Below are 120,407 nucleotides of genomic sequence, written 5' to 3' on the forward strand. Positions count from 1 at the left end.
TCCACACCCATGGGCCATCCAAAATAAGAGGTGATTTATTCTTCGAAAGAAATTACACCTTTGCACACTGGTACTGACTAGTATTCCAATGTTTCTCTCCTCCCTCAGTTTCGCTCCCTCGCATAGCTAATGTGACTCCAGTGCTGAAGAAGAGGGACAGGGAAGGGGAAAACAAGGAGAATGTCGGGGGCATGCACAGCATCCTTATCAACTGATTATGTCATTGGTCATTAGGATGCCAGCAGCAGGAAGGTTGTAATGGTGCACAATGAAAACCTGTGACTTTGTGTAACTAAAAAGGTAGGCTTGATCCATCTGCTGGCTTGTATAACAATTTTGGGCAATTTATAGACATTTTGCCATGGCACCCCTAATGAAACCTAAAGGCACCCTTGGTTAAAAAATGCTGCTCTATAGTATTCCACTTCATTCCTTTCCTGGTCGCTATTTTAATAGTTATGCATGGAGGTGAAGGGAGGGGTAGAGGAGCTGGGTCAGCACAGAGAGTAAGTAGACACAGAAACATGTAGGCTGCCATTGCTGACCACTTTCTGAAAATGCTAGTTACCTGGTTTTCACATTGACCCTCTGGCTTCAATTCTTTGAGTCACTAACCCAGTAAGCAGGGGGGAAGAGTATCATGAAAGCCTCTGTATTACTTTTAAGAGGGGTTTACTGCAATCCAGAGCTAAATTAGAGAGATTTACCCTCACTTCCTATCCAGCTGACAACAGTTTAACCACAAAGGAAATAAGTGAAAATGTGATGACTGCATCAGATTTTTTTTTTTTTTTTTTAGGTTTTTTTCCTTTATTTTAACTTGGTGGTCTGGTCAGTAAGTCTATTTATTTTCAAATTTCTTTAACAGACCAAGCTGTCTAGCAAAAATGGCAGTTAAAGGGTAAATATTTATTGGGGTGCCCCTTTATCCTGATTCGGGTGCAAGTCCCTTTAACTCAACTCCCCACAATCATCTGGGCTCCCAGCACCCCCTGAGCTCCTGGACAAGCCCAGGGGGGTATAAATACCAGCTCCTCCCAGCTTCCGGTGCTCAGGGAGATTCTGTCTGATGGGACAGCAATGACCACAAAAGCACGCAGCATCCGTCTAAGCCCCGGTTACTGGAGAGGACTCTGTTACAGTCCATTCAGAGAAGATGTCCATGCAGTGGGTCCTATCTACAGCCCCGCAGAGCCTCCTGACCGAAGTCAGCATCAGCAGTGCCAGTGTGAAGTCTGTGCCAGCATGAAATTCCCTTAGCTTACAGTCTGTTGAGTGAACGATTACTATCTTAGACACGTGAGATTCTTTAGCTCTCTATTCTATCATTAAACTGAACTCAGAACACTCTGCTGCCATCCAGCGGCCATTAGTAGAACTGTAGTAGAATTGTTTTCATATGTTCTAACCCTGTTTTCCTTACTGTTCATATTACCGTTTTGTATTGGAAACCCCTATTCACATGATCTCCTGTGTAATCGAAGTTGATTTTCATTGTTGAGTAAAGTAGAAAGTGCCCATCATCACTGGTCTGATCATTTGGCTGATACTGTTACAAACTATTTAACACTGACAGGGGTGCTTAAAATTATTAACTTTTATTTGTTTATATAAAAGCTTTAAACCAAAAAGGAAAAAAAACTGCTGCTACACTGAATCTAAACCAACACTACCCTCTCTGCAGACTGGCAATGCTGCTGTCCAAGAGTGTCTCTGCTGCTTCTCCATTCAGAGTGGAAGTCACTCTAAGACAGTAAGTCTGTTGCTGGCTGTATTACCAGGTAAAATAAAGGGGAAAAAGCCACCAAAAAGAAAACTAATGCAGTCACTGCATTTAAGAATTGATAGATTACTATATATTACATTTTTGGAGGGTTTAATATTGCTTTAGGCCTGGCTTAGCACATACAGTAAGTTCTCACGCAGAATGTGAATCATGCACACATGGTAGACCATTTGGGAAATGGTTATGGTCTGTTCACACTTGTTCATTTTGATGCCAAAAAAACTCTTGCTTTTTGCTCCGAACTGAATTGGATAAAAGTCCCATTATTTTCTATGTGGCTGGTTTACATCTATGTGGCGGAGTTTAGAACAGCCCAAGGTTATTAGCCGCAGTATTGATTTTTGAGCATGTGTACAGGCATTTTGTTAAAGACTTCTCCTATCTGTATTTCATATTTCTCATGCATGTCAGCTATTTTAAAGTATTTCTAATGCCAAAACGTAGTTATTTATTTTATTTTTTTTAAAGAGTTTCAAAGTGAAAGAACATATGTCATCTTATTTTTTGTCGTCTGTGTTCTCACTGGGTTTGTTCAACCATTCTTGTGGCTCCTGGTCATCACTGTTATTGAAAATAGAAATTGATAGAATATCTGGACACCAGAATAGGAGATGTGGGGAATTGGGGAAACCTTCCAGCGAGGACACTCTTACGTAAAAAAATAAATTAAAAAAAAAAAAATATATATATATATATATAAATAAAGAATTCCTTGAGCATACTGGTTTATCTTAAGAGGCAGCACAGCAGTCTACCTTGAGGCAGGATTTCTCTGAATAAAATTATGAAATGAGCCATCTGATGAGACACGAGTTATCACTCAGACTTAAGCTACTGAGTTCTTTAAAATTTTTAAAAATTATTAGGCTAGAGCTCCTCCTCCTTTATCAAAAAAGGGGCACTTTAAATATTTTATTGTATTCATGTGCAATATTTTGTATGTGACTTAAAAATATTAAATTATTAAAATGTTTTAGTCCTCACTATGATAAATAAAGAATATATTTATAAAAGTACAATGTATTCCCTTTAAAATGGGTAGAACTTTTTACTAGGCTGATACTTTAGACAGTGTGCTTGGGGCGTCTTCTCAAAGTATAAATTAACACCTACTCACACAGCTATTTTAACTGATGCAGTCTTACTATACTTACCATGGCCTTGGCAGTATATCTGAAATAAATACATGTGCGATTTATGTTTTAAATTACATAGCTGCAAAAGTGATGCAAGCTTCATTGTAAAATAGACTCTAATGAATACAATAGTATTTCTATTTCAGCGCATTTAGGTTCTAAAACTCAAGCAGGATTACTGTTTGCATTGGTACTTTGGAGCAATTGATATCACGCGTCCCAAGCCCCTGTGAATCTGTCCCTGGATTGGACTGCATTGAATGACCTCTCCATCCACAGTCATGATACCAGTGTTCTCATATGGTTCTATTCTAAATGCCATAACAGGAAGGTGAGTGAAATGCGGAATATCCTGGTCCAAATGTGTTCCCTTTTCCATAGCCATAAACAGTTTAAGAAGACTTGTCCTTGAGATTCTGGAGGTGGCATAGTACAGGTGGATACGCCCTTCACCCAGACCTTTGACCATAGGGGCAGCAAAGTGTTCAGCCCCCAGGTGAGACTGGTAGAGTGCCAGAACAAGGACAAACTGGTCTTTGATAGTATGCCAGTGACTTGGAATTGGCTGATCCAGCGGTACCAGCAGATCATCTTCCAGCACTGTGCTGCCTGCTGGAGGACTACCTCCACTGTCCATTTCTGCTGCTGAGGATCTGGCTGGCAGGAATGAGAGACATCCTGAGTAAGTACGCAATGCAGTCAGCCGCACAAAAGTTCCTACGGAGAAACGGGCATAGCCCATAAACCTGTATTTTTCACTTTCTATGTCAATGTCTGAAATTAGGCCCCAGGCTACGCTTAGGAAGGAGAAGATCCTCTTTTCAGGCAAGGTGGTCAGGGAGACAATGTCCAGAGGTAGAGGCTGACCCTTACACAGGATAAAGGCACAGTTTGTGAGGAGTTTTTTACCTGTGACTTGTTCATGTCTGTAAAACAAAAACAAAAAAACTATTTAATTAATTATAATATATATATATATATATATATATATATATATATTTATATATATACACACACACACACACACACACAGCTTTTTTTTCTCAGAAAATAGGTGAAGGAGCTAGGGCTGCGCATCTTCACTTACCTGACGATTCAATTCGCAATTCGATTACGATTATTAGGGCAGTGATTCGATACGATTCGATTCCGCGATGCATCACGATTACTGCCCAATGCCCATGCCCAGCCAATAGTGCACTGCAAACATATAGGAGGTCTCCTCAGGGATGTGAAAAATACATGGCGGTGTATGGAGGTCTTCTCAGGGATATCCAGGATGTGATATATACATGGCGGTGTATGGGGGTCTCCTCAGGGATGTGATATGTACATGGCGGTGTATGGGGTCTCCTCAGGGATGTGATACATGGTGGTGTAACACCATGTATATATCACATCCTGGATATCCCTGAGGAGACCCCTATACACCGCCATGTATATATCACATCCTGGATATCCCTGAGGAGACCTCCATACACCACCATGTATATATCACATCCTGGATATCCCTGAGGAGACCCCCATACACCGCCATGTATATATCACATCCCTGAGGAGACTCCCATACACCGCCATGTATATATCACATCCCTGAGGAGACCCCCATAAACCGCCATGTATATATCACATCCCTGAGGAGACCCCCATACACCGCCATGTATGTATCCCATCCCTGATATCCCTGAGGAGACCCCCATACACTGGTGTATGGAAGCCTCCTCAGGGATATCAGGGATGTGATATATATTATATACATGGCATTGGATGGGGGTCTCCTCAGGGATATCCGGGTTGGAGAATCTCCGGTGCTGTGAACATAACGGATAGTCCGGCTCCCCCTCTCCCTCAGTGTGCTCCCCCTGTCCGCCCCCTCACCTGGCTCTGCCGCTCCCCCTGGCAGTGTCATGTCAACAACATTTGTAATAGTATTTGAAGACTTCGATTAGTACCTGATCAGTGATGAGTGATGATGACAGTCACTGCAGATTGCAGACGCCTGAGCCAAGGAGGACTGGGAGTTGGGGTCCGGGACGCTCACTCGGGGGTCTCCCTCTGCCCACAGAGGCCTGTGTGAGGAGGATGGACATGGACACTTGCTGGAGGATGGTCAGGAGGACAGACACTCGCTGGAGGAGGAGGACCAGCGCGCATGTGGGAGCGGGGGATGTTCGCTCCGACACTCAAGTCTCCCGCAGCAGACTGAGTGTCCGAGAGTAGAGATGACAGTCCTCACATGCCCAATCCCGCCAGGAAGCCAAAACTGCACTCCGGTAATCACAGACAGTGAGACATTTCCCAATCTGTGCAGCTGCTGATCGGGAAGTGTCTCACTGCATGTGATTAGCGGAGTGCAGTGTCGGCTTACTGGAGGGATAAGGCATGTGTAAACATGAACATTGCACACCGTAGTCCATCTCATTCTCTCCAACAGTCAGGGACACTCGCTCCTCGTGTCTCCTCTTGCAGCGACGCCGGGCGGCTGGGATGACGTCAGCGGGAGGCGGGAAAAGAGGGCTACGAATTTTAAAGAGCCAGCCATCGCTGTGCGGAGAGGGAGGGGCGGCGCTTCATGACGTCATTGGGACACTGATTAAAGTCGGTCGCAGCATTGATGCAGAATTGCGGGTGGCCGAATCGTGATGCATCGATGCTACGATTAAATACAACACCCCTAGAAGGAACTCAGAAACTCAATCATGACCCCAAAACCAACCTCCCCCCAGACACACACCCTCCAAACCTCATCAATTGTGGATGTGGTCAAATTTAATTAACTGTGCAAGGGTCTTGAAGGGACAATAAATACCAGGAGTGCATTATGTACAGAGTGCAGGGTTCAGGGGTGCGCTGCATACAGAGTGCAGAAATTAGGGATGTACTACACAGAGTTCAGCCTTCTTCCGCAGCTGCTTACCTCTGTATCCCCCATCCACATCTCACTTTCACCCCTCTTCAGCTCTGACCTCTGCATGCAACCCCCCTTCCACTGCCCCCATCTTCTCACTCCCTCCTTAAAAGCTCCACCATCTTCCACATATCTTACTTGTGTTGCTTTATTAAACTGAAGCATCCAGCCAGTTCTAGTACCTCCCTGCACACTGTAGGTGGCTCTGCCTCTCTTAATTGCAGAGGGGGAGTCACAATCTGCTCTGCACCCGCATCTCTCTTGTCTGCTCAGGAGATCAGGTCTGTGAGAGCCATTGGGAGACAAGCTATCACTTGTAAACACAGATGCCAGACTTCTGTGTTTACCATTATAATGGTGAGCAAGGAGCAGAGGGCCTGAGCCAGAGGTGGTGGAACTGAGTTCCACTAAGTTCCAGTTGAAAAAAAGCTCTGTATATATAAAAGCAAATATGCCTACATATCTACAAGCTATGTATATTTGCTTAGTCTTTTGAGCCAGGTACCAATGACAGATCTTTATGTCTCCACTACAGCTGCTGCACAGCTTGATCAAGAACACACGCCAGCCTGCTGATTGGACAAGGCAGAATCAGCAGCACAGTAATGGGATCACCCTTCTACTCGCTATGCTTTCTCCTCCTGTCAGTATTTTCAGAGCATATCTGGAGCCTGTTTGAGTCTTTGGGCCACTTGGGACTGCAAAGTCACATAACAAGTCGTACCCCATAGTTACATAGTTAGTGAGGTTGAAAAAAGACATCAGTCCATCCAGTTCAACCTATGATAGGTGTGTGTGTGTGTTTGCTTTTAACCGTACATTGTATACCCCTGTATGTTGTGGTCTCTAAGGTGCCCATCTAATAGTTTTTTGAAACTATCAATGCTCCCTGCTGATACGACTGCTTGTGGAAGAGAATTCCACATCCTTACCGCTCTTACAGTGAAGAACCCCTTACGCACTTTAAGGTTAAACCGCCTTTCCTCTAGTTTTAGTGAGTGGCCACGTGTCTTATTGTATTCCCTTTCTCTGAATAGTTTGTTCCTTATGCTAGGGTCGCCAGTACAGTATTTGTACATTGATATCATATCCCCCCTCAATCGTCTCTTCTCCAGAGAGATAAGTTCAGTGCTTGTAGCCTTTCCTCATAGCTGATGTCCTCCATTCCCCTAATCATTTTTGTTGCCCTTCTCTGGACTGATTTCCAATGAGTACTGTTCATATCTGTGCGACTATCTGCACTACTTTGGTCTGACTTTGATGCATTTTGAGGTCTATAGACCTCAAGATTTCACAGGCAAAAAAAAATAAAAATCGCACGACTTTTAGGTTGCACAAGTGTGAAAGGGGCCTTATATAGATTGTAATACTACATGTAGCCCCCTCCCAGAGTCTGTCTGACCAAAGGCCTGTACCAATGGGCTTTGTTCATTTCAAGCAAGTTTTGCACTCCTTTCCAAGTCTGATGAAATGTATTTCTTGCTTGAGAAAATGCATCTGTCAATATTCTGAGAAACATCACAAACTGATGTCAAACTAATAACTTGACACAACCTAAAGCCTGTTGACACCGGCCCTTAAAATAATAGTTTCTCTGACATCCCTACTGATGTAAAATACCCACAATGATGGTGGTAACCAGACAATGTGTGATCTAATCTGCCTTGGGATTAAAGCAGAAATCCAGACAAAAATAACATTCATCTTCAGGGTCCATTCACACCAGGCTTGTGTGCAGTGCAATCTCGCTAGAAAACTGCAGTGCCGACACGTCAGTCTCAACACATTAAAGCGGAAATTTACCCATAACAACTGATAAAAGATAATGTTCTTTAGCAACGAACATATATTCCACATTATTAACTATGCCACCAAAATTAGTGTGTGCTGTAAATTGCCTCCAGCATTGCTCCTGTTTCTTCCTGCTGGAGGCTGCCATTTTGCTGAAGCCCAGAGCCCCTGAGCAGAAGTAAATCATAAAACAGGACTAAACCTATCGATTTAACAGTATCAAAAAAGTACAATTCCTGGAACGCCGGGATTCCTAACTGTCACATTTGCTTGTTTTCTCAACTAAACTGTCAAACCATCAAATGGCTGGTGTCATAACTGATCAAATGTGCAGCACCATGGCAACATGTAGATCAAACAGGAGCAGCTTCCTTGGCTATAAAGGATAAGAGGGTTTAATTGCACTTTAAGGCTGTCAGCAGATCGGCCTCTACAAATTCATTAGTGCCTAAAAATGGAGAGCAACTGAGCACGTGCAGAACAGTGTATTACTGGATTTAAAACAATATAGGCACTTATTTTTTTAATCGCTATACTTCCTCTGGATTAACTGTGGGTATTACTTTGTGTAAATGGGATTGTATGATTTTTTTTTTTGTTGGTTGAACTAGATGGACTTTTTTTTAACCAAACTAACTATGTAACTATAACTGCGAAAGGGGCCAGCCTGAAGTCATCTAGCAGGACTTTTTCTTACTGAAGTTCCACTTTAGGTTCTTTTGGCTGCTGCGCAGGGCGAGGCACAGGATTGCCTCACACTGCACTGTACACACACCTCCCAACAATACCTCAACACAGTGATGTGAGCTGGGCACATAGGAGACAAGGCATTTTGCCTTGTCTTGCAGTGAGACTGCTCTAGAAAAATTACAAAATAGACAAATTAGGAGCTATGTAATGATACTCAGTTCATAAAATGGTGGAACAAAAGTAAAATCCCTCACAGCTCGGAGGTAAAACCGTGAGCACCAATTATGATGCCCAAGCATAACAATTTAACCACAAAGATCCTCAATGAAAGCGCTGGAGGATTCTATGAGTCAGAGAGACCCGGAGTTAAAAAAGAAGAGCATGGCAAGGGTTAAAGGGTCTGGGGAACTGTAGGTTTTTGGTCTATCTTAAAAAATAAATATACAGTGGGTACGGAAAGTATTCAGACCCCCTAAAATTTTTCACTCTTTTTTATATTGCAGCCATTTGCTAAAATCATTTAAGTTCATTCTTCTTCCTCATGAATGTACACATAGCACCCCATACTGACAGAAAAACACAGAATTGTTGACATTGTTGCAGATTTATTAAAAAAGAAAAACTGAAATATCACATGGTCCTAAGTATTCAGACCCTTTGCTCAGTATTTAGTAGAAGCCCCCTTTTGATCAAATACAGCCAGGAGTCTTTTTGGGAAAGATGCAACAAGTCTTTCACACCTGGATTTGGGGATCCTCTGCCATTCCTCCTTGCAGATCCTCTCCAGTTCTGTCTGGTTGGATGGTAAACGTTGGTGGACAGCCATTTTTAGGTCTCTCCAGAGATGCTCAATTGGGTTTAAGTCAGGGCTCTGGCTGGGCCATTCAAGAACAGTCACGGAGTTGTTGTGAAGCCACTCCTTCGTTATTTTAGCTGTGTGCTTAGGGTCATTGTCTTGTTGGAAGGTAAACCTTCGGCCCAGTCTGAGGTCCAGAGCACTCTGGAGAAGGTTTTTGTCCAGGATATCCCTGTACTTGGCCGCATTCATCTTTCCCTCGATTGCAACCGTCGTCCTGTGCCTGCAGCTGAAAAACACCCCCACAGCATGATGCTGCCACCACCATGCTTCACTGTTGGGACTGCACTGGACAGGTGATGAGCAGTGCCTGGTTTTCTCCACACATAACGCTTAGAATTAAGGCCAAAAAGTTCTATTTTGGTCTCATCAGACCAGAGAATCTTATTTCTCACCATCTTGGAGTCCTTCAGGTGTTTTTTAGCAAACTCCATGCAGGCTTTCATGTGTCTTACACTGAGGAGAGGCTTCCGTCGGGCCACTCTGCCATAAAGCCCCGACTGGTGGAGGGCTGCAGTGATGGTTGACTTTCTACAACTTTCTCCCATCTCCTGACTGCATCTCTGGAGCTCAGCCACAGTGATCTTTGGGTTCTTCTTTACCTCTCTCACCAAGGCTCTTCTCCCCTGATAGCTCAGTTTGGCCGGACGGCCAGCTCTAGGAAGGGTTCTGGTCGTCCCAAACGTCTTCCATTTGAGGATTATGGAGGCCACTGAGCTCTTAGAAACCTTAAGTGCAGCAGAAATCTTTTTGTAACCTTGGCCAGATCTGTGCCTTGCCACAATTCTGTCTCTGAGCTCTTCAGGCAGTTCCTTTGACCTCATGATTCTCATTTGCTCTGACATGCATTGTGATCTGGAAGGTCTTATGTAGACAGCTGTGTGGCTTTCCTAATCAAGTCCAATCAGTATAATCAAACACAGCTGGAATCAAATGAAGGTGTAGAACCATCTCAAGGATGATCAGAAGAAATGGAAAGCACCTGAGTTAAATATATGAGTGTCACAGCAAAGGGTCTGAATACTTAGGACCATGTGATATTTCAGTTTTTCTTTTTTAATAAATCTGCAACAATGTCAACAATTCTGTGTTTTTCTGTCAGTATGGGGTGCTATGTGTACATTCATGAGGAAGAAGAATGAACTTAAATGATTTTAGCAAATGGCTGCAATATAACAAAGAGTGAAAAATTTAAGGGGGTCTGAATACTTTCCGTACCCACTGTATATATATAATAACAATGAGACTCAAGCTACAAAAAAGTTTATTGGGTACAAGTTTGGGAAGGGGTGGAGTTGCAGCGGGTGGTGAGACTGAGTGGTGGGTAGGGTCTCCAGTCGGAAGAAGGACCAGCAAGATACAACTTCCCTCCCGTCCGCCCTGGTATTTTTACTTTTCTGCTAAGCAACTTATTGTTGGCTTGGGGGTTCTTGGGGATGATTGTTGTCAAGCAGCTGGCGGGGTGCAAGGTCCTTGTAGGTTACTGCGGGCACTAAAAAGGTACTTGGTGGGGACCCGTCTGAGGTACGGCTCCTAGTTGTTCTAATGGAGGTATCTGCGGCTGGTTGTCTCTGAGTCAGAGGTGTTGTGGCTGGAGGCCTGTTTTAAATAGGTCACAGGTATTTTTTTCTTGTGAGTGATGCCCACTAGGACCTTGAGGTTCCAGTTACGTACACTGTATTTACCTAGTATTTAAGCTATGTTCTTGTTTATGTGTTATTTATTACTTTGATTAATAAAAGGCTGCTTTGGCCATTAACTCCAGCTTGTTGTCTGTGTGATTATTAAAGGGGTTTGAAAGTATGGTACAGGTCAAAGCGGTAGGTAGTCTTTAGTACCCTAGTCATCTACAGCCACAAACCAGAAGGAAAAACTGAGTTAAAAAGCCTGATTTAAACCCAACCACCAAAGGATTACATAGTATATATATATATATATATATATATATATATATATATATATAACATTACTCACTGGACTGTAATGAATATTCACTTTACAAAAAAAATGTATAACAAAAAAGTGGATATGTGCAAACTGTGTAATGCAATAAAAATGGTACCAAGTCTCACATCATACACACCTAAAAGCATACATCCACCTCTCTCACTGAATATACATGTTTAAGTTAGCCCCTGTAAACACCAATATAAGTAATAAGTCAAAAAATCAAACAATAAAAACAATCAAAGATGATGATGGTAATGGTGATCCCATGCATGGTGGATAGATGGAACTATGGGAAGGAGTTCAGTGTTTGGTGAAACAAAAAAGAGGGAAGACAAGCTGATACCCATTCAATGATGATGTCCTTATAAAAGATGATGGTAAGACTCATAAATGCCAGTACTCCAAATTGCCAAGAGAAGGGACAAAGAAGAAGCATAGATCTCAAGGTTGACTCATATGAAATCTCCCACAGTGATTTCAGTGAATAAACTTGTGTTGTCCACAAGAGGATAAGTGTTCACCAAAACAAAGTCAATGGCTGTCTAGAGCATTTGGTATATAATCTCAGGATAGATTCCTTGAAAATAACCCCCCTCGCACATCCAAGTAAAAAATTCCATTCACTGTTTTGGAAAAGTGTCCTCCAAGTAATCAAACAGGACCCACAGGTCTTAAAGTCAATGTCTGTGCTTGTAAAGCAATGCAAGTAAATGTATACCCATCCATTCAGTAGCTTCATAGAAAAATAGGACCATAGTTCTCATGCAGAGGAATGCACTTTCCAAATGCACATAATGCTGCACCAACAGATACACCAATGGGGCTGGGAGAGGAGGTGCACGATCGATACGCCTGACCAGTTTCGCCAAGCACAGGCCGGCTGCTTCAAAGGCAAAATAGTGAGTGTCCCCATGTGCTATAAACAGGGCTGGTGCAAGGATTTTTGACACCCTAGGCGAAACCTCGTTTTGCTGCCCCACTAACTCCGCCCCAGACTCCACCCCCTTTGCCCTGCCGATGTATACAGCAAAAAATGTAGACATAAGGCCCCACTCACGTCCATCAGCTTAAGGTGACCACGTTTCTAAACTGCCATTTAGGAACCCACCCCTGCCCCCCCACCTTCCCAAAAAAAGATGATTTCAAAACCCTCGCTGACCATGGCATCTGTCACTCTTTTCTCTCCTGCGTGGCTATTTATAGCATAGAGCACTAGTAGGGAGTGATGTCACCTTAGGGCAGCGGTCCCCAACCCCTTCTTTGACATAGAGGACTGGCTTCATGGAGGAAACATTTGCCAAGGACTGGGGGGGGGTGTAGTCTTGGGGTTGACAGGGATTTTGGAGGTGATTGATTTTTCAGGTGAATGGCTGGTATTAGCACTTAAACCATCCCGATACCATGCTTGATATGGTGTCAGGATGATTGAAACACATTACTTATATTATTACATTGTAATATATATTAAAATGGTTAAACTTACCATAATGCACAATCAGTGGGAGCCCTGAGCTTGTCACTTGCCACCAGATGCAGTGTGCCACCACGGCCTGCAAGCAGATACAGCATGCCACCGTTGCCTGCCTGCAGATGCATCATGCCACCGTTGCCTGCCAGCGGATGCAGCTTGTTACTTGCCACCGTCGCCTGCCAACAGATGCAGCGTGTCACTTGCCACCAGTGCTGGGACAAGGGGTGGGCAAGAGGAGCGGTTGCTCTGGGCGCAACGGTTTATTGCAGGGATTGGGGGGCGCCTTAACCCTAACCCTAAGGGAAAGGGGGCGCAGTTTGGCATCCTTGCCCTGGGCACTGGATGACCTTGTCCTGCTTGCCATCGTCGCCTGCCACCAGATACAGCTTGTCACTTGCCACCGTTGCCTGCCACCAGATGCAGCTCGTCACTTGCCACAGTCACCTGCCACCAGATGCAACGTGCCACTTTCGCCTGCGACGAGATGCAGCTTGCCAGTTGCTCCTATCGTCTGCTACCAGATGCAGCGTGTGACCATTGCCTGCCAACAGATGCAGTTTGTCACCATTACCTGTCACCAGATGCAGCCTGTCACCATTGCCTGTCACCAGATACAGCGTGTCACCATTGCCTGTCACCAGATACAGCGTGTCACCATTACCTGTCACCAGATGCCACATGTCACCATTGCTTGTCACCAGATGCAACATGTCACCATTGCCTGTTACCAGATGCATCGTGTCACCATTGCCTGTCACCAGATGCAATGTGTCACCATTGCCTGTCACCAGATGTATCGTTTCACCATTGCCTGTCACCAGATGCAATGTGTCCCCATTGCCTGTCCCCAGATGCAATGTGTCCCCATTGCCTGTCCCCAGATGCATCGTGTCACCATTACCTGTCACCAGAAGCAGCGTGTCACCATTACCTGTCACCAGAAGCATCGTGTCACCATTACCTGTCACCAGATGCAGCGTGTCACCATTGCCTGTCCCCAGATGCAGTTTGTCACCATTACCTGTCCCCAGATGCAGCGTGTCACCATTGCCTGTCCCCAGATGCAGTTTGTCACCATCCTGTCCCCAGATGCAGTTTGTCACCATTGCCTGTCCCCAGATGCAGTTTGTCACCATTGCCTGTCACCAGATGCAGTTTGTCACCATTACCTGTCACCATTGCCTGTCACCAGATGCAGTTTGTCACTTGCCACCCGCAGCCTGCAGTGTTCCACTTCACCTATAGCCTGGCTCTCTCTCTCTCTCCCCTTCAGCTTGGCTTGCTGGGGGCTGCAGACAGTTTTCCCAGTCTTAGGCACTACATTTCCCATGGTCCTCTCTGCTCCTTTTCCATTTTTCTTTCCTGGCCAATAGGTAGGAGAGGGGAGAAACATCAGCAGCTGTTGGCCTCGCCCTAGTATAGAAGCAGGAAGAGGAGAAGGAGGGGGAAAGTGGAGTTCACAGCTGCTCTTTCTCCACACAGCGCGCTGATCTCCTGCTGTTCTACTCCCCACTGCTGACCAAAGGAGGGAGGGAGAGCAGGCAGGAAGACAGCGGCGGCTCGAGCGGGGGCGGGGCAGCACAGTTTCTCCTTCCCGTGCCAGTGTAGGGGGATCCGCAGGGCCGCTGAGCAAATTAGGGAGCCACCTGTGCCCATGGCGACATCACTAAGCGCCGCCCCTGGCTGATGTGCGCTCTAGGTCGGCGCCTACCCTGCCTATAGGTAGCGTCGGCCCTGGCTATAAATAATGTTTGAAAAGCTGCCATGCAGTGCTGTATTTTGGCCTAGGCCGACAAGGCCCAGGCCTAGGGCGGCACTTTGCAGGGGGGCAGCAAAAAAGACACCCCCCTCCACCTGAGACTCCATTTGCCACTGGTTGCTATAGCCACCTCTCTCATCCCCCTCTCTCTCTCCCTCACTGACCCCCTCTCTCTCTCTCTCACCCCCCTCCTCTCTCTCTCCCCCCCCCCCCCTGTGAAATCTCAGGGGTTCATGCTGGGACTTGGCTTGCATTTTGGAGGGAGTCACATCTGGTAAAAAGGAAGGAGTGGGGCAAATTTACTTTGGAGGGGGGGGGGGGGCACCCAATTTTTGTCTTGCCTAGGGCAGCACAAAACCAAAATACACCACTGCTGCCATGCCATATTGCATTGGCGCATAAACAACATTGTGCGAACAAACCAGTGTTGTGAAAGCTGATGGCTGGTAATTGTAGTTCCACACAGTGGCGTAGCGTGGGTTGTCAGCCCCCTGGGGCAAGGCTAGTAATTTGCGCCCTCTAACCTGCGGGATTTTAGCACTCGAGTCTCTTCCACTAGATTAGTTAAAGAAACCCTTACCCTCTAAGCACTTTAGAGCAGGCCAGTGTCCCCACAGATCACCTTTTAGAGCAGGGTCCCCATAGATCCCCCTTTAGAGAATGGTCCCCATATAATCAATGGGGACATTTCTCTAAAGTGGGGAATCTATGGGGACCCTGCTCTAAAAAGGGATCTATAGGGACCCTGGCCTGCTCTAAAGGGGATCTATGGGGACCCTGGCCTGCTCTAAAGGAGATCTATGGGGATCCTGCTCTAAAGGGGGGATCTATGACATAGATCCCCTTTAGAGCAGGGTCCCTATAGATCCCCCTTTAGAGCAGGCCTGGGCAGGTCCCCCATAGATCCTCCTTTACAGCAGGCCAGGGTGAGGTGAGGTCCCCCATATAGATCCCCCCTTACAGCAGGCCAGGGTGAGGTCCCCCATATATATCCCCCCTTACAGCAGGCCAGGGTGAGGTGAGGTCCCCCATATAGATCCCCCTTTACAGCAGGCCAGGGTGAGGTCCCCCATATATATCCCCCCTTACAGCAGGCCAGGGTGAGGTCCCCCATATAGATCTCCCCTTACAGCACTCCAGGGTGAGGTCCCCCATATAGATCCCCCCTTACAGCAGGCCAGGGTGAGGTGAGGTGAGGTCCTGTCCCCCCATATAGATCACCCCCTTTACAGTAGGCCAGGGTGAGGGGGATCTATATGGGGGACCCCGGACCTCACCTCACCCTGGCCTGCTGTAAGGGGGAGATCTATATGGGGGACGGGACCTCTCCTCACCCTGGCCTGCTGTAAGGGGGGATCTATATGGGGGACCTCACCTCACCCTGGCCTGCTGTAAGGGGGAGATCTATATGGGGGACGGGACCTCTCCTCACCCTGGCCTGCTGTAAGGGGGGATCTATATGGGGGACCTCACCTCACCCTGGCCTGCTGTAAGGGGGGATCTACATGGGGGACCTGGTCCCCCATATAGATCCCCCCTTACAGCAGGCCAAGGTGAGGTCCCCCATATAGATCCCAGGTCCCCCATATAGATCCTCCTTTACAGCAGGCCAGGGTGAGGTGAGGTCCCCCATATAGATCCCCCCTTACAGCAGGCCAGGGTGAGGTCCCCCATATAGATCCCCCCTTACAGCAGGCCAGGGTGAGGTCCCCCATATAGATCTCCCCTTACAGCAGGCCAGGGTGAGGTGAGGTGAGGTGAGGTGAGGTCCCGTCCCCCATATAGATATAGATGGCCTGCTGTAAGGGGGAGATCTATATGGGGGACGGGACCTCTCCTCACCCTGGCCTGCTGTAAGGGGGGATCTATATGGGGGACCTCACCTCACCCTGGCCTGCTGTAAGGGGGGATCTATATGGGGGACCTCACCTCACCCTGGCCTGCTGTAAGGGGGGATCTACATGGGGGACCTGGTCCCCCATATAGATCCCCCCTTACAGCAGGCCAGGGTGAGGTCCCCCATATAGATCCCAGGTCCCCTATATAGATCCCCCCTTACAGCAGGCCAGGGTGAGGTGAGGTCCGGACCCTGGCCTACTGTAAGGGGGGACTCTATATGGGGGACCCCAGACCTAACCTCACCCTGGCCTGCTGTAAGGGGGGGTCTATACTCAGTCCTGACTCCTGTCCTGTGTCACTCGTGACTCCTACCTTTTTTTTGCAGGTGCACCCGATCACAGCAGGCTATGTCTTCTCTTCTCCTCCAGGTCCTCCGGCTCCTAGGTTTTCCTCCTGCGTCTGTCGCCACTGGCTCTCTCCTCTCTGGCCTGTGTCACCTGCCGCTGCTGCCAGCTTCTTCTTGCTGCTGCCTGGGCTGGTCTGGTGTGGCTCCCGCGCTCAGCGCTGCGCTGGGCGGCCGCTGCAGTGCACTGTCCCTCCCCCAGATTGTCCCTCGCTCTCCGCACGCCTGGCACAACCCCCCTCCCCTCCCTCCACAGTGGGCGGCGACCCGGCGGCTCGGATCGGATTCGCACAGCGCCGCCGCCACAGCCAGCACTGCAGTGTGAGAGAATAAGTGAGCCAGGCAGGGCAGAGCTGCGGGTGCGAGCGCGCCCGCCCCAGATGTTGCTGGGTCGTCTTCCCAGGTAAAACCACTCGTTCTCCCAGATGGAAAAAAGCAGATGCTGCGTAAAGGATATGGTGAAGAATGTGTACCGCTGTGATGGACTGCTGGCACAATGTGGGAAAGCCAGACATGTGTTTTGCAGGTAAGGATGCAAAAAAGCACAAAAATCAGGGGATGTATATGGCAGCCAAAGATGGCATGAGTCACGTCCATGTGGGATTATAGCGACATGTGATTGACACTGTGGTTTTGGTCTTTCACCTATGTGGAACTACAATTACCATCCACCAGCTTTCACAACACTGGTTTGTGGCTGCACAGACTTATGGAATCCCTCAGTGCTTTCATTGAGGATCTTTGTGGTTAAACTGCGCTGGAAAAGCCACCCAATGCAGCTCCACAACAACTGTGTGAATAGACCCTGAATCTAGAGATCTCAACCTGCAGGACTTTTTTCTGCCATGAGATGTCCTCAGTTTGGTATTTTCATGGCAAGCAAGAGGTCTTTATGTATATTGGTAGCTGCGAGGGAAACAGTCTATATTTTCTGTCCCTTCGCCCATCTCTGATCAAATAGAAACATTTGCCTAAGCTGAACATTCTGGTTTATGGATCTGGTAGAGGACGGAAAAAACGAATGGTGCTTTAATATTGCCTGCTCCTCCGCCTCCTCTCTTCCTCTCTGCTATCTACAGTATCTCACAAAAGTGAGAACACCCCTCACATTTTTGTAAATATTTTATATCTTTTCATATGACAACACTGAAGAAATGACACTTTGCTACAATGAAAAGTAGTTAGTGTACAGCTTAAATAATTGTAAATTTGCTGTCCCCTCAAAATAACTCAACACACAGCCATTAATGTCTATACCACTGGCAACAAAAGTAAGTACACTCCTAAGTGACAGTGTCCGATTTGTGCCCAAAGTGTCAATATTTTGTGTGGCCACCATTATTTTCCAGCACTGCCTTAACTCTCCTGGGCATGGAGTTCACCAGAGCTTCACAGGTTGCCACTGGAGTCCTCTTCCACTCCTCCATAATGACATCACGGAGCTGGTGGATGTTAGAGACCTTGCGCTCCTCCACCTTCCATTTGAGAATGCCCCACAGATGCACAGAGGCCCAATTAGCCATTTTCCCTTCCTGAAGTCATGTGACTCAGTGTTACAAGGTCTCAGGTGTGAATGGGAAGCAGGTGTGTTAAATTGAGTGTTATTGCTCTCACTCTCTCATGCTGGTCACTGGAAGTTCAACATGGCATCTTATGGCAAAGAACTCTCTGAGGATCTGAAAAAAGAACTGTCGCTCTACATAAAGATGGCCTAGGCTATAAGAAGGTTGCCAAGACCCTGAAATTGAGCTGCAGCACGGTGGCCAAGACCATACAGCGGTTTAACGAGACAGGTTCCACTCAGAACAGGCCTCTCCATGGTTGACCAAACAAGTTGAGTGCACGTGCTCAGCGCCATATCCAGAGGTGGTCTTTGGGAAATAGACATATGAGTGCTGCCTGCATTGCTGCAAAGGTTGAAGGGGTGGGGCGTCAGCCTATCAGTGCTCAGACCATACGCCGCACACTGCATCAAATTGGTCTGCATGGCTGTCATCCCAGAAGGAAGCCTCTTCTAAAGATGCACAAGAAAGCCCGCAAAAAGTTTTCTGAAGACAAGCAGACTAATGCCCCATACACACGTGCAGATTATCTGAAGACTTTTGTCTTCAGATTTACCTTTTCTATGTAGTGCAAGGGCCTGCCGGATTGCATACAAATTGAAAGTGTTTAGGTTTGACCTCATATTATATGGTTTTGGTAAGTCTGCAGACAAAAGTCTTCAGATAATCTGCACGTGTGTATGGGGCATTAGGACATGGATTACTGGAACCATGTCTTGTGGTCTGATGAGACCAAGATAAACTTATTTGGTTCAGATGGTGTCAAGCATGTGTGGTGGCAACCAGGTGAGGAGTACAAAGACAAGTGTGTCTTTCCCAGGGGCAGACTGGCAACTTTTGGCCCAGGGGGCAAGTACAAACCAGAGGCTCATGGTGCAGCGACTCGGCTCCCCTCCCACTCTCCATCTTCCCGTTCTATTCCCGATCGCCATTCCAAGCTACAGCCCTGTTCCTGATACTCTCTTCTTACCGGCTGAATCCGGGTTCCCGACCTAGCCAGCAGGGGACAGCTTGGTTGGGGCTGGCCTTTTTACGTGGCATCAGAGTGGCCCAGGGGGCAATTGCACCCTGGCCCAGTCCTCCCCTGGTCTTTCCTACAGTCAAGCATGGTGGTGGGAGTGTCATGGTCTCGGACTGCATGAATACTGCCAGTTTTGGGGAGCTACAGTTCATTAAGGGAACCATGAATGTCAACATGTACTGTGACATCCAGAAGCAGAGCATGATCCCTTCCCTTTGGAGACTGGGCCACAGGGCAGTATTCCAACATGATAACGACCCCAAACACACCTCCAAGATGACCACTGCCTTGCTAAAGAAGCTGAGGGTAAAGGCGATGGACCGGCCAAGCATGTCTCCAGACCTAAACCCTATTGAGCATCTGTGGGGCATCCTCAAACAGAAGGTGGAGGAGTGCAAGGTCTCTAACATCCACCAGCTCTGTGATGTCATCATGGAGGAGTGGAAGAGGACTCCAGTGGCAACCTGTGAAGCTCCGGTGAACTTCATGCCCAGGAGAGTTAAGGCAGTGCTGGAAAATAATGGTGGCCACACAAAATATTGACACTTTGGGCCAAATTTGAAGTACTCACTTTTGTTGCCAGCGGTTTAGACATTATTGGGTGTGTTGAGTTATTTTGAGGGGACAGCAAATTTACACTGTTATACAAGCTGTACACTCACTACTTTACATTGTAGCAAAGTGTCATTTCTTCAGTGTTGTCTCATGAAAAGATATAATAAAATATTTACAAAAATGTGAGGGGTGTACTCACTTTTGTGGGATTCTGTATGGACACCATGATACATGAAGACCGAAGTACAAACTCCATTTTAAAAACTCTTCCTAACATAGGCTTCTCAGTAGCCCAGCATGTTATAAGCAGAGAGGTCTTTAACCACTTGCCGACTGCCTAACGCCGATCTACGTCGGCAGTCAGCCCCTCACAGGCAAAGTGACGTAGGGCTACGTCACTAGCTTGTGAGGGTCTAGGGAGCGAGCGCGCGCCCCCGGAGGCGCGCTCCCGCTCCCGCGTGGTCACGGACCCCCCCGCGCGTGTGACCGGCGGACCCGATGTCCGCCGGTCACTCGGCGATCGGCGGGGGAGAGGGAGAATGTCAGGCAGCCTGTGTAAACAAGCTGCCTGTCATTCTCCTTGCTGTTAGGATACTGATCACTCGGATCTAGTATGTAGATCCGTTGATCAGTGTCCATACAGCTCAAGCCCCAGCCAATCACAGTAGAAAGCACGCCCCTAGGGATACACACAGCCCCTCCCTCCCAAATAAAGTTAACCCCTTCACTACCAGTGTATTTTTACAGTAACAGTGCATATATATAGCACTGATTACTGTAGAAATGTCACTGGTAACCCCAAAAGTGTCAAAAATGTCAGTCAAGGGTCCGATCTGTCCGCCCCAATGTCGCAGTACCGCAAAAAAAAAATCGCAGATCGCCGCCATTACACGTTAAAAAAAAAAAACAACAAAAATGACAGAAATCTTTCCCTTTGTTAGTAAACGCGATAACTTTTGCGCAAACCAATCAAAATACGCTTTTTGCGATTTTTTTTACCAAACATAGGTAGCATAAAACAAATTGGCCGAAAAAGTAAAAAAATTTTGATTTTTAAATTTTTTTTTTGGGGAATTTCATATAAAAAAATGTGAAAAATATTGCTATTTTTGCAAAATTGACGCTCTTTTTTTGTTTATAGCGCGTGATCAAAAAATCGCACAGGTGATCAAATACCACCAAAAGAAAGCTCTGTTTGTGGGAAAAAAAGGACGCCAAATTCGTTTAGGTACAGCGTCGCACGACCGCGCAATTGTCCGTTAAAGTCACGCAGTGCCGAATCGCAAAATACCCCCTGGTCGGAATGGGGGTAAAATCTTCCGGGGCTTAAGTGGTTAAACAAAGGCAGTTTTTTCTGTGTTTCCAGAGGGTGCTTTAATTTCCAAACCATGCATGCGTATTTTCAGCACAATACCCAAATAGGAGGTAAGGTCAGAAGTTCACCAACTGCCTTACTCCACAAAACATAGGTACCCATCTGCTGTCACTGATTATCATGTCCCTGGAGGAAGGAGCATGGGCTCTGCATCAATACAGACAAGAGGGAGGTGATGCTTTATATATCATCCCATGAATCATGTGCTGATAAGATGGCTCTAGGTGACTGACAGAGCTCTACAGAACCTTCTAGGAAGTGATAAAACCAATAACAATTGGAAACATGCTTGTATGCATCCCATTGTTAAAGATTCCCAATATAAAAAAACTAAGAATTTACAAAAAAAGGAGATTCTAAAATGTATGTATTTGGCACACTCTATGCTCTAGATGCTTTTTTCTCTTACAGTTTAGCAGCAGTAAAACGTGGTAAAAAGCCGTGCTTTGCATGGGCACTAATGCGCGTTCATGTGTCTGGCATTAATACATTCTATTGGCCAGAGTTCTGCCCATTAGAATGGATTAATGCAGGAACGTGACTAGCGTTATTGTGCGTTAACATGTGCGTTGAATGCACAAGTTTACAGGAAGAGATAAAAAAAATAAAAGCTTAACCACTTTACCACCGGAGGATTTTGCTGTCTTACGTCCAGGCACTTTTTGCGATTCGGCACTGTGCGACTTTAACTGACAATTGCGCGGTCGTGCGACGCTGTACCCAAACAAAATTTACGTCCTTTTTTTCCCACAAACAGAGCTTTCTTTTAGTGGTATTTGATCACCTGTGCGATTTTTACTTTTTGCGCTATACACAAGAAAAGAGCGTAAATTTTGAAAAAATAACAATATTTTTCACATTTTTTTATAGGAAATTCCCCCCCAAAAAAATGTAAAAATCATTTTTTTTTTTAAATTTTGGCCAATTTGTTTTCTGCTACCTATGTTTGGTAAAAAAAAAAAATCACAATAAGCGTATTTTGATTTGGTTTGGTTTGCGCAAAAGTTATTGCGTTTACTAACTATGGGAAAGATTTCTGTCATTTTTGGTGTTTTTTTTTTAACAAGTAATGGCGGCGATCTGCGATTTTTTTTGCGGGACTGCGACATTGCGGCAGACAGATCGGACCCTTGACTGACATTTTTGACACTTTTGGGGGTACCAGTGACATTTCTATAGTAATCAGTGCTATAAATATGCACTGTTACTGTAAAAATGACACTGGCAGGGAAGGGGTTCATTTTATTGGAGAGGGAGGGGTTAATGTATGCCTGGTGCTTACTAACGTGTGTGGGGGGGGAGGTGACTGAGTGACACAGGGACAGATCGCATGTTCAGCTATGCTGAACCCTGCAATCTGTCACTGTTTGTCACTTAGGAGATCCGCCCGCTCTGTTTACACAAGCGGGCGGATCTCCAGACTCGATTCCCCGACGATCGGGGAAGAGCGGCGGCGATCGCTGTGACTGAACACAGCAGGAGCGAGCCTCCGGCGGCGTGCGAGCGCCGCCAAGAAGGGGAGGAGTCCAGCGACGTAGGTCTACGTCGCTGGACGGAATCGAGCCACTTTGCCGCGGTACAGTCAACGTGACTGGTCGGCAAGTGGTTAAACGCTGCAGCGTGCATGAGGCCTTACAATTTAACCCCTTTATGACAGCAATTTGCCAATATACTGCTGCAGGGCAGATGGGCCTTGACCAGCATTCATAAAGTATTCAGATTAGGGTAACCTCATTTCCAAACTGCCATTCAGGGACACCAGCCCCCCAACCCCAGCATGCGCCGGTCAATGATGTCAAAGGTGGGTGGTGCCACCATGTGAGGTCACCGGGTGCCCCCACCCCTTACCTATTTAAGAATTGTCACTTGGCTTACAATGCAGTCGGTGGGTGGCCGTGCTCGAGAGCGGAGCCAGGTTTATATGTAACTTTAGTGCCTTAGATAGAGAAAGCATTTGTTTAATATATGTTAACCTAACATTGCAATTGCAGGCAGCCACATAGATTCAAAGAATGTAATTGTTCTTTAATGTTAGACTAACATACATTAAACAAATGTACTTCATATCCAAGCCACTAAAGTTGCATTAAAAAAAAACAAAAAAACAAGCATACTTTAGACTACAAAAGGAATACAAATGGCTTGAGGGATCTGGAGTAAAAATTGGGAAAAAATAATCCTCAAGACTAATCTAAAATAAGCTTCCCCTAATTGATATGTACAAATCCATGCACAATGCAGTGAATGCACAAAACTAAATGCAGTCATAGGGAACTACTAGTACGTAATGTACCTGATGTCTGTAATACACTGAGGACGATGACTGCAGTGACCAGTATTCCGTCCGGGAGACGGGACACTTGGGGCTCCCACGGCTGTAAGACACGCCGAATACCAGCGGCTGGGGGTGACGTCAGCGCTGAGAGGCGGGAAAACATGGCTGGCTAATGCCCTCGGCTTCTCCTTTGTGAAAACGCCCAACTAGGAAGGGGGCTTTATCCACCCCTTGCTGTGTTTCTCCAGGAGAGGCAGGGCGCCATGGGGCACGCCGGGATGACGTTACCTGCAATCAATGCAGCTGATCTCTGCATCAGTTTCCTACTGGGACACTCTATTGTCCCGGAATGAAGGTGCCTGGGGCAAACTTGCAAACTACGGGACCGTCCCCGGCAATCCGGGACACGTGGTCACCTAATTCAGACCCCTTTCTCTTTTCCCAATTTTGTTATGTTGCAGCCTGATGCTACAGTTGTGTTTAAATTCATTTTTTTTCTCATAAATCTAAACTCATTACCCCAATTGCTTGAACATCACATTATTCTGGAATGGATGCACCAATAAAAAGATTCTGTGTGTAAATATGGGACAGATACCAGTCACACAGGGGGATGATTGACACGATAGGCATGTGTATGTAAGATATGTGCCATAGGAAGCAGTGTAAATAGAAGGGCCTGGGGTACTAAGTAACAAAATATAGTTGTCTCAAAATGGAGAGTGTGATTCCCCACCTCTGTATAGTAAGTGACCGGAGACATTTTAAAAGAACTGAGATTAAGAGTACTGGAAGGCTCCATTCAAACCTAAACGTATCTTTTTCCGGCATTTCTTTGGGCATTTTCCAGGCGTTTTTTGCAGGTGTTTGGAGGCAGGCATTGACATCTGACCAAAAATGCTGCAGAAAAAATAAGCAGCTCATGTACTTTCAAGCGACAGGCATTTTGCTTCAGGCGACAAAACAGTAAAATGTGACCAGGGGCCATTGAAATGAATGGGATTTTGCTTGTTGGGCGTTTTGAGACTTCAGAGATGAGCGTTTTACGAGCTGAAAAATGCTCAGGTGTGAACAGGGCCTTAATGAAGCCTGACTCTGGAGGAATAGAAGATATATGTGACAGCAGTGTGCTGTTCAGGTAAAAGTTTCAGGGCTGTCATCTGATGAATTGAGGATGCATAGCTAGAGAGGTACTAGTAGCTAAGCAGATTTGAACCTCCCAACTAGGAATAGTACTGTCTATGAAAAAGGAATACCCTGCAGTAAGTGACCCTAGCAGTATAAGCAAAGGAAGCGGAGCGGAGTTCCTGATGTAAAGCAAGTGTCATTCATTAGTAATTGGGAGAGGTTATTGCCCTGACTGGTGTGCCCAATCAGGATCTACCACCCTGTAATATATGTAGCACCCTCCTAGATAGGTGCTAGAATGTGTAAGTTTCCATGTACTCACCAGTTCCCTTTGCAGGCTTGCAAGGAACTTCCGAGTCTTAAAGAAACCCTCCATTTTCCTCAGTGTATATATGTAAAGTTGGTATTTGTGTTTAGCTAGCAGACTTGTATAAAGTACTCAAAATTTCTACTTGAGTAAAAGTACAAGTGCTAGATCAAAAAATTACTTGAGTAGAAGTGGAAGTGCTCGCAGAAAAAGTTACTTAAGTAGAAGTACTAAAGTATTCAACATTTTTTTTACTTAAGTATTGCAAGTAGTTTTTTCAAAAAATTTGCTACTTAAGTACTAAAAGTAAAAAGTACCAGTAGTTTTGAAAAAAAATTTCTACTCAAGTACTGAAAGTAGAAGTACAAGTACTGTGTTATGTAGTTATTAAAGAAAGAAGTCAAAAGTATGAACATCATATTGTTTTTATTATTTCAAATGATTTATTCAAATGATTAACCTGTGTTTGTTAAGAGTTTCTTGATGCACTTTAAGCGCTGTAGCACCATTTATTTGTTTGTTTCATATTTTCTTTTTATTGGAAAGATTTGGTATAGCAGCTTTTATTATACACAGCCTTTATTTTCGTATGCGCTGATTTACAAATGACATTATACACATTTTTTTGAGCTTTATGCAACCTGCCATCTACTGTTCTGGCAGTGGTAATTTTTTTTAAAGTAACGAGTAACTATGCAGCACAAAAAAAAAATACTTGAGTAGAAGTATCGAAATCATCGAAAAAATGTAGTGAAGTAAAAGTAGAAGTAGGAGAAAAAAATTCTACTCTAGGAAAGTACAGATACCGCATTTCGGTATTTAAGTACAGTACTTAAGTAGTTCTACTTCGTTACTATACATCTCTGTTAGCTAGTTAGTCAGAATGCTGCCTTTACCTGTCGAGCAGATTTTTGTTTGGCTGGGGGGGGGGGGGGTACATTGGTCTAAATAATGCACTTGGCATATTCCTATGTGTATATATTTGTAAATATTTGTACAGCAGAGATATATATTTTTCCACATAACTTATTGTATTCACTGGCCACATATGGGGTATGCCTGTACATATGTTATTTCCCTTTTCCCCCTTTTCACAGTTTGTGGGATACTCTGTGTAAATATTTGTACAGGTATTTTTGTAGGGGCTGCTGCCCAGAGCCAGTGAGGACATGGCTCAGTTTGGCGGGGGGTGAGTGTAGTATCCTCCTAGGTAGGTGCTAGTGAGAAAGTATAGTTTTTAGCTCTGCCTGCTTACCAGAAGGGCTGCAGGTAAATCTATACTGTTCTCTGCCTACCAAAGAGTAGGATCTGTTAATGAGGTCTGCTCATTGTGCTCAGGATGCAACTCGTTCTGTCTGGAGAGTTTACACTGGTCCAATAGGGAGGCCTATTGGACAGTGGAAGGAAACCTGACAAATGGGTGCACAGACTTTTGATACAGCCCTGGTGATTTGGCAGAGGAAAAGTGCCTCGGGTCATGCTGGGATACTGTATAAAAGCCAGGAGCACATGTGCTCGAGGTCTTTTGCCTGGATAGTGGAGTCCCGTAGGGAGGGGGGCGGCTGCATCCTTCTCTGTAGAGGTGCCACGAGGCCTCAGGAGGGTCGGCTTGAGGGTCTGGAGAGTAGGAGTGAGGAACTGAACCCGGAGGTTCAGAGGAGCTGACTAAGAGGGGAGACAATGGAGGATCTGGCTCTGCAGAACAGTGAGTACAGAATCTTGTGTCAAGGGGCCTGACCTGAGGGGAGAAACCCCTGCTCCTAGGATAGTCAGTGGATGGGTGTCGGTTGAAAGGGGATGCTAGTGTGAGGGTCTTGAAAATAAGTTGTCATCTATTAAGTCGTTTGCTAGGAAGTGAAGAGCAAGAGACTTAACCCTTTCACATTTGTGGCGGTGTGGATCAAGCAGCCTAGCTGTTTCCAATAAGCCTATGGGGTCTAGAGATAGATGTCCTCAGCTGATGTAAATAGTTCAAATTGGAGTATCCCACAAGGAGGGAGCAAGGAGGGATCAATGAACTATATCTCAATATTACTGTGTGCTGGTAACTGGGGGAGCCCGTTAAGTCCTCATCCAGCAGGCTCTATGGGGATAGTGCTACATATAATTTTGCATACTTGCTAAGTTTAAATGCAATCTATTGCATCTTTCTGATGTTAATAGGCTGTATCTCTAGTGAAAAAATGAGCATGGTTTTTCCTCAAGCAGTTTCATTCCTCCTACGCAACTCATTCTGTTTGATTTGGGGTCCATTTACAGCATCCTCTTCTGGTAACATGTTACAATATCTCACAAAAGTGAGTACACCCCTCACATTTTTGTAAATATTTTATTATATATTTTCTTGTGACAACACTGAAGAAATTACACTTTGCTACAATGTAAAGTAGTGAGAGTACAGCTTATATAACAGTGTAATTTGCTGTACCCTCAAAACAACTCAACACACAGCCATTAATGTCTAAACTGCTGGCAACAAAAGTGAGTACACCCCTAAGTGAAAATGTCCAAATTGGGCCCAATCAGCCATTTTTCCTTCCTGATGTCATGTGACTCGTTCGTGTTATAAGGTCTCAGGTGTGAATGGGGAGCAAGTTAAATTTGATTTTTATCGCTCTCACACTCTCATACTAGTCAACATGGCACCACATGGCAAAAAACTCTCTGGAGGATCTGAAAAAAAGAAATGTTACTCTACATAAATATGACCTAGGCCAGTGGTGTCCAAACTTTTTTCAAAGGGGGCCAGATTTGATGAAGTGAACATGCGTGGGGGCCGACCATTTTGCCTGACATTTGAACCATTAAAATTAAATACACACATATAATAAGCATCAGTACTTTATGAATAAAATCACACTTGCTAAAACAGGCAGTAGGATTGTAGAAGTGACACCTCCTCGGTCAGCTCCATACATACATATACACATACATACATACATACACACACACACTTATACTCACACACAAACACATATAATAAGCATCAGTACTTTATGAATAAAATCACACTTGCTGAAACAGGCAGTAGGATTGTAGAAGTGACACCTTCTCTGTCAGCTCCATACATACATATACACATACACATACACACATACATACATACATATACACACACACTTATACTCACACACACACACATATCACACTTACAGAAACAGGCAGTAGGATTGTAGAAGTGACATCTCCTAGGTCAACTCCACAGGATCCTTGGTCGGCTCCTACAGGTGGCTGTGTGCGGTGAAGGAGAGAAGGCATTCTGCATTCCCGCGCAGTCGTGGGCGGCGCCGGGCAGATAGAGCCGAGCGGGGGGGCGGAGCGGGACTCAGGAGCTGCCGAGGGAGGCCAGAGGCCCCGCCCCCGAGCCATCGCATCGGCATCAGGGCGGGGATGTGAGGAGGCATTGAAAAAAGGCATTGTGTCTCAGGTCCGTACAAAACTAAAGGACGGGCCGCAACTGGCCCGCTGGCCGGACTTTGGACATGACTGGCCTAGGCTATAAGAAGATTGCCAAGACCCTGAAACTGAGCTGCAGCACGGTGGCCAAGACCATTCAGCGGTTTAACAGGACAGGTTCCACTCAGAACAGGCCTCGCCATGGTCAATTAAAGAGGTTGAGTGCATGTGTTCAGCGTCATATTCAGAGGTTGTTTTTGGGAAATAGACATATGAGTGCTGCCAGCATTGGTGCAAAGGTTGAAGGGGTGGGGGGTCAGCCTGTCAGACCATAAGCCGCACACTGCATCAAATTGGCCTGCATGACTGTCGTCTAAAGATGATGCACAAAAAAACCCACAAACAGTTTGCTGAAGACAAGCAGACCAAGGACATGGATTACTGTAACCATGTCCTGTGGTCTGATGAGACCAAGATAAACCTTTTTGGTTCAGATGGTGTCAAGCATGTGTGGCGGCAACCAAGTGAGGAGTGCTGCCGGCACTGGGGAGCTACAGTTCATTGAGGGAACCATGAATGCCAACATGTACTGTGACATACTGAAGCAGAGCATGATCCCCTCCTTGGCTGAAGGGCAGTATTCCAACATAACGACCCCAAACACACCTCCAAGATGACCACTGCCTTGCTAAATAAGTTGAGGGTAAAGGTGATGGACTGGCAAAGCATGTCAAAGCATGTCTCCAGACCTAAACCTTATTGAGCATCTGTGGGGCATCCTCAAACAGAAGGTGGAGGACCACAAGGCAACCTGTGAAGCTCTGGTGAACTCCATGCCTAAGAGGGTTAAGGCAGTGCTGGAAAATTATTGTGGCCACACAAAATATTGACACTTTGGACCCAATTTAAACATTTTTACTTAGGGGTGTACTCACTTTTGTTGCCAGCAGATTAGACAAATAATAGCTGTGTTTTGAGTTAATTTGAGGGGACAGCAAATTTACACTGTTATACAAGCTGTACACTCACTACTTTAAATTGTAGCAAAGTGTCAGTTCTTCAGTGATGTCACATGAAAAGATATAATAAAATATTTACAAAAATGTGAGGGGTGTACACACTTTTGTGAGATACTATAAATGTGTTTGTGTGTTGCACTGCCATTTATTCTCTTTAGCACCCCAACACACCTGCATTTTGACTTAAAGCAAGCATCTTTTGCCAGTGAACTGCAACGCATATCCACAGGTAACGTGTTGGAGTGCCATTCGGTTAAAAGGCATCATATCTCACCAATGCGTGTAACGTGCATTGCTTATGGTGTAGTAAAGCACTTGGTAACAGGGACATTACTGTTACAACATGGTGTGAAAGGGCCCAAATTAACTGCATTTTGACTTCAATGTTTCTTGTTGTTCATTAGCACCTGTTAAATAGTTTCATGCACTGCCTGTCAATCTTTAATTGTTTGCAAACGCACCTGGTAGAATTGATGCCATGGATCGTTTTTTAGAGGGCATTTAACAGGCAGCTGGGAAGTGATATGCTGCCTCCTCACCCGTAATCCCACACTACCACCTCGTAACCATATGCAATGCACATGGTTCCAGCATGATGCTATTCACCTGAAGGAGGTATAATTTTTACTGCGACTGCAACCCCCGCCGGGCTACCTTTGCAGCTTAAGGGGGGGATCGGCTGCATATTTTTTCCACCCCCTGACCGCAAGTGTAAATTAAGCCTAAAAGGCAAATGGTGGACACACCAAATATTGATTTGATTTAGGGCACTTTCACACGGTCCTCTGCTTGCAGTGCAGAGAGGGAGGTGTCACAGCCCCCGCTGCTCTCTATGGGGAATCGGATGAGAGCGGACCGCCTGTCCGCTCTCATCCGATCCCATCCGATCCCATCCCCAGGACGGATGGAAAATAGGGTTTCCATCCGTCCGGATTTCACGGACAGGATCGGATGCGGATGGCAGCGGGTGTCAGCGGACATGTCACCGCTGACATCCGCTGCTCCATAGGGCTGAATGGGGAATCAGATCTGCCTAAAAAACTGACAGGCGGATCTGATCGGACCGCCCGTGTGAAAGAGCCCTTAACCACTTAAGCCCCGGAAGATTTTACCCCCATTCCGACCAGGGGGTATTTTGCGATTCGGCACTGCGTGACTTTAACGGACAATTGCGCGGTCGTGCGATGCTGTACCTAAACGAATTTGGCGTCCTTTTTTTCCCACAAACAGAGCTTTCTTTCGGTGGTATTTGATCACCTGTGCGATTTTTTGATCACGCGCTATAAACCAAAAAAGAGAGTCAATTTTGAAAAAATAACAATATTTTTCACATTTTTTTATATGAAATTCCCCCCAAAAAAAATGTAAAAATCTAAATTTTTTAACATTTTCGGCCAATTTGTTTTATGCTACCTATGTTTGGTAAAAAAAAAATCACAAAAAGCGTATTTTGATTGGTTTGCGCAAAAGTTATCGCGTTTACTAACAAAGGGAAAGATTTTTGTCATTTTTGTTGTTTTTTTTTATTAACGCGTAATGGCGGCGATCTGCGATTTTTTTTGCGGTACTGCGACATTGCGGCGGACAGATCGGACCCTTGACTGACATTTTTGACACTTTTGGGGTTACCAGTGACATTTCTACAGTAATCAGTGCTATATATATGCACTGTTACTGTAAAAATACACTGGTAGTGAAGGGGTTAACTTTATTTGGGAGGGAGGGGCTGTGTGTGTCCCTAGGGGCGTGCTTTCTACTGTGATTGGCTGTGGCTTCAGCTGTAAGGACACTGATCAACGGATCTACATAGTAGATCCATGTGATCAGTGTCTTTGCAGCGAGGAGAATGACAGGCAGCTTGTTTACACAAGCTGCCTGACATTCTCCCTCTCCCCCGCCGATCGCCGAGTGGCCGGCGGACATCGGGTCCGCTGGTCACACGCGCGGGGGGGGGGGGTCCGTGACCACGCGGGGGCGCGCGCCTCGCTCCCTAGACCCTCACAAGCAAGCAACGTAGCCCTACGTTAGTTTGCCTGTGAGGGGCTGACCGCCGACGTAGATAGTCGTGCGGCGGTCGGCAAGTGGTTAAGCTTTTTCTGTTTATGTACTTTGAAGGTTGTTAGTGGATATAATATAAAAGCTATTCATTTCATAGCTTTAGAAGGCATCCTCACTTTACATTTTTTTTTTCACAAGTGCCTTATACAATATAAAATAATGTACACAGTATGTATTATGTGCACTGTTTATCCTTGTTTCCTACAAACTCCTTCAAACTACTTATCTTGTTACTGTACATTGAACCAAAGGATCTAAATGTTTAAAAAAGAATTCCAGGAAAAAATTATACACTTGATGTTGAAGGCAGCAAGTGGTTTTACGTGTTGTAATATCAGATGTTTCTGGATGATTGAAACCTGAATACACCTGGCCTGGAATGCCATTAGTGCAAGGTTACCCAGTAGGATATTCCTGACAAGGAGTCATAAATGGGAATTTATATCCTCCCAGGATGTTCTCGCATAGGCCTCCTGTTGTGAGGTATGGGGGTAGAGGAGCCTCAGATAAGACCTCCTGGGGAGGTTAATCCCAACATCAAAGGCCAGCTGTTATGACCCGGGTCAAAAACAGTGATTTGTGGCCCCTAGTGGGAGAATATAACATGCTTCCTGGAAAGATTAGATACTTCCTGTTGATTAGGAAGGGTGGCATCTTATGAGCTGTCATTGGACAAGCAGACAGTGGGTGTTTATGTGGGTGGTGTCTGAGTGGACTTTGAAAGCAATGGCCAGCTAGAATGTAAGGAAAAAGGGGTTTGAATAAGCCCCTTTTTACAGATGGGATGGTGACAGGCCAATTTAAAATTTTAACAAGGCAGTTAGAGGACAGGCTATAGTTTTGAACTGTTGCTAGGTCAGATTAAGAATTCAGGTGTTTGTTTGGTCAGATAACCCCCAATCATATTAAGAGATATGTGTAGCTAGGGAGTTTAAGTTTAATTCTGGTTTTAACCTGTTTTTATCCCGCCTTTAGAGCCTGCCTATGGTTATAAAAGGGGGCTCATTCTCACAAGTCTTCAATCACCTCAGAAGAGATCGCCGTGTCAAGTTCAAGTTTTGTCTGACTGACCTTTTACTGCGCGGATATTTGGCTGTCACCGGTTCTCTACAGTTTCTTCTTCTACAGCCGTGACTGTCGATTGAGCCTCGGGTCAAGCCACCGTCTCTCGACGAGGAAGGGCTTCGTGTCAAGACTCTGGTCCGCCTGGTGAGGGAAGAACATCGGGTCAAGTTTTCGGTCTGCTGAAAGAAGAAGGTCTTCGGGTCAAGTCCTCGGTTCCGGCCGGTGTCGAGCTTCGTGTCAACTTACCAAGGTCTTGTCGTCCAGCATCATGAGCCTTTTGAGACGTCTCATCGAGCGGGCCGGAGAAGCGGGAGCCGAAGAGTGGATCCGACGTTGCCTGGAGATGCCGTCCGCCGCGAGTCAAGGCGCGTCACCGGAAGAAGTCGTTCGTCCCGCGGTTGTGACGGAGCCGGTCGCCGGGTCAAGTCGGGTGTCGGATGTCGTCATCGGTGAGGGACGGAGGTCTCCGGCGCAGAATCCTGACGTCCGGAGCGCGGAACTGCGCAGAAGAGGATCGAGAAGACCTGCAGCAGAGGATGCCGCCCCGGCGAAGAGGAGACGGGCTCCGCGACGACGCTTCTCGCCGACCACCGACGCCGGACGGGTGCAGTCGGCACGTCCATCTTCGCGAACATCGGAGAGGAGTGGGCCTACTCCTCGTTCCGCCGGGGGTCCCTCGGTTCCTGCACCGGAAGAGGATCGTCGCCTGAGGGTTCCGGATCGTCCGCCCGTCCGAGGGCCAGGTGAGATTAATACGGCCTACACCTCTCGGGCCACGCTACACGGGTCTCAGGGTGCTGCATCTGCCATGGCACAAGGGTCCCAGGGTATCGCTGCACTACAGGGGTCTCAGGGCCCCTCTACCTCACTAGCTTCCACTGTTCAGGCCCCGATGGGGGGCACGGCTTTCCAATCACCCTCACTTACTCGGAGTTCAACTAATGTTCCCCATTCAGCAATAGGAGGGTCTGCTTGCCCCCCCCCTTCCCGATGCGATCAGCAGGGTAGGGGGGGCTCCAGGAGGGCCTATTACCAGGCCCAATACGACGGAGGCACTGTCAGAATTAATGAGGGGGTTTTTAAGCTCTTTCCAAGCTATTCTACAGTCCTCCAATCCTTTGCCTGCTTCATCTACCGATGTCAATCCTTCACTTTCAATATCCTCTGATGCTATGCCTATTTCTTCACCTATGCCTGTGTCCTCTGCGGCTGCAGTAGCAGCTGCGCCTGTTGCTTCTAGTCCTCACAACCTTCCTGTATCCTCCACATCTATGTTGACTGCGGTACATGAACCTTTCCCTTTGGACGTTTGGGCACCATCTGGTGGGCTTTTAGCTGTGAATGTGCAATCTCCGGTGGGTCAACCGACCCCCAGCATTGCTTCTCCTCCGGTCCCTGCTTCTATTGCCCTAGCTAAGTCACAGAATCTCCCAGAGACATGTCTCAGGAAGGCTCTGCCATGCGAGTTGTCACCATTGGGTTATCATCTTTCTGACGGTATAAAGGAGAAGATATGGAATGGTAAGTTTATCGATCTACTCTCTCTTCTGCCATCAGTCAGGGAGTTTGTATCAAAGGGGGACAAGAAAGATGAGGACGACAGGAGGCGGCCTGTTACTAAGACTTTTAATAATTGGTTACAGGCATTTTTTATTTATGCTGCCGTATTATGTGAGAAGCACCCGGGTAAGAGTGTTGGTTTATTTCAACACTTAGATATAATTTTGGAAGCTTATAAAAACTTTGGCGGAACGGCTTGGTTTTCTTATGACGTAGCCTTCCGCCAGAAGTTGTCCGTACAACAGCATTTAAAATGGGGTGTGAAGGATGTCAGCCTTTGGCTGGATCTGTTTTTGCCCAAATCCAATTTCGGTAGACAGGCCGTCCCGGGGGCTCAACAGCAGCCCGCCCCTCATTCTTTTCGCAAAGGAGTTTGTTTTTCATACAATGACTCCCAGTGTAAGTGGCCGGGAACCTGCAAATATAAACACGAATGTTCCTTTTGCGCAGGTTCCCACCCCATCGCCAAGTGCTTCAAAAAGATGCACAGTTCACAACAATCCAGTAATTTTTCAAAAGGCCATAACCCCGGTGAAACTTCGCGCAATGTTACCGTGGCTGCAGCTGTACCCAGACCGGGAGAAAGCCACTCTGGTAACTGATGGTTTTTCTGACGGGTTCTATTTGCCTTCTTTTTCGGGTTATGGTTGCACAATTGTTAAGAACCTCAAGTCGGTCGATCACCTTGGGGACATAGTGTTAGAAAAAATAGGTAAGGAAATTTCTGCGGGTAGGTTTGCAGGTCCTTTTCTTTCCCCCCCATTTCCCAATTTCCGGATATCTCCGTTGGGCATTGTTCAGAAGAAGGAACCTAATACTTATCGCCTTATCCATCATTTGTCGTTTCCCTTTGGGGCGTCGCTGAATGATGAGATTGGCGAGGATGAAGCTTCGGTTCAATACTCTTCTTTTGAGGATGCTCTGGTGGTTTTGAGGAGGTTGGGAAGGGGGGCTCTTTTAGCAAAGACCGATATTAAATCCGCGTTTCGCCTTTTACCGGTTCATCCTGATTCTTTTAACTCTCTCGGTTTTTTCTTTTTGAATCATTATTTTTTCGACAAATGTCTCCCTATGGGTTGTTCCTTGTCGTGTTTTTATTTTGAATGCTTTTCTACTTTTTTAGAGTGGGTAGTTTCATTCAGGGCTGGTCTTGATGATATCGTTCATTATCTGGACGATTTTTTGTTTATGGGTCAGGCGAATTCCATTGATTGTTTGCATTTGCTTCAGACATTTTTTGAGGTATGCGAGCAGTTTGGGGTTCCTTTGGCTCATGAAAAAACGGAATGGCCTTCTAATAGGGTTCGATTTTTAGGTATTACTATTGATACCGAACTCATGGAATTTAGTCTACCACTTGAAAAAGTTGAAAAGTTACAGGACTGCCTGCTGCAAATGATTCGAAGGAAAAAGACGACGCTAAAGGAAATGCAATCGTTGCTAGGTTTGTTAGCATTCGCTTCCAGGATCATACCGTTAGGTAAGTTGTTTTCCCGTAAGTTGTACAGTATTATATCGGGTCTGAAATCCCCATCATCCCATGTTAGGTTGTCTTCTGAGGTTAAGGAAGATATGCTGGTCTGGTTACAGTTTTTGTTTTATTTTAATGGTAAGACAATATGGCAAGAAGATTTTGTTATTGACAAGGACTTTTGTCTTTTTACGGACTCTGCGGGCTCCGTGGGTTTTGCCGCTATTTGGCGAACCCACTGGTGCGCGGATTCTTGGCCGGACAGATGGCTGCAGTTGGGTTATACTCGGAACAGCGTTTTGCTGGAGTTATTTCCTATTGTGGTTGCTCTGGAGGTTTGGGGAACCCAGTTTAGGAATAAACGTTTAATGGTAAGGACAGATAATAGGGGAGTGATGTTTGCTATCAACTGTCTTTCCTCCAGATCCCCGCCTGTCATTAGGTTGTTACGATACCTTGTTTCCAGATGTCTGCGGTTGAACATATGGATCAAGGCTTCTTATGTGCCTGGTAAAGACAACTGTATGGCAGATTCTTTATCTCGTCTGCAGATGGAGCGGTTTTTTCAGCTGTTTCCAGAAGCGGACCGGACCAGCTGCCTTTATCCAGTGTTGCCAACCTCCCGGAGGGAAATTTACTGGCAGAACGTCCAAAATTTACGGACAGCACCAATTTTTTACTGGCATTCCAAAAATGTACATAAACAGGCTGTTTTCAGTGCTAAACCGTGCAAATATCAATACTTAAACTATAAACATGTAGATAGTGCTATTAGCAATGTGTTTAGGTTAAACAAAAGTCAAAAACCATATTTCTCCATTAACATGGAGAGGTGAAGGGGGCACAGGAGCAGGACACTGATGTCCTCTGCCCCCGGGCCCTGACTCTACTACTCCAGTCTGCAGTGCGCTGCTAGCTGTCGGACTCGGGGGGGGGGGGGGTGAGAAAGAAAACCAACGGAGCTTCCCCTTTTTAGGTGGAGCTCTGCTTTAAATAACTGTTGGTTGCAAGTTGAGGTTGTACATCCACTGGAAAATACAGAACTGTCCATTGCATTACAATTAGTGGTGCTACAATTGGCTGTGCTATTCCCCCTATAGGTGGTGCCCATACCTTGGATCAGAAAGGTCCATATTTAGAGTCCAATTATCTGGCTGCCCATAATCGATCGAGTCCCAATAAAGGTTGACACTGCCAGTTAAACGGTTACATACTTTAATCACTAATATGCTCACAACTTTCTTCCCATGGTGGACTGCACCATAAGGCAGGTATAGTCCTGTATATATAACCTCCAAAAGGGAAGTGAAACACATACAGGGGGAAGACAGGTCACAAAGAAAAATACTTTAACCTCTGCATGCAGCAGCCAGAACTTAAAGAAACATACTAAGCAGTAGCAAAAGTAACATAATGTAGGCACCTGCCACCATTCTGGAAAATACGCTTGCATTGCAGAGATGTATTAAATACATTTATTTGCTTTGTTCAGGGCAGGCATATACTTTAAATGAGGTTCAGAATGTAAATCCCAGCCTTGGTGACCATATTTTGTTTCAGGTAACTAATGGAAAAAGCAGTAAAGGGAGTGGGTGCAATATTTCTTTTGTTTATCCAGGCAGATCATGTACTTTATCAGGATGAAATAAATCTCTGCTGACCTGAGCTTATCTACTCCTACCTGACCATCCAAAGCTAAACATTTAGACTTTAGGTATGTGTTTAGTAAGACCAATTTTTAATTTCCCCCCTATAGCACTATTGTGGTCTTTGCAGCGTGTCAGCCATGTTGGCTACCACATGCTTGAAAGAAACATGATCATGCACCAAACAATTTGGTGAAAGCAGCAAATAAATGAGATAAGTTGGAAGCCAAAAAGCACATACTCTTCCTCCTCAAGACTGCATAGCAAACTCTTTTAGAGTGCTGTTAATGTACCTTTTTCTTCCCCCTCAAGCTGCATTGCAGCCATTTGTGTTGGACATAACAAGTTTTTTTTGTGCTGCAACCTCTCCCATATAAAAAGTTCCTAGCCCATTTTTTCTTCTCTATTTCAAGAGCACATAGCAGCCATTTGTTTTGGGTCTTTCAATGTGCCCTATAAAGAGAAAGCAGATTTTTATGGGACTCCATACAGATCAGAACTGATGTGGAAAAAAAAAACAAATCACCCCATGTCCAAAGTCCTTATGCCAGCTTTGCCTAACTCAGCCTTTATGCCATTTTTGTGGCATGTGCTACACCAGTGCCAGGTATTAAACTGTTATTATATTACCCAGAAGTCCATATGCTAGCTGCTATTACTTTGCACAGAAAGCCACCCCTGCCCTCCCCAACATGTGTAATGCAATGAGGTAAAGGAGGAATATGCAGAGAAAGAAGAGGGATGGGGTGCTGGTTGTAAAAGGAAAGAGGCTTAGGGTGCTGGCAGAAAGAAGCAGGAGGGTTGGATTGCTGAGGAGGAGAAGGACATTTTTGTGTGGCTTTATGGGCAGGTCTCACCCCTATCTGATACAAGAGGAAAATCTTGTGGGATCCACTGCAACTCAAAGAAGGAGCCTAAAATGCTCCATTCTGAGGAAAGAAACTTTTTGCCATCGAGGAGGAAGAGTAATTTTTGTCAAGGGATTCTCAGGCTCGGAGCCGCACTCACCAGTCCTCTCCTCTGCTCTTCTGTGCTCTGCCTCGCCCTCTGCTGCCTGTCACAGTCTGCTCTGTACAGTGTCCAGTCTCCACCATCCGTCCAGCTGCCAGCAGCATCTTCTTGTTCCACTCCACGGTGACGGAGACGGAGTCCACACACAGACTGAGTACAGTCCAGTCCACACGCTGCACGCACTGTCTGTCAGCGGCCGGCGGGAAAACTTGAATGAGGGCGGGGGCGGAGGCAGGGGCGGGCGCAGGCGGACCTGCTGCATGATCTCTGCTCTGCGAGAGAACTTGGGAGTCGGGAATCTTCGGAACTGCGCGCCGCACATGCGCAGTTCCGACCTTGCCGCCGCCGCCGTAAATTTACTGGCACCTTTCTCCTGCTACGGGCATTTACGGGCAGGAGAAAAGTGCCCTGTTTTAACGGGCTGTCCGTAAATCTACGGACGGTTGGCAACACTGCCTTTATCCAGATCGGCTTTGGGACATAGTTTAGACTTGGTATCGCATAATATTGCACTTTCGCTCGCCCCGTCTACACTGGCCGGATATCTATCGGCCTGGCAGGTTTGGAAATCACACCTAACTTCGCTTGGCGTCTCTCATGATTCCTTTTCCGAGTCTTTGGTTCTTTCCTTTTTAAATTTTTTGTTCTCAAAAAATTACTCTTGGTCGCATATTAACAAATTGCTGGCGGGTGTTTCCTTTTTTATGAAATTGGATAATCATCCACCTTGTTCGTCGTTTTTTTCCGTGCGCCAGGCGCTAAAAGGCTATAGGAGGTCGAATTGGCACCCTGATCGCAGGGAGGCGGTTACCCCTCGCCTTTTGGAGCGGTTGTGTCGTGCAACTGTGCATGTTTGTTTTTCCGAGTACGAGTCGGATATGTTTCAGGCGGCGTTTTCGCTTATGTTTTTTGCGGCGTTGAGAATTTCCGAATTAATACACAATGTTAATAGCGATTCCGGTTTGCTATTTTCGGATGTTAAGATTTATGCGTCCTCTATCAGTATTTTGCTGCGATCCTCCAAAACTGACCAGCTAGGTGTCGGCACATGGATTCATCTTAATCAATACGTGAATTCAGATATATGTCCAGTTTTGCTTTTGAAGCGTTTTTTTATCTGTGAGGTTATCCTGCAGTGGCTCCTTGTTTGTTCATCAAACTGGTAGGAGTTTAACCAAGTATCAGTTTGACGCGGTGTTGAAAAAATGTTTGAAATACCTGAGATTAGATCACTGTTGTATCTCTTCTCATTCTTTCAGGATTGGCGCTGCCACGGAGGCCGCCAGATTAGGAGTGAACGTTCAAATGTTAAAAAATATTGGTAGATGGAAATCGGATGCATTCCGTACGTATGTTCGTCCTAATGTGTCTTGTTGATATTTTCAGGATATCAATGTTTATCGATTTGGATCATCGGCCACTCGTTCGTACATTGGGCACGCGCAAGGGCCAGGAGACGCTGTTATACCGAAAACATTGGCTTGGATCCACGGAAGTATCATATTCAATGGTTTAGTAAACGGGGCATGCTCTGGCATGAGTTTTTACCGGAAATCTCTAGGCTACTAGGAGTCCTTCCTCCCCCGGATGTGATGTTGGTTCATCTGGGGGGGAACGACATAGGGAAGTTTAGGACTCTGGATCTTGTTTTCAAAATTCGTGACGATTTTAACTATTTGAGGTCTGTCTATCCAGGTATACGGTTTGTATTTTCCGAAATTATACCCAGACTCTTGTGGTTTAGACATGCTCAGCTTAAGCCCCTTGAAAGAGTCAGGAGGAGAATTAACCGAGCCTTATCTAAATTATTAAGCGGGATCGGTGTCTTCTCTTTCAGACACTTAGAGCTGGAAGGTGGAACCCCTGATTTTTACAGGTCTGACGATGTACATCTGTCGGATCTGGGGATAGATGTTTTTAATGCTAACCTGGGTACATGTGTAGAAAAGGCCGCGTGGTGGGGTGGTGACAGGAGGGCGTGAGCCTCCTGTCTTATGGATAATTTCTAAAAAGTTAAGTTGGATTTGTTTGACCCGGATTTTGGTAATCAGGTCAATTCTGATTTATGAATTTGTTAATGATAATTTTAACAAGCATTAAACGGCCGCGGCCTTTAAATTCCAAAGCTGTGTAAGATCTCATTATTTAATTAGTATTAAGTTAAGCTAATAACAAGTCCTGTCTACCATCCCATGTAAGGAAAAAGGGGTTTGAATAAGCCCCTTTTTACAGATGGGATGGTGACAGGCCAATTTAAAATTTTAACAAGGCAGTTAGAGGACAGGCTATAGTTTTGAACTGTTGCTAGGTCAGATTAAGAATTCAGGTGTTTGTTTGGTCAGATAACCCCCAATCATATTAAGAGATATGTGTAGCTAGGGAGTTTAAGTTTAATTCTGGTTTTAACCTGTTTTTATCCTGCCTTTAGAGCCTGCCTATGGTTATAAAAGGGGGCTCATTCTCACAAGTCTTCAATCACCTCAGAAGAGATCGCCGTGTCAAGTTCAAGTTTTGTCTCCCTCCCCCCCCCCACCCCTGTTTTTCTTAATTTTGTCGCGGTCAGTTTATGCCTGTTTTGGTCACCTGTGTGTAATGCAAAGGTGGACGATGCTTGTGTATGTTTTATTATTGAATTTTGATGTGGATAATTTCTAAAAAGTTAAGTTGGATTTGTTTGACCCGGATTTTGGTAATCAGGTCAATTCTGATTTATGAATTTGTTAATGATAATTTTAACAAGCATTAAACGGCCGCGGCCTTTAAATTCCAAAGCTGTGTAAGATCTCATTATTTAATTAGTATTAAGTTAAGCTAATAACAAGTCCTGTCTACCATCCCATTCAGTTTCTTAGCTGTTGGCTCTCTTGGCTCTTGTGCTGCCCTTTTGTGCTGCTTGAGATCAACTGAAAATTATCGAACCCCGAGGATGGATATGTTAATTATTATCTGTTATTGTTTTGTCTTATATCTTCTGTAGTATCCTTTTAGTGTTTTAGGTTAGCATTTCTACTTTCTTTATAATAAATTAGATCCTTTCTTATTTAAGGTGTGTATTTATTTTTACAGCTAGCATTGTCATTGTACCCTCCATTAATCTTATCAGAGCTTTGATAAACTATTTTTGGAATAGACAAGAGAATTTGAACTTAGGGTATGCCACCTCCTGGAGCTCTCTCTCTCAGACACCCAGGCTACATGTGGGACCTACACAGCAGTCGTGAAATTGCTTCTGCACTGCCTGCTTCACCTTTCCGTTGCCCAATCAACCTATTTAAAAAATCCAAAGCTTTTTGTAAATGGGCAAGAGAGAGGTGAAACAGGCAGAGCAGCTGCTCCAGAGTATAGCGATCATTTTACCCCTTAAGCCTACATTTATTTATGTGGACTGTATGTATGAGCTTACACATGTAGCCATTTGTAGCCAGTTGCTAGTATACAACAACATGGAGAAGGAGGCATTGCTGTTTATTTGCCTCTCTCCCTCTACTGTGATTATAATGTTATGCTGCACCAATCTTTTCTGGCTAGCGGGAAGAGCTAAAGCCCATAGAGGGCTTTGTAGTTGGAGTTGAAGTTTTGAGACAGTAGCAAAATAATGGGGCCAATGGACTCCATACACTACAGATCCCAAAAGCCACTGTGCAGTAGAAGTACAGAGATGATTTTTATTAAACTGCCCAGGAAAGTTCTTCCTCTTGGCACAGGGGAAGTTAGAAAGAGAACACCTCTGTCTTGATAGTCACCTGGCAGTGGGAGACCATACCAGGGGTCATCCAAGACTGGGAGAGAGGACATTCGGGGCAGAGCAGCACCACCCTCATCACAGCACTTGCACTGCTGCAGGGAAACTGGAGCATCCACTCACCCTCTGCGTCCCACTGCTGATCACTGCAGGATTTTGGGGAGAGACAGAGGGCCCCCCCCCCTTCTGCAGCGAGAAGTCACCAGAGTATCCCAGAGACTGGTGAGATGGCTATTCATCAATTTCTGATACTGCTAGCAGGGACTGCGCCACTGAGAGCAGGACACCAAGGATACCCAATCCTTATTCTAAACCTAGACTGCACCTATACCAACCCTATACTGCATTATACCAAACCTTTGCTGCATCTGAACCACATCTACCTTGCACCTGTGCCGAGACCATACTATACCTATACTGCATTCATGTTAACTGTGACTGCCGTCCAATGCACAGATGCTCTTAAAGGGCCCCAACAGATGAATATCTCAAAGGACTGCCTCTCCCGTAATAAATATTCTGCAAGCCCCCTTTGTTACTCTGCCCCCTCCACTACCATCCTCATTTGGTTATAGACTTAAAGCACTAGATTCAATTTTACTACTGCTCACTGGTGCACTTGAGGTGTCCTTGATACTCTTTATGCTGCTTTGGATGCCAAATGTCATGGTATGCCTAGTCCCTACTGTTATTCACTTTGTATGCTAAATAGTATTATTCCAATTGTTAATCCATTTTATGCTTGCCTAGTTACCAACCATATTAGGTGACAATGAACTAAAGTGGTAGTAAACCCAGTTTTTCATCTTTTACCTACAGGTACGCCTGTAATAAGGCTTACCTGTAGGTACTGTGAATATCTCCTAAACTTGCACAGTTTAGGAGATATTCAGAGTGCATGCAGCCAGTGATGTTACCAGCGCATGCGCTCTGAAGGTCCGACATACCGTGCTGGACCTTCAAAGTCCGTGCCATAAACGGTGGCTCCTGAACACATGCATGGGAGTGACATCATCGCACCCCTGGCCACCCTTGTAGCTGGAGGCCGTGACCCGGAAGGGAGACCGGGTGAAGAAAGAAGCCCTCTCAGCAATGACAGCGCGACGCTGGAGGGCTTCGTTTTAAGGTAAGTCTCTCACATTAGGACATTGTTTTGCTGAGGATTTTTTTTTCTTTAACTGCAGTTTACTACCGCTTTAAGTTTGCCTTTGCGACCTGATTTAGTGCTTGTTTTCTTTGATAGAGCACTGTTACTGGGTACTAAGTATTGTTTTCAGTTATTTCCTGCGATATTGAACATTTGAACACTCAACCTGGTGTGTTAGAGGGGCTGAGATTCTTGAAAGGTTGAGGCAAAGATCAGAGGTCATTCTAGTCAGCAGCACCTATAGTGGTAGAGCTACCCATACCTCAACTCTCAATTGTTTCCATACTGCCTTCCCTGTATTATACCTAATTTTTTTATATGCTTTACAGCTTGTCCCAAACAAACTATGTCCCTCACTAACGTGAGGCCTATGGATGTGCTGTATAAACGTGTGTTCCGGGTTCAAGCCGAGACTTCCTGTTTCATACCCAGAATACATTAGGGTCTATCTGATCGGTGCTCAGCCATCCATAGAAAATTATGTATTCTTGCAATGAATACAAAGCTTCCTCTGACTGAGTCAGAGAGGTGGGCTGATGATGTCACTACCTCTGACTCGGCCAATCAGAGGAAGCTTTGTATTCATTGCTAGAATACATTGATTTCTCTGAATGAATGAGCGCCGATCAGATAGACTCTAATGTGTTCCGGGTATGAGACAGGATGCGGTATGCTGTATGTAGCCTCAGCTACATACAATTTATACAGCACATCCAGCGGCTTCACATGTTAGTGAGGAACATAGTTTGCTTGGGCCAAGCTGTAAAGTGTATCAAAAGCTGGAGTTCAGCTTTAGGGCTGGACACATTGGGTATCTACAGTATCTCACAAAAGTGAGTACACCCCTACATTTTTGTAAATATTTTATTATATCATTTCATATGACAACACTGAAGAAATGACACTTTGCTACAATGTAAAGTAGCGAGTGTACACCATGTATAACAGTGTAGTTTGTTGTCCCTTCAAAATAACTCAACACACAGCTATTATTGTCTAAACTGTTGGCAACAAAAGTGAGTACACCCCTAAGTGAAAATGTTCACATTGGGTCCAATTAGCCATTTTCCCCTCGGTGTCATGTGACTCCTTAGTGTTACAAGGTCTCAGGTGTGAATGGGGAGCAGGTGTGTTAAATTTGGTGTTATCGCTCTCACTCTCTCATACTGGTCACTGGAAGTTCAACATGGCACCTCATGGCAAAGATCTGAAAAAAAGAATTGTTGCTCTACATAAAGATGGCCTAGGCTATAAGAAGATTGCCAAGACCCTAAAACTGAGCTGCAGCAAGGTGGCCAAGACCATACAGCAGTTTAACAGGACAGGTTCCACTCAGAACAGGCCTCTCCATGGTCGACCAAAGAAGTTGATTGCGCGTGCTCAGCGTCACATCCAGAGGTTTTCTTTGGGAAATAGATGTATGCGTGCTGCTAGCATTGCTGCAAAGGTTGAAGGGGTGGGGTGTCAACCTGTCAGTGCTCAGACCATAAGTCGCACACTTCATTAAATTGGTCTGCATGGCTGTCCTCCCAGAAGGAAGCCTCTTCTAAAGATGATGCACAAGAAAGCCGCAAACAGTTTGCTGAAGACAAGCAGACTAAGGACCTGGATTATTGGAACCATGTCCTGTGATCTGATGAGACCAAGATAAACTCTTTTGGTTCAGATGGTGTCAATTATGTGTGGTGGCAATCAGGTGAGGCGTACAAAGACAAGCATGTCTTGCCTACAATCAAGTATGGTGGTGGGGGTGTCATGGTCTGGGGCTGCATGAGGGCTGCCAGCACTGGGGAGCTACAATTCATTGAGGGAACCATGAATGCCAACATGTACTGTGACATACTGAATAAGAGCATGATCCCCTTCCTTCGGAGATTGGGCCACAGAGCAGTATTCAAACATGATAACGACCCCAAACACACCTCCAAGATGACCACTGCCTTGCTAAAGAAGCTGAGGGTAAAGGTGCTGGACTAGCCAAGCATGTCTCCAGACCTAAACCCTATTGAGCATCTATGGGGCATCCTCAAACAGAAGGTGGAGGAGCAAAATGTCTCTAACATCCACCAGCTCTGTGATGTCATCATGGAGGAGTGGAAGAGGACTTCAGTAGCAACCTGTGCAGCTCTGGTGAACTCCATGCCCAAGAAGGTTAAGGCAGTGCTAGAAAATAAAGGTGGCCACACAAAATATTGACATTTTGGGCCCATTTGGGGTGTATTCACTTTTGTTGCCAACAGTTTAGACATCAATGGCTGTGTGTTGGGTTATTTTGAGGGGACAGCAAATTTACACTGTTTTTTTTTTTTTTTTTAATTTATAAAGTTTATTGATTACAACCAGGTACAGGTAATTCAAAAAGTCATTAATTAGGGTTTAGCATCATCACATACGCAAATCAACCCCCCCCCCTTAAGTACCCTAGAGAGAGAAAAAGAAACCCCTCACTGGTATGCAACCCTTTCTTTTTTTTTTCTTTCTTTCCTTTTAGTAGGCAAAAAGGTCTACCATTAGGATCAAAGTAAGAAAAGAAAGAGAGAAAGAGAAGAAAGAAAATAGTAATAAAAGAGAAGAAAAAAAATAAAACACCTGAAGAAGGGGACCTATATCCCCAGGCCATATTTGACCCTGCCATCAGACCTTAGGTATGACTATCTGTTCTTTTAATTTATAATCAATCCACCATCAGACGAGCCCCCTCTCTGGAAGTTGAGGGTAAAGGTGATGGACTAGCCAAGCAAGTCTCCAGATCTAAACCCTATTGAGCATCTATGGGACATCCTCAAACAGAAGGTGGAGGAGCAAAATGTCTCTAACATCCACCAGCTCCGTGATGTCATCATGGAGGAGTTTAACCGCTTGCCGACCGCCGCAAGTAGATATACTGCGGCGGTCAGCCCCGGCCAGGCAAAGTGACGTATATATACGTCACTAGCCTGTGACCGGTTTGTGAGCCAATAGCGGGCGAGCGCGCGCCCGCCGCGGCTCGTTCTCGGAGGAGTCCGCGCGTGTGACCGGCGGACCCGATGTCCGCCGGTCACACTACGATCATCGGTAGAGCGGGAGAAAGGCGGGCAGCTTATGTAAACAAGCCGCCTGTCATTCTCCCCTTTGTAAAAATGGAGATCAGATGTTGATCTCCGTTTTTACAATAGGAGACATGTCCCATCACAGTTAGTTAACATCCACCAGCTCTGTGATGTCATCATGGAGGAGTGGAAGAGGACTTCAGTAGCAACCTGTGCAGCTCTGGTGAACTCCATGCCCAAGAAGGTTAAGGCAGTGCTAGAAAATAAAGGTGGCCACACAAAATATTGATATTTTGGGCCCATTTGGGGTGTACTCACTTTTGTTGCCAGCAGTTTAGACATCAATGGCTGTGTGTTGGGTTATTTTGAGGGGACAGCAAATTTACACTGTTATACAAGCTGTACACTCACTACTTTACATTGTAGCAAAGTGTAATTTCTTCAGTGTTGTCACATGAAAAGATATAATAAAATATTTACAAAAATGTGAGGGGTGTACTCACTTTTGTGAGATACTGTATTTACTTGACACAAAGCCATCTTTTCTATATTTTACAAAAAAGTTGTTGAATTACAGTATATACAGTATGGACACAATTGAGAGTTGAGGTATGTGTGAAGAACATGGCCCAAACAAACTATGTAAAGTGTATCAAAAGCTGGAGTTCAGCTTTAAAACTGCAACATAGATACCAAACATGTTAAGCCTTAGGCCCCGTTCACACTGGGGCGATCCGACTTCCCGGGGCGACCTCCGAGGTCGCGGTGCGAGCAGCGCGCCGCGACCTTGGAGCGGCCGGCACGGACTTCATAACATTGAAGTCTATGACGGTCGCTCCGGGTCGCCCCAAAGAGGCTACGGACCCTTTTTCTAAGTCGGAGCGACTTGTGTCGCTCCTATTAGAACGGGTCCGCAGCTTCCCTACGGAAGGCGACCTACGGCGACCTGTGAGGCGACCAGGTTGCCTCACAGGTCGCCCCAGTGTGAACGGGGACTTAAAATTGTAAAAAAAAAAAACTATGGTGCCAAAAATTCCCCATAGGCAGTGCAATAAAAGCCTTTACAGGTTATCAGTTTAGAGTTAACTGTGAATTATAGCCCTAAGAATTAATTGTTCTCACTTGCGATAATACCTTATATGTTTGGTGTAATTTATGTTTATACACATGTGCTTGCCGATGATGCACATTTGATTTGCAGTGTGTTTGGGGGGTGCTGTCTTTTTTTTTATTATTTTATTTTCTTTCTTTTTTAACTTTATCACAATCCCCCTATGTCAGTCATGTCCAAAGTCCGACCCGTGGGCCACTTGCGGCCCGTCCTTTACTTTCATACGGCCCCCAGAGACACCGCTGATCAATGTCTCTCTCTCTGAGACATCGCACATCCCCACCCCGATGCCGCTGCAATGATTCGGGGGCGGGGCCTCTGGCCTCCCTCGGCAGCTCCCGAGTCCCGCCAAGTCCCGCTTCGCCCCCGCTCTGCTCTATGTGCCTGGCGCCGCCCACGACTGCGCGGGAGTGCAGAAGGAATTTGAAATCTGCATTCCTTCTCTCCTTCACCGCACAGCCACACAGCCACCTGTAGAAGCCGTGTGGAGCTGACCCAGGCGGTGTCATCCCTTCTACTGCCTGTCTAGTAAGTGTGATTTTATCCATAAAGCACTGATGCTTTTTATTTCATATATATATATATATATATATATATATATATATATATATATATATATATATATATACATACATACATACATACATATACACACCGTATTTATCGTCGTATAACACGCACTTTTTCCTCCTAAAAATGGAGGAAAAAGTAACAGTGCGTGTTATACGCCGATGTAAAAAAAAAAAAGTCCAGGAAGCAGCCCCGAGAGGTAGAAGGGGGTGGGTGGCGTCGAGGAGAAGGAAGGACGCGCTGTCATCAGAAGTCCCGCCTCCTATGCCGACGTCTATGATAGGCGCCGGGACTTCCGATGACAGAGCGTCCTTCCTTCTCCTCTGCCCCGCCCCCTCTCTACCTCTCGGCGCTGCTTCCTGGACTTTTTTAAAAGTGATTCGGATAGTGTCAATGGCGCTGGCGAGGCTGCAATTAAGGGCACTGCGCTGGCGAGGCGGCAATTATGGGCACTGCGCTGGCGAGGCTGCATGTATGGACACTGCGTTGGCGAGGCTGCAATTATGGGCACTGCACTGGTGAGGCTGCATGTATGGGCACTGCACTGTCGAGGCTGTATGTATGGGCACTGCGCTGGGGAGGCTGCAATTATGGGCACTGCGCTGGCGAGGCTGCATGTATGGACACTGCGTTGGCGAGGCTGCAATTATGGGCACTGCACTGGTGAGGCTGCAATTATGGGCACTGCACTGTCGAGGCTGTATGTATGGGCACTGCGCTGGGGAGGCTGCAATTATGGGCACTGCGCTGGGGAGGCTGCAATTATGGGCACTGCACTGTCGAGGCTGTATGTATGGGCACTGCGCTGGGGAGGCTGCAATTATGGGCACTGCGCTGGGGAGGCTGCATATATAGGCACTGCGCTGGTGAGGCTGCATTCGTGGGCACTGCGCTAATGATTGTATCTAATTTTTAATGTCAGGCAAAATGGTCGGCCCTCACGCATGTTCACTTCATCAAGTCTGGCCCTCTTTGAAAAAGGTTTTGACACCACTGCCCTATGTGATAGCATTGGGCAGGTGATAGGTACTCTTTATGGAGACATTGGGGTTCTATTAGCAGCGCCACAGCAATCATGGATGCAGTGCAAAGGCTCCTGCAGACATTCTCCCAGCCTTTAGGTCCATATGGACATACTGTTTTGGGGCAGGAGGATATAAACACCAAACTGCAGGTACAGTGATATCACCACACTTGTGCTTCATTGAGATCTACATGTCCCTTTTAGTCTTTTTCAATTCACAGATCCTTCTGACCTGATCTGTGAATGGATACCGCAGTTGTGTGGGCATAGCCATGCCAAGTTTAAAAGAAAACACTTATGTGCAGGGAGAAGCACCGCACCATTCAGTTAAGTGGGAGATTGGGGGAATGTGTCCATTTTTATGTTACACTTTCAGGCCCCTTTCCCACTTGTGTGACTTGTCCTGCGACTTGGGACTGCAAAGTCACATGACAAGTCGTACTCCATGATTTCCAGAGTACTGTTTATATCTGTGCGACTTCAAAGAAGTCCCTGCACTATTTTGGTCCAACTTTGATTCGTTTTGAGATCCATAGACCTCAAGATCAAGAAGTCCAGTCAAAATCATGGCAAAATCACGCAACTTTTAGGACGCACAAGTGTGAAAGGGGCCTAAATATGGGTATATCATGACACATGTTCTAAAGGTTGACTGTTCCTTTTAAAGAAATGTACATACAGCTATAAAAATGTATTTCTTCTGCACCCAGCTAGACAGTGCAGGAGGTGATACGAGGGACTGGGCATGGCTTTTACCATTTTTTGTCAAAGCGCCTACAATCAGAGTAATCTACTGTTATTCAAAAGGGCTGTTGACAAAACAGGGCATATCACTGATGCTGACATCTAAGACAGCAGCAGCAAGGGTGACAACACTGCAGAATAAAGAACGTTGTCACGCAATCAAAGGGTCTTTCCAGTGGTTCTACTGGCAGGGTCAAAACATAATCACAAAATGTTGCAAGGGGTACATAGTCAAATCCAGAGCCTAATATTACTGGCATGGGTGGTCTATATGAAATATGTGAATTTATAGTTTGACCATAGTCCTACTTACCCAGAATAACAATTGACAGATGCAGCTAGAGCATTTCCTGAACCGCCTGGAAGGACAGCAAGGGGCTTTTTAATAGCATCCGCCCAATCCTGTCGTGCCATTAACCCATTAATGACCTGGTAATAAAGAGTGAAAATTATAGTTTAGGCATGAAAGTCAAACTGGCAAATTAAGTTAATAGTAAAGAAAATGTTAAAAGGGATACCTCATATATGAGTCCATCTCCTGACATTACTGCAATCACATCCCAGCTAGACAGGTCCTGGTCACGTACCACCTCATAAGCCTGGTTGGGCCTCTCTGTCAAGTTAGGAGACATAAATGATTTCTTGTTAAGCAATAAAGAAATCCTGCTTGATTGGGGACATGGCATTTTGTGAAAATGAACATTTAAACACCTGCTTAACATTGCTCTAGAGTTCTGTTTATGTTGCCCAAGGTACATGTAAACCATATGATGCTCTGTCCTAACAAATGTTCCCTGGACAGGAAATGAGGGCGAATTTCTTTAATGGGGACACTAATAAAATCCTGACAGAGCTTTCAGTCTATTCCCATATTATCCAACCCTCTATCCACTAAAAATAGTACAGCTGGAGTTCTTCTTAAAGGTAAACCTGTCAGGAGAGAAATTCAGGGGTTCCCATTGCTCGCCTCTTTTGCAAATTGATAGTTGCCTGGCTGTTCTGCGAACACATTGAATTCTATATTCAGATATCCGTATTTTCATACTTGTTTCAGGTCAAATGACATGACGTATAAAAGCAATGCAACTAGCAATTTTAGGAGTGGTCAGCAGTAAAATACTCCACATTTTACCTCTTTCCTAGATGCCTACGTCAAATTTAGCAGTGCCAGCATAGGTCATTTAACCACTTAAGGACCAAGCTTACTTCTGACACTTGTTGTTTACAAGCTAAAATCAGTATTTTTTGCTAGAAAATTACTTAGAACCCCCCAAAAATTATATATATATATATATATATATATATATATATATATACACACATTTTTTTTTTTTTTTTAGCAAAGACTCTTGAGAATAAAATGGCGTCGTTGAAAAATTTTATGTCACACTGTATTTGTGCAGCAGTCTTTCAAACTCAATTTTTATAAATATTACACTTTACTGAATTTAAAAAAAACTAAACAGTAAAGTTAGCCCAATTTTTTTGTACATTGTGAAAGATGATGAGTAAATAGATACCCAACATGTTATTGTTTAAAACTGCGCACACTCGTGAAATGGCGACAATCTACGGTACTTAAAAATCTCCATAGGCGACACTTTAAAAAATTTTAACGGTTACCAGTTCAGTTACAGAGGAGGTCTTTGCTAGAATTATTGCTCTTGCTCTGAAGATCACAGTGATATCTCACATGTGTGATTTGAAAACCGTTAACATTTGAAGGCACGACTTAAGTATGCGTTTTCTTTGGTGTCCGAGCATGCAGGGGTACTTTACATTTTTTTTTTTTCCTATTTATTATTTTAACTGTCCCTTTTTAAAAAAAAAAAAATACGAAAACTTTTATAGCTGTCACAAGGAATGTAAACATCCCTTGTGACAGTAATAGGCAGTGATAGGTACTCTTAATGGAGGGATTTGTGGTCTAAAAGACTCCAAATCCCTCCATTGCACTTAAAGTATTCAAAACCCCAAAAATCAGCATCTCTTAATACTGTCATTTTTTTAAATCTGCGCCATTGGCAGCCGAGTAAACTGGAAAGGACGTTGCTTCCGGGTTACTACATCGGAGACCCACGCAAAGCCGAATCGGGCTTCGTTCGGGACTTTGACCAGCTGGCGGACATGTCATGGGTCTCCCGGTGGGACAGGGAAATGTTTGCTCCCGCTCCTTGTGAGAACAGTCGAGCGGCTGCTGAGCCGCATCGGTTGTTATCTCCAGAAAGCCGACCGCCAGCTCTAAAAACGGTACCGGGTTTTAGCCTCTAGCTGCAGTCATCACCCCAGTAAAACCACTTCTTCAAACCGATGTACAGGTACGTCAGTTTGCGGGTAGTGGTTAACTTGACAATAACTATAGGACTAATTTGCACACCAAAATAATTGTTGTAACAGGAACCGCGACCCACACTGTGCTTGTGGACTTTCATCAGTATACCGCTTCCTCCTAGTCTTAAACATAGATATCAAATCCTAGCCGCCCCCATACAAAGCTAGCCGACAACTTAGCTTGTACAAGTTAAGGAACCTTCTCCTTTATTTAACATTCTCACACAGTTTATATACAGCATGGACATCCCCCTCCTGATCAAATTACCCCATCAGGTCAGGGGTTGCTTGATTACATTATCATATGCAGATGAAATTGTATACAGAAATATAATTAACCTGAACTAATTATCTAGCCATCTGGACAGAAACAATATGTGAGTTCATTAACAATGGGACAGACAGGCTTAACGGAATCCACATCACACTTCAATACACAGACAATAGGAAGAGACCGCCAGTGACAGACTGTCCATCTCTGACACTGAAGAACATGGAACATAGGCCAATGTGATTAGCTCTTTCAATGAACATGTTCAGAATCAAAACAGGCCAGGAATAGTCCTCACATATTTCTCGAGATACATGAAAATTACTGTCCCACTTGAAGCAATCCAAACCATATTCTCAGTGTCCATTAAATAGCTGTCTTTCACTCCCAGTGATGGGGAGTCCTGTCACAATTGTTTTAATTTTTTTGTAATAGTTTAACTAACAATTACACTTTAAAATATATGGCATTGCAAACCCCACTGCAGCCAAAGATGACAGTGCTCATTTGTAGGCTAAAGGCTTGTTTTGCCAATGAAGCCTCAGCCTGCATGTAGTCAGTGGGGGAGATTTGCTAAAACTGGTGCACATAGAATCTGGTGCAGCTGTGCATAGTAACCAGTTTCTAGGTTTTATTGTCAAAGCTTAAGGCTCACTTTGGGTTCACAAAGGTCCGGCTGCAATTTGCAGTCCAGTGTCCTATGCGTTTGTGTTCTCTGGTTCAAGTGCAAATTTTTCCTTGAATTCGCACCTGAACTGGACCCAAAAACACACAGGACACTTTTCAAATTCACACAGCAGCCACCCCGGACATGTAAGAAATGGCTCCATTGAAAGCCTGTCATACTCACGTTATGCGAATTGGATGGGGTGTAACACGCATCCAATTCGCATATATGTGAACCCAGCCTTACTGAACAAAGTGAAGTTAGAAGTTATTTGACTACGATGCACAGCTGCATCAGATTCTGTGTGTATCCCTCTTAAGTACAAATCGCCAGCACGCAACAAAAAGTTTATAGACAGACTGCTGTTTAACTACCTCTGTCTCCTAAAAATTTGCAAGGGAGACTCATATCTGCCTGTAGGCAGGGCCTAAAGTGTTTTATATGTGGTTAATTCAAGGGTTAATTCCGTGACATTGGGGTCTCTGTGGATAGAGGTGTGTTGTCCTGAGGTTGAGTCACTTTCCTTTAGAGAGAATATACAGTGCCTTGAAAACAGGATTATACAATACCTCTTGAAATTTTCCAAATTTTTTCATCTTACAAACCAAAAATGTAAATGTATTTTTTGGGGATTTTAGGTGATAGACCAACACAAAGTGGCACATAATTGTGAAGTGGAAGGAAAATGATAAATGGTTTTCAAAATGTTTTACAAATAAATATCTAAAAAGTGTGGCATGCATTTGTATTCAGTCCCCTTTGCTCTGCTACCCCAAACTAAAATCTAGTGGAACCAGTTGCCTTCAGAAGTCTACCTGTGCGTAGTTTATTCCCAGTATACCTGTAAATACAGCTATTCTGTAAGGCCCTCAGAGATTTGTTAGAGAACCTTAGTGAACAAACAACATAATGAAGGCCAAGGGACACACCAGACAGGTCAGGGATAAAGTTGTGGAAAAGTTTAAATCAGCATTTTAAAAAATATCCCAAGCTTTGAACATCTCACAGAACACTGTTCAATCCATCATCCGAAAATGGAAAGAGTATGGCACAACTGCAAACCTACCAAGACATGGCCGTCCACCTAAACTGACAAGCCGATCAATCAATTAATCAGAGAAGCAGCCAAGAGGCCCATGGTATCTCTGGAGGAGCTGCAGAGATCCACAGCTCAGGTGGGAGAATCTGTCCACAGGACAACTATTAGTCATGCGCTCCACAAATCTGGCCTTTATAGAAGAGTGAGTGGCAAGAAGAAACCATTGTTGAAAGAAAGCCATAAGAAGTCCCATTTGCAGTTTGCAAGAAGCCATGTGGGGGAAACAGCAAACATGTGGAAGAAGGTGCTCTGGTCAGATGAGACCAAAATGTAACTTTTTGGCCGGATCACAAATTATATGTACATTTCCCACCAAGGAAAAATAAAATCTCCTTATCCTTGGTGGGAATCGCACACAATTTTTGTGATCACGTACGTTTCTTTCTAGATTCTTTTTCTTTTTATCACAGTTGTTATATTATTTTAGCGCTGGGCTTTTATGAGGGATTTTCTTCATTATTTTATTGGTTACTGGGAATTTATGTTGGGGTAATTTGAGTTAACTTTCTGATTTTAAAGCTGAACTTCAGGCAAAAAAAACTTTTATTGAAATATATATATTTTTTTATTAGTCACAAAGGACATACATTTACTGTTGTGTACCAAATGCCTTTACAAACCCTGTTATTACCATACAATAGTAGCAGTGACATCCTCACTTCGCTTTACACATGACTATGCAGGGAGCAGAGCTGTGGGAGGGACCCAGTAGGTTGCAACCACTACAGGCTGCCCACAGAAAACTACAGGAGGGGGTGGAGACTAGACCTGTCACCTGTACAAGGAGAGAGAATAGCAGTGACCTGGTCTTTATTGCAGCAATTTCCTGCGCAGAGGTAAACTTTCACATTGCATTAATATACAGATTTGATAAAAAAATACACAAAGCACACCAAGATTCAAGCAAGAGAGTCTTGTATTTAGGCAATGTGGTGTGCTTATCCTGGAGTTTAGCTTTAATAGAGTTGCTAGATAATATACATAACTCACTGATTCCACTTGTTGTTTGGCACTGCTCTTTGACTTTTTAATTTAGTGTTGCCTTAACTTTTAATTTTCTGTGTACCGTATATACTCGAGTATAAGCCGAGTTTTTCAGCACATTTTTTGTGCTGAAAATGTCCCCCTCGGCTTATACTCGAGTAAAAAAAAAAAAAAAACAAGTTCCCGGCCGCTCCGACGTGTTTAAGATTTAAAAATGGCGCCGCCCGGCGTATACTTGTCACCGCGCATGCGCCGCCACCGCTCGGGACAGGCCGGGAATAGCTGAACGTATACCAGCTTTCCCGAGCGGCGGTGGCGTGTGCGCAATGACGTGTCGGCGCCGGGCGGCGCCATTTTTAAAATGAAGGCGTCTCTGGAACAGGTAAGTGAACCACAGCCACTAGTATGCCCGCAACCCTGCATCCTCTTGTACCATGCTTGCCACCCTGAATTCTCCTGTACATGCCAGCCACACTGCATTCTCCTGTACCATGCTTGCCACCCTGAATTCTCCTGTACCATGCCAGCCACACTGCATTCTCCTGTACCATGCCAGCCACCCTGCATTCTACTGTACCATGCCTGCCACCCTGCATTCTCCTGTACCATGCCCACCACCCTGCATTCTCACCCTAGGCTTATACTCGAGTCAATCATTTTTCCCATCTTTTTGTGGTAAAAGTAGGGGCCTCGGCTTATACTCGGGTCGGCTTATACTCGAGTATATACAGTAAATATATTTGCTGTTGGTCACTGCTCATGATCTCAAGAGCTTCTTTCCCAGGTTTAGGTTGAAGTTATAATATCATAACTACAAAGATTTAGCCTCTTTGTCAACTTTCATTCTCCCTGCCCCTTCGTACCTGTCACCAGCAAAGTGAAATGGGCATTAGCTTCTGTCAACATAGGCATGACTTGGGTCTCAAATAGAGTTAGAGCCTTTCCTGTTCCACCAAAAGGGTTTACCAAAACAAGAACATGGACTCCTGATGGCACGAGGCATGGCTGTCCTGTAAATGATAAAGAAGATATAATGAATTAAGTACAAAAATATACAAAAAAGGAATCTCCGATATAGACATTATTCCATGAGTGAATTTCCATTCTTAGCACCGATTCAACTCAAACACTTTCTATTAAGTAGAATGAATACTTAAAAGAAAGCTAAATTGGATATACTTTATCAGCCATTTTTTAATCTTCTTTTTTAATTTCTATACTCATTTACGTTCAATGTTGATAAAATACTGTATATCATTGTAATATACAACATCTATGTATTCAAAGTGCAGGAGTTCAAAAGTAATGAACAATCTTATGTAATACACGAAAAAAAAGTTGTTGCAACAAGAATAATGGCTGTAGTGCTTTGGTGTACAAGTGTACACAAACACCATAAATATGCAGTCCATCAGTGAATGGTGGTGGAGTATACATAAATGTGTATCCTCCGAGGTGGTCACGGAGATGTTTACCACCACATCGACATCATATAAAACGGATAATATTAGTTGAAATAATAGTCAAGATGGAAAGGGTTGAGTAAGGGGGGTGTCAACAATGTGCCAAATCCTTCAGCAATCTGGGTAAAGGCCTGTACACACGATTGTAAAAAAAAAAACATACCAATAGCAAATCGTATGTTAATCATTAGAAAACCGCTTTCGTCTGAAATTTTCAGGGACAAACATGAAAATTTTTCTCGTACGATACCAGATCATACGATTTTCATTTAATCAGAAAAGTTTTTGTCCGAAAATACAATACTAATATAATACAATACAGGACATCATTTCCAAATTTTTCTTCTGTCGTATGAAAATTTGCATTCTTTACTCTTCATTTTTTATCTGGAGACTAGCATGCAAAAAAAAAAGCGGACGATCATTCATCCGATAATCTCATCATATGTACTAGGCTTAAGTATAGAATGATATCAGCATTGAGAGATAGAAGCTATTGAAAAAAGTGGATTAGAAAAGGTGTCAACATGATTCCCATGGGGACCAGGTTTTGGCTTAGGTATGTAAGGAGCTGTTTAGCTGTATTGTAAGATATTGCACATTATGGATACCATAAATGCATTTTTATAGATCAGATTTGGATGGTGCGGCTAAGTGTCTCCATTTCAGTGCTATTAAACATCTTGCATCAGTCAAGAAGTGGTTCATTAGTTTAATGGAGTATCTAGGCAGTTACAGGTAGCCTAGAGGGAGTGAACTGGTTCGAAAGGAATGGATTAGCAAATTAATTTGTCTGTTGTCTAAGAGGAATTTGAATGTTTGCTAAAAAAAAGTTTTGTTTTGGAGCATTCCCAGTATATGTGGTACAGGGTATCTATATGGGTATTCTATCTCCAGCAAGTAGAGGGAATGATTACTGTGTGAAGGAACTCAACAATGCAGTACCAATGATAGAGAATTTTGTACAGTTTTTGATTTTAAGAGTTTTACTCCATCTATCCCCTCAATCTAGTTCAAGTTCACAATCTAGAGAACTTTCCAATTTAGGTATACAGCATATTTGGATTTGGGGGTATGGGTTGGTAATCATGGTCTATATGTAATGGTAGATGTATCTTATTAAATGGTTGCTTGAAGGGGGTTTAAGGCAGAGTTCCTCGAAGGGGGACAACCTGGAAGGCTTCAAATTCTTTACATGGACTGGGCATAATGCTTGATTTTGAGATAACTGAAAAAAGATTTAGGTTAGAGGTGGTTTACAGCTCCTGAAATGACAGAATTGGTGCACTCATTTATGCCATTGCCAAATGCCTTTATCAGCCATTTTAAAGAACCAAGTACTACACTACTATCCCATAGGAGATGAGCTCTACATTTAGAACAAAATCTGTCAAGGGAGGAATATAGAAGCATACATGTTTAACCTTTCCTTATGAAAATGCTAGCTGTCTGGCTGTCATTCTTATCCTCTGGCATCATGCTTTTAAAGATAAATGTTCTGGCTTTTATGCCAATCTAGGCTCCACTGCTTCGGTAGTCACTGACATGAAACACTCATACAGTCAGAAAAGTCTTGAAGCCCAACTTCAGCCAGAGACAGGTAGGTGTGTAAGCTTGGCCATAAGTAGATGCAACTATAGAAACCTACCACGACAGCTTTCAGATTAAACAGGAAAAATTGAGAGCAGACGATTCACATGCAGGCACATAAGAGGGGTAGAAATAGAATTTACTGTAAAATAGCAGGCAGGTTGGTAACTTTAAGAAACAAAATAGTTATGGATTTATCTAACAGCAGCTTTAAGCCAACTATGGATGGCTCGAATCATGTAAAGGTAGGCTGAATGTACCCAAGTTGATTGATCTATCAACTTGGGAACAATCAGCCTGCTGGATTTTTTATGCGATTATTACTGTTCTTATTATAGCATTAGCCCCGGTTCACACTACTGCGTGTGCGGGGTTCGCATGTCATGTCGGAGCGCACTGCTCCGACATGACATGCGATCAGCTGTGCGGTGCGAGTTTAGCCATACAGTTTGTATGGCTAAATTCGCACCGCACCCGCAGCAAACACGCACAGGAGGCATTTTTGCTGCCGCATCAGGATCGGATCGCACAGCGGTTCACACTTGTGCGATCCGATCCTGTGCAAACTGCACGATCGCACTGCGATATGCGATCAAACTGGGGGTGTCGTTAAGATTACATTGACACCCCCAGCGGATCGCATATGGCAGTGTGAACTGCCGGGGGTGCGTGTGCGATGCGGGAACAGGCTGCGAATTCGCAGCCTTCCCGCATCGCATCAGTGTGAACCGAGCCTGAATCACAGTGTTCTCCTGGTGGGGATGGTTTCCCCATACTGGGAGAACACAATAGCTCCACAGGAGGGATTGAGGTGTCAACACCCATGGTTACAGGAAAATTTGATCCGTCTTTGGCCGGCCTTAGGCTAGGTTCACACTCCAGCAGTCTTTCCAGCAATCTATGGCAGAATAAGCAGCAGCTTTTAGGCATTCAGGAGGCAACATGGCCAATTTGAATGGAACTAACTTGCCGCAATTGCAAACCCATGGACTTGAATTGATGAATTTGACAGGAGGTGCTACCTGTCAACTCAACACTAAATTTGCTGCAGCTGCAACAGGAGTATAGCCCCCCTCTGTCGCTGTGTGTTGTGAGGAGTAAAAACCTTGGCTCAACCACCGGTCTTTACTGCCTCTGGCTACACACATGACAGGCCTCACTGAACTAGACCAACTAGACCAGGGATCTCCAAACTACTGCCCTCCAGCTGTTGCAGGACTACACTACCCCCATGGGGCATTGTAAAACTCTGACATTCACAGACATGACTAGGCATGATAGGAATTGTAGTATCTGAACAACTGGAGGGCCATAGTTTGGAGACCCCTGAACTAGACCAAACCTCTGTTAATCTGGAATAAGAAACAACGTCAATAGTAAGTGATCACCTTTAGTATACACAACACAATCCATAGTCCAATAGTGGAAAATATACAACATGAAATAGCTCTACTTTCTCATAATCATTTCATAATTCATAATAATTTGATAATTCACCTCTATAATCCATCTGGCTAAACTTGAAGGAGTCAGAGAGATTACCATAGAGAGGAATTTTCTCAGCTGAACTGAACCATAGGCTGAGTTGTTAATACTTAATTTTGTAATTTAATTTCATTGCCCTGCATCAGTGACAGATCCTTCCTTCACGCAGCCCTCAGCGGTGTTATCAATATCTGTGCGAAACAGAGGTGCAGGGGCATACCTAGCACACCCAGGGATTCACAACCTCCCCCCCCCCCCCCCCGAAAATGACGCCACACTAAATTGTAGGTGTGGTAAAATTGCACTGACAGTGGGAGGGTCTTAAAGGGGCATAGTTAACCACTTAAGCCCTGGAAGATTTTACCCCCTTCCTGACCAGGGGGTATTTTGCGGTATTTAAAGGCACTGCGTGACTTTAATGGACAATTTCGCGGTCGTGCGGCGCTGTACCTAAACGAATTTGACGTCCTTTTTTTCCCACAAACAGAGCTTTCTTTTGGTGGTATTTGATCACCTGTGCGATTTTTTTATCATGCGCTATAAACAAAAAAAAGCGTCAATTTTGCAAAAATAACAATATTTTCACATTTTTTTATATGAAATTCCCCAAAAAAAATGTAAAAATCAAAATTTTTTAACATTTTCGGCCAATTTGTTTTATGCTACATATGTTTGGTAAAAAAAAAAAAAAAATCGCAAAAAGTGTATTTTGATTGGTTTGCGCAAAAGTTATCGTGTTTACTAACAAAAGGGAAAGATTTTTGTCATTTTTGTTGTTTTTTTTTAACGCGTAATGGCGGCAATCTGCGATTTTTTTGCGGTACTGCGACATTGCGGCGGACAGATCGGACCCTTGACTGACATTTTTGACACTTTTGGGGTTACCAGTGACATTTCTACAGTATTAAGTGCTATAAATATGCACTGTTACTGTAAAATTACACTGGCAGTGAAGGGGTTAACTTTATTTGAGAGGGAGGGGCTGTGTGTGTCCCTAGGGGCGTGATTCTAACTGTGATTGGCTGTGGCTTGAGGTGTTGGAACAATGATCAACGGTCCTACATAGTAGAACCGTATGATCATTGTTTCTACACAGGGGAGACTGACAGGCGCCTGCCTTTCTCCCTCTCCCCCGACGGCGCGTGCTCGCTCCCCAGAGCCTCACAGGCTAGCGACGTAGACCTACGCCGCTCTGCCTGTGAGGGGCTGACTGCCGCAGTAAATATACTGTGCGCAGTCGGCAAGTGGTTAAGTAAAACTTGAACCTACTCTCTATATACCGAGTGCACATTTGCCACAGTCCTTTTATCCATGAAATATGCTTTAACCACCTCAATAGCAGACACTTTCACCCCCTTCCTACCCAGGCCAATTTTCAGCTTCCACTCACACTTTGAATGCCAATTACTCAGTCATGCAACAGGGTAACCAAATTAAATATTTTTTATAATTTTTTGAGCAGATAGAGCTTTCTTTTAGTGGTATTTAATCACCAATGGGTTAATTTTATTTGTTTGCTCTATTAACATGATAAAAATGAAAAATTGTAAGAAAACACATTTTTCTATATTTCAGTTGTAAAATTTTGCAAATAGTTTAGTCTGTGTGAAAGAGTCTACAAACTATGGTATATACAGTATAGATATAAAAAATTGATCAATCCTGATGTACTGACATCCTCATCTCCTTTTTTGAGGCCCTAAAATGCCAGGACAGTACAAATACCCCCCAAACTACCCTTTTTTGGAAAGTAGACAGTCCAAGGTATTTAGTAAAAAGGCATGGTGAGTTTTTTGAAGTTGCAATTTTTTTGTCACAATTTTTGGAAAAATTAAGAAATTACATTCTTTTTTACCTACTGTCACCAGAGCAGTACAGTACATCATATAATTGAAGTGGCAGTGATAAGGGACACTGACTGGTGACAGTATAGATAAAAACAAATCAAACATTTTTTTTCTATTTTTTTTCTTTTTTACTATTTGTTTTTCATTTTTTCCAATTTTTTTTACATACTGTGACCAGAGCAGTACAGTGTCATCATAGTGACACTGTACTGCTCTTGAGATGTGATCAGGATTTTTTTCCACTATGATTGCTTTTTACAGTAACGATCTGATCCCTATTATAAGCAATCATTTTATGAGTGGCATCCATTCATGTGCCATTGTGTACTATTGTGATAGCTGTGATTGGCTACAGCGATCACAGGGTACAGGTCTGCTGTTATTGGCCCCTGTACTGTGTGATCATTGTGACCAATCACAGAGACCACAATAGTACACATTGAATGGCTATTAAAAAAAGCCATTGTGTACTACTGAGATGTGATCACTGTGATTGGTCACAGCAATCACATGGTACCAGGGACAGCCTGGTAAAACAATCTGTCTTCCACTCGCTGTGCGCCCCCGAGGTCATAAGACGTCCACCCAGAACAGGGAAGCTCCCGCCTGAAACATAGGATTACCGGATTTACTGCAGCTATCTATTGGGTTGTAGTAGGAGCAGTAGATTGTGTCTATTTTGGGCTATCATTGTGCGTGCCATAAACAGCATTTCTTCTGGAGCCTAGTATACCTTGGCCTATAGATGTGTGCAGCCTGTTGCATTAGGGTGTACACCCCAAAGCTCAAACACACATGCCTTTTTCTGCAGCCTCAGTTGCCCTGAACAGTGAATAAATGGGAAGTGATCTGTGCTGAGCAGTTTCCTGTTCACTCACAAACTGAAGCATAGTAAACACAGTTTGTGAGGGTGTTTACGGTGTTCATTCAGAAAAAGAAGGAGCTGGTAAACCACATATTGATCAGTCCCTTCTCCCACTCTCCACCCTGAAACATCCTCTGCAGCAGCAGCCAGATGGAGAGGAGAGGATGGAAGCCAGCAGCACTGCAGTGGTGCGGGAAGGCTGGGCAGTAGGGGGAATCGGCACTGCCCAGAGTGAATAGGGTGTGCTCAGCCACATCCCCTGCTCACGCCTATGCCTCGGCCAATGGTATACCTTAAATCAGGCATCACTAAATGGCGGACCGTGGTCCGGATCCGGACCCAGTTAATATCTCACCCGGACCCCTGCGGTCCCACCCTTTAGAGTCATTATGCCCACAGCCATCACCACTGCCATTCTCACAGAGCCAACAGCTGGAGGCAGGACAGCTATAGACAGAGGACGGGGGCTATCCAAGTTAACAAGCAGGCAAATATGCAGGGAGGTCATCGCACAAAAATGCGATTCGGACCTCGGCTGGAAGAATATTTTACTGACTGGACCTTTGTAAATTTTAATTCAATACCCCTGCCTTAAATGATAGTATTTTCTGCAATTAAAGAGTTAAATGGCTTTAAATGTGAATGAAGATGAATAGCGTGTCTTTCTGCAAATAAACTTTTAAATATGTATAAAGCAATGAATGAGAAGTTGAAAATGATTGTTAGGAGACACAGGTCCGGAATGCACAGGTGTGTGATCTGCATTGGGTGATACTGAAAGTTATAAACAATTGCTCAAGTATGAACCAGGCCCATGACTAATCTCGGAGGTACAGTACTCCGAGAAGGGTTTGGGAGATAATAAAGAACTAGTAATGAAGCAGATAGATCAGAGAGCAAAAGTCTGTCCCTGATGCGGTCACTGACCCTTTATTGTGACCCTCAGGAGGTCACTGACCAATCGGTTTGTACAGTTTCTGCTGAATGTGCCTGGGGAAAACCAGACTGACGAAGCAACTGGGTTACACAGCTGACATGCATATAGGAAAAGAGACATGAAGTGGCTACCAAGTAGAGTTAAAGTGGGCAAAAGGAAAAAAAAAAAAACTATTCAGAACAAATTTAGTACATATGTAAATATAAAAATTAGAAAAACCTATGCGATTTCCAAATTTTTATTTTGAAATTTTTGAAAAATTGAAAAATCATCGGCATAGGTTTGCTTTATTGGCGGCTCCTTCAGCTGCACATATTTACCTTTCCTACACTCCTCTGCCATTCTGAGCAAAGGATAACACTTGGTACTACGAAGAATGGGGAGCATGAGACTCATTCTACTTCTTCCCATGTGACAGCACTGACAATTGCTGATTGGCTGCTCAAGCACCAACATTGTTTGCAGTGGTTGGGGAGAGAGTCTCAGACCGCATGTAAGGTCTAAGCAGCCACCATCTCAAGAAAAGATAATCAAATAATTTCACAACCCCATTTGGAAAAAGCAAAACATTTTTTGCTATAGATTTTATTTTATATATTCTATTAGTTGTTTGACCTCTATCAGCAAAATTATTGGTAATATATTTGGTATTTATTTACATACTGTCAGTAGTAATCATGTTATCTGTCGTTTTAGGTTATGGGGCTTATCAGGAGCACACAGCCTGGAGGATGACAGCCCCTGAAAGCTTAGATGGGGAAACCCCACCTACAACTATCTCTGCGTTTACACAGATAATATGGTACTTCTAGTAGGAAGTCAACTTTCATGGCCTGCTACGTTGAGGACAAAGTCACAGGAACTGCTACTAGAAGACTGAAATTTATTTTTCTTTTAGCACAACTTAGGATGGAAGTTATTATGAAGATGGTTTAGCTATCAGCTTATCAAAATGATCTTATTAGGTGAATAACTTCTTTAAATAGCTGACTTCCTGGGTACACTGAGAGCCCATTCACACAGGGGTGACACGACTTGCCGGGGCGACCTGTGAAGTGCACCGCAACCTCGGCACGACATGCACGGACTTCATATCATGGAAGTCAATGAAAGTCGCCTCCAGGTCGCCCCAAAGTAGTACAGGACCCTTTTTCTAAGTCGGAGCGACTTGTGTCGCTCCTATTAGAACGGGTCCTGTGCTAATCAATGGCAGGCAACCCACCGCGACTTGTCAGGCGACCAAGTCGCCTGACAAGTCGCGCTAGTGTGAATGGGGACTTAGGAACACTGCAGACAATTCTCCTCTGAAACGGACAAACGGATCTACACTCACAATTGTGTGTATTCACAGGAGGGACAGTGTTGCTTTTATTTTGTTTTTTAACTTTATTTTTATTAAAATATTTTTTTACACTGAACTTTATTGCCATCACAGGGGGCCTTGGGGCAGGTGACAGGTCCTCTTCATGGAGACATCAGGGGTCTATTAGACCCTCAGCGTCTAACCTGTCCTCCAAAGCAGCTAAACAAGCACAGATTCGGGGACGGCCCTTTTCACTGCAGTAAAAGTAACCAGGTGGCTGTAGAGCTGCCCGGATCACTTTTACAAAACAGTCAATTGCTGATGCAGCAATGAGCTTGTAATAACCTCTTGATGACAAGGAGTTTTTTGCGCATTCAGTGGTTAACAAGTGGTTAAACAGTCTGTGATGCTAGAGGCTGATATGTGGGACTTGCGATTATACACTCACTGTGATTCACGTACACCGATGACATAATTGTGACCCCCCCACCTATCCATATCTCGATTGTCAGTACTTGACGACAAGCTGTTCCTTCAGGGGGAACGGATTGAGCACACCGGCAGAGCAACATAGGGATTCATATATGCAGCAGCTCTGTTTTAACTACTTGGCGTCTGTGCTATAGCCGAATGACGGCTACAGCATGGACCTGAATTACCGGGAGGGCGTACAATAAAGTCCTCTCGGCAACAAGCAGGCTGCGCGCTCCCTACGGAGCGCACCCGGCTCTCTCTGTGATCAACGAGTCTATGAGACTCGCCTGATCACAGATCGGAGATCGGGGGCGATCCCGCCCCCTTACCACATGATCAGCTGTCAGCCAATGACAGCTGATCATGTAAAGTAAACAGCAGCCGGCGATCAGCTGTTTTTTTATCCTCACACTGTCAGTGTAAGGAGAAAAAAACAATGATCGCCGGCTGCTGTCAGAAGGACATCGGTCCCGAAGAGGAGAGGGATAATTTGTGCCCCCAGTGCCACCTACCAGTGCCCACAAGTGCCCACCAGTGCCATCTGCCAGTGCCCACTAGTGCCACCTACCAGTGCCCACCAGCGCCACCTACCAGTATCACCTATCAGTGCTCACCAGTGCCACCTATCATTGCCCCATCATAAGTGTCCCCTACCAGTGCCTATCATTGCCCATCAATGCCACCTATTAGTGCCCATGAGTGCCACCTATTAGTGCCCTTCAGCGCTACCTACCAGTGCCCTTCAGTGCCGCCCATCATTGCCTATCAGTGCCACCCATCAGTGCAGCCTATCAGTGCAGCCTACCGGTGCTTATCAGGGCCGATCAGTGCTGCCTCATCAGCGCACATCAATGAAGGAGAAAAATTACCTGTTTACAAAATTTTAGAACAAACTATAAAAACTGTTTGGTTTTTTTTCGAAATTTTCAGTCTTTTTTTGTTCAGCAAAAAATAAAAACCCCAGTAGTAATTAAATACCACCAAAAGAAAGCTCTATTTGTTTGAAAAAAATGATAAAAATGTAATTTGGGTACAGTGTTGCATGACCGCGCAATTGTCATTAAAAGTGCGACAGCGCTGAAAGCTGAAAATTAGCCTGGGCAGGAGGGGGGTTTAAGTGCCCAGTAGGCAAGTGGTTAAGGCCCACCTTTTTGCTGTAGCATACATCTGCAGCATATACAGTATGTGTGACGAGGCAGGAAGAGGTTATAAAGGACCTTCCATGCAAATACCATAAAGGTCCTTTTATCTTACAGACTTCGCCCCCTAAATGTATGCATTTATCCATTCAGTCATTTCCGACTGCCACCGATTCTATGTCCAAACATTCTGGAAACCCAGTCTGATACACCTAAGCCTTTTCCATAAAACTTTGACTGAGAGCTGGTTCACATTTCTGCGGCTGCGGCGTTCGCATGTAATGTCGGAGCGCACCGCTCCTTCATTACATGCGATCTGCTGTGCGGTGCGAGTGTAGCCATACACTTTGTATGGCTAAATTCGCACCGCACCCGCAGCAAAGACGCACAGGACCCTTTTTTGCAGCCGCATCAGGATCGGATCGCACATCGGTTCACACTTGTGCGATCCGATCCTGTGCGAACTGCACGATCGCACTGCGATATGCGATCAAACTGGGGGTGTCGTTAAGATTACATTGACACCCCCAGTGTATCGCATATGGCAATGTGAACTGCCGGGGGTGCGTTTGCGATGCGGGAACAGGCTGCGAATTCGCAGCCTTCCTGCATCGCATAAGTTTGAACCGGGGCTGAAACTGTAAATTTTCAAATAAATCAAGTGCATTCAGCCCCGGTTCACACTTATGCGATGCGGGAAGGCTGCGAATTCATTTCGTTTTTCTTTTCATTCTTCCAGTGGCTCGCTGAGTGGTTGATCCAGCTGCCAGTCCAGGCATCTGGGTGGATCCCGACTATAAAGGGTCCGCTGGTTACAGGAGTGCAGAACGAACTGCACTCTTTTGACCTAATGGAGAAGACTATTCCAATTAGAGATGACTAAAGTATAAACAAAAAATGTTCCTTGCCTAAAATCGGTCCTAAAAGCGGCCATAAATGGAAGGAAGGTAAACGGATGGCATCCGTGTACATCTGTTCCATTTCAATGGATCTGGACGGAGTCTTGTCTGTATAAAAAGTCAGGCTGGAATGTCCATTTTTCATTTGTCAATGGATGGATGAAAAACAGATTGATGGTTTATCCATGTGAAAGGGGCCTAACTCTTAACTCTACTGCAGAAGCAGTTTTTTTTTTTTTTTTTTTTTTTTAAAAACATGCTTAGTATATTTTCAGATAAATAAAGTGCATCTAAGGACCACCAACCCACAGAAAAATATATAAAAATATATTGTTGCATACAGTGCATAGTTGCCTAGTTAGTCAGGTTAAAAAAAAAAAAAAAAAAGATATAAGTCCATCTACTTCAACCAATAAAAAGAGAACCCAACCATACAATCCCATATATACACAATCCTATACCCACAGTTGATCCAGAGGAAGGTGAAAAAACCCCAGCAAAGCATGATCCAATTTGCTACAGCAGGGGAAATAAATTCCTTCCTGATCCCCGAGAGGCAATCGGATATTCCCCGGATCAACTTTACCTCTAAATATTAGTACCCACTTATATTATGTACACCCAGGAAAGAATCCAGGCCTTTTTTAAAGAAATCTAGTGAACTAGCCAGAACCACCTCTGGAGGGAGTCTATTCCACAGTTTCACAGCTCTTACTGTGAAGAAACCTTTCCATATTTGAAGATGAAATCTCTTTTCTTCTAGACGTAAAGAGTGCCCCCTTGTCCTCTGTCATGACCTTAAAGTAAATAACAACACCAAGTTCACTATATGGACCACTTATGTATTTATACATGTTGATCATATCCCCCCTTAATCTCCTCTTCTCAAGAGAGAATAAACTCAGTTCCTCTAATCTATCCTCATAACTGAGCTCCCCGTGTCTCTTATAAGTTTGGTTGCCCTTCTCTGCACTTTCTCCAGTCCCCAGATATCCTTTTTAAGAACTGATGCCCAAAACTGAACTGCATATTCCAGATGAGGTCTTGCTAATGATTTGTACATGGGCAAAATTATATCTCTCTCTCTGGAGTCCATGCCTTGTTTCTGGAAACCATAGCTTGGCATTGCATGCTATTATTAAGCTTATGATCTACCAAAACCCCAGATCCTTCTTCACCATAAAACATTAGAAAAATATGGTTCTCACAATTTTTATATTGCATATTTGCACTAACTTATATAAAACCTATATCTTTGGTAATATTTACACTACAGTTTTAAATGCACACAATTTAATTGCTACATTTTCCATTACATATAAAAGGTGTAATAAATAGCAAATCTTTAAAATTGCAAGTATTTTGTGTAACTGAAAAAAAACAACACTACTCAAAATTGTAAAATCGCTTTAGATAATGGCCCTAAAAATGTATCTTCTATCTCTGGTGTATACCTAATATATATGTTCAAGTAGGCGTTACAAACAGTACATCCTAACTGCGTGTACTAATATGTATGTGCTTGTGTGTGTACTTTTTAAAATGATCTAATTATAGGTTATATATTTTTTTAATACATTTTTATTTATTGACAAAAACTGCATGATGGTGGAAGTGATTTGGAGATTCAATAGCCTTTTGGATCACCTCTATATAAAGAGGAAAGTGAGCTGGTAAGGATATAATCAATTTTCTGGCTGTTTTGAGCCTAGAGATGGCCAGGAAACCAGCATTTTCAAACAGAAGTTCGCAATGGCAGCCTTGTTTTTTTCTCATGGCAGGTTTTAGTATACAAAGGAAAATATATCTACTATATTTAACAGCGGAATTTAGTAGCAAGTGCACTGCAGGTTAAATTTATACCTGGACCAGTCAAACCAGATGGATCATTAACCATGCATACTTGCATAAACCTGAAAAGCCTGATTTTCAAACTGCATGTCCAGAGGGAAAAAATGAGGAAAATACTTTACTACAACTCCTGTGACTCTTGGGACTGTGACAATGCAATTATGGTTGGGGAGGACTGGAAACCTTTGTCAAGGTGACCAAACCCAACCAAATAGCTCTTTTTGGTAGAGGCAAAAATAATACTTACTGTAAAGTGAAGGCACTATGAAACGTTTCTTAGAACCTTTTTGATCACAAGCATTTATGCTTTTAAATGATTATGTATTGTATAGGAATATATAAAAAAAACAAATACAAAGATTTCTGTATAGTGTATGCAAAAGTAGATTTATAAGTAGATTTCAGTATAATATATAAATTACAACTCCATGAACATATATTACAGTATAATGTACAATACTGGGCATAGGTCTTGGACAGGTGTTAAAAATTGCTTTCAGAAACAGAAGTGTTCTTAGTTTATTTTTATCAGTTAACAAAATGGAAAATAAATGATCAGAAGAGAAATCCAAATCAAATCAATATTTTGCGTGACCACCATTTGCCTTCAAAACAGCATCAATTCTTCTTCAATGTGTTAAGGTCAGACTTGTATAAAGTACTCGAAATTTCTACTTGAGTAAAAGTACAAGTGCTCGATCAAAAAATTACTTGAGTAGAAGTGGAAGTGCTCGCAGAAAAAGTTACTTAAGTAGAAGTACTAAAGTATTCAACATTTTTTTTACTTAAGTATTGCAAGTAGTTTTTTCAAAAAATTTGCTACTTAAGTACTAAAAGTAAAAAGTACCAGTAGTTTTGAAAAAAAAATTCTACTCAAGTACTGAAAGTAGAAGTACAAGTACTGTGTTATGTAGTTATTAAAGAAAGAAGTCAAAAGTATGAACATCATATTGTTTTTATTATTTCAAATGATTTATTCAAATGATTAACCTGTGTTTGTTAGTAGTTTCTTGATGCACTTTAAGCGCTGTAGCACCATTTATTTGTTTGTTTCATATTTTCTTTTTATTGGAAAGATTTGGTATAGCAGCTTTTATTATACACAGCCTTTATTTTCGTATGCGCTGATTTACAAATGACATTATACACATTTTTTTGAGCTTTATGCAACCTGCCGTCTACTGTTCTGGCAGTGGTAATTTTTTTTAAAAGTAACGAGTAACTATGCAGCACAAAAAAAAAATACTTGAGTAGAAGTATCGAAATCATTGAAAAAATGTAGTGAAGTAAAAGTAGAAGTAGGAGAAAAAAATTCTACTCTAGGAAAGTACAGATACCGCATTTCGGTACTTAAGTACAGTACTTAAGTAGTTCTACTTCGTTACTATACATCTCTGGTTAAGGTACACAGTTTTTTGAAGGAAATTATGTTTGGATATTGTTCCAAACATCTTGAAGAAATAACCATAGATCTTTTGTGGATGTACAATTATAAAAATGACCACGGCCAGAACAGTAGATGGCAGGTTTCATGAAGCTCAAAACATGTGTATTATCAGCGCATACGAAAATAAATGCTACTGTATGTATAAATAAAAGCTGCATTTGAAATAATAAAAACAATATGATGTTCAAACTTTTGACTTCTTTCTTTAATAACTACATAACACAGTACTTGTACTTTTACTTTCAGTACTTGTGTAGCAATTTATTTTTCAAAACTACTGGTACTTTTACTTTCAGTACTTGAGTAGCAAAATTTTAAAAAAAAACTACTTGCAATACTTAAGTACAAAAAATGTTGAATACTTTAGTACTTCTACTCAAGTCACTTTTTGATCAAGCACTTCCACTTCTACTCAAGTCACTTTTTGATCGAGCACTTGTACTTTTACTCAAGTATAGGTTTTGAGTACTTTATACAACTCTGCTTCCAGTACTCCTTGATCTTCTTTACATTGAAGATAGTTCTTAATTACTTTGGCTGCATGTTTGGGGTAATTGTCCTGCTGCAGAATAAATTTGGGGCCAATCCCATGCCTCCATGATGGTATGGCATGATGGATAAGTATCTGATTGTATTTCTCAGCATTGAAGACACCATTGATCCTGACCAAATCTCCAACTCTATTTGCAGAAATGCCCAAACTTGCAAGGAACCTCCACCATGCTTCACTGTTGCCCGCAGACACTTATTATTGTACCGCTCTCCAGCCCTTCAGCAAACTGCCTCCTGCTACAGCAAAAGTGTTAAAATTTTGACTCATCAGTCCAGAGCACCTGCTGCCATTTTTCTGCACCTCTGTTCCTATATTTTCATGCATAGTCGAGTTGCTTAGCCTTTTTTCCATGTCGTATACACTTTAATAAATTTTAGTGAACACAAACACAATATGGTACGTAATTTTGGTAAAATAGAAAAGCTGATATTATGCATAGTAAATAGATATCAAACATGTCACGTTTTAAAAATGGGTACACCCATGGAATGGCCCTAAACTACGGTACGTTCAATTATCCAGAACAATGCTTTAAAAGCCTTTACAGGTTGCCAGTTTGGAGTTACACAGCAGGTCGGGCACTAGAATTATTGCTGTCTCTGACTTTCGCGGCGATACCTCACGTGTGCTGCTTACATATGCATTTGGGACTTACATGTGTCTTCACATTTGCATGGGGGACAGAGGCGCTTTAAAACCTTTTTTATATTATTTATTTTATTTTTTTACACTTGCTTTTATATATTTTTTAAAATCAACTTTAAAGCTTTCACAAGGGATGAACAGCACCCTCTCTTGTGATAGCATGGGCTGTGACAAGTCCTCTTTATGGAGAGGCCTGGGGTTTATTAGACCTCCATTTCTCCCCTCAGACCTCCAAAGAATCAAATTAAACACAGATCGGTTTGATCAGATGCTTTCTCAAACCGGTAATAGCTTGTAAACAATAAACTGAAACATCATAGAGATAAAGGAATTTCGTCAGTTCCTTTCCCTCTGTATATAGCATTGGACCCAGCCTGTCACATCATTACAGGTCTCCCTGATGGTAAAGGAGAGCTCTGTAAAGGGACGGTGGCAGGAGGGGCGGGGACCCCATTCTGCTGCCTGTAAGAGTGATCAAGTGGTTGTATAGCCACCCAGATTCCTTTTACGAGAAACAGAATCGCAGACTGAAAAAATACATACCAGGATCACGACTGTAGCTGCAGTCATGGTCCTGGTATAACCACTTCAACCTGAGGCCATATATACAGTGGTCAATGGATTACAGTATCCCTTAAACACCACCTGTAGGAAAATAAATCGTTTTTAAAGTGAAACTGGTTCAGACAATATAAATTCTGTTTATGGAAAAGACAATCCTGGTCTCTTTGCATGACATTAACCAACCAGTTTTATGATTAAGGAAAACAAACTACCGATTCGATGTTCATCCAGCTAAGAGACAACACTTTCTGTATGTTCAACTTAACCACTTTAATACTGGGCACTTTCACCCCTTTCCTGCCCAGGCCAATTTCTCTATCGTTCGTTGACGGACGGAGTCTCTGTTCTTTATAACAGTAGGGTTTTACTGCCCCCTACAGGAGTAGGACAGAAAAAAAGTTCTGGCTACGCCTATGGGCAGTCCCAGGGGGTATACCCTCTCTCCCTGCTATAGGATGTCAGTTTTAATCTGCCTAGTCAGGAGTAAGGACCTAGTTCCTTGCTGGGATCTCTGGTCCTGGCAATGTTTTTTCTAGCTAGTTTTTTTCTAGTTAGCCTTTTTTCCAGGTTTTTCCTGTGAGATCTACAAGCAACTAAGCCGGATCTGGGCGACTGGCTGGATATATCGATTCAGTGGTCACCCCAGCCGGCCAGCGAGCGCGCGCAGACCCCAGCTCCGCGCTTGGTCGGCCGTGACATAGTCCCACCGGACGGGGACTGGCCCTGAGAGTTAAACGTCTTGCCTGGTCACATACGAACGGGTCTCGGCCCGAGTCGCAGTGTTCCTATTGGCTGACAGCCCCCCCCCCCCCCCGAGGGTGCCCGGCTGTTCCTGGTATTATAAGTAAATGTTCCCTCCTCTTCCCCTGGCAGGCTTTGGGTTGGACGGGGGCCCCTCCCTAGGACAGTTGGACCCTCACAACCCTGGGTTCCCCTCTGTCCTTTCACTGACCCCCCACCTACCTGCTGGTGGTGCTTCGTCAGGGTCCATCCTTCCTTCCGAAGGTGGTTTCCAGTTCCCACTTAAATGAGGACATTGTGCTGCCCTCCTTGTGTCCTAAGCCTAAACATCCTAAGTAATTTGCACTGCATACTTTGGATGTGGTTTGTGCAATCAGGGAGTACTTGGTGACTACTTAGTCTTTTAGTGAGTCAGATTTGCTGTTTGTACTCACGGATGGACCTAAGAAAGGGCTGCCTGCGCCTGCTGCGACTATTTCCAGATGGATCAGACAGACAGTTGTGCAGGCTTATTCAATCAAGGGTCAGGTTCCACCTTTCCCTGTTAAGGCGTACTCCGGCACTTAGTGCTTCCTGGGCTTTTCGCCATCAGGCATCTGTGCTTCAGGTTTGCAAGGCGGATACCTGGTCGTATGTTCATGCTTTCACAAAGTTTTACAAGGTGGATGTGCTAGCATCTGTTTTTAGTCTCCCTTGAGGGTGTTGAGGTTTTTTCAGGTGGGTCTCATCTTGTTGTTTTGATGAGTCCTATGTTGCCTGGTTGGCTATGGTTTAGCCTTGGGGACTTATTTTCTGCTGTTCCCACTCCTCATTTTTATGTCACTGCTTTGGGACGTCCCTACCGTTATAAAGAACAGAGACTGTGTCCGTCAATGAACGATAGAGAAAATTGGATTTTGTCTTACTGTAAAATCCTGTTCTCTGAAGTTCAATGATGGACGCACTACCCGCCCCTCTATTTCGCGTTTGGTTGGTATGGTTTTCTCTGACACTGCTTTGATGATACAAAACTGACATCCTACAACAGGGAGAGAGGGTATAACCCCTGGGACTGCCCATAGGCATAGCCAGAACTTAGAATACTGCCTAGTGTCTTATTCCTGTAGGGGGCAGTATAACCCTACTGTTATAAAGAACAGAGACTGCGTCTCTTCAGAGAAAAGGATTTTACAGTAAGACAAAAATCCAATTTTTCAGCTGTCACACTTTAAATTATAATTGTGCGGTCATGCAACACTGTCGCAGTATAAAAAAAAAAAAAAAATCCTGATCAAAGTAGTACAGGGTCGCTTTGGTGACACTGTACTCTAGGGTGACGGTATGTAGAAAAAAAAATAAAATAAATAAAAAAAATGTAAAAAAAAAAAAATATAAAAATTATATATGTTTTTCTTTTTAACTCACTGTCACTAGTCATTGTCCCTTATTGTCGCAACAGCAGTTACAGTGTCTGAGATTACTGCCACAGCAGATACAGTGTCCGTGATCACCGCCATACCAGTTACATTGTCTGTGATCGCCACCACACCAGTTAGTGTCCATGATCATCACGACACCAGTCATATTGTCCCTGATCACCGCCACACCAGTCATAATGTCATTGATTACCGCCCCACCACTTATATTGTCCCTGATCCCCGCCACACCAGTTAACTATGTGCCTCCCAAGCCTATTCTGACACTTCTTATGTACATGTAAAAATCAGTGATTTTGTTAATTACTTAAAACTTTCAAACAATATATGTTTTCTAAAAATTTCTAATGGCATAGATCTAATCTCAGATGTAGGAGTCCGGGACAACTTGGGTTCTAGCGATCACAGGATGATCACATTTAACGTAAATCACAAGATAGCAAGGCAAGAGGGGAATATAAGAGCCCTAAATTTCAGAAGGGCAAACTTTCCCAAACTGTGCTCAATGCAGTGCTGTATTTTGGCTTAGGCCAACAAGGCCCAGGCCTAGGGCGGCACTTTGCAGGGGGGCAGCAAAAAAGCCACCCCCCTCCACCTGAGACTCTATTGGCCACTATAGCCGCCTCTCTCATTCCCCCCTCTCTCTCGCTCTCATCCCCCCAATCTCACCCCCCGCTCTCTTGCTCTCACCCCCCCTCTCACCTCTCTCTCTCACCCCTCTCTCTCTCTAACCCCTCCTCACTCTCTCTCATCACCCCTCTTTCTCTCTCTCTCATCCCCCTCTCTCTCTCATCCCCCCTCTCTCTCTCTCCCACCCACCCACCTCTCTCTCTCACCCACCCCCCTCTCGTGAGATCTCAGGGGTTCATGCTGGGACTTGTAGTCCTTCAATTTTGGAGGGAGCCACATTCGTTAAAAAAGGAGTGGGGCAAATTTACATAGGATGGGGAGGGGGGGGGCGCCCAATTTTAGTCTTGCCTAGGGCAGCACGAAACCAAAATACACCACTGGCTCAATGATAGAGAAAATAAACTGGGACCAAACCCTAGGGAGACTGACCACGGAGGAAAAATGGTAATGCTTTAGGAACATATTAAACAAAAGCATCTCACAGTGCATTCCTATGGGAAATAAATTTAGAAGAGCCAAACCAGGGTGGCTAAACCATAATGTAAAAAAACGTATTAGGGAAAAAAAAAATATCCGTTAAGAGATATAAATCGGAGGGGACCTTATCGACTTTCCACCAATACAAGGAGTCAAATAAGAAATGTAAATACGAAATCAAGAAGGCTAAAATCGACTTTGAGAAACATATAGCAGGGGAAAGTAAAAAGGAACCCTAAGAAATTCTATAAATATATCAATAGAAAAAAAACGAAGTCATAGCATGTTGCACACATAATTAACGATGATGGGAGGATGGTTACAGAGGACACAGAGAAGGCAACTGTGCTAAATGCTTTCTTCTCTTGAGTCTTTACACAGGAAAAGGAGGGGGTATACGGACCATGACTGTATGGTTAGCAGGACTTCACATGACATGCCACTATGGCTAACAGAGGGTGAAATTATGAAAAGGCTTGATAACATTAACACAAATAAATCACCAGGCCCGGATGGCGTACATCCGTGAGTACTCAAAGAACTCGGTAAGGTTATATCTAGACCGCTGTTCCTAATCTTTGCAGATAGTATTTTGACAGGAAATGTACCAGGTGACTGGAGGAAAGCTAACGCGATATTCAAAAAAGGGCAGAGGCATATCCCGGGAAATTATAGGCCGATCAGACTAAAGTCAATAGTATTACTGGAAGGGATGATAAGGGACTATATGCAAGAATTTGCTAAAGCCAACAATATTATCAGCAGTAATCAGCACGGGTTTACAAAAGGACGTTCGTGTCAGACCAATCTGTTAACATTTGACGAGGAGGTGAGCTGTGAGCTAGATAGGGGAAGACCTGTAGATGTGGTGTATCTGGATTTTGCCAAGGCATTCGATACAGTCTCCCACAAACGATTAATTTACAAAATAAGGTCTGCAGGCTTAGACCACAAGGTTTGCTCTTCGATAGAAAACTGGTTAAAAGGGTGGTAATAAATAACACCTACTCAGACTAGTCTAGAGTGATATGTGGGATGCCCCAAGGCTCGTCCTGGGACCAATTTTGTTCAATTTATTCATAAATAGCATTGAGGACGGGATCACTAGTGCGATCTCAGTTTTTGCAGATGACACAAAATTAACCACTTGCCGACTGCCGCACGACTATATACTGCGGCAGTCAGCCTCTCCTGGGCAAAGCGACGTATGGGTACGTCACCCGCATACATGCCTGTAGGGGGCGAGCGTGCGCCGCCAGCGGCGCGCTCCCACCCCCGCTCGTTCACTGACATCCCCGCGCGTGTGACCGTTGGCTCCGATCTCCCGCAGGAGAGGGAGAAAGACAGATGGCTGATGTAAACACAGCTGTCTGTCATTCTCCCTTAGATCATGACAGACGCTATGCGATCCTGCTTTGTAGGATCGTATGTCTCTGATGATTTAACAAGCCACACCCCCTGACAGTTAGAATCATGCCCCTAGGAACACACTTAACTCCTTGATCACCAATAAAGTTAACCCCTTCCCTGACAGTGTCATTTTTACAGTAACAGTTCATATTTATAGCACTGATTACTATAATAATGTCACTGGTACCCCCAAAAGTGTAAAAAATGTCAGTCAAGGGTCCGATCTGTCCGCCGCAATGTTGAAATGTCAAAAAAAAAAAAAAAAACGCAGATTGCCGCCATTACTAGTTAAAAAAAACCAAAACAATAAAAATGACATAAATCTTTCCTGCAGTTAGTAAACGCAATAACTTTTGCGCAAACCAATCAAAATACGCTTATTGCGATTTTTTTTACCAAAAATATGTAGCAGAAAACAAATTGGCCTAAAATGTTTAAATAAATAAGATTTTTAAATTTTTTTTTTTTGAGAATTTCAGATGTTAACTATGTAAAAGACTTCCGTATACGTTTTTTTTTTTGTGCACGAGCCAACGGTGACGGGGGGTGGCTAAAATGTTTTTATTTTTTTTTTCCTATTTATTTTATTTTTTTTTTTTTTACTTTATTACAGGTTTTTAAAAAAAAAAAAAAAAATCTGATCACTTTTATTGCTGTCACAAGCAATGTAAACATCCCTTGTGACACCAATATGCAGAGACAGGTACTCTTTATGGAGGGATCGAGGGTCTAAAAGACCCTAGACCCCTCCACTACACTTCCATGTATGCAAAACGCCGAAAACAGCGTTTTTGCATACAGCCGTTGTTTAAATTTGCCGCCTTTTGCAGCACAGTAACCCAGAAGTGACGTCATGGACACCGCCTCCGGGTTACGTCATCGGGAGCCACCGGGTCCCACCGGGAGCCCCGGGCAAAGTCACGGAAGGCGGCGGGAGGGGGGGACGTCCCCTCCCGAGCCGCATCGGTCGTTACCGACGGAAAGCCGACCATCGGCTCTAAACCACGGTACCGGGATGGTGTCTCTAGCTAGAGGCATCATCCCGGTATACTACCGCAAAGTTTGCTGACGTAGCCCTACGTCATTTTGCGGTGAGTGGTTAAGACCGGAAGGATTTTCCCCCTACCTGACCAGGCCCTATTTGGCGATTCGGCACTGCGTTACTTTAAACAGACAATTGCGCAATCGTGCGACACTGTACCTAAATAAAATTGATGTCCTTTTTCCCACAAATAGAGCTTTCTTTTGGTGATATTTGATCACCTGTGCGATTTTTATTTTTTGCGCTATAAACAAAAAAAGAACGACAATTTTGAAAAAAAAAAAATAACTATATTTTTCACATTCTGCTATATCACATTCTCAAAAAAAAGTTTAAAAATCAAAATTTTTAAACATTTTAGGCCAATTTGTTTTCTGCTACATATTTTTGGTAAAAAAAAATTGCAATAAGTGTATTTTGATTGGTTTGCGCAAAAGATATCATGACCAATGTAGAATAGATGTCACCCCCAAACTCTTAGGCTGCTTAAAGCCAAAGGCTCCACCCCCATGCCATAAACCTTTCCCTTTACCTAAATAATTGAGACCACACCGTGCTTGGAGTTAATTGGCCACAGCAGCCATTTTATTAACCCTTTTACCTTAAAATTAACATAAGGAGAAAAAACATTCCTTACAAACATAAAACAATCAGTCATTAGGCCTGTTGGTCTTTGAGGCTCCTCCAAATAATTCCAAATCCTGCACTGCGGGACCTGTGCCCTGATAGGCCTCCAGCCGCGTCACCGGCTCGGAGACAAACCACTCCCCGCAGTGCCACCATTTTGAATTCCATTTAAACTGACATTAAATGGAATGCACCATAGGGACCCATACCAACGATGAGTCCCAACCATACCCTTATCCTAAACTGTTCACCTCCCCCGCCAGCAAAGACCAACAAAACGCCCAGCTGCCATGACAATATAAAATTCCCCCAGAAAGGACAGAAAGCACAAAAGACATGAATCAAAATCAACCATAACAGTCCCAGAAATTAGGGAGGGTGGGTGGGAAGCTTCTTCTTCCTTCGTCCGTTGAACTTCCACTGACCTCCAATCTGAGGGGCCACCCCTCCTAACTGTACCTCAACCCCTCCCAAACCTGATACACCAATCCCTGAATACCCCCCAACTCAAAACAATTTAATTTAACTCACACCTGCCCTGTCTCCCCTCTTCACATGGTCATGTCTGCCCTGCGCTATTTTTTTTTTTTTTTTTTTTTTTCGCTTCGGGCCTTGCTTGACCAATGTAGAATAGATGTCACCCCCAAACTCTTAGGCTGCTTAAAGCCAAAGGCTCCACCCCCATGCCATAAACCTTTCCCTTTACCTAAATAATTGAGACCACACCGTGCTTGGAGTTAATTGGCCACAGCAGCCATTTTATTAACCCTTTTACCTTAAAATTAACATAAGGAGAAAAAACATTCCTTACAAACATAAAACAATCAGTCATTAGGCCTGTTGGTCTTTGAGGCTCCTCCAAATAATTCCAAATCCTGCACTGCGGGACCTGTGCCCTGATAGGCCTCCAGCCGCGTCACCGGCTCGGAGACAAACCACTCCCCGCAGTGCCACCATTTTGAATTCCATTTAAACTGACATTAAATGGAATGCACCATAGGGACCCATACCAACGATGAGTCCCAACCATACCCTTATCCTAAACTGTTCACCTCCCCCGCCAGCAAAGACCAACAAAACGCCACCAGCACCCAAGGGTGACACCTTACCCTTGCGTGCCCCTCCAAACCCTCAAGGCTCGCTGGATCCCATCCTGTAATCCCAGGGCCCATAAATCTATACCCACCGCATTGAGGTGGACTCCATCATCCCGCAGATACCGCCATGTGTCCACTTCCAACTCCAGGTGGCGAACCACCAACCCCCCATTCCGACACACAAAGCGCCCCACTTCCTTGTTCAACTTAATCCGAGCCTTATTAAGGCGCGCGACCGACCTGGCCATGCGCCAGGACGTGCGGGCCACCATATCCGACCAAACTACAAGCAGCGCCGGAAAAGCCGTGCGCAGCCTAAGGAAATCCAACTTTATGTCCCTGATCAAGGCCCGCGCGGACCTGGCCCCCAAATCGTTGCCCCCGGCATGCAGCACCAAAACATCTGGCTGCCTGTCCAACCGGGCGAAACGATGCACTTCGGGAAGGACCCTGCCCCAAGTAAGCCCCGGCACCCCCAGCCACCGGACACAAGCCTCGTGCCGAGAAAAACCAAGTTGTCTACCATTAGGACGCACATCAGCTCTCCGGGCCCCCCAGAAAACATACGAGTGTCCCACGATCCAAACAAGGCAGGGTTCCAAACCTACAAGAAAAGGGGACAAAAGGAAAAGAAAACCAACCAATAATCAGATAACCAGCCGGGCCCACACCCCCCCAGCGACAAAACCACCCCCCGTACATACCCTACACCAACAGCTGTGGACGAACGTACAACAAGAACCTCCTAGACTCCCAGCGCCCAATGCGTTTGACCGCATCGTCGTTCAATCCCCAGCGTGCAGCCTCAGTGGCCGCCCCGATCCGAAAGGAATGAGATGCAAACCTACTGGCATCCAAACCCAAAGAGCCCACACACCTTCTGAACACCGATACAAATTGAAAACGAGATAACGACGACCCGTCCGCATGCATTAAAAATGAACCGGGCCGCGAAGGGCGGATTGCCCAGTAATCCCGAACCGCCCCTACCGGGCACAGCGGTGAAGACGGCACCGCGAACAACCGGACACGGACCCCCTTGCCACTCTGGTCCGTTTTGGAAGGAGGATAGTAACCCCCTCCCGACCGACAGAGACATCCTGACCCAATAGGCCCCCCGGCACCGTCCGGGAGGAGCTGACCAATTCCCCAATCCGGAAAGCCCCGAAAAAAGCGAGAGAAAAGGCCGCCCTAAACAACACCACCTCGTAACTCGAGGCGCAGTGCTCCCCCAATTGCCGGCAGACGTCCTGCAAAAGAGCGAAGGACACCGGGCGCCTAGTGTCCCTCCTCCGATAAGCCCTGGAATAGCCCCGTAACGCTTGTCTCACCACGAAGTCCTTCGTGTAATCCTGACAACCCAGAAATTTAAACAGAAAGGCCAAGCCGGACAACTTGCGAGCCACAGCGGAAGCCGACGCGCCCCTCTCAAAATGATCAGAGACAAAAGAAAGTAACACCCACCTGACCTCCGGACCCAGAGGATCCACCGATGCCACCCGCAACACCTCCAGCCACTCCAACCATACCTTGCAATAAGCCGACCACGTGGACTCGCTCACCGACTTCCTGATCCATCCAGCGAGGACCCCAAGGCAATCCCCCATAGCCACTCCGGACACGTGACTCCGCGTTGCTCCGCTGCCGGTGCCAACTCCCGGAACCTGTCCCACTGAAAACGAGACAGCGCGTCAGCAATATCATTCTTAACCCCCGGAATGTGCACAGCGTACAGGAAAACATTCAACCGTAGACACCGCAAAACCAAATACCTGAGGAGGCGCACCACCGGCTGAGACGAAGCCGACGCGCGGTTGATCACCTGAACCACCCCGAGATTGTCGCAATGGAGGCGAACCTTCAGGTTCCTGAACTCCGCCCCCCAAATCTCCAGGGCCACCACCACCGGGAACAGTTCTAGCAACACCAAGTTGCTGACCAGCCCCGCTACCTGCCATGCCCCCGGCCAAGGGGCGGCGCTCCACGCCCCCCGGTGAAAAGCCCCGTACCCCGCCGAACCAGCAGCATCGGTAAACAGTTCCAAATCAAAGTTGCTGATCGGCCCGGCCATCCACAAGGATCTACCATTGTATGTGGCCAAAAAACCGTGCCACAGACGCAAGTCATCCCTGTGTTCCCTGTTGAGCCTGACGAAGTGAGTGGGCAACTTCACCCCCGAAGTCGCCGCCGACAGCCGTCGGCAGAAAACCCGGCCCATGGGCATAATGCGGCAGGCAAAAGTCAATTTACCCAGCAACGACTGCAAGCTGCGCAACTGAATCTTGCGCAAACCCAGCACCCCTTCAATTTCAGCTCTCAAAGCCCCCAATTTATCCTCCGGTAGGCGACACTCCATGGCCTCCGAATCCACGACAATGCCCAGGAAGCTGAGCACCGTGGTCGGGCCTTCCGTCTTGTCGGGGGCCAACGGAATGCCGAAGCTCCCGGCCACATGCTGCAACGTGGCAAGCAGGATCGCGCACCCGTTGGAAGAGGGCGGGCCCACACACAGAAAGTCGTCCAAATAGTGGATCACCGAATTCACACCGGAAACCTCCCGAACCACCCACTCCACAAAGGAACTGAAGGTCTCAAACAGCGCGCACGATATGGAGCAGCCCATAGGAAGGCAGCGATCCACATAATACGCCCCTTGCCACCGGCAGCCCAGCAATCGAAAACTGTCCGGGTGAACCGGGAGCAACCTGAACGCCGCCTCAATGTCCGATTTGGCCATCAAGGCCCCCCGCCCATAATGTCGCACCCAGGCCACCGCGGCGTCAAAGGAAATGTAAGACACCGTACAGGCATCCGGGTCGATGGCGTCATTCACAGACCCACCCTTTGGGAAGGAGAGGTGGTGAATGAGGCGAAACTTGTTGGGTTCCTTCTTGGGAACCACCCCCAACGGCGAAACCACCAAGTCACGCACCGGCACCTCCGAGAACGGGCCCGCCATGCGACCGAGAGCCACTTCCTTGTGCAACTTATCCGACACCACCAAAGGGTGGCGCAATGCCGAACGCAAATTCCTCGCCACCGGCGGCACCGAGGCCAAAGAGCAAGGGATACGAAAACCCACCGCAAAACCCTCCCCCAGAAGTCGGGCAGCCGCCCTATCGGGGTACCTATCTAGAAAAGGCCGCAGCCTTTCCACCCTCACCGGCGTCGTCCCCTTTGTGCGAAGGCTCTCCGGACCGCCCTTTTCCGGACTTAAAACACCGAGCCAAGGCATGGGAACCTCCGCAACCGGAGCATTCATGTTTGAAGCGACATGTGCCACCGAACTTACAGGAACCCTCATTAAATTGCCAGCAGAAACCCCTCCTCTTTGCGGCCGGCTGTCCCGGGGACGCAGAACCACCGGCCCCCCCTGGAAAAAACTGATTCGGAGCCTTCGCAGACGACATGAGCCGCATCCACAGGCTGATGTCCTTGTGGTCCCACCGCAAGGACGGCCTAACCGCCTTCCGCTGCCGGAACTGTTCGTCGTACCGCAGCCAGGCCGACCCCCCGTAAACCCGATAGGCTTCCCCTACAGCGTCCATGTAGCAGAACAGGGCCGAGCAGTTTTCCGGCGCCTTTTCCCCTATGACGCCCGCCAGAATGGCAAAGGCCTGCAGCCAATTGGCGAAGGTCCGAGGGATAAGCCGATAGCGTCGCGCCTCCTCGTCCTCCTTCTTGCGCTCCTCCGGTTTAACCCTGTCCAGGTGAAACTTCTCGAGGGGCAACAGCGTGAAGATTTCCACGTACTCACCCTTCCAGATCTTCTCCCGGACTTCCTGCTTCAAATGTGCCCCCAATGGGCCCTCAAAACAAACATATACCTCACCTTTCGCTGAATCGTCCAGGCGAACAGCGTCCGCCTTCCCCTCCTTCGCCGTCCCGGTCTTGTCCCCCGCCGCCCCGGCCGTCACTGCCACCACTGCCGGCGCACCAACAACCTGGGGAGGGGCCCCAGCCTGGGGAGGGGCCCCAGCCCCCCCCCGCAACTAGCCCCGTGGAAGACGGCCCCGCCAGCCCCGGGGCCCCCCCCGGCTCCGTGCCCGAGCCCCCCGCCGGAGGCACCCAAGCCGCCGCTGGAGACAAGCGGCCCCCGTCCCCCGGGGGCAAACGCCCCAAGAGGTCCCGTAGACCCAGGAGGAAGCCCCTCAAACCCCCATCATCACCCCCTTCCGGGGTCCCCGCCCCCACTGGCCGGGACACCCCCACCCCCCGAGCCCCTCCAGCACCCCCACCCCCCACATCAAACAAGCCCCGCAAATCAGACAAAGCCAGAGAAGGAATTGTGACCTCACCTGTCTGCCCAGGGGGGGCGCCCCCAGCCGCCGATCCAGCCTCCCTCGTCGCCGACCGACCACCGACATCCTCTTCCACATCCGATCCGGACACCTCGCCTTCCGAACGATCGTCCCCGGGCACCGCCGACATCCGTCCACCAGGTGTCGCACTCCCGCCATCTGCAGAGCCGAGCGACAGGCGTCCACGCCCCCGTACTCCAGCTCCGCCCGACGGAGACCTCTGTGAACCAGCCGAACTTCCGATGACCCGGCCACGTGACTTGCCCCGCCGCGTCATCTCTCTGCGCCCAGCCGAGGCCGACTCCGAGTCCCGCCGATCACTGCTGCCACCGGCCGCCATGAAGCCGCTCCCACGCCGAGGCACCCCTCCGACCGGAGCATCGCCAATAGGGGAGCCCGCCAGTCCAGTAGCACCCCGGCGAGAGGGACGGGGAGAGACCGAAGGCCGCCTCCCCCCACTACCCCCAGAGCTCCGTCCATGCAGAGGATTCCTCCCAGAGGCGCGCACGGCCGCAGCAGGAGTACGCTTAGCCGGCGGCCCTGAAGGGTCCCTGTCGGGGCTCCTAGGATGACGCTGAGCTCGAGGGGAAGGGTCCGGTGAAAAACGCTCCGGCGGCCGTGACCGCCGAGCCCGCGGGACCGCAAGCCCCTCCGAATCCTGCGCAGAGTCCTGAACCCCCATCAACGTGGAGACCTGGGACCGGAGCCACTCAGTCCCCTTCACCGCGGCAGCGGCCTTGATTTGCTCCAGCAAAACGTCCAAATCCGCCATCACAGACCAGGGAAGCTGAGGTGAGATGCTCTGCAGTGAAAAAGGTGGGTGACCAAGCTTCTTCTTCCTTCGTCCGTTGAACTTCCACTGACCTCCAATCTGAGGGGCCACCCCTCCTAACTGTACCTCAACCCCTCCCAAACCTGATACACCAATCCCTGAATACCCCCCAACTCAAAACAATTTAATTTAACTCACACCTGCCCTGTCTCCCCTCTTCACATGGTCATGTCTGCCCTGCGCTATTTTTTTTTTTTTTTTTTTTTTTTTTTTTTTTTCGCTTCGGGCCTTGCTCGTCTACTACCTACGGGAAAGATTTATGTCATTTTTATTGTTTTTTTTTTTTTTCACTAGTAATGGCGGCAAACTGCGATTTTTTTGCGGGACTGCGACATTGCGGCGGACAGATCGGACCCCTGACTGACATTTCTGACACATTTGGGGGGACCAGTGACATTACTACAGTAATCAGCGCTAAAAATATTCACTGTTTCTGTAATAATGACACTGGCAGGGAAGGGGTTAACATTATGGGTGATCAAGGTGTTAAATGTGAGCCTAGGGGAGTGATTCTAACTGCGGGGGGGCGTGGCTTCTGAAATGACCATAGACACATGTGATCCTATATAGAAGGATCGCATGGGCTCTATGATCATTCCAAGGAGAAGAACGGTCAGCTGTGTTTACAACGGCCGACTGCCCTTCTCACTCAGCGGGTAACGATCGCGGATGACAGGCGGCAATTGGAGCCGTCTGCCCGCTGTATTGGCTTCCCCGCTGACGAGCAGTGGCGGGAGCATGCCGCTGGTGGCGTGCGCACGCCCCTAGACTCCCCAGAGCGAGTGACGTACAGCTATGGCAATTCACCTGGGAGTGGCTGCCTGCCACCGGTTGGCAACAGATTAAGGACTCCTATACAGTGGCGGCTGGTGCTCAAAATTTTTTGGGGGGGGGCAAACAGAAAAATGTAATAGGCATTGCTTTGCGGCAAAAAACGCTGTAAAAAAATTGTGTGACTTTGAGGTCGCAAAAGTGTGAAAGGGGCCTTCAATGCAGAGATCAGCGTACATGCCCCCTTCAATGCAGAGACCAGCATACATGCCCCCAATGCAGTGACCAGCATACATGCCCCCAATGCAGTGACCAGCATACATGCCCCCAATGCTGTGATCAGCGTACATGCCCCCAATGCAGTGACCAGCATACATGCCCCCAATGCAGTGACCAGCATACATGCCCCCAATGCAGTGACCAGCATACATGCCCCCAATGTAGTGACCAGCGTACATGCCCCCAATGCAGAGATCAGCGTGCGTGCCCCCAATGCAGTGACCAGCATACATGCCCCCAATGCAGAGATCAGCGTGCGTGCCCCCAATGCAATGACCAGCATACCATTCCCCCAATGCAGAGATCAGCGTGCGTGCCCCCTTACTTACCTGGAGCAGCAGCGGCGGCGATCGGCTTCTCCTCAGTCCCCCTAACGGCGGCTTCTCCTCTGTCCCAGCGGCGCGTCTCCTCCAGATCTTCCGCTCCCGCCTCCTCCTCGGCCAATGGCATGGGGTTTGCCTTGAGGCCAATCAGGAAGGGCGTATCGGACGCGCTTCCCGATTGGCCAGGAGGAGGATCAGTGTGACAATAGCGAATTTTCATTCGCTATTGTCACACAATGGGTGGGCTCGGGACGCACTGCTCTGCGCCCCGGGTCCACCCTTTGCATCGCCCTATTAGAGCCTCTGGCTCTAATCAGGTGATGCAAAAAATAAAAAAAAATCCCCATTGAACTCCATGCGTCCGGCGCCCCTGCATGCAGATTAGGGGGCCGGACGCATGGATGGGGGGGCGGCGCCCCTGCGCCCCTAACGAACCGGCCGCCACTGCTCCTGTGCTTTTTTGAGCTTCAGTCGAAAAAAAGCTCATAGGTGTGTGGGAGAGTTTACAACCACTTTGATACGGCTTTAACCCCTGATGAATTGGATCTCTGAGACCTGAAGATTATTTTAGCGGTTCCTTTTGGAAAGAAGATTGAGAAAGGCTAGTCTAGGTGATGCACTCATCTGGGCTGTGTACAAATGTGGGCTTACTATGACCAAGTATTGTACTCAGAACTGGAACACTGAAAACTATAGAGTAGGAATATCAAATATGCTTGGAATGTGTCTTAACCTGTCTCACCTGTCTGTTGGTTGTCCACATCATACTGGATACACCTGGTTTTACTTCAGCATAGAGCAAATGCTCTGAACATAGAGGTCAATGACTCAGTGAAACTAACGTAAATCAATAAACACACGGGAACCACCCAGCAATGACAAAATGAACAAAACCTTCAAAGTCCAATCAGATATATAATTACAATTACTCATCTGCTACTTGGCTAAGTTACAACCGCTCCTATCCAAATGAAAACTGAAGGCCTGTAAAGTAAGCCGAATTTATGTGTAACCTCTGTGCAAGTGAAAACAACTCTGATGCATAGGGATTGATTTACTAAAATGAAAATCGACTGTGTACTTTAGTAGTGCAGTTACACTTTTGTTACCTAGAGCTTAGTGAACATGGTAAAGTTCTGCCGATTTCCGTTATCCAATCATTGGCAAGCAAAAATGCTGTTTTTTGTATTCCCCTTCCAACTTTAGTAAATAAACCCCATTAATTCATATAAATGTAGCAGATTTTCCAGGCATTGAGCCAGATGTGGGTCTGCCATGGTCACCTGTAACACCTTCAGCCCCTTTAAGCTGAATACCCAAGTGTGAGATTTGAGTCAAAGACCAGTCCGGCATCTTTGGTTTGTTTTGTTTATTTTATATTGTGGATGGGAGAAGGGAATGAGTGGGATACTCCTCTGGCTCAACTAGGTACAAAATGGGACACTTGAAGAAAAATGCCTTCCAACGCTGTCTTGATGCCAGCTGGGTGCCGACCAACGCTTACTGACTTACTGAACTGTACTTGAAACTTGACTTCTGACACTCTGGTTAGCTCAAAAGTCCTGAACACTGCTCCCTCCAGTCCTTCCTGACTGAGGTAGCCTCTGTATACTGCTTCTGCAACTCTCAACACTGTACACTGTACACTGAACACTTCAGGGCCCAACTACTGGCACCCCCCTCTACGCTTCAGGGTCCACACACGGCACCCCTTTTACTCTTCAGGGTCCACACACTGACACCCACTTGTACATTTCAGGGCCCAAACTCTGGCACCCCCTTTACGTTTCAGGGTCAACACTGGCACCCCCTTTACACTTGCTTCCTGCACCGGCTAGCTAGCTCCCGGTTCCCTCTGACCTTCTCCAGAGTGGTCCCCTCTAACTTGGCAGACCTCCAGGGGCAGTTTGCAGTACTCACGAACTGGGAATGCTTTCCTGAAACTCGATCCCTCTAAGCTCTGCTGGTCCTCGGCACACCAGATCCTCTCTGCAGCTCAGCTCAGCCCTCTGTCCCCTCAGACAAGCCGCCTGGGACACCCGATTCCTCTGACAGGAGGAGAAACAGCAATACTCTCCCTCCTGGGACTCTGCGTCATGTCTTCCCCTCAAACCTATACCCACTCCCAGAATGCTGTGCAGCAGAATCTGCCTTGCTGGGGTAGATACAGGCCTGAGTGAACCATTGGCTGGGTTTCCTCCACTGCCCAATGAGAACCCTCTCATTAAGTACAGTGGGGAGACTCCCCAGTCCCAACAGCCACACCTGGGAGACATGACAGCCCAGCTGAAAATAATGGCCCTGCTGTTAGGCAGACAAGACCCACTATACTTTACCTAGTACCTACCTTGTAGGGTGCTACATCAAAAAATTATAAAAAGACTCTCGGGGGAACCTAATAAAGCACCACTGACCTTTTTCTTGTGCTATGGCCCTTTGAAAATTATCTGCACCAGATTAATAAAATCCCTACTACGCATTTCGGAAACTTTACCAGACATTCTTTCACCCGGGGCAAAGACTCAGTTCGGTATCCCCCCTGACCACTTGAGAGAGAAGGCAGACACAATCACCACGCAGATGAAGTTTGAATGAGACAATTTCAAGCCTCATTTTTGAGGGGCGCTGCAGGAAAAGAAGAAGTGAGCCAAGAAGTCGTTCTTTAATAAGGCCCGCTTGTGTGTGCTTTTCTTCCTTCCCAGGGGCGGCCCTCCTGACCTGCTGCATAGGTGAGGCTTGATATTATAGGAATACTATAGCCGATCTGGCTTGTTCTAAATGCAGCAATTCAAGGTCCTTGATACACCTATTATGGTACTGTCCAAAACTCCAGAGGTATTGGGCGGAGGTTGTGAGCACACTTAATGGGAAATTAGATCCCATTCAGTGGATCCTCTAACATGTTTACTGGGATATGTTGACAATTCAGTGCTCAAGTCACCGAAGCGGATTACTGTCATATGTGCGTGGTTTGTGACTCGGAGACAAAATGCCCTCAAAGAGGTTGTAAACCTCCCAAAAAAAAATGTAAAAATTAAAAAACCTGAAAAGAATAGGCATAATGAGCTAGTATGCATCGCATACTAGCTTATTATTAAATACTTACCTTATAACGAAGCCCCCCACAGAGCCGCCCGCACAAAACTTACATGGCCGACATGCAGCAGGCAGCTGCTCCTCAGCGAAGCGACGTAGTACTACGTCGCTCGCTCAGGAGACTCTAGGGGGCGAGCGTGCGCCGCCGCCGGCACGCTCCCGCCCCTGTTTGTCAGCCGGGGAGCCAGCGCGTGTGACCGACAGCTTCGATGGGCGCCGGCCACTCACGATCTCCCGCAGCTGAGGGAGAAAGACAGACGGCTGATGTAAACACAGCCGTCTGTCATTCTCCCTGAAGTGATCACAGAGGCTATGTGAACCTGCTATATAGGATCTCATGTCTCTGTGATTACTTCACAAGCCACACCCTACTTCACAAGCCACACCCCCTGACAGTTAGAATCACGCCCCTAAGGAGTGGGACACATTTAACCCCTTGATCACCAGTACATTTAACTCCTTCCCTGCCAGTGTCATTTTTACAGTAACAGTGCATATTTTTAGCACTGATTACTGTAATAATGTCACTGGTACCCCCAAAAGTGTCAAAAATGTCAGTTAGGGATCCGATCCGTAAAAAAAAAAAAAAAAAAAAAAAAAAAACAATCAATATTACATATATCTTTCCCGTAGTTAGTAAACGCAATAACCTTTGCGTAAACGCAATAACCTTTGCGCAAACCAATCAAAATACGCTTATTGCGATTTTTTGTTTACCAAAAATATGTAGCAGAAAACAAATTGGCCTAAAATGTTAAAAAAATTCGATTTTTACATTTTTTTTTCTCATTTTTTTATGAGAATTTCATATAAAAAAAAATGTGAAAAATATTGTTATTTTTTCAAAAATGTCGCTCTTTTTCTGTTTATAGCGCAAAAAATAAAAATTGCACAGGTGATCAAATACCACCAAAAGAAAGCTCTATCTGTAGGGAAAAAAGGACATCAATTTGGTTTGGGTACAGCTTCGCACGACCACGCAATTGTCCGGTAAAGTCACGCAGTGCCGAATCGCAAAATAGGGCCTGGTCATTGAGCAGCCAAATCCTCCGGTCTGAAAGTGGTCAAATACAAACAAAATCTTTTGAATGACATTCAAATGTTTTGAGAATTTTCATGCAAATTTTCCTAAGAGTTTTTCTAAAATGTGTCTTATGAAACTCTATCCATCTATGGCTAGCTTGAGGGTTTCTTTTTTTGTCTGCCTTGTACTATTAAACATCTTTCTGCCCATGTGCCCTCGTTCACACTAAACCCAGCTTTAAAATTGTGTGAGTTCAGATGAACTTGCATGATTTCAAAGCTGCATTTTAATCCGACTTGGGGGTGACTTCAAAGATATCTGTGCAGCTTCATGTACAGACGATTATTGAAATCACCCCTGAAGTCACCGAAAGTAGCGCAGGAACTACTTTTGGAAATCGGTGTGGCGCCGTAAAGTCAGCGTCGCACCGATTGGGACTCTCCCATTGCCGGCAAAAGGCTGTGATTTGACATGTGATTTGACCTGTCAAATCGTGCTGAATTGAACGGGGGCTCAAATGCATGTTTTTCAGCTTCAAAGAGGGTAGGCTTTAATGGCCACATAATAGGGTTGCCACCTCATCCCTTTAAAACCAGACACAATAATTACATAGGTTCTAGTGCTAATTTAATGCAGATAAGTGAGTTTAATTAGCACCTTAGTGCTGGTTCACACATATGCGATGTCAGACGTCGCATGTGATTCACAGCGCACTGCTCTGCAAATCACATGCGATGTCTTGGCGTTGCAAATTCGCATCGCATTCAGACCAAAGTCGCATAGGACCATTTTTTGGTCCGCACCAGAATCGGATCGCATGGGTGTTCACACACACTGTGATATGCGAACTGATCTGGGGGTGTCGTTAACTTTGTATTGACACTTCTAGCAGTTCGCATATAGCAGTGTGAACTGCCTGCGAGTCGAGTGCGATGCGAGAACACGCAGTGGATTTGCAGGGTTCCCGCATCACATCTGTGTGAACTGGCACTAAACCAGCAACAGAGCCTGTATAATATGTGTTCGAGCCCTCATTCACATTGGAGCGATTTGCCATTCCATTTGAGAGGTCAAATCGCATGACAAGTCAACAATGTTCCAATTGGTGCAACTCCGACTTCGCAGCGCCGAACCAATTTGTAAAAGTAGTTCCTGCACCACTTTTGTGAATTTCAGGTGCAACTTTAATAGACATCTGAGCATAAAGCTGCACAGATGTCTTTCAAGTAGCACCTGAAATCACACTGATCTGCTACTTTATGTGAAGTAGCATGATTTCAAAGCAGCATCAATGTGAACCAGGGCTTAAAAGAATGAGGTGGCAACCCTACCACATATGCATCCCTCGGCAGCAATATGCGGAGAGCAGGTTTACTCCAAGCTCCCAGCACAGGAACTGAGGTATCAAAGACAGCTCCTGGTCTGTAGTGAGGGTTGAGAGCCAGCGGGACCAGATCTTGATCATGAGACAACTGTGACAGCCAATCACAATGGTCATGTGATCAGGCAGACCTTTCTACCCCCTGGTTGTAACAGTCCAAGTTAAACTCAGGAATGCCAGGCCTGGGCAGTAAGGGGTTAACCTAAACAAGTCCATGTGTGCAAACCTCCATATAGCCTTCCTCTACACCCAACTGCCTCTCTGATTACTGCCTCCTGAGCTCAGTCATTGATCTTTAGTCCAGGTTCACACTGAGGCCGTTTTGAAATTGAGTTCAGCTGAACTCGCACAATTTCAAGCCGGTATCTTATGCCTCGTACACACGCATCGATAGTTGGCCGTGAATTTTCGGCCAACGTCCGATCGGCCGATTTTCGGCTTGTTAGTATGATGCTTTCGACAACCGACTCCGACTTTTCGGCCGAATAAAATCTGGTGTGCAGGCTATAAAATTTTTGTTGGCCGTCAACACAACGGCGTATGTCAAATTGGACCAATGTGAACGTGGTTTTAGTGCTAAACTGTCAGGCCCCTTTCACACGGACGCACCACCCGACGGAGTTCGTTCGGCTCAGTAGGGGATCGATATGCCGCTCCCCGCTGAGCAGGCGGATGACAGCTCCGTCTCTGCTCTGTGTGCAGAGACGGAGCTGTCAGATCCCCTCTGTCCTCTATGGGTAGATCGGATCAGAACGGACCGCCTGTCCATTCTCATCTGATCCCATCATTGTCAGTAGCTCTAAATGCTGCCTGTATGCGATTAGCAGCAACCAACCGACTGACTTTTGGTACATGCTTGAAAACCAGCATTGGATCAGCGCTTACAGCCAATGGCTTCCACCCTGATCTGTGTATTCTGATTTGGGGGGGTCTTTCCTGTTAGAATATAATAGCGCAGCGGGAGAGATGCCTGCATACACATGGTTTGTGTTGATGCAGGATTCCGAGATCTGTCAGGTTTTTTTCGTTCAACTTTCTGGTTGAACAAAAAAACCTGTGTGAATACCCAGCTTAAAAAAAGTGCAACAGCTGAAGTTGGAAACATTTTCATGATCCCTGATGAACTTGACATACCTTGTATTCACTGCTAGCAAATAACAGAAATGCAAGAAACAGGCGATTGTTTTACACCGTCATAAAGTCACTAAGTCAACTTCATTTATAGGGTTGTTTACCTACTACAGTTGTCCACTATACAACATCCACCTATACATTACTAGTACGGTCTCATGCACACGGGGGAATTGGAAAAAACAAGCTGCAAAGCCAGTTCTGACGCCAGGAAAAAGCAGCTGTAAAAACGTGCTTTTAGAAGCGTTTTGTATTGGCAGTAATGCATGTTTTAGCTACGTTTAGCAGCTTTTCTCTGCCCTCTTCTATTTACCAACCTCAAATCCAAATACTACAGCTTAAAAACGTCTGACGTAGCCTAACGCTGTATGCGGCGTTAAGCAGCGTCAGGCGTTTTTACAGCTTAATGCTGCTGCTCCAGAATGCGCTGGCCTTGGTTTTTCTTAACAGCTGCAAAAGGCCTATGCCACTTACAGCTCCTAAAAGCCTGTGTGAGCAAGAGGCCATAGAATAACATGGAGGGGCGTTTTAAAGCTGCAAAAAAAAAAAAAAACGCCCCACGATCCTAAAAGTAGCTGTAAAATGCCCTGTGTGCATGAGGCCTTAGGCCCTGTTCACACCTGAGTGTTTTTCAGCTCGTAAAACGCTTCTCTCTGAAGTCTCAAAACGCTCAACAAGCAAAATCCTATGCATTTTATATGTCCCCTGTTCACATATGAGCATTTTGTTGGCTGAAGCAAAACGCCTGAAGCTCAAAAAAGTACATGAGGTTCTATTTTGGCAGATTACAAGCGTTTCAGTTAAGGCCCGTACACACGTACCGATTGTCGGCCGTAAAGATTCGGCCGACGACCGATTGGCCGATTGTAAGCTTGTTAGTATGATGCTTCTGACAGCCGACAGCGCATTTTCGGCCGAACAGAATCTGTTCAGCATTAAAATTTTGTTGGCCAACACCAGAACGGCCAATTGTTTACTAGTCAGTACAGATTTCGGCCGACAGACAGCAGATTTGCAAGACTGGGCATGCTCAGAAAAGAAAAAAGACAAGGAAAGTTAACCATCACATGACATCACTTCTGCAGTCGGCTGTTGTTGGCCGACAAAATTCGTGTGCAGTCTTTTGCACTTTTCAACAGACAAGACAGACCTCGGACAAAAGACGGCCGATCGTTCGGCCGACGATCGGTACGTGTGTACGCGGCTTTAGATGTCAATGCCTGCCTCCAAACACCTGCAAAAAACGCACGACAAAAATGCCTGAAAAACGCCCAAACGCCTGAAAATGATATGCTCAGGTGTGAATGGAGCCTTAAGCTTGCTGAACAAGGCATCAGTTGACAGGAAACGACTTCATCACGATGCATCAAGTGTGGTAACCGTCTACAGAGTTGCCACAACCAAAACTTTTAGCCTAGCAACAGAAACTTGCACTTAATATTACCTTGCATCTCATTATGTGGTGTTCCAGTTGCTGGTATAACAGAGTGCCCTGGAGTTGAGCAGAATCGGCCCCTGAGATGTGATTGTATAGTGTGGAGCCTGATCTTCATTCCTATTGTTAGTACAGTTGATTGCTTTGGTTTAGACAAGCTAGCACCTGAGACATGATTGTGGAGCCTGATCTTACCTGGAGTAGCATGTGAAATACTTGACAAAACTTTTAGAAGTTGATAATTCCCCCCCCATTGGTAACCCCTTTTACCTTGCTCCATGGACAACTGCCGTATCTTCTCCGTCCAGGCCCTGGCAACTTTCATGTTCTGCTCCGTGTCCCTTGACGCTTCTGTCCGAAACGTCCTAGAAATTCGTTGCCTGTGGTTTGTAGATCCTAACATCCCCCTGAGAGGATAAAACACAACAGTGAAATAGCCGCCAATGTCTTTGGGGTCTTTACCCTTGAAGGAGTGACAGCTGACACAGTCGGTTAGATTGAATGATGGGTGGGGGGGCGACGAGGTGGCACTCAGGCTCTCTATTTTCAGTTCTTTCTGGGTCAGGAGCAGCGAGAGGAGAATCCCATCTCCTGGAACCTGGGTGAAGGTGTCACAAAGGAGAAAGTCACCTGGGCTAGCGGATGACCCATGAGCATCACCCATGTCTGGTCCTTGGAAATCTTCAGGTCAGAAGTGCAGGAGACAATTAAAAAGTGTACAACCAAATACAAGAAAGGAAAAAAGCAGAGAATGAGCTCCTGACACTGCAAGAAGGAGACGTATTACAGAGGAGACAGACACTACATGAAGCAGATTGAGAGAGAAATAGAGCACAGGCTGCTTCTCCGCTTGTCAGTTCACATTTGACTCTGCTCTGCCTCTGTGACTCTGTAGGAGTTTGTAGCACCCAGCACCCTCTGCTTCCTACTGCCCTCTACTGGTCAAACATCAGACAGGCAGGATTGTGCACTGCACCCAAATAAAATCTACCTGTGCATGTAATCACTCACTTTCCACTCATTTTTGTGTGTGTTAACCACTTAAGCCCCGGAAGATTTTACCCCCTTCCTGACCAGGGGGCTTTTTGCTATTTTTTACTGCGTGATTTTAACGGACAATTGCGCGGTCGTGCGACGCTGTACCTAAACGAATTTGACGTCCTTTTTTTTCCCACAAACAGAGCTTTCTTTTGGTGGTATTTGATCACCTGTGCGATTTTTTTGATCATGCGCTATAAACAAAAAAAGAGCGTCAATTTTGCAAAAATAACAATATTTTTCACATTTTTTTATATGAAATTCCCCAAAAAAATGTAAAAATCTAAATTTTTTAACATTTTCGGCCAATTTGTTTTATGCTACATATGTTTGGTAAAAAAAAAATCGCAAAAAGCGTATTTTGATTGGTTTGCGCAAAAGATATCGCGTTTACTAACAAAGGGAAAGATTTTTGTCATTTTTGGTGTTTTTTTTTTTTAACGAGTAATGGCGGCAATCTGCGATTTTTTTTACGGGACTGCGACATTGCTGCGGACAGATCGGACCCTTGACTGACATTTTTGACACTTTTGGGGGTACCGGTGACATTACTACAGTAATCAGTGCTATACATATGCACTGTTACTGTAAAAATGACACTGGCAGGGAAGGGGTTAACTGTATTGGAGAGGGAGGGGTTAAGTGTGTCCTAGGGGCGTGTTTCTAACTGTGATGGGAAATGGCTACTGGTGTAAGAACAGAGATCAACAGTCCTACATAGTAGAACCGTCTGATCTCCATTTTTACACAGGGGAGAATGACAAGCGGCTTGTTTACATTAGCCGCCTGCCTTTCTCCCTTCCCGGCGAACGATCGCGGGTGACCGGCGGACATCGGGTCCGCCGGTCACACGCACTGACTTCTTAGGGAACGAGCCGGGGCGGGCGCGCGCTCGCCCGTTATTGGCTCACAAGCCGGTGACAGGCTAGTGAGTGACGTATATATACACTTTGCCTGGCCGGGGCTGACCGCCGCAGTATATCTACTTGCGGCGGTTGGCAAGTGATTAAAATTCAGCCGCTACAAAAAGTGTAGCGGCTGACTTTTAATAAACACACACTCACCTGTGCCACGATCCAGCAATGTGGCCGCCCGAACCCTCGCGCTGCGAGTTGTGCTGTCCGAGAAATATTCTGGGACCTGTGACGTGTCTTAGAAGATTGCAGGGAGGGAGGGGGAGAGGAGAAATTCTGCTTGAGCCACCTAGGCGGCCCGAGTGAAAGTGGGAGCGGGTACCTGTCAAATCTAGGTACCCGCTGCACCCCACAAAAAAAATGACATGCCAAATGCGGCATGTCAGGGGGTTAGCAGTATTTAAAGCGGAAGTTCCACTTTTAGGCTACACTCTCTATGCTAGAGGTCTCCAAACTATGGCCCACTGCAACATTTTATCTGGTCCTCTGATGTATGGGGGACTCTGATTAGTAAAATATACAATGTGGCCCCCCCATACTGAAAAGTCTGGTGACTATTCTATCCTAGTACACATGATAAGAATATTAGATAAATGATTGTCCGTTTGTTTGTTTTTTTGCACGCTAGTCTCATATCGAAATCCAATAGGTTACTAAAGTTAGGAAAATTCTTGTACGACAGAATATAACTTTGGAAGCGATGTAATGTTTTGTATTGTAATGTATTCTTTCCTGTCCGTGCATGCAGGGCCGGGACAAGGGGTGGGCAGGAGAGACGGCTGCCCTGGGCACTGTGGTATAATGTGAGGTGGGGGGGGGGCGCCTCAAGAAGATTGGAGGAAGGGTATTTGTGTTGGAAGGGGGAATTTGGGGGGTGGCAGGGGGTAAGTACTGTTCTAGAAGGGGAAATTGGAAGGGGGAGGTGCTAAGAGTGGTGATTTAGAGGGATATGTGCTGGGAGAGGGGATAGGGGGAAGAAGATGTGTACTAGGAGGGGAAATTTTAGGGATAGGGGATTTTTGCTAGGAGGGTTGCATTTTTTTCTTCGGGGGGGGGGCATTTGAGCTGGGGGGATTTGGGGGAGAGGATTTGTGCTGAGAGGAAGATTTCAGCAGGGGGGTGGATTTGTACTGGTGGGGGGGGGGGGGCGAGTTTATGCTTAGGTGGTAGGCATGCAGATTAGTGCTCATTGTTTTTGTGGGGTGATTTTTTTCTGACACATAATGCACATATATCTTGGGGGGGGGGGGGCAGTTCGGCATGTTCACCCTGGGCTCTAGGTGACCTTGTCCCAGCACTGCGTGCATGCAGGGGTTGGCCACCCAATTTTTTTAATACAAATACTATGCTAATTACACGTAAATCATTCATTCTGTTATCATACAAGAAACATTTCCGTGTTTGTCCCTTCAGATAATTTCACATAAATTACCGTGATCGGCTCTGGAAAGCTGTGTACTAATGATCAGATTATCGGATGATCGCTATGAAAGTGGTATTTTCTCATTGTGTGTACTCGGCATTGCCATAACTATGTAATATAAAGAACTACCTAATCTACAGTGGGTACGGAAAGTATTCAGACCCCCTTAAATTTTTCACTCTTTGTTATATTGCAGCCATTTGCTAAAATCATTTAAGTTCATTCTTCTTCCTTATGAATGTACACATAGCACCCCATACTGACAGAAAAACACAGAATTGTTGACATTGTTGCAGATTTATTAAAAAAGAAAAACTGAAATATCACATGGTCCTAAGTATTCAGACCCTTTGCTCAGTATTTAGTAGAAGCCCCCTTTTGATCTAATACAGCCAGGAGTCTTTTTGGGAAAGATGCAACAAGTCTTTCACACCTGGATTTGGGGATCCTCTGCCATTCCTCTTTGCAGATCCTCTCCAGTTCTGTCAGGTTGCATGGTAAACGTTGGTGGACAGCCATTTTTAGGTCTCTCCAGAGATGCTCATTTAAGTCAGGGCTCTGGCTGGGCCATTCAAGAACAGTCACGGAGTTGTTGTGAAGCCACTCCTTCGTTATTTTAGCTGTGTGCTTAGGGTCATTGTCTTGTTGGAAGGTAAACCTTCGGCCCAGTCTGAGGTATAGAGCACTCTGGAGAAGGTTTTTGTCCAGGATATCCCTGTACTTGGCCGCATTCATCTTTCCCTCGATTGCAACCAGTCAACCTGTCCCTGCAGCTGAAAAACACCCCCACAGCATGATGCTGCCACCACCATGCTTCACTGTTGGGACTGTATTGGACAGGTGATGAGCAGTGCCTGGTTTTCTCCACACATACCGCTTAGAATTAAGGCCAAAAAGTTCTATTTTGGTCTCATCAGCCCAGAGAATCTTATTTCTCACCATCTTGGAGTCCTTCAGGTGTTTTTTAGCAAACTCCATGCGGGCTTTCATGTGTCTTACACTGAGGAGAGGCTTCCGTCGGGCCACTCTGCCATAAAGCCCCGACTGGTGGAGGGCTGCAGTGATGGTTGACTTTCTACAACTTTCTCCCATATCCTGACTGCATCTCTGGAGCTCAGCCACAGTGATCTTTGGGTTCTTCTTTACCTCTCTCACCAAGGCTCTTCTCCCCTGATAGCTCAGTTTGGCCGCACGGCCAGCTCTAGGAAGGGTTCTGGTCGTCCCAAACGTCTTCCATTTGAGGATTATGAAGGCCACTGTGCTCTTAGGAACCTTAAGTGCAGCAGAAATCTTTTTGTAACCTTGGCCAGATCTGTGCCTTGCCACAATTCTGTCTCTGAGCTCTTCAGGCAGTTCCTTTGACCTCATGATTCTCATTTGCTCTGACATGCATTGTGATCTGGAAGGTCTTATATAGACAGGTGTGTGGCTTTCCTAATCAAGTCCAATCAGTATAATCAAACACAGCTGGACTCAAATGAAGGTTTAGAACCATCTCAAGGATGATCAGAAGAAATGGAAAGCACCTGAGTTAAATATATGAGTGTCACAGCAAAGGGTCTGAATACTTAGGACCATGTGATATTTCAGTTTTTCTTTTTTAATAAATCTGCAACAATGTCAACAATTCTGTGTTTTTCTGTCAGTATAGGGTGCTATGTGTACATTCATGAGGAAGAAGAATGAACTTAAATGATTTTAGCAAATGGCTGCAATATAACAAAGAGTGAAAAATTTAAGGGGGTCTGAATACTTTCCGTACCCACTGTATCCACTTAAGCCCCAGCCCTATTTCGGACACTTTTTGTTTACAAGTTTAAATCAGTATTTTTTCCTAGAAAACTACTTAGAACCCCCAAACATTATATATATTTTTTAGCAAAGACTCTGGAGAATAAAATGTCGGTCATTGTAATATTTTTTATCACGCGGTATTTGCGCAGCGGTCTTTAAAGCGCCATTTTTTTGGAAAATTTTTGAAAAATCACATTTCACTAATTTTAAAAAATACTAATCAGTAAATTTAGCCCATTTTTTTTGTATATTGTGAAAGAACATGTCACGCCGAGTAAATAGATACCCAACATGTTACGGTTTAAAATTGCGCCCCCCCGTGGGATCGCGACAAACTACGGTCAATAGAGATCTCAATCTGCGACGCTTTAAATTTATTTAACGGTTACCAGTTTTGAGTTAGAGTGTAGCTCTTTTTTTTAAATTATTGCTCACGCTCTGGCGATCGCGGCGATACCTCACATGTGTGGTTTGAACAGCGATTTCATTTGCGGCTCGACTTCCGTATACGTTTTTTTTTGTGCGCGAGCTAACGGTGACGGGGGCGGCTAAATTTTTTTTTTTTTTTTCCCATTTATTTTATTTATTTTTTTAACTTTATTAAAGTTTAAAAAAAAAAAAAAAATCTGATCACTTTTATTGCTGTCACAAGCAATGTAAACATCCCTTGTGACACCAATATGTAGTGACAGGTACACTTTATGGAGGGATCGAGGGTCTAAAAGACCCTCGACCCCTCCACTACACTTCCCTGTATGCAAAACGCCGAAAACGGCATTTTTGCATACAGCCGTTTTTCAAATTTGCCGCCTTTTGCAGCACAGTAACCCGGAAGTGACGTCATGGACGCCGCCTCCGGGTTACGTCATCGGAGACCCGATCGATGCAGTTTCCGGCATTCATCGGGACTCCATCCAGCCGGCGGACGTGCCGGCTGGGTGCTCGGGGCTCCCGGTGGAACGGGAGCCCCGGGCAAAGCCACAGAAGGCGGCGGGAGGGGGGGGGACGTCCCCTCCCGCCCCCCCCCGGGTACCGATCGAGCGGCTCCCGAGCCGCATCGGTCGGTACCGACGGAAAGCCAACCGTCGGCTCTAAACCACGGTACCGGGATGGTGCCTCTAGCTAGAGGCATCATCCCGGTACACTACCGCAAAGTTTACCGACGTAGCCCTACGTTAGTATGCGGTAAGTGGCTATCCAATCAATCTGTATACAAAGAAGAAGGTCACCTTCTCCACAGGGAGGCTCTTGCACTACATACTTGTTGGTAGAGATTTTACAGCCAGAGTGTAATGTGTGGGGTGAACTTAAGGCCCCTTTCACACTGGCGGACCGTTCAGATCCACCTGTCAGTTTTTTGGCGGATCTGTAAGGACACCCCATGCATCTCTATGGGGCATCCAATGTCAGCAGAGACATGTCCACTGACATCCGATCCGATCCGTCAAATCTGGACGGATGGAAACCCTATTTTTCATCCGTCCAGCCGATCGGATGGGATCGGATGAGAACGGACAGGCGGTCCGTTCCCATCCGATTCCCCCATAGAGAACAGCGGGACCTGACAGCTGTGTCTCCGCACACAGCGCAGAGACAGAGCTGCCATCCGCCTGCTCAGCGGGGGATTGGCGGATCGATCCCCCACTGAGAAAAACGGAGTCCGTCTGACGGACTCCCTGTGTGAAAGGGGCCTTAGAGGTAGGTAACCTTATAGAGGTGGAGATCTACCTGAACAACGTGGGAGAAGTCAAGGATCATCGGGCACAGTATCACCCAGTGTTGTCTCTTCACACCTAATTTAAAGCTCAAATTGCCATACAACCGTGCCACAATTGTGCACATTGCATGGCATACATGAGTTTAAATCAGGTGGTAAGGAGGAAACATATTACCTGCTCGCCACCTATCAAACACACTCTGATTGCTTTTCAGAGGAGCAGCAGTGTACTTGGAAATGAGCTCTTAGTTGCATTCGGCAGCGGCACCCTTAGGTGCGTAAAGTTGGATGGTGGTAAAACCCTGCGCTTGGGTCACGGATTTACCTCCCCCTAATCCCTCCCTCCTTTAGCTGCTAAGGGAGCAGCCAAAGGTGTACAAATCAGCAGGAATTAAACCCCCTGTTATTTTTGGTGGGTGCTACCGCCTGCCAATCGTTATCCATTCAAGTAAATGGGGCCAGTCTGCAAGCGCCCCGCAACTGCTTTGTTCTGCGATTCCAAGGGCTTAAGGCTCCTTTCACACACTCCCTCTGTTTTTCTCAGCGGGGGATCGATCCGCCGATCCCCCGCTGAGCAGGAGGATGACAGCTGTTCTACACGCTGTGTGCGGAGACACAGCTGTCAGTTCCCCATGCATCTCTATGGGGGAATCGGATGGGAACGGACCGTCTGTCCGTTCTCATCCGATCCCATCCGATCCGATCCGCTGGACGGATGGAAAATAGGGTTTCTATCCGTCCAGATTTGACGGATCGGATCGGATGTCAGCGGACATCCCTAGCCACTGGAGGTAGTAAAAATATGTCTTAAATATGAGGTTTTACCAAACCCCAAACTGCAAATGTAAATGAACCCTTACTGTTCTGAGCCCCCTATACAGTAATGCTGCTCTCACACTAGTGAAAAAAAAAGACAAAAAAAATGAATCATTGGCGCACTATTTGCTGGATGCAGAGGGCGTGAGCAATCAATATAAAAGTTCAATAGTAAAACTGAGTCTCTGGGGTAAGCTGGTGGCTTTGGACAGCTGCAGGCTCAGGATAGAGCTGGAAGAGACTCTGCAGAAACAAAACGAAAAGAAAGAGCAGCGCCATCTAAGTGCAGCAATAGGGTATGTTTATTCCAAGCAGATTAATAAAACTCACAGGATAACAGAGATATCAGCACATGTTTCTGGATATAACGTGTTCATCCGCTCTGGGGGAGGACGGGCTGCGGTACAATGTGGAGTGACTCTCGTCTCGGTTCCGTTGGTGGCTCCCAGGGACACAGGTACACTCTAGAGAAGCCGGCCGACGTCACATTCAGATGTGAGGTGGAGCTGGGCAGTGCGTGCATTCAGAGCATGTGTTCTCCTTCATCAGGCAATCTGATATCTGGATGTGACATCGGTCGTATTCTCTAGCGTGAACCCGTGCCCCAGGAAGCGTTGGGAGCCACCAGCGCAACCGTGATGAGAGGAACTCCACATTGTACCGCAGCCCGTCCTTCCCAGAGTGGATGAACACTTTATATCCAGATACATGCACTGACATCTCTGTTATCCTGTTGTTTTATTCATCTGTTTGGAATAAACATACGCTATTGCTGCACTTAGATGGCGCTGCTCTTTCTTTTTGTTGTGTTACACACTGGTGTGCTGCAGTTTACCTGCACTGTGGGTGCAACACAGTGCATCTGTGACTTTCCTGGATTAGCTACGCTCTTCCATAGACTTCTATTATATCCTGCATCTATGGTGCACACAACAAAACTCCTGCATTCAGAAAGTGCATTAAACCCACAGGATATAATAGAAGTCTATGGCTAACCCCCAGGAAAGCTGCAGATACACTGCAACAGCGGTGTATGTAAATGTAGCACTGCCCCCTTGAGGACCGCTGGATCATTCACCTTGGGATCCCCCTGGGTTACCTTTAGCAACTGCAGCATGCACATTTAACTCTTTACTCCTTGGCTCAGTCAATAAACAGTTTAGGGGTTGTTTTTGTGGTTTTAATTTAATTTAGGGATGGGAGAAGGGAAGAGTGGGATACTCCAAATTGAACTATTCCCAATGGTTGAGGACCCCTTTCTGAAGATGCAGCCAGACTGCAGATCCACCTTGCCACTAGATGATTTAGGATTACGTTTCTGTAAGATCACTTTTAAGGAAGACTATCTTCGGGATACCCTATAGTATCCCCTTTCACTCCTCAAACTGACACCCATCCTCTGACTATCCTACACCGGGGTGGCCCCCTCTCAGGTCAGGCCCTTAGACACTATGCCCTTTACTCCCGATACTGTTTTTCAGGGGTCTCCAGTGTCTCTACCCCTTCCAGTCAGCTCTTCTGGACCTCTGAGTTCAGCTCCTGTCCTACTGGTCCCCAGGCCAACTGCCTGTGACCATGTGCCACCACTACAGAGGAGGAGACAGCCGTCACCCTCCCTCTGGGACTCTGCTCACCAGCCAAAGACCACGCAGCACACATGCTCCTGGCTTTTATACCACACCCCAGAATGCACCGAGACCACTAGTCTGTGCCAATCACTGAAGCTGTATCAGAGCCTGTGTACCCATTTGTCAGGTTTCCTCCACTGTCCAATGTGCCTCCCCATTGGACCAGTGTTGAACACTCCCCAGACCAGATGAATAACACACTGAGCACCATGAGCAGACCTAACTCACAGATCCTGCTCTCTGTTAAGCACAGAGCAATATAGAATTTCCCTGCTGCTCCTCTGATAGGCAGACAGAGCCCAAACTATACTCTCTCACTAGCACCTACCTAGGAGGGTGCTACATAAACAACAGTGCATCGGTGTGAAAGCAGCTCTATACTATTATGCCCAGTGTGTTGCTTCACACTGACCTGAAGATCTCTTCTTTCCTGCTGCTGGCGCCACTCGGGAGACCGCTAGCTGGGATAAGAGGTGGAGTGCAGTCGGTATCACTCTGCATGGGACAGAAGCCAGCACTATATCGGCTTATGTGGCTCTTGCTCCCTACTACAGCTCCAGCATTTCACTCTGGTGTGGGGATCATTGGGTAAAAGTAGGCCTCATCATTGCCTGTCAACTGCTTTCTGAAGAGCAACCGGAATGTGGTCGCTCCTTAGAGGGCACCAACCATGTTAACGAGCCCTAAGGTTCTACTCACACTTATGCAGGTGTGACGGTACACGATTTTACATGTCACATTTCGGGCTGTCCATTCCTTTCAGTGGGCTGCCCTTTTGCCAAAAATCACAGTGCATGACCCTTTTTTTAAACACTTCAATGCCGGGCACTTTCACCCCTTTCCTGCCCAGGCCGATTTTCTGCTTTCAGCGCTGTCTCGTTTTGAATGACAATTGTGTAGTCATGCAACACTGTACTCATATGAAACTTTTATCATTTTTTCCCCCACATATAGAGCTTTTTTTCGGTGGTATTTGATCACAACTGGGTTTTTTTTTTTTTTGCTAAACAAATAAAAAATGACCAAAAATTTTGGAAAAAAAAACGTTTTTACTACTTTCCATTATAACATTTTGTAAATACATGTTTTCTCCTTCACTGATGGGGCAGCACTGATGAGGCGGCGCTGATTAGGCGGCACTAATATGCAGCACTGATAGGCGGCACTGATGGGCAGTGATAGGTGGCACTAATAGGCGGCACTGATGAGGGGCACTGATTAGCACCCCTGATGGGCACCGATTGGCCTCCCTGGTGAGCACTAATTTAAATCCCTGGTGGGCATTGGTTGGCATCCATGGTGGGCACAGGTTGGCACTTTGGGTGGTCACTCTTGGGCATCCTTGTTGGGTCTGCACTGATAATCGATGCGCTGATTATCAGCACAAACCCCCCCCCCCCTGTCAGGAGAGCCACTGATTGGCTCTCCTCTACCTGCTCCTTGTCAGCGTTAATAGAGAAAAAGCCGATAAATGGCACTTTCTGGTTACGATGGGATCAGCTGTGATTGGCAGAGTTGTATAAAGTACTCGAAACCCATACTTGAGTAAAAGTACAAGTGCTCGATCAAAAAGTGACTTGAGTAGAAGTGGAAGTGCTCAATCAAAAAGTGACTTGAGTAGAAGTACTAAAGTATTCAACATTTTTTGTACTTAAGTATTGCAAGTAGTTTTTTTAAAAATGTTGCTACTCAAGTACTGAAAGTAAAAGTACCAGTAGTTTTGAAAAAAAAATTGCTACTCAAGTACTGAAAGTAAAAGTACAAGTACTGTGTTATGTATTTATTAAAGAAAGAAGTCAAAAGTTTGAACATCATATTGTTTTTTATTATTTCAAATGCAGCTTTTATTTATACATACAGTAGCATTTATTTTCGTATGCGCTGATAATACACATGTTTTGAGCTTCATGAAACCCACCATCTACTGTTCTGGCAGTGGTAATTTTTATAATAGTAACGAGTAACTATGCAGCACAAAAAAAAAATATTGGAGTAGAAGTATTAAAATCATCGAAAAAATGTAATGAAGTAAAAGTGGAAGTAGGAGAAAAAAATTCTACTCTAGGAAAGTACAGATACCGCCTTTCGGTACTTAAGTACAGTAGTGAAGTAGTTCTACTTAGTTACTATACATCTCTGGTGATTGGACATAGCTGATCACATGGTAAAGAGCCTACGTCATAGGCTCTTTACTGAGATCGGAGATGCGCTGTGTCAGATCGCTACACCGACCACCAATCGCTGCTCTGCCAGCCCAAGCGGCCTATCCTGTTGAAGATCATATGAGTCCTAGTCAGGATAACTGATCCCCTGCCCGGCCATTATTCTGCTATAGGCAGGGCAGGAATGATGTGGTTAAATAGCACAGCACCAAAATGCATGGAACTTTGTTGTATGTGTTTGCCCTGCACCAAAAATGCCTGCGTTAGCAAAATGTGTTTGGGGTTATTAGGAATTAATGCCAAAATTGCACACCTGCAAAAAGGATGCACTTTTTTGTGCATTGCTGGAACAAGCACGTTTTTTGAAATGCACAATTGTGAACCTAGCCTAAAACCTGATGATTGCAGGCAACATATTGCTTTCCAGGATACATTTTATTACAAGAAACACATTTTTTTTTTAAATCAAGAAAAGCTTTATTGAGAAAAATTCACACCATTACATTCAGAAAGAAAAACTGTCGGATGGCAGCATCAAACCAAAAACAGTACACAATCCACATCATGCCACAATCCCCCCAAGGTGATCCAATTCGGGTACAGTGCGATAAACACAAAACATAGCACAATATAAGAAAATGCGGGAAACTCCCCTTCCCCACCCAACGGAGCCCATAAAGAGCATCTATGTCGCTCAAGGAATTACATTAACAAACGTTCCAGAATAAGATCATCAGGGGCCATATCCGGGCTGTTCAACCACACACCCCATACCTTAGAAAATTTCTGAGGCACCCCCCTATGCTGGTAGATAACCTTCTCCATACGTAAAGTAGAAGCCATCTGTTCCAGCCACATCCCATACGCAGGTGGCTCCTGCGCTATCCAGTGTCTCAGGATCAGTAAACGGGCCTGAAAGAGTGGCCGAGTGGCGGCCTCTCTCAGAAACTTATCTTCCACTATCGATTCCAGTATTCCCAAAATGCAATGTCTGGGATCCCTAGGGATATCCACCCCCAGGGTCCCATTAATGGCAGATAGCACCGTGGCCCAGTATCTGTGCAGCTTTGGACATCTCCACATAAAGTGAACCAAGTCCCCTGTCCACAAAGGTCATCGCCACAAAGACCCATGGCATGAAGCTTCAGGGGGGTGTGATGCACTCTCAGCAGGATGTAAAGCTGCGACACCTGGTGGGAGACATTGAGAGAGCAGCTACGAACTACCTCCAAGGCCTCCTCCCACTGCTCCCCCCGGGATCTCCCCCACATCCACGCTGCAGCGGTCACAAGCCTGACTCGGGTACCTTTCCAAGAAAGATCCCAGAAGAGAGGCATAGCAGCCTGATATGAATCCCTTGGTGTCCGTAAATTGTTGCATAAGGAAAAAAACAGGGGTCGGGGACAGGAAAAGCTGTCCCAGGGTTGCCTGTGCCCGTAATGCGTGTTGTAATTGGAAATAATAAAACCAAATACTGTCCGGGAGTGAGAAGCGCTCCTGAAGCTGCTCAAAAGTCAACAGGGACCCCTCCCGTATAATATGTGTAAGGTGTGTCACCCCATATACTCGCCACCTGTCAGCCTGATCCAGCTTACTTAATTCCGGATAAGTCTTATTGTCCCAAATCAGGCTGAAGTTAGTGTAGCCCAAGGCTCGCTGAAGTTGTTTAGTTTTGTCCCATATTTTTTGTAGTAATCTATATGTTGGGAAACGCTTGTTAGGCTTAGAAAAGAGTTGCGCCTCAAGACCCTCCGGCACCCCGTGCGCGCCAGCAAACCACTGCATAACCATCAGCGCAGATCCAGTACGTGACCCGGATACCGCCCCCACCAGATGTTGCAACTGTGAGGCCAAATAATACAACCATGGATTAGGAAGGGCGAGGCCCCCCCCCTCACGAGGGTTCTGTAGCTGCTCCATACGTACTCTAGCTGCCTTACCTTTCCACATAAGGGTCCGGAAAAGGGTGTTAACTATGCGAAAAGTTTTCAGTGGAATGACAATAGGAGAATTATGGAGGAAATATAACAATCGCGGCATCAATACCATCTTTATAAGGTTCGCCCTACCGGCTAGTGATAGCCAGAGTTTATTCCAAGTCCTGATTTTGTCCCGAAATCTGGTGAGAAGGGTACTAATGTTGAGCAAGCTATACTGGGTCGGGTCCGCCGAGACCACGACCCCCAGATATTTAAACTGCTGGACCGAGGGTACCGGGCAGTGAAGGCCCAGGAAGGGGCGTCGGTCCTATCCAACTGCAAAAGGGCCGACTTGGACCAGTTTATAGTGAGTCCGGAAAACCGACCAAACTCAGTAATAACTGTCATAACTATTCTCAGGGAAACATCAGTGTCACCCAGCGTCAGGAGCATATCGTCCGCGTAGAGCAGGACTTTATCCTCATACGGACCATACCAGAACCCCACGATAAATTGATGAGCTCTAATGCGCGCCGCAAGGGGCTCTATCGCTATGGCAAACAATAGGGGGGATAGCGGGCACCTCTGCCTCGTCCCCCTTCCCAGTGAAAAACATGCGGAGACCCTACCTCCCTCCCTAGTCGAAGCCGTTGGTTGATAGTACAATAACTTCACCCATGATATGAAAACAGGGCCAAAACCAAAGGAAACACATTTTTTAATTATAATATTTTTGTACAGAGGGGGTTCCTTTCTGGAAGGGGGTCTGGGGTAATTTCCCCTTTTGCCCTCTTATCAATCCAACATTGGACTCTTCAGAGGGGAGTTACACACCCATTGTTACTAAGCACTTGTTGTACCTACAGTGAACGGTTGTGTAGGGTTAGCCAATGTTTGTATTTACACAGTGTATACAACTTTGTGGTTGGTTTATCACAGTACATACAGTGCATCCAGAAAGTATTCACAGCTCTTCACTTTTTCCACATTTTGTTATGTTACAGCCTTATTCCAAAATGGATTAAACTCATTATTTTCCTCAAAATTCTACAAACGATACACCATAACAACAATGTGAAAAAAGTTTGTTTGAAATCTTTGCAAATTTATTAAAAATAAAAAACAATTTTCACAGCCTTTGCTCGATACTTTGTTGAAGCACCTTTGGCACCAATTACAGCCTCAAGTCATTTTGAGTATGATGCTACAAGCTTGGCACACCAATTTTTGGTCAGTTTCACCCATTTTTTTTTTTTTGCAGGACCTCTCAAGCTTCATCAGGTTGGATGGGGAGCGTCGGTGCACAGCCATTTTCAGATCTCTCTAGAAATGTTCAATCAGGTTCAAGTCTGGGCTCTGGCTGAGCCACTCGAAGACATTCACAGAGTTGTCCCGTAGCCACTCCTTTGTTATCTTGGCTGTGTGCTTAGGGTCGTTGTCCTGTTAGAACAGGGGTGGGGAACCTTTTTTCTGCCAAGGGCCATTTGGGTATTATAAAATAATTTGGGGGCCGTACAAAATTATCAACTTAAAAATGTGCCTGTTATATTTGGTCAAACATTTAATTAACTCATCCCTAATCTGATGGCTGCAACTGCTTCTCTTTGGTGAGATGTGTGATGTTAGCTGGTATTGATGATGTTGCTACTCGCAACTGCTCTTCCAGGTTTGCGTCAGTCAGTCTGGAGCACAGTCGACTCTTTGTGGTGGTAAGTTTTGAAAAGAACTGCTGGCGGGTACTGTGCCGTGGGTACTGCTGGCTGGTACTGCTGGCTCAGGCTGGTACTACTGGCTAGTACTGCTGGCTGGTACTGCAGTGGGTACTGCTGGCTGATACTGCTGTGGGTACTGCTGGCTGGTATTGCTGTGTGTACTGCAGACTCAGGCTGGTACTGCTGGCTGGTACTGTGCTGTAGGTACTGCTGGCTGGTACTGCTGTGGGTACTGCTGGCTCTGGCTGGTACTGCTGTTGGTACTGCTGGTTCTGCTGTAGGTACTGCTGGCTCGTACTGCTGTGAGTACTGCTGGCTCTGGCTGGTACTGCTGGTTTTGGCTGGTACTGTTGTGAATACTGCTGGCTCTGGCTGGTACCGCTGTGGGTACTGCTGGTTCTGGCTGGTACTGCTGTGGGTACTGCTGGCTCTGGCTGGTTCTGGCTGGTACTGCTGGCTTTTGCTGGTACTGCTGGCACTGCTGGTTTTGGCTGGTACTGCTGTGGGTACTGCTGGCTCTGGCTGGTACTGCTGTTGGTACTGCTGGTTCTGCTGTGGGTACTGCTGGCTCTGGCTGGTACTGCTGTGAGTACTGCTGGCTCTGGCTGGTACTGCTAGTTTTGGCTGGTACTGTTGTGAGTACTGCTGGCTCTGGCTGGTACCTCTGTTGGTACTGCTGGTTCTGGCTGGTATTGCTGTGGGTACTGCTGGCTCTGGCTGGTACTGCTGGCTCTGGCTGGTACTGCTGGTTCTGGCTGGTACTGCTGTGCTCATACTGTGCTGTAGGTACTGCTGGCTTTGCTGTAGATACTGCTGTGAGTACTGCTGGCTCTGGCTGGTACTGCTGGTTCTGGCTGGTACTGATGTGGGTACTGCTGGTTCTGGCTAGTACCGCTGTAAAAACTGCTGGCTCTGGCTGGTACCACTGTGGGTACTGCTGGCTCTGGCTGGTACTGCTGGTTCTGCTGTGGGTACTGCTGGTTCTAGCTGGTACTGCTGGCTCTGGCTGGTACTGCTGGTTCTGGCTGGTACTGCTGTGGGTACCGCTGGCTCTGGCTAGTACTGCTGTTGATACTGCTGGTTCTGCTGTGGGTACTGCTGGCTCTGGCTGGTACTGCTGTGAGTACTGCTGGCTCTGGCTGGTACTTTTGTGAGTACTGCTGGCTCTGGCTGGTACCGCTGTGGGTACTGCTGGTTCTGGCTGGTACTGCTGGTTCTGGCTGGTACTGCTGTGGGTACTGCTGGCTCTGGCTGCTACTGCTGGCTCTGGCTGATACTGCTGGCTATGGCTGCTACTGCTGTGGGTACTGCTGGCTTTGGCTGCTACTGCTGTGGGTACTGCTGGCTCTGGCTGCTACTGCTGTGAGTACTGCTGGCTCTGGCTGGTAATGCTGGTCCTAGCTGGTACTGCAGTGAGTACTGCTGATTCTGGCTGGTACTGCTGTGAATACTGCTGGCTCTGACTGGTACTGCTGGTTCTGGCTGGCACTGCTGGCTCTGGCTGGTACTGCTGTGAGTACTGCTGGTTCTGGCTGGTACTGGCTGATACTGCTGGTTCTGGCTGATACTGCTGGCTCTGGCTGGTACTGCTGTGATCAACTGAATTTAACACAGGTGGACTCCAATCAAGTTGTAGAAACATCTCAAGGATAATCAACAGGATGCACCTGAGCTCAACTTTAAGTGTCATGGCAAAGGCTGTGATGGGATTGTCTTGATGGGATTGATGTGAAGAGTTGTGATTTTTTCATTTTTTATTTTTAATAAATCTGCAAAGATTTCAAACAAACTTCTTTCACATTGTCATTATGGTGAATTGTTTGTAGAAATTTGGGGAAAAAAATGAATTTAATCCATTTTAGAAAAAGGCTGTAACATAACAAAATGTGGACAAAGGGAACCGCACTGTAGCTGCAATGATCACATTCACTTATTTGAAACAGAATAAACTGAGTGTAAATGTGAGAAAAAAACATTAAGAAAGTAGTGCAAGAGAGAAAAAGATCCTGAGAGTGTAACATGTTGAAACATATACTAGCTACAATAAAGTTAAAAAGCAATCTGTAAGAATCACACTCATAAATGCATTGCTTTTTAGGCAGCATTCACACCTTCGTATTTTGGGAATACGGGCAGCAATGCGCCTTTCTACCTGCATTTCCAGAAACACGTGAAAAAATGTACAAAAATGCGCATCGCATTTGCTATGCCATTATTCCTTAACCTGTTGCCGACCACCCGCCGCCTTTTTACTGCAGCAGGCTGGCTGTCCTGCGCAAACCGACGTAGACCTACGTCAGTCGCGCGCCTGCAGCTAGGGGGCGAGTGTGCACCGACGGCAGCGCGCTCCTGCCCCCACTCGGCAGCGGGGAAGCTGATGCACAAGTCAGATGTCAGCTCCGATTGACATCTGACACCCGCGATCGATCCCCGCTGAGAGAGAAGAACAGTCAGCTGTTGTAAACACAGCTGACCATTCTTCTCCCTGGAATGATCACAGGGTGCCTGCAATCCTTCTATATAGGAACACAGTTCTCTATGATCATTTCACAAGCCACGCCCCCCCACAGTTAGAATCACTCTCCTAGGCTCACATTTAACCCCTTGATCACCCACAATGTTAACCCCCTTCCCTGCCAGTGTCATTAGTACAGTAACAGTGCATATTTTTAGCACTGATTACTGTAGTAATGTCACTGGTCCCCCCAAAAGTGGCATAAATGTCAGTTAAGGGTTACGATCTGTCCGCCGCAATGTCGCAGTCCCGCTTAAAATTGCCGCCATTACTAGTAAAAAAAACAAAAATATAACAACTTTTTTTTTTGAGAATGTTATATAGCAGAAAATGAAAAATATTGTTTTTTTTTTCAGAATTGTCGCTCTTTTTTTGTTTATAGCGCAAAAAATAAAAATCACACAGGTGATCAAATACCACCAAAGGAAAGCTCTGTTTGTAGGAAAAAAGGACATCAATTTTATTTAGGTACAGCACGACCGCGCAATTGTCCATTAAATTAACGCACTGCCGAATCGTAAAATATGGCCTGGTCGTTATGGGGGAAAATCTTCCGGTCCAGAAGTGGTTAATGGCACCCTAAACGCGGGGAATTGCTTACTGTAAATAAAAAATGCACATTTATTAGTTTGGCACGTTTCTTACATTTATGGTAGCCCATTCAAATGAATTAGGCTCCCCTTTGCTGTCCTGCGATAAACACGTAAAAAAGCGTGACACGTCACGCAGGTGTGAATGGGGTCCTAAAGTGTTACTAAACCCACAACAATAAAATCAGTCTGTATATGCAGTAAGGCATGCTTGTTATACTCACTGTGGAACCTAAGGGGTAAATCCTTTGCATTATGTATAAAGGCTGTTTGATCCTGTCTTCTCTGATCCTCTTCTTTAACTGTCTTCAAAAAATAATCTGATATTTACAAAGCCAGGGGACGGGTTGCACATGCTGAGTTTGGTGTGTATTGCTAGAGAGTTTCTTTTTTTTCTTCCTGGGAGAGTGCATGTGATCAGCACAGGGCCAATCAGCACTGTCCAGACAGAGGGTCAGGGGAGAATGAAAACTCCTCCCACAAGCTTTACTAGGAACTGATAGAAATCACAAGACTGCTATACACGGCTAATGAGAAAAGGTATTTATCCATTTATATTTACTAAAATAATTGAATTTCCATGTTCTGTGTACCATGGAAGACCAGATATAGTGAATGCAGGTTCTGGGTTTAGTAACACTTTAATGCTTTTGTAGCCAATAAATGTGCACAGGAAGGGGGAGTAGTGTGTACAGAGAGGAGGAGTAATGTGTACACGAGGGAGTGCTGGTGTGTACATGGAGGAGGAGCAGTGTGTACATGGAGGAGGAGCAGTGTGTACATGGAGGAGGAGCAGTGTGTACATGGAGGAGAACCAGTGTGTACAGGGAGGAGGAGCAGTGTGTACATGGAGGAGGAGCAGTGCGTACATGGAGGGGGAGCAGTGTGTACATGGAGGAGGAGCAGTGTGTACATGGAGGAGGAGCAGTGTGTACATGGAGGAGGAGCAGTGTGTACATGGAGGAGGAGCAGTGTGTACATGGAGGAGAACCAGTGTGTACATGGAGGAGGAGCAGTGCGTACAGGGAGGAGGAGCAGTGTGTACATGGAAGAGGAGCAGTGTGTACATGGAGGAGGAGCAGTGCGTACATGGAGGAGGAGCAGTGTGTACATGGAGGAGGAGCAGTGTGTACAGGGAAGAGGAGCAGTGTGTACATGGAGGAGGAGCAGTGTGTACAGGGAGGAGGAGCAGTGCGTACAGGGAGGAGGAGCAGTGTGTACATGGAGGAGGAGCAGTGTGTACATGGAGGAGGATAAGTGCGTACATGGAGGAGGAGCAGTGTGTACATGGAGGAGGAGCAGTGTGTACAGGGAGGAGGAGCAGTGTGTACATGGAGGAGGAGCAGTGTGTACATGGAGGAGGAGCAGTGTGTACATGGAGGAGGAGCAGTGCGTACATGGAGGAGGAGCAGTGCGTACATGGAGGGGGAGCAGTGTGTACATGGAGGAGGAGCAGTGCGTACATGGAGGAGGAGCAGTGCGTACATGGAGGAGGAGCAGTGTGTACATGGAGGAGGAGCAGTGTGTACATGGAAGAGGAGCAGTGTGTACATGGAGGAGGAGCAGTGTGTACATGGAAGAGGAGCAGTGTGTACATGGAGGAGGAGCAGTGCGTACATGGAGGAGGAGCAGTGTGTACATGGAGGAGGAGCAGTGTGTACATGGAGGAGAAGCAGTGTGTACATGGAGGAGGAGCAGTGTGTACATGGAAGAGGAGCAGTGTGTACATGGAGGAGGAGCAGTGTGTACATGGAGGAGGAGCAGTGTGTACATGGAGGAGGAGCAGTGTGTACATGGAGGAGGAGCAGTGCGTACATGGAGGAGGAGCAGTGTGTACATGGAGGAGAACCAGTGTGTACAGGGAGGGGGAGCAGTGTGTACAGGGAAGAGGAGCAGTGTGTACATGGAGGAGGAGCAGTGCGTACATGGAGGAGGAGCAGTGTGTACATGGAGGAGAACCAGTGTGTACAGGGAGGGGGAGCAGTGTGTACAGGGAAGAGGAGCAGTGTGTACATGGAGGAGGATCAGTGTGTACATGGAGGAGGAGCAGTGTGTACATGGAGGAGGAGCAGTGCGTACATGGAGGAGGAGCAGTGCGTACATGGAGGAGGAGCAGTGTGTACATGGAGGAGGAGCAGTGCGTACATGGAGGAGGAGCAGTGTGTACATGGAGGAGGAGCAGTGTGTACACGGAGGGGGAGCAGTGTGTACATGGAGGAGGAGCAGTGTGTACACGGAGGGGGAGCAGTGCGTACACGGAGGAGGAGCAGTGTGTACATGGAAGAGGAGCAGTGCGTACATGGAGGAGGAGCAGTGTGTACATGGAGGAGGAGCAGTGTGTACATGGAAGAGGAGCAGTGTGTACATGGAGGAGAACCAGTGTGTACATGGAGGAGGAGCAGTGCGTACAGGGAGGAGGAGCAGTGTGTACATGGAAGAGGAGCAGTGTGTACATGGAGGAGGAGCAGTGCGTACATGGAGGAGGAGCAGTGTGTACATGGAGGAGGAGCAGTGTGTACAGGGAAGAGGAGCAGTGTGTACATGGAGGAGGAGCAGTGTGTACAGGGAGGAGGAGCAGTGCGTACAGGGAGGAGGAGCAGTGTGTACATGGAGGAGGAGCAGTGTGTACATGGAGGAGGATAAGTGCGTACATGGAGGAGGAGCAGTGTGTACATGGAGGAGGAGCAGTGTGTACAGGGAGGAGGAGCAGTGTGTACATGGAGGAGGAGCAGTGTGTACAGGGAAGAGGAGCAGTGTGTACATGGAGGAGGAGCAGTGCGTACATGGAGGAGGAGCAGTGTGTACATGGAGGAGAACCAGTGTGTACATGGAGGAGAACCAGTGTGTACAGGGAGGGGGAGCAGTGTGTACAGGGAAGAGGAGCAGTGTGTACATGGAGGAGGAGCAGTGTGTACAGGGAGGGGGAGCAGTGTGTACATGGAGGAGGATCAGTGTGTACATGGAAGAGGAGCAGTGCGTACATGGAGGAGGAGCAGTGTGTACATGGAGGAGGAGCAGTGTGTACATGGAAGAGGAGCAGTGCGTACATGGAGGAGGAGCAGTGTGTACATGGAAGAGGAGCAGTGTGTACATGGAGGAGGAGCAGTGTGTACATGGAGGAGGAGCAGTGCGTACATGGAGGAGGAGCAGTGTGTACATGGAAGAGGAGCAGTGCGTACATGGAGGAGGAGCAGTGCGTACACGGAGGGGGAGCAGTGTGTACATGGAGGAGGAGCAGTGTGTACATGGAAGAGGAGCAGTGCGTACATGGAGGAGGAGCAGTGTGTACATGGAGGAGGAGCAGTGTGTACATGGAAGAGGAGCAGTGTGTACATGGAGGAGGAGCAGTGTGTACATGGAAGAGGAGCAGTGTTTACATGGAGGAGGAGCAGTGTGTACATGGAGGAGGAGCAGTGTGTACATGGAAGAGGAGCAGTGTGTACATGGAAGAGGAGCAGTGTGTACATGGAAGAGGAGCAGTGTGTACATGGAAGGGGCATAAACAAACAAAAAGAACTGCACTCGGTGCCCACAGTGGTCATTGTGATGGGAGTAAAATGCAGGACAGAATCACATCAATAGGGTCTATAGAAGGCAAAAATGTCACCAGTTTATTTTCATATAATGGATAAAACCTGAGGTAAGGTAAAACAGCCAACGATACCACTACATGGAAACCCTGGGCATGGAAGAGTGGTGCACCCAACCAAGGAAGAGCCATTCCCACAGCTTGGTTTCACTGACAGTAAGGAAATGGACATTGCATTATAAATCCACTCATATTACTTTGAATGTTGGACTTATCTATTCATGGTTCACATGGTCAATGTCCATTCACATTTTTATGACCAATTCAATAGGTCTATTTTAGACAATCACTTTAATTATAGTCAGAAAGTGCTTACATGCAGTTATTTTGAGGGGAGAGCAAATTTACACTGTTATTCAAGCTGTACACTCACTAATTGACATTGAACCAAAGTGTAATTTCTTCAGTGTTGTCACATGAAAAGATATAATAAAATATTTACAAAAATGTGAGGGGTGTACTCACTTTTGTTAGATACTGTATGTGGTATGTATTTATGGAATGATTGTATAATATATACATTATTTCTCACATTTCGTCCATGAGATAAAAAAAAATTACTTAGAATTTTTTGAGATATGACTACCAAATGTTATGAAGATAAGATAGAGAAAAAATAGAGTGCAGTCAGTGCTGTATCTTGGCCTAGGCCAACAAGGCCCAGGCCTGGGGCAGCACTTTGCAGGGGGGGCAGCAAAAAAGCTGATGGGGCTGCACTGATATGCTGCCCTGATGGGCACTGATATGTTGCACTGATGGGCACTAATAGACTGCACTGATGGCCACTGATGAGTCAGGACTGATAAGCTGCACTGATAGGGATGCACTGATAAGGCAGCACTGATGGGCACTGATATGATACACTGATAGGCTGCACTAATGGGCACCGAGAGGCTGCACTGGTTGCCACTGATGGGGCTATACTAATGGCCACAGATGAGACCGCTCTGATATGCTGCACTGATGGGCAGTAATGAGGCTCCACTGATGAGCACTGATAAGGCTGCACTGATGGGCACTGATCAAGCTGAACGTATGGGAACTGATGAGGCTGCACTGATGGGCACTGATAGACTGTGGTTGTGGTCTGTGGTTTACAGATGACAGGGCGGGTCATAAACAGGAAAGGGTGTGGCCTTTACAGGAAGGGGTGGGTAATATTTGAATTAGGGGTGCCCAAGTTTAGTCAGGCCTAGGGCAGCACAAAACCTAAATACACCACTGAGTGCAGTGTTCAGGAGTGCGTTACATAAAGTATGCAGGGCTCAGGAGCGCATTACATAAAGAATGCAGGGCTCAGGAGCCCACTACATAAAGAATGCAGATCTAAGTAGCACTCAGGAGCGTGCTACATAAAGAATGCAGGGCTCAGGAGCACGCTACATAAAGAATGCAGGGCTAAGCAGCAGTCAGGAGTGTGCTACAAAAATAATGCAGGGCTTTAAGAATGCAAGTCTCAGCTGTGCCCATCTATGCAGCCTGACTAGTGCCCAGCAATGCAACATCACTAGTATCCATCTATGCAGCCTCACCAGTGCCCAGCAATGCAGCCTTACCAGTGCCCATCCAATGCAGCCTTACCAGTGCCCATCCAATGCAGCCCTACCAGTGCCCATCCAATGCAGCCTGACCAGTGCCCAGCAATGCAATGCAGCCTGACCAGTGCCCAGCAATGCAATGCAGCCTGACCAGTGCCCATTTATTGCAGCTTCACCAGTGCCCAGCAATGCAGCCTTACCAGTGCCCATCCAATGCAGCCTTACCAGTGCCCATCCAATGCAGCCCTACCAGTGCCCAGCAATGCAATGCAGCCTGACCAGTGCCCAGCAATGCAATGCAGCCTGACCAGTGCCCATTTATTGCAGCTTCACCAGTGCCCAGCAATGCAGCCTTACCAGTGCCCATTCAATGCAGCCTTACCAGTGCCCATCCAATGCAGCCCTAACAGTGCCCATCCAATGCAGCCTGACAAGTGCCCGTCCAATGCAGCCTGACTAGTGCCCAGCAACGCAGCCTCACCAGTGACCATCCAATGCAGCCTCACCAGTGCCCATCCAATGCAGCCTTACCAGTGCCTATCCAATGCAGCCTCACCAGTGCCAAGCAATGCAGCCTCACGGTGCCCAGCAATGTGGCCTCACCAGTGCCCATCCAATGCAGCCTCATCAGTGCACATCATCCACTGCAGCCTCACCAGTGCCCATCATCCAATGCAGCCTTACTAATGCCCAGCAATGCAGCCTCACCAGTGCTCAGCAATGAAGCTTTACTGGTGCCCAGCAATGCAGCCCCCCTCTGCCTCAGCACCTGCCCACTATTGGCCCTGCACCTAGCACCGTCCCTGCAATCCGGGAAAAAAAAACAGGGACAGACAGGCTGGACTAAGGAAACCCGGAACATCTGGTCACCCTTGTGTAGGGAAGCCACGGGGCCTATGTGAGCTGCTGCTTTGATGTTACACAGAAATGATTTCCTTTTTTACTATTCTGAGCGGAGTTCCACATGAATTGAAGCAGCGAACATAGTCTTTCAGTCTGGACACTTTATTATTGAATATTGCTTTTAGAAGTGTGTTTTTTAGGGGTGGGTTTTCTTTCTATACCGGGTGGAATCAGTGAGTATTTGTACTCTTTGGTTTTTCATTAAAATACATGTTTTATATCCAACCCAATTACTCCAGTTTCTGCCTAAATAACCACTTGGTTATCCTTAGTGGGAGCTTTACTCCCCCTTGGAATTAACCCTTCTTTTCCCTCTCCCTTGTATCACTGAAGCAGTAAATTAACCACTTTACCACCGGAGGATTTTGCTGTCTTACGTCCAGGCCACTTTTTGCGATTCGGCGCTGTGCGACTTTAACTGACAATTGGGCGGTCGTGCGACGCCGTACCCAAACTAAATTTAAGTCCTTTTTTTCCCACAAACAGAGCTTTCTTTTGGTGGTATTTGATCACCTGTGCGATTTTTACTTTTTGCGCTATAAACAAAAAAAGAGCGTTTATTTTGAAAAAATAACAATATTTTTAACATTTTTTTATATGAAATTCCCCCCCAAAAAATGTAAAAATCTAATTTTTTTTAAATTTTTGGCCAATTTGTTTTCTGCTACCTATGTTTGGTAAAAAAAAATCACGATAAGCGTATTTTGATTGTTTTGCGCAAACGTTATTGCGTTTACTAACTAAGGGAAAGATTTCTGTCATTTTTGGTGTTTTTTTTTTTAACGCGTAATGGCGGCGATCTGGGATTTTTTTTTGCGGGACTGCGACATTGCGGCGGACAGATCTGACATTTTTGACACTTTTGGGGGTACCAGTGACATTACTGCATTAATCAGTGCTATATATATGCACTGTTACTGTAAAAATGACACTGGCAGGGAAGGGATTAATTTTATTGGAGAGGGAGGGGTTAATGTATGCCTGGTGCTTACTAACGTGTGGGGGGGGAGGTGACTGAGTGACACAAGGACAGATCGGATGTTCAGCTATGCTGAACACTGCGATCTGTCACTCCTTGTCACTTAGGAGATCCGCCCGCTCTGTTTACACAAGCGGGTGGATCTCCTCACACGATTCCCCGACGATCGGAGAACCCTGGCCCGACTCCCGCTGTGATATTTAGTCTATAAAGTTGTATATAAAATGCATTGCCTATCAAAAAGTGTTTCCCAGTGCTAAATCTTTAATCCAATTTCCAAATTGCTGAATCTGTAAAACCCAGGAGCCAAAAAAACAGGAATAGTAGTGGTATAAAAAGCACTTGTGGGTTTAACCTCCTGCCCACTGCCCACAGTACATTTACATCATTACCTTGACGTCAAATATAATTTTAATGGCAGCAGCTAGCTGCCATAACCCCGGAATTTTTTTGTACTGTGGGCGATTCTGCAGCTAATAAAAGTAGTCCCAGTGGCTGATTCGCCACGGGATCACTTTTAGAGGTGGAGGGAGAGGTGCCCCTCCCGCCACTTCCCATTCATCTCTGGGCTCACAGAACCTGTCGGCTAGCCTGGAGCCGATCAAATCTGTCAGGTGCCTGGACAGGAAGCCCCCACTTGGCTCTATGCCCTTAAAGGATGATTTTTTTTTTTCTGTACCACCCTTCTAGGTAGATGCTAGGTAAAAGCATCATTTGTTCTGCCTGCTTATCAGGGGAGCCTGATTGTTAGTTTTGCCTGTTGCATGTGTCCATGTGTGATTTATCTGGTCTGAGGGAGTATCCCTACTGTATCCAATAGGGAAGCCTGTTGGACAGTGGAGGAAACCCAGCCAGTGATGCAAAGACCTTTGTAGCCGTCCCAGTGGGTTGGCACAGAGAGTGGTGCATTCTGGGATAGGCTATAAAAGCAAGGGGCACATGTGACAGGGCGTCATTGGGCGGGAAGCCAGGTCCCAGCAGGAGGTTGATGTCTGGTCTCTTCTCCTGTCAGCAAGGAAGGTGGTCACAGGCAGTCGGCCTGGTGAACCAAGTGTGTGATGCTGAGCCAGGAGGTCCAGGATACTGACAAGTGAAGCTGAAGGCAGAGCAACCCAGGGAAAAACAGTGTCCGTGAGTACCGGGAAGCTTGCCAGGGGTCTGCCCAGGAAGGGGACTACTCCAGTGGAGAGTCAGTGGACAAGTGGCTAGCATGCATGGGAAGTGAGAAAGGGGGTGCCAAGTCAGGACCCTGAAGAAGAATATATTCAGGAACATATCTTCTACTTCACCTTCAGTGGCAAGGTGAAGCAGCGGCCTTGCCGCACACACTACAGTTAGT

General features: G+C 45.8%; 1 protein-coding gene across 1 annotated transcript; it reads right to left on the minus strand.

Moving 5' to 3' along the window:
- Positions 1-2,761: 2,761 nt before the first annotated feature.
- On the minus strand, positions 2,762-94,691 carry SPHK1 (sphingosine kinase 1). The gene is made up of 5 exons (XM_082271697.1): positions 94,102-94,691; positions 55,621-55,767; positions 49,924-50,018; positions 49,719-49,834; positions 2,762-3,848 (listed from the first exon to the last, which is right to left on the minus strand). The coding sequence occupies exons 1-5, from the start codon at positions 94,493-94,495 to the stop codon at positions 3,098-3,100; spliced, it is 1,503 nt and encodes a 500-aa protein (XP_082127823.1). The 5' UTR covers positions 94,496-94,691; the 3' UTR covers positions 2,762-3,097.
- Positions 94,692-120,407: the final 25,716 nt, after the last annotated feature.

Source organism: Pelophylax lessonae (assembly GCF_965119305.1).
Source record: "Pelophylax lessonae genome assembly, chromosome: 11".
Classification (NCBI taxonomy): Eukaryota; Metazoa; Chordata; class Amphibia; order Anura; family Ranidae; genus Pelophylax; species Pelophylax lessonae.

Coding starts and splice junctions, on each gene's coding strand:
- SPHK1 (XM_082271697.1), bottom strand. CDS start 94,495: ATGGGTGATGCTCATGGGTCATCCGCTAGCCCAGGTGACTTTCTCCTT. Junction 55,768..94,101: donor GCAGTTGTCCATGGAGCAAG/GTAAAAGGGGTT, acceptor TATCATTTACAG/GACAGCCATGCCTCGTGCCA. Junction 50,019..55,620: donor TTTCACTTTGCTGGTGACAG/GTACGAAGGGGC, acceptor CTAACTTGACAG/AGAGGCCCAACCAGGCTTAT.